Genomic DNA, 144,179 nt, shown 5'->3' on the forward strand with positions numbered 1-144,179 from the left:
TTAGGATCTGCACTGGGTGTGGAGCCTACTTAAGATTCTCTCTCTCCCTCTCCCTCTGCCCTTCCCCCTGCCTCTCCCACTCACACTCTCTCCCTTTCTCTGTAAAAAAAAAAAAAAAAATCTACAGTGCAATACCAATACACAATGACTACAATAAAAATCACCAATGATGTCAAGTGTTAATGAGGATAGAGAGTAGCTGGACTTCCATTAACTACTGTGAGTGTAAACTGTTAAACCACTTTCAAAAACTCTTTGGTGGTATCTTCCTAAGATAGACTTACATACACCTAATGACCCCCAAATTCCTCTTTTATGTAAAAGCCCAATAGAAATGCCTACACATCTGTTCACTGTGCAAAAGAATGTTCAGAGCAGCATTATTTGGTAATTTTCTAAACTTGAAACTACCCAAATATACATCAGTAATAGAAAGGATAATGAAAATGGGTTACATTTTTTATAACATGATGCTATAAAGAAATAAAAATGAATTACAACCACATTTGAAAATATGCTTGAAATTTACAAACATAATGAAAGAAGCCTAACATTAAATAGTACATTCTGTATGATTCCATTTGAATAAAGTTCAAAAACAAGCAAAAAAAAAAAAAAAAGTGAACACTTCCTGTATTGGTACTATATATACACTCAGGCATTAAATTGACGCCTTCTGATAGCTCAACATGGCATTTTTATTTTTTAATATAAATCTAAAACAACCCAAAAACTATATGCCTTTATCGTAATCTCACACATCTAGCAAATGTAGAGGGGAGAGATTTTCTTCTCTTTGCATTGCAGAAGTAGTCATTACTCTAATTTCATCCTTATACAACTAAATCTGTATGCAGCAATATTGCCATGATGATATTGGTAAGCACACATATGCTCACATGAGTGATTATTCCTCATCATTTGATCTCTTCCATAAAAAGAATCAAAGTTACTGTTGAAATAAATAAGAATAAGGAACATGGCTTATGGTTATGGGCCTAGTGCCTATGATTAAATATTTAACAGGGTTCCATTGGAAGCCTGCATTTTTAGGGATTTATTGTTCTGATATAAAATTCACTGGGATTAAACTAGGCAGACAGCATCTTTTTATTTTCTAAATCTAGTTTAAATTGGTTTGCCTGTCTTATGAGAGTTTAAAGGGATAAAACCAACAACATCGTTTTTCTTCCATTATATCTGAGCATCTTTTACTCAGTGCCTGTCTGAATTTAAAAAGTAAAAATAATAATAAAATAAAAAGATAGGTTTATAGACATGCATTTCATGATGGAAAACAAGAGTATGAGATAAGTTTCTGATAATTGGATGGGTTTCCAACTAGCTGTATTGGCTTCTTTTTCGCCAAGAATTGTGTGCCATGTGTAAACTGGGGCTTATTGTGTGGCATAGAATATTTAGTACCATTTCTGCTCTCCATCAATTGATTTTATCTCCACGAGTAGGTTGATTGATCTTTTTTTGGGGGGTATTTGCAACTCCTGGCTTTTAATTTGGCTTAGCAATAGAAAAAATATTTCTAATAGTATGGATTTTGTTTTGTTTTGCCCAGAAATTTAACACTTCTATGTAGTGTCCTTTTTAAATAATTCCAATAACTCTGAGCTTAAAAAAACAATTTTCTCCCTTCATTTTTAGTAAAAAGTATAAACTAGACAGGTCAATTAAAGAGCATTTTGACATTGTTATTGTCTATAAAACAAGGGAGCAAATACAGGAAAATCAAGAATATGATTAGAGTGTATATAGACTTGTCACCAATTCTAACTAGACCAAGGTGCTCACTATAATGTTTGGAAGTGTAAATGTAGTATATAATAATAATTTCTTATACAGTAACAGGTGCATGAAGCTCAATAGGGCTAGAAATTTTATCAGAAAAGGAAATTAGAAAGCTGAAATAGATTAAATATAAAGGTGGGTCACTTGGGAAGAGAAGGAAAAAGTGAAGGAATCAAGCTCATTGGGAAGGGTATGTACTATGGTGAGTGCTGTGAATTGTATAAGACTGATGAATCACAGACCTGAAACAAATAATACATTATATGTTAATAAAAAAATTTAAGGGGCGCCTGGGTGGCTCAGTTGGTTAAGCGACTGCCTTCGGCTCAGGTCATGATCTTGGAGTCCCAGGATCGAGTCCCACATCGGGCTCCCTGCTTGTCAGGGAGTCTGCTTCTCCCTCTGACCCTCCCCCCTCTCATGTGCTTTCTCTCTCTCTCATTCTCTCTCTCTCAAATAAATAAATAAAATCTTTAAAAAAAAAATTTAAAAAAGGAACAATAGATGCTGAGGAAGGAAACCAAGAGATATTAAAAAAAATAAAAGTTTGAGCTTAAATACCCATTAAGATAGTAGTGAAAAATTATATAGAAAAAGAGAAGAAGCAGACCTCCAGATGAGGAAGGAGGTGGTGGATGGAATTAGTTTGCCAGAAAGACTATCCTGTGCAGCCAACATGAAGTTGGAAACCTGGAAATGAAACTTGGGAGAGGTCAAGACTGAAGATGTAGAGTCACCTGTGCAGAGGTGACATTAGATAAGCTGGCCCAGGACCTGAGGGATTAATTACAGAGCAGAGCATTAAATGAACTTGTTCATTTTAGAGTGCCTATATTAAACATTGGGAGAAGGAAGAGAAAAGGGAAAAGTTAGAAAATAAGTTAATCAAAGAATGAGGAGAGTTGAGAAAATAAATAATTTATTCAAGTGTATGCTACCGTAAGTCTGTAAGGTAGGCTGGCATAGATGTGTGGAACATCAATAGACAACAGACTCTGCCGGGTGATGCCCAATATAGAATGATGAAAACAATGTAGTCCCTTATTTACAGAAGCTTATAATGACAAACAGAATTACAAAATAAAGATTCTCTAGATATAATCTCTTTATAGAAATCATTTGATGAAGACAACATTAGAAGAAGATAGCAGGAGAAATATTAGATTTGAATATGAGGAAGGGTTTACTCTTTTTAAATGCATAGTTTGTAAAACTATTTTCCTTACAGCAGATGTGAATTTCATATACAATTTCCTGAGTCAAAGCATTTTTCCATTTGGCTTTAGGGGAGATAATTGAATGCAAAGATCAGCTGAACTCTGGAGGCAATTAACATCTGATTTAAATTTAGTCTTCCATGGAGTTTGGGTGATTAGACTACCACTTAGTGGGAATATATCCATCGGATATCCAGGGGGCAAGCACACCTGTTATCACTACAGCTGGTTTGCAAATGTCACTGCTGCTTCATATAAATAAAGCAATGAAATGGGTAAACAGCATTTCAGAAGTTTATTATGATGTCATTGTAGGGCATTTTAATGATTTGCACATTTCTTCAGAAATTAATACGGTATATTTGTTAAAATGACATGGTAACATTTAAAGAAAACATGCTCAGCAAGTAATTGAGTCATTATGGAATGTAACATTCATGTACAAATTAAAGTGTTTTTCCTTATTATGGGTATAAAACCTTTGTCTTACAGAAAATGAGTGAGCAGGCTGGAAAATGAACAATAATGAACAGTTGGATGTTACTCATAAAAATGATGCCAAAAAATATAGAAAATTGATTTCTTTTAAAAACACATAATAGTGGGGCGCCTGGGTGGCTCAGTCAGTTAAGTGTCTGCCTTCGGCTCAGGTCGTGATGTCCTGGGATGGAGCCCAAGTCAGGCTCTCTGCTCTGCAGGGAGTCTGCTTCTCCCTTTCCCTCTCCTTCTGCCCCTCCCCCTTCACTCATGCTCTCTCTCTCTCTCTCTCTCTCAAATAATTAAATAAAAATCTTAAAAAAAAACAGATAATAGTAAATTCAGAAGGCAAGTTGACAAACCATGTATTTTCATCTTTTTTTATGTTCTAGTTGAATTATGATAGGGTAATAGTCTGTATAACAAATGTTTCCTATGAAGGCCAAGGGAAATATTTTCTAAAACCACCATTTCTTTAAAGTTTTATTTATTTATTTGAGAGAAAGAGGGAGAGAGAGAGAGCATGTGCACAAGTGGGTGGAGAGGGAGAGAATCTCAAGCAGACTCCCCGCTGAGCATGGAGCCCACTCAGGGCTTGATCCCCCGACCCTGACATCATGACCTGAACAGAAACCAAGAGCTGGATGCTCAACCAATTGAGTCACCCAGGTGCCCCTAAATCCATCATTTTTGTAGAATGTGGAGGAAAGCTGTTGATAAACAACATTAATGATGATAAGATTACCATCAAATAGACATTTAAGAACATATATTCAGCAATGGTTGTTATGAACTATTTTGTGTGTACTGTACAATCTCATAAGAGTCTATTTTAAGACATTAAATTATGGTAATATAAAGTAGAAACCAATAAAAAGAGCATATAAAACTTTTTTTTAAATGGTCATAGCATTAAGCCAGATATAAACAGTACATTACATGAGGTCCCTCACACGTGGCTTCTCTTAACACAAGATCAATAAGAAATGACGTATCAGGGTACAAGATGCAAGGCAGAATGCTAAAATTAAATGTTAAAGCAAAAATTGCACTGGACAGTATTAAATAGGCAAGGGAAACTTGATTTAAAGTTGTTGTAATAGAGTGAGACTAGAACTCAGTCTGAACTCAACTCCACTAAAACCAGTCTGTAGGGTTTTTAAGAGCTTCAATGAGATGAAGATCATAGGCCATTTGTGTTTGCCAATTGAGTTTATCCAAAGGAAAAGTAAACTTTCTCCTATCTTTATGTCAGGAGATAATTTTAATAACTTGAAGCAAGAAGCTCTGTGAAATTTAGGCTCCTACAGCCTCTTTTTGTCCTCCTTTCACAAACTGAGAAATAGAGGTGTTATCTTCCTTGATGATTACATTGCAAATAGATGGTTCCCAGGTCCTTAGGAAAGACATCCCTGGGCCATAAAACTGGTAAGAGGTATTAAAAAGCTTTACATCTTAAAGGGGTAGAGAAGATTTATAATTACAAGTTTTCTAAAGTAAATGCTCTAAGGAAAGGGAAGTCAGAAACGTAGAGTCTGGAAGAAGCTTGTCTAAATGTTCATGAAGCTAAGGGGAACATTTTAAGGCCTTCTTGGTCATCAGGAACCACACATTCATAAGGATCCAGCACCTCAGATGTTCCTAAAGGGAACATTTATTGAATGAAGGAATGAATCAAAAATCAAGATATTGATTCAATATTGCTGCTATTACATAAAACAGTGTTTCTCACCCTTTTTCCATATTATGACACACATAGAAAATGCTAATATTTGAATGACTCTGTGGATTAAGTCAGCTCAGAGTCAGATTAGACCTACTGAGCCTCCATAAACCCAACCCAGCTACCCTGAGGTGTAACATCTCAGCACCCCTACAATTTCTATCAAAAGGTTAGGGTAGTGAGAAATTTTTTTTTTCATTTAAGAAGGCCATGGTTGGAATGATAAAAGTTGTTATCCATAGGTATTAGTCCAACTTCTAAGAGGCAGTGAAATCCTAAGTAGCCAGAGTACCAGGGTTAGTAAGGTTGCCTCACCATCCAGAATTTATAACTAGATCCTACACTTAACAGAGGGGGATACAGTTTATGTAGTACAACCAGGGAAAACTGTTCCCAAATAATATTCCTGGATAGATTCTCAAGTTTTCCACTTGACCTGATGTTGAGTTTTTCTTTCCCACTGGACTTTTAGATGCAGGACTCTTGTTCCCTTTCCCTTGTATCACCAAGGTCATTGGAAAATGTCTTTTTTTATCATCCCAGCATGATACTGGGATGAAACAACTGATATCTGAATTCACCAGTTCATATGTGATTGCACTTTCAGTGAGAATACCCAATAGGTATTCCTCAACATTCCTTACTTAGAGGAGTAAGTAGTAGAAGTGACCTTTCAAGTTAATGGAAATAACACATTATTTTCCTCATCACTATTACTCCTTTGTAAGTAGAATGATGCCTCAACTGTCCATCTTATTATTGGTCCTCACTTTTCCTCCTCCAGTCTGGCTTCTTCCTATCTATCCAAACACCTCTTCCCGTCCTCTCTTGGTACACACTATCTGTTCCAGCTACACATAGATCCTCAGCATATACTTACACAGTCTTAATCCTGAGGCTTTGTCTTTCCTGAAACATTTTGCCCTTTCCTTCAGCCTATCCAAATGCCAACCATAACTCAACACCTAGACCGACTTCCTTCATTAAGCTTTCTTTTATTGCTCCATCTTTCACTCATCTCTCTTCTTCAAATGTTTATTGGCTGTTACTGCCTACAGATTTGTTTTAGCATTTCATTCAACATTGACAAGGCAGATTATGATGTTCCATAGGTTTATGTTATGTCTACAGAATGAGGTTTATTTTTTTCTAGAAGGCTTTAGTATTTCTTTACCTTTCTTCTCATCACAGTAGGATTTTGATGCATACCTCTTGAATGAAAAACAAATAAGAGAAGTGAATGATATCACAATAAATTTACTTTAATAAAATTTAGAAGTAATAGTACTGTGATGAATAGTCTTAAACTTAAATAAAATGGTCTTTCTACTCAGCATAGGGCTACATTAATACACCAGCTATGTCCAAACAAACATAATTGATATGTAGTTTAATTAGGTACCCTGATTAGTAAAAAAAAAATCTAGATCGCCAAATCAAATGTGACTACAAAATAGTAATTTAATAAGCCTAATAATATTCCGTGAAGATATAAACAAAACTTCTTCCGCTTCACCATTAACCCATTTGTTATGTGAAATTATTCTTTTCTTCCTATTAATGTGAGGTATGTTCTTTCCTTTGTTGGCAAGGATGTCAGATGCCTGGCTATAAATTTAGGGGTGGGACCTCTGACTACTGTCCACCCAAGATGCTCAAAAAAATGAGATATAAAGGGATAGGCCAGTCTGCCTATTTCCTCACCTCTTTTATTTATTTATTTATTTTTTTAAAGATTTTATTTATTTATTTGACAGAGAGAGACACAGTGAGAGAGGGGAACACAAGCAGGGGGAGTGGGAGAGGGAGAAGCAGGCTTCCCGCTGAGCAGGGAGCCCGATGCGGGGCTCGATCCCAGGACCCCGGGATCACGACCTGAGCCGAAGGCAGACGCTTAACGACTGAGCCACCCAGGCGCCCCTTCCTCACCTCTTTTAATGACTGAGTAAATCTAAGTTTTACTCCCTGATACCAAAGACTTGTAAATACGCTTTTGGGTTTGAAAATTAATCCATATCTCATATCTTACTATCATTTTTTTTATCCATATTAAACCTACTGTGAATTGGTGTATCTGTTATGCTCCTTTTAAAATTAATTTCAAATTATATGTTATCTATCCACACTGTAGCTTTTAAAGAAAATCATTTTTTAATTATGCTAGATTAATGATTGTAATATTTCCTGGTTAAGAATTTCGTTTACTCAGAATGGAAATGAAATTACATGTTAAAATGAACAGCTTGTGTTTTATAGAGAAAAGGAGTCTGAGTTTGATAACATTAGTCTTTGGGATATATTGAAAGGCCTTATAACAAACACCGAATATTAAAATGCGCTCTTATTAATATTACTGTTTTTACCATCAATATGGCATTTAAGAACCTCCCTAATAAATTTGCAAATGTTTTGATCTATCAAAATTGTTACTTTCCATAATAGTATTGAATATGCTCTTAAACATTCTTGAATTTTGCTATTTCTCAATTGGAATAGAAATACTATAAAAGAAATATTCCCCTGATTATTCCTGCTCAAACTGAGACTGTATCTGAAAATACTGCAATCAGAGTCACTTGAGGATAAATTGACAATTTCTTTTGGTAGAAAACAAAAATGTCATAACCAAGTTTTCTTAAACTTGTATCTTAATGACTCATAATTGCTCCTGGAAGATTTGGATCCATGTGCTCTTATTTTGAAGAATGAATATTATGCATTTTGTTAACGTTGTTGATGTGATTTTATTGTCATTTAATACGTATAGCTTCAAAGTGTCTTGCTACAAAATACTGTCGGAACAATGGTTAAAGAAAACTTTCCTAAAATTAAGTCATCCTATGCATACAGCAATATCTAACCAGTTTATTTCCAACCTCTCTTTATCAAGCTCATTTGTAGTTAATCTATATGAAAATATGATACAAGAATTCATATTAATAAATAGTAAATGTTGGTCAGGTGTGTTACTGAGATTTTTAAAATGTTAATTTGGAAATTGGTAATTGACTTTTTCTAGACAAAAATAATTGAGATTGGTTTATAGGCAAATAATTTAGCCATTTTATCTGTTAGAGTAGACTTGACTATTTTCTGAAGAAAACCTCAATTATGCCTGAGGCTTAGTGCAGAGATGATGTAGACTATCTCATCAGATATCAGGTCATAGTATGTATTTACAAGAATGTCACTGTTCTCTTCACTCACAGAATGGTTTTGCCCCCAGTTGGCAGGAGAGGTTAGCTGCACTGCAGGCTTCAGCACAAAATAGAACCTCTGACTCTGAATGTCTGAAGTGATTATCAGTGAGGATGTCTACTCACTTCACTAGATCACCTTACAATTATTTACTTATTTAATTAGTTGTTTCAGTTTTCCTAAACCATCAGAAAAGCTTATGGAAAATTTATTTCGCTGAAATGTGTGACTATGTATCATCTTGCCTTGAAAAGAGTGCTATGTGTTTAACACAGGATTGTCTTTATTTCGGACACATGGAAGATATGTTTTGGGTCTCAGTTCTAGAAAAAGCTAAAAGACAATTATTTACCTATTTCTAGCAACATGTGGAATGGATTACTCTACCTTCTCCTAATATTTCCTGATAGAGTTTTGTTTCCACACCCTCAACTTTACTTTGACCTGATTTCCACATCTATTTGCTTTCTCTAAATCCTTTGGGAATAAGATACCATTTAATAAAATAATTATTTAAAATACTTCTGAAACTCCAAAGTGGATCAAAACTTAGCTGAGAGGGGTGCCTGAGTGGCTAAGTTGGTTAAGCGTCTGCCTGCTCAGGTCATGATCCCAGGGTCCTGGGATTGAGCCCCGCCTCGGGCTCCCTGCTCAGTGGGGAGCCTGCTTCTCCCTCTCCTTGTGTCTCCCAGCTCATGCTCTCGCTCTCACTCTCTATCTCAAATAAATAAATAAAATCTTAAAAAAAAAAAAAAACTTAGAAAAGAAGGAAGAATCAATGCCAGTAAGGGGAATAAAGGAGGAGCAATGACATCTGTGGAACTCAAATCATGACAGGTATTCTTCTAATCGTATCATAGTTTCATTTAATCATCACCACAACCATGTAAACTATTATAATATTAACTATTATTACTGAAAATTTATTCTTCCAAGTATTCATTTAAGTTCTTTACATATATTTAAAAATTAAACTCAACAGTCTTCTGAGGTAGACAGTAGGATTATCCATAAGACTCAAATAGGGTAAATATCTTGGCTGAGATCATACAACTACTATCTAGAGAAAAAGGATCCAAACCCAGATGTTACAGCTCCAGAGCCTCTAATTTTAACATGTCATGCTTTCCTTATCAGCCCCCATTTAATCAGTAAGGAAACTGTGGCCCTCTAAATATATAAATAATTTGATATAGCCCATGTGTTGGGGCTTAGCTTCAGAGCGAATGTATTGGCAATAGAATCTGTGCTTTTGTCCTCTATATCACTCTGCCTTCCAAACACATTCCAGGAATTACTCTATGCCAATGTTTCAAAAATACCTTCCCATGAAACTTTAGTTACTGTTGTTATTTGAGTAAAAGCTTCCCAAGGTAAAAGAAACTTGGGAAATATTGAGTTAAACAGTTATCTACGATTAGGAATAACTCAGAACCCTTAGTGTACTGATGCATTTTCCCAAATATACTTGACAATGAGTCATTTTCATTTCTTTTAACTAAGTATCTTCCAAGATGAGTAACTTATTTTGAAAACACTGATTTTTTGCTGTATTTCAGATTATTTTATGTTTCTTATGACTTAGTGAATTCTCAGTGGCTTCATGAGGATCAAAAATAGAGCCTGGAGTAATCAAGCCTATCACAAAATGCAATAATTTGGAATATGTGAAGATTAATCAGATGTCATGATTAAGCCAATTGAATTATCTCTTGATATAAGATCATTTTCTGATATTTATTTAGTCATTAAAATAACAAGATTGGAATAAATTTTAAAGATTAATTTAAGTTAATTTCTTGTATATTGAAGGATGAAGAAACACCTACTAATGAAGCAATTCTCAAAGGGTGTAATGAGGGCTTTCTAGAGAAATACACTAAGTCATATTCCATGAAAACCAGAGAAACAATCTTCATTATGTAAGCTAAATTGTATTTCACCTACACAAATGGTATTTCCCTTGAATCATCTCAAATCATCTTTTATGTCTTCCTTAAATGTAAGTCAATATCCTTTGGCCAGGTTTCTTATGAAGCTAAATTGATTATCTCAACACTTTAAAAATCTTCTTTGCTAAGAACTCATTTATTTAGAAATACAAAATGCACAAAAAAAGACCTTACTTAAACTTTACATAATAATAATTGATTCTAAATAAAGAGCAAAAGAAAGAAGAAAAAGCAGATTGCAGACAATTTAAACTGGAAGTTATTTTCTTAAAAAGTTTATGACTTTCTAGCTTACTACTTTCAACAACTACAGACTAAAATATAAATTGGTGTTAGTAAAATGAACTGAGTTAATAAAAAAATAAGATGTACAAGTAACTAATATTATAGAATTATATCTCATAATATTACATTTCCAGGTCATTTTATTAATTTTAAACTTCATGTACAATGAGAAACATGCAAACAATGCTTTAATTCATCATATACATGAATCAGTAGGGTTCAAATTGATTTTCTCTAGAAATGTTTTAGCTCTCATATTCTCTGGGCAAAATCTTTTGGTAGTAAACTAAACAGATGTTTCATCTGACCCATCGGTGACTTGGATTAATGGAACCATATTAATTCTATTTAATTGGTATATGAATTTAATTGTAACTTCCCTGGGCCACAGTTTTTTCTATAATGAAATGGCGATAATTTTATGAGAATTGTGTTAGAATTATATTGCTACTTAACAATTTACCACAAACTTAGTCGCCATTTGTTCTATAGATGAGAAGTCTGGGCACGGCATGGCTCAGCTGGTTAGGGCGTTACAAAGATGAAATCAAGGTGTCAGCTGGCCTGGGCTACTGCTAGAGATCTGGCTAAGAATCTACTTCTAATCTCATTCAAGTTGTTGACAAAAATCAGTTCTCAATTGTAGGGCTTCACAATTTTAGGTGCCTGGTCCCCTTGATCTTCAGAACCAGCAGCTGTGCTTGAGGCCTTTTCCCATGCTTTAAATCTCTCTTTCTCTCTCTTTCCTTTTCTGCTTTAATTAATAGAATTTACCTTTTAGAGCAATTTTAGATTTATAGAAAAAATGAGGAGGTAGTACAGAGAGTCTCCATATACTCTCCTTCTTCCAAGTTTCCCCATTTATTAACATCTTGTATTTGTGTAATACATTTGTTACAATTAATGGACCAATATTATTGCAATTTATTATATAGTTAATTTTTATTAACTGAAGTCTATAGATGACATTAAAGTTTACTATTTGTATGGTAGTATTCTTTTTGTTGTTATTGTTTTGTATTCTAGTATTCTATGGGGTTTGACAAATGTATAATGTCATGTATCTATCATTACCATATCATATAGAATAGTTTCACCTCTAAAAAAAAAAAATTCCTGTGCTTCACCTATTCATCCCTCTCCTCTTTAACCAAACCCCTGGTAACCACTGATCTTTTTACTGTACCCATAGTTTTGCCTTTTCCAGAATGTCGCAATGTTGAAATCATGGTTTGTAGCCTTTTCAGATTGGTTACCTTCACTTAGTAATATGCATTTAAGGTTCCTCTCTGTCTTTTCATGGCTTGATAGCACATTTCTTTTTAGTCATAAATAATATTCTATGGTCTGGAAGTACCAAAGTTTGTTTATCCATTCACTTACTGAAGGACATTTTGGTTGCTTTCAGGTTTGGGCAATTATGAGTAAAACTGCTCTAAACATCTATGTGCAGGTTTTTGTGTAGACAGAAATTTTCAGTTCATGTGGGTAAACATCAGGTAGGATGACTGGTGGATCATATGGTAAAGAATATGTTGAGTTTAGTAAGAAACCACAAAACTGTCTTCCAAAGTAGCTGCATCATTTTGTATTCTTACCAGCAATGAATGAGAGTTTCTGTCGCTCCACTTACTCACCAGCATTTGATGTCAGTGTTCTGGATTTTGGCCATTTTAAAAGGATTGTAGTGGTATTTCTTTTTTGTTTTAATTTATATTTCTCTAACAACATATAAAGGGTGAGCATTTTCCGTATGCTTATTTTCCATCTATATATCTTCTTTGGTGAGGTGTCTGTTAAAATCTTTGACCCATTTTTTATCAGGTTTTTTTTTTATTATTGTTGAGTTTTAAGAGTTATTTGTATATTCTGGATAACAGGCCTTTATCAGATATGTCTTTTGCAAAGATTTCCTTCCAGTCTGTGGCTTGTTTTTCTATTTTCTTGACAGTGTCTTTCACAGGGCACATATTTTTAATTTTAATGAAGTCTAGTTTATCAATTATTTTCCTGCTAGAGCATGCCTTTGGTATTGTATTTAAAAATTATCACCATAGAGGGGTGCATGGGTAGCGCAGTTGGTTAAATGTCTGACTCTTGATTTTGGCTCAGGTCATAATCTCACGATTAGGAGATCGAGTCCCGTCTCTGGCTCTGCCCTGTGCGTGGAGCCTGCTTAAGATTCTCTCCCTCTAAGATGGCAGAGGAGTAGGAGACCTAAATTTCATCTGGTCCCAGGAATTCAACTAGATAGGGATCAAACCATTCTGAACACCTACGAACTCAACAGGAGATCGAAGAAAAGAATAGCAGCAACTCTCTGATCAGAAAGGCGACCACTTTCTGGAAGGTAGGAAGTGTATGCAGAGAAGTGAATCTGAGGAGATATTCGGGAAGATAGACAGCGGGGGAGCGGGCCTCTGTTAGCCACTACTGACAAGTGATAGAGCAGCGGAGCACAAAATCAGAACTTCTAGGAGTTTGCTCCACTGAGGGATATCACTCCAGTGGCTAAGTGTGCGGTGGAACCCTCGCTGGGACAGTGTGGTCTCAGCACCCTCGGGGTCACAGAAAGACTGGGGGTGCCTGAGTGTGACAGAGCTCCCAAGTATCGGACAGGGGAAGCCGACTGCAGAGATGGAGTCGAGGAGTGGGCTCGCAGCTCAAAGCTTCCATAAACCGTGATCCGCGGCACAGTCGGGCCACTGCTCTTCTAGCAGGGACCCAGCAAGTGGCAGATCTGGGGAGACTCCCCTTCCTCCCCCAGGAGGAGTGGTGCTGGAGCGCACCACAAGGATCTGCTGGGTTTGGAGACTCCACACAGAGTCGGGTGCCAGAGATAGAAACACTCGGTCACAGGCCAGGTGAGCACGGAGTGTGCTCGGAGACCTGGGAGACGGGAGTGATTGACTGCTTTTCTCTGGGGTGCACTGAGGAGTGGGGCCCTGAGTTCTCGGCTCCTCCGGGGTGGATATTGGGAGGCCGCCATTTTCACTTTCATCCTCCAAAGCTGTAGGGAAAGCTTTCAGGGAACAAAAGCTCCCTAGAGCAAACCCCAGCAGATTACTTAGCCCGGACCAGCAAGGGTGGGGCAATTCCACCTCCAGCAAAGACATTTGGGAACCACAGCAAAGACCCCTCCCCCAGAAGATCAGCAAGAACAGCCAGCCAAGACCAAGTTTACGGATCAATGAGAATGGCAGAATGCCAGTGCTAGGGGAATACTGCACATAGAATTCATGGCTTTTTTGCCATGATTCCTTAGTCTTTCAAAGTTAATTTTTTTTTAACCTTTCTTTTTTTTTTGAATTTTTCTTTTTCCCTTCTTCAACACCTTGTCAATCCCTTTTTTAAAAAATCTTTTTTATTTTTCATTTTTAGAGTCATATTCTATCCCTTCATAATGCTTAACCTTATTTTTGATATATATATATATATATAAGTTGTTCTCTCTTTAAAATTTTGGGATACAGTTTCTTCTAACAGACCAAAATATACCCTAATCTCTAGTGTATGGCTTTGTTCTAGTCTCCTGCCTGATCACATTCTCTCCCTTTTTTTTTTTTAAATCCTCTTCTTTCTTCCTTCAACCAACTTCTTATCATATCAATTCCTTTTATAAAATCTTTTATAATTTTCATCTTTACAGTCATATTCCATCCGTTCATTGTATTAACCCTTATTTTTGTACATATATAAGTTTTTTTTTCTTTAAAATTTTGGGAGGCACTTTCTTCTACAGACCAAAATATGCCCAAAATCTAGTGTGTGGCACTAATCTATGCACCAGCGTGATCATATTTGATCATATTCTGTTTTTGTTTGTTTGTTTGTTTTTATCTTGTTCTTTTTCTTTTTTTTTTCTTTCCCTTTCTTTTCCCCCAGTTTCAGGTCTCCTCTGAATTCTTTAGTGTATATTTTTCTGGGGACGTTGTTACCCTGTTAGCATTTTGTTCTCTCATTCATCTATTCTCCTCTGGACAAAATGACAAGATGGAAAAAAATCACCTCAAAAAAAAGAACAAGAGGTAGTACCGACTGCCAGGGACGTAATCAATACAGACATTAGTAAGATGTCGGAACTAGAGTTCAGAATGACTATTTTAAAGATACTGCTGGGCTTGAAAAAAGCATGGAAGATATTAGAGAAACCCTTTGGAGAAATAGAAGAACTAAAATCTAACCAAGTCAAAATCAAAAAGGCTATTAATGAGGTGCAATCAAAAATGGAGGCTCTAACTGCTAGGATACATGAGGCGGAAGAGAGAATTAGTGATATAGAAGACCAAATGATGGAAAATAAAGAAACTGAGAAAAAGAGAGAGAAACAACTACTGGATCATGAGGGCAGAATTTGAGAGATAAGTGATACCATAAGATGAAACAATATTAGAATAATTGGGATCCCAGAAGAAGAAGAAAGAGAGAGAGGGGCAGAAGGTATATTGGAGCAAATTATAGCAGAGAACTTCCCTAATTTGGGGAAGGAAACAGGCATCAAAATCCAGAAGGCACAGAGTACCCCCCTCAAAATCAGTAAAAATAGGTCAATACCCCAACATCTAATAGTAAAACTTATGAGTCTCATAGACAAAGAGAAAATCCTGAAAGCAGCTCGGGAGAAGAGATCTGTAACGTACAATGGTAGAAACATTAGACTGGCAACAGACCTATCCACAGAGACCTGGCAGGCCAGAAAGGACTGGCATGATATCTTCAGGGCACTAAATGAGAAAAATATGCAGCCAAGAATACTATATCCAGCTAGGCTGTCATTGAAAATAGAAGGAGAGACAAAAAGCTTCCAGGACAAACAAAAACTAAAGGAATTTGCAAACACGAAACCAGCCCTACAAGAAATATTGAAAAGGGTCCTCTAAGCAAAGAGAGAGCCTAAAAGTAACATCGACCAGAAAGGAACACAGACAATATACAGTAACAGTCACCTTACAGGCAATACAATGGCACTAAATTCATATCTTTCAATAGTTACCCTGAATGAAATGGGCTAAATGCCCCAATCAAAAGACACAGGGTATCAGATTGAAGTAAAAAAAAAAAAAAAAAGATCCATCGATATGCTGTCTGCAAGAGACTCATTTTAGAGCCAAAGACACCTCCAGATTCAAAGTGAAGAGGTTGAAAATTATTTACCATGCTAATGGACATCAAAAGAAAGCTGGGGTGCCAATCCTTATATCAGACAAATTAGACTTTAAACCAAAGACTATAATAAGAGAAGAGGAAGGACACTATATCATACGTAGAGGGTCTATCCAACAAGAAGACCTAACAATTGTAAATACCTATGCCCCTAACACGGGAGCAGCCAATTAATAACAAAATCAAAGAAATACATCAACAAAAATACAATAATAGTGGGGGACTTTAACACCCCCCTCACTAAAATGGACAGATCATCTAAGCAAAAGATCAATAAGGGAATAAAGACTTTAAATGACACACTGGACCAAATAAACCTCACAGATATATTCAGAACATTCCATCCCAAAGCAACAGAATACACATTCTTCTCTAGTGCTTATAGAACATTCTTCAGAATAGATCACATCCTAGGTCACAAATCAGGTCTCAACTGGTACCAAAAGATTGGGATAATTCCCTGCATATTTTTGGACCACAATGCTTTGAAACTAGAACTCAATCACAAGAGGAAAATCAGAAAGAACTCAAATACATGGAGGCTAAAGAGCATCCTACTAAAGAATGAATGGGTCAACCAGGAAATTAAAGAAGAAATAAAAAAATTCATGGAACCAAATGAAAATGAAAACACAACTGTTCAAAATCTTTGGGATGCAACAAAGGTGGTCCTAAGAGGAAAGTATATAGGAATACAAGCCTTTCTCAAGAAACAAGAAGGGTCTCAAATACACGACCTAACCCTACACCTAAAGGAGCTGGAGAAAGAACAGCAAATCAAGCCTAAACCCAGCAGGAGAAGAGAAATAGTAAAGATCAGAGGAGAAATCAATGAAATTGAAACCAAAAGAACAGTAGAACACATCAATGAAACTAGGAGCTGGTTCTCTGAAAGAATTAACAAGATTGATAAACCCCTGGCCAGACTTATCAAAAAGAAAAGAGAAAGGACCCAAATAAATAAAATCGTGAATGAAAGGGGAGAGATCACAACCAACACCAAAGAAATACAAATAATTATAAGAACATATTATGAGCAAATATATGCCAGCAAATTAGACAAATCTGGAAGCATTCCTAGAGATGGAACTACCAAAACTGAACCAGGAAGAAATAGAAATAGAAAACCTGAAGAGACACATACCCAGTAAGGAAATTGAGGCAGTAATCAAAAATCTCCCAATAAAGAGCCCAGGGCCAGATGGCTTCCCAGGGGAATTCTACCAAACATTTAAAGAAGAATTAATGCCTGTTCTTTTGAAATTGTTCCAAAAAATAGAAATGGAAGGAAAACTTCCAAACTCATTTTATGAGGCCAGCATTACTTGATTCCAAAATCAGACAAAGACCCCATCAAAAAGGAGAACTACAGACCAATATCCCTGATGAACATGGATGCAAAAATTCTCACCAAAATACTAGCCAATAGGATCCAACAGTACATTAAAAGGATTATTCACCACGACCAAGTGGGATTTATTCCTGGGCCCCAAGGTTGGTTCAACGTCTGCAAACCAATCAATGTGATACAATACATTAATAAAAGAAAAACAAGAACTGTATGATCCTCTCAATAGATGCAGAAAAAACATTTGACAAAGTACAGCATCCTTTCTTGATTAAAACTCTCCAGAGTGTAGGGATAGAGGGTACATACCTCAATATCATAAAAGCCATCTATGAAAAACCCACAGCAAATATCATTCTGAATGGGGAAAAACTGAGAGCTTTTCCCCTAAGGTCAGGAACACGGCAGAGATGTCACTCACCACTGCTATTCAACATAGTACTAGAAGTCCTAGCCTCAGCAATCAGACACCAAAAAGAAATCAAAGGCATCTGAATCCACAAAGAAGAAGTCAAACTCTCACTCTTTGCAGATGATATGTGCAAAATTTTTGTGGAATTTATGTGGAAAACCCAAAAGACCACTCCAAAACTGCTAGAACTCATAGAGGGATTCAGTAAAGTGGCAGGGTATAAAATCCATGCACAGAAATCAGTTGTATTTCTATACACCTACAACAAGACAGAAGAAAGAGAAATTAAGGAGTTGATCCCATTTACAATTGCACCCAAATCCGTAAGATACCTAGGAATAAATCTAACCAAAGAGGCAAAGAATCTGTACTCAGAAAACTATAGAATACTCATGAAAGAAATTGAGGAAGACACAAAGAAATGGAAAAACGTTCCATGCTCATGGATTGGAAGAACAAATATTGTGAAGATGTCAATGCTACATCTACACATTTAATGCAATCCCTATCAAAATACCATCCACTTTTTTCAAAGAAATGGAACAAATAATCCTAAGATTTGTATGGAACCAGAAAAAACCCCGAATAGCCAGAGGAATGTTGAAAAAGAAAAGCAAAGCTGGTGGCATCACAATTCCAGACTTCCAGCTCTATTACAAAGCTGTCATCATCAAGACAGTATGGTACTGGCACAAAAACAGACACATAGATCAATGGAACAGAATAGAGAGCCCAGAAATGGACCCTCAACTCTATGGTCAACAAAGAGGAAAGCAGGAAAGAATGTCCAATGGAAGAAAGACAGTCTCTTCAACAAATGGTGTTGGGAAAATTGGACAGTCACATGCAGAAGAATGAAACTGGACCATTTTCTTACACCACACATAAGAATAGACTCAAAATGGATGAAAGACCTCAATGTGAGACAGGAGTCCATCAAAATCCTAAAGGAGAACACAGGCAGCAACCTCTTCGACCTCAGCTGCAGCAACTTCTTCCTAGAAACATCGCCAAAGGCAAGGGAAGCAAGGGCAAAAATGAACTATTGGGACTTCATCAAGATAAAAAGCTTTTGCACAGCAAAAGAAACAGTCCACAAAACCAAAAGACAACTGACAGAATGGGAGAAGGTATTTGCAAATGACATATCAGATAAAGGTCTAGTATCCAAAATCTATAAAGAACTCATCAAACTTAACACCAAAAGAACAAATAATCCAATCAAGAAATGGGCAGAAGACATGAACAGACATTTTTCCAAAGAAGACATCCGAATGGCCAACAGACACATGAAAAAGTGCTCAACATTGCTCGGCATCAGGGAAATCCAAATCAAAACCTCAATGAGATACCACCTCACACCAGTCAGAATGGCTAAAATTAACAAGTCAGGAAATGACAGATGTTGGTGAGGTTGCGGAGAAAAGGAAACCCTCCTACACTGTTGGTGGGAATGCAAGCTGGTGCAGCCACTCTGGAAAACAGTATGGAGGTTCCTCAAAAACTTGAAAATAGAGCTACCATACGATCCAGTAATTGCACTACTGGATATTTACCCCAAAGATACAAATGTAGTGATCCGAAGGGGTATGTGCCCTCCAATGTTTATAGCAGCAACGTGCACAATAGCCAAACTATGGAAAGAGCCAAGATGTCCATTGACAGATGAATGGATAAAGAAGATGTGGTATATATATACAAGGGAATATTATGCGGTCATCGAAAGGAATGAAATCTTGCCATTTGCAACGACATGGATGGACCTGAGGGTATTATGCTGAGCGAAATAAGTCAATCAGAGAAAGACATGTATCATATGGCCTCACTGATAGGAGGAATTCTTAATATCAGGAAACAAACTGAGGGTTGCTGGAGTGGTGGGGGATGGGAGGGATGGGGTGGCTGGGTGGTAGACATTGGGGAGAGTATGGGCTATGGTGAGCGCTGTGAATTGTGTAAGACTGTTGAATCATAGACCTGTACCTCTGAAACAAATAATACATTATATGTTAAAAGAAGAAGAAGAAGAAGAAGATAGCAGGAAGGGAAGAATGAAGGGGGGGAAATCGGAGGGGGAGAGGAACCATGAGAGACTATGGACTCTGAGAAACAAACTGAGGGTTCTGGGGGGGGGGATGGGCTAGCCTGGTGATGGGTATTAAAGAGGGCATGTATTGAATGGAGCACTGGGTGTTATACACAAACAATGAATCATGGAACACTACATCAAAAACTAATGATGTAATGTATGGTGATTAACATAACATAATAATAATAATAAAAAAAGATTCTCTCCCTCTCCTTCTTTCCCCACCTAAAAAAAAAAAAAAAAAAGTTATCATCATACTCAAGGTCATCTAGGTTTTCTCTTATGTTATCTTCTAGAGTTTTACAGTTTTGTGTTTACACTTAAGTTTGTGATTCACAGACTTTTCACTAACTTTTGTGAAAGGTGTAAAGTTTGTGTCTAGATCCATCTTATTGCATGTGAATGTCCAATTGTTCTAGCACCATTTGTTGAAAAGACTATTTTCATTCCATTGTTTTACCTTTGTTCCTTTGTCAAAGACCAGTTGGCTCTGTTCATGTGAATCTATTCTGGCCTCTCTATGCTGTTCCTTTGATCTATTTGTCCATTCTTTTGCCACTACCACACTGTATTGATTACTATAGCTTTAGAATAAGTCTTGAAATTGGGTTGTGTCAGCCTTCCAACGTGTTCTTCTCCTTCAATACTATGCTGGTTATTCTTGGTCGTTTGCCTCCCTCTATGAACTTTAGAAGCTGTTTCTCAGTATTCACAAAATAACTAGCTGGGATTTTTATTGGGATTGTATTGAATCTATAAATCAAGTTGGGAAAAACTGACATCATGACAATATTGTCTTCCTACCCTTGAACATGGAATATTTCTCCACTTACTTAGCTTTTCTTTGATTTTGTTCATCCAAGTTTTGTAGTTTTCCTTATATACAGTTGTGTATATTTTGTTAGATTTACACCTAAGTATTTCATGTTTGGGGATGCTAATGTAAATAATATTGTGTTTTAAAATTCAAATTCTGTCTGTTCATTGCTGGTATATGAGAAGACAATTGACTTTTGTACATTAACCTTGTATCTTGCAAACTTGCTTTAATCACCTATTAGTCCCAGTATATTATTTTTGTCATTCTTTCAGGTTTTCTATGTAATCGGTTATGTCATCTGTGAATAAAGACAGTTTTCTTTTTTTCTTTCCAATCTATTTACTTTTATTTCCTTTTCTTATTGTATTAGCAAGAACTTCCACTACAATGTTGAAAAGGAGTGGTGAGATTAGACATCTTTCCCTTGTACCTGATCTTAATGGGAAAGTTTCATGTTTCTTGCTATCAAATGTAACATTTCTACAGATATGTTTTAGATTTCTTTTATCAAGTTGAGAAAGTATTCCTATATTTCTAGTTTACTGAATGTTTTTATCATTAGTAGATATTAGATTTTGTCAAATACTTTTTTTGCATATATTGATATGATGATATGATTGTTTTTCTTTTTTAGCCCCTATTTTCGTGATGGATTACATTAATTGCTTTTTGAATATTGAATCAGTTTTTCATATTGGGAAAAATCCCAATTGGTCATGGTATAAGAATATTTTTATGCATTATTAGATTCTATTTGCTAATATTTTTGCACCTGTATTCATGAGAGATATTAGTCTGTATTTTTCTTTTATTGTAATGTCTTTGTCTGGCTTTGGTACTAGGGCAATGCTGACCTCATAGATATGAGTTAGGAAGTATTCTCTCTGCTTCTATTCTATGAAAGAGATGGTAGAGTATCATTATAATTTCTCCCTTAAATGTTCATTAAAATTCACCAGTGGGGGGCGCCTGAGTGGCTCAGTCGTTAAGCGTCTGCCTTCGGCTCAGGTCATGATCCCAGGGTCCTGGAATCGAGCCCCGCATCGGGCTCCCTGCTCGGCGGGAAACCTGCTTCTCCCTCTCCCACTCCCCCTGCTTGTGTTCCCTCTCTCGCTGTGTCTCTCTCTGTCAAATAAATAAATAAAATCTTAAAAAAAAAAAAAAAAAATTCACAGTGAACCAATTTGGGCCATGTGTTTTCTGTTTTAGGTTATTAATTATTGATTCACGTTTTTAATAGATGTGGTCTTATTCAGATCATCTGTTTCTTCTTGCATTTTGCAACTTGTGTCTTTTAAGGAATTCATCCATTTCATCTAGGTTATCAAATTTATGGGCATAGAGTTGTTCATAGTATTTTGTTGTTGTTGTTATCCTTTTAATGTCCATTGGATCTGTAGTGATGTCCCCTCTTTCATTTTTAATGTTAGTGATTTGTGTCCTTTCTTTTTTTTCTTGGCCTGGCCAGAGGCTTATAGATTTTATTGATCTTTTCATAGAACTAATTTTTGATATCATTGATTTTTCTTTGTTGATATCCTATCTGCAGTTTCATTGATTTCTGCTCTAATTCTTCTTTTTTCTTTTTTTTCTGCTTGCCTTGGATTTTATATGTTCTACTTTTTCTAGTTTCCTAAAATGGAAACTTAGATTATTGATTTTGTGTCTTTCTTTTTGAATATATGTGTTCAAGTCTATAAATTTGCCTCTGAACACTGCTTTCACTGTATCCCACAAATTTTTATAAGTTTTGTTTTCATTTTCATTTAGTTCTTAATATCTTTTAATTTCTTTTGCTATTTCTTCTTTGACCAACATGTTACTTAGGAGTGTGTTGTTTAATCTCCACATATTTTGAGATTTTCCAGTTATTTCTCTGTTAACTTCTAGTTTTATTCCATTGTAATCTGTGAGCAGACATTGTATGATTCCTCTTTAAATTTGTTAATGTGTGTTTAGTGGCCCAGAATGTGGTCTGTCTTGGTGAATGTTTCATGTAAGCTTGAAAAATTGTGTATCCTGCTGATGTTGGATGGAATAGTCTATAGATGTCAATATATCCAGTTAATTGATAGTATCATTAAGTTCAACTCTGTGATGGTTCTCTTTTTATCATTTTCTCTTCAAATAACTATTTTGCTCAATTTCTCTCTCTCCTTCTTCTGGAATCCTAATTACCCATGTGTTATCTATTTGATATTGTCCCACAGATATCAGCTACTTTTTCTAATTTTTCAGTCTTCTATCCTTTAATATTTGGCTTGGCTAATTTCTATTTATCTCTTTAAGTTCACAGAATTGTTGCTCCACCCAGTGTTCTGGAAGACCATACCAATAATTTCTGATATATTTTTTCATTTTAATATTTACAATATTTTTTCTATATGTGTATTTATACTCATTTTCTTCCTTTTCTGTTAGATACTTTAACTTACCAATCACAGTTATTTTTTTTTATTTTTTTTATTATGTTAGTCACCATACATTATATCATTAGTTTTTGATGTAGTGTTCCATGATTCATTGTTTGCATATAACACCCAGTGCTCCATGCAATATATGCCCTCTTTAATACCCATCACTGGGCTAACCCATCCCCCTACCCCCTCTCCTCTAAAACCCTCAGTTTGTTTCTCAGAGTCCATAGTCTCACATGGTTCATCTCCCCCTCCGATTTCCCCCCTTCATTTTTCTCTTCCTACTATCTTCTTTTTTTTTTTTTTTCTTTAAACGTATAGTGTATTATTTGTTTCAGAGGTACAGGTCTGTGATTCATCAGTCTTAAACAATTCACAGCGTTCACCATAGTATATACCCTCCCCAATGTCCATCACCCAGCCCCCGCATCCCTTCCACCCCCACCACTCCAGCAACCCTCGGTGGTTTCCTGAGATTAAGAGTCTCTTATGGTTTCTCTCCCTCTTTGGTTTTATCTTGTTTCATTTTTTTTCTCCATTCCCCTAAGATTCTCTGTCTTGTTTCTCAAATTCCTATCAGTGAAATCATAAGATACTTGTTTTTCTCTGATTTACTTATTTCGCTTAGCATAATACCCTCTAGTTCCATCCATGTTGTTGCAAATGGCAAGATTTCAGGTTTTTTGATGGCTGTATAATATTCCAGTGTGTGTGTGTGTGTGTGTGTGTGTGTGTGTGTGTGTGTGTGTGTGTGTATCACATCTTCTTTATCCATTCATCTGTTGATGGACATCTTGGCTCTTTCCAAAGTTTGGCTATTGTGGGCATTGCTGCTATAAACATTTGGGTGCACGTACTCCGTCGGATCACTACATTTGTATCTTTGGGGTAAATACCCAGTAGTGCAATTGCTGGGAATCACAGTTATTTTAAATGCCTTGCTTAGTATTATTAACTTCTGGGCTATACTTATGACTGATATTCACATTTTTCTGCATTTTTACATATGCTGTAATTTTTGGTTGCACATCAGATGTGGTTGTAAAAGAATAATAGGGAGAAAATAAAATAATATTTACCACTAAATATTTACCCATTTTTTCTGTTCGACTTTTAATGTATGAAGTTGAGTGAATCTAATCTGAAGTTGATTTGGGTCTAGATATCACTGTAGCTTTACCACTGTCTGCACAAATTTTATGGGTGTATCATACTTTCCCTGCAGTAGAGTTTGGATCTGAGTATCAGCCAGAATTTGCATATTTCTGTACAGCTCAGCTGCCAACTCCCCAAACCCATGAAGAGTTCTACCTGCTTTATAATTTGGCTGTCAATTTTTGGGGCAATCTGTTTGCTACCCAATTCTACCCTCCAGTTTTCTGGCCTTCAGGTGATTTCTGTTCTCCTGTTTCCTAGACATCGGTCTTTGGAAAACGTTTGTTGTGCACTTAGAGATGGCCTGGAGACTCTTAGACGAATTACTATCAGTTGTTCTCAGCTCTTCCCCAGCCTTTGGAACTCCACTAGTGTGGAAATAGTGAATGCCTGAGATTAAAGATGGATTTCTCAGCTCTCCTAAGGAGTTCTTGCCTTGCTCTTGATGATGGCGTAGAATTCCATGGACTAATTTTTCTTTGTTCTCCTATTTTGACCATGACCTTTAGCAGGTTGTTGCCTTGCACTTGGTGAAGGCCCCATTTACCTTAGGAAGCTCTTTCAGCTCTTCTGATCTATTCTCAGCCTTCAACTTACTCCTCTGATGCAAACCTTGAAGTTCCACAGAAAGGCATTTTTGGATGGGTACAGACTCATTCTGGAATGTGTTTGAGGTTCATTGAGGTTCAAATCCATCATAATGGCCACACCACATGTTCTCCAAAATCACAGTGATCATACAGTTGAAATTTTAAGGTTGGTTTGTAACCACCTTATGTGGCTACTTAACTGAGAAAGTTTGCGTATCGCTAGGGACTCAAAGCAAGAAAATAGAATTCTGTGGAAAACAAACTCCAACAACAACAACAACAACAACAAAACAAGAGTTAAAAGAAAATAGTAGCTGGAATTAGTTAAGTAAGAACGTTTACTTTGATTCCTGAATGTCCATAATTTCATGATCTGAGAAGGATGTTTGTTCAGAGCTTATCTATAGTGAGTAGGTTTTTATTGCTCCTTGGTCTTTTAAAGTAAAATTGTTATTAAATATAGCATATTTTGCATGTCTATGGTAATAAAAATATTTTCAAGTTCAAGGGATTCCTATTAAAGAAAAATTAGCTGAAAATTAGTCATTTTTCAACCTTGATATGTTTTCTTAATATTCTTATAAAACTGTGGTAAAGTTTGGCAAGACTGAGAGATTAGGGCAGTTCACTTTTCACAGTAGTTACCAAGCTTGGCTGTTTATTGGAATGACCTGGGGTGAGGTTTTCAAAAAGCACAAATTTGTTTAACTACCCCACCCCCCAAGCCCAGCCTTTTTTTTTTTTTTTTAAGATTTTATTTATTTATTTGACAGAGACACAGCAGGAGAGGGAACACAAGCAGGGGGAGTGGGAGAGGGAGAAGCAGGCTTCCTGCGGAGCAGGGAGCCTGATGTGAGCTTGATCCCAGGACCCTGGGATCATGACCTGAGCTGAAGGCAGACGCTTAATGACTGAGCCACCCAGGTGCCTTTTTTTTTTTTTTTAATAGGCTAGATCCCCAACAATGAGCCTGAGTTCAAGAGCCTCATGTTCTACAGACTGAGCCAGCCACGCACCCCAAGCTTTTTAAATCATAATGCCATGAAATGGAGCAGAAGAATTATCTTTTTAAAAAAATCTCAATTCCTTGTGACTGAGTAGGTGTTTGAGAAACACTGCACTAAGGTTATTATTATTTAACATCAAGAGGAAGGAATCAGAAAAAGCAATTAGTTACATAAAAGGTAAGTTTATCAGTCCTCAGCTGTTTGGCCCGATGAATTTCTTACATCTAATTTGACCCCAGTATGTTGAGGTCACGGGATTTTATTCTAAATGTTTTGAACCTTTGTGTCTTTTCATATTCTCTTTATCATTTAATACTCAAGAAATCATGCAAAATATTTAAAGGTATTATTTCCTTTTCTGCACAGTATTCCTATAAAGAGAGTGGCAAGATAGTTCTACATTTGTTTTAACAGGGCTACACTGTTAAAGATTGCAAAGTCTCAGCACTGAGAAATTTCTTCTCCCTTTAACTGGGAAGAAAGTTCAGGGACTAAACATCCATTCTCAAATATGAAAAATAAATGTTAAGTTCTATAAAACCTTGGGGAAAGTAGCATCTAGGAATGCAATGAAAGCATTGTGTTTTTTCTCAGTAATAGAAGCCTGAACTGAGAACCAATTTAAGTGCAAGGTGAACTTTAAAATGATCTGTCATATTCTCCTCTCTTTAATAGGTACTAGAGACAGAGATAACTATGACCAGGACAAAATACTGGAAACCTAATTTAACCCAGGTCACACTCAGTAGTGGATATATTTGGGGACATTGTTTAGATTGAATTATAATGTTGGTAACCTACAACATGGAAAGTGATACCATGAGGACAGTATCCTGAGTTTGATCACTTTTTAAAAAAAGATTTTATTTATTTATTTCCAGAGAGAAAGTGAGAGTACAAGCAGGGTGAGCAGAAGGCAGAGGGGGAAACAGGCTCCCTGCTGAGCAAGGACTCAATCCCGGGACACTGGGATCATGACCTGAGCTGAAGGCAGATGCTTAACTGACTGAGCCACCCAGGCATTCCGAGTTTGATCACTTTTATCTTCCAAATGTCTATGAATTCCAAATTCCAGACATTTGGTTATCTAACCAATGTATATCATGTCTGACAAAAGGTTCTGCATGAGAGGTGGAGGATATGTACCAACTTCACAATCACCTAATACAAATGTATAACTTACTAGCTTATCGTGGACTTTTTATGTAAAAAAAATAGTGTAAAACAAGTAAATATTAACTTTGTTATTATTTATTTACATTGTTTACATATTATTTATATATGTAAGTAACAAGTGTTCTTGTAAGACAGAGGTAGAGGGAGCATTCACACAAACAGAGGAGGAGGCAAAGTACTCATGGAGACAGAGATTGGAGTCAAGTGGCCATAAGACAAATAATGCCTATAGTCATCCAAAAGCCAGAAGATGCAAGGAATAGATTTTCCTCTGCAGCCTCCAAAGGGCATTGGGCCCTGCCAACACCTTGATTTCAGACTTCTGGCTTGGAGAACTGTGAGACATTAATTTCTGCATTTTAAGCCACTCAGTTTTTAATATTTTGTTACAGTAACCAAAAGAAATAGATACAACCCCTTTGTACATCCTGGAAATAGTCTGGAACAAAAGAATTTGCTCTGTTTGGTAGGTGTACAAAATGCAAGAGACGCATGGAGAATTGTCTTCCAACAACATCCATAACTCATTTTTACACTATCTTGACTTCCAGAGAATTCTTCCATAAGTATGACACTCCTGCCACTGGATTATATGACCAATAGAAGCTAGACCAAACTCATTCAATTTGCCTCATATGGCATTTAATTAAGGATACTATCAACAGGACTCAAAAGCAGCAGAATGAAGCCAGTTTCTGGTAAACATGGCCACTGAGGTCTGAGACAAACCAGCTGAACAAAATCCATACATTATTAGTGTCTACTTTGGAAAGACAGGTGGTTTTCTACTTAAGTTTCTGCATTGGCATTTCAATACAAATAAATGTCAAATAAATAAGGAGTCAATTATCTCTCAATAAATCTACCTTGAGTAAACAAGAACAGCTTTGTTTTGGAGAGATCTCATCAGTCTTCTGAGGCCTCATAGTCTACTCTTGGTGTTTTTTAATAACTTCAAGGTCTCTTAAGACTACCTTTAAGATGTAAATTGCAGTGTGCATGTGTGTGTGTGTAAAATATGTATAAATATTATATAAAATGGAATAAATATCTAATAACATAATTATATAAAATATATATTATAAAATGTATAATTTTTGTATATGGTGTGAGGTAGGAGTCCAACCTCATTCGTTTGCAGGTGGATACCAGTTGCCCTAAAATTCTGTACAGTATTAATACATGCACAATTTCATGTATCCACCATCATGAGAAACTTAACTTGTAATTTAACTTAACTAATCTTAATGTAAATGGCCACATGTGACTATTGGCTACTGTATTGGACAGCACAGATCTAGATAAATATTACCTCATTGAATTATATTTTTAAAAAATGAAAGAAAGGAAAAGAAAAGAAAAAACCCAAAAATGTGTTCTGTAAAAAATATTCTTGAAGAACAAGAGGGATATATCAAAGTCCTGAAGATTTGAAGAAATTAAGTGTAGGTTTCTGAAAATTATTTACTATTTGGACCAGAAGAAAATTTAAAAAACAAAACAAAACAAAAGAACTTGTTATCCACAAAAAGATAAGAGTGACAGAGAACAGAAGTCAACCTATGGATTAAAGATTTTACTGTTATGAAAGGGCAAAAACTGGAATAGAACCAATAATGAAAGATAAAATAATTTAAAAGAATCTCTCCTGAGGCTTAAAAAAATCATGAATATGTAGATCAAAAGAGCTCATTAAACTTTAGATCAAATTAATGAAAAGAGACACCAAGAAAAATCCTCTTACTCTTTCTATAAAAGGTTAATGGAAATAATTCCACAGTCGGTCAAATTGTCTACAAAAGAACAAAATCAAAATGTTGGTGTTCTATTTGCCATAAAATATGAACGAGCTAACAATGTTTATAGACTTGAGAGATAAGAGTTTGGTGACCCCAAAATTCTCCAATAACATAATTGGTTTTGATATTTCAAGAAAAGTGTACAATATTCTCAAAAATCTCAAGGGCTGTCCATGAATATTCCTTAAGAATAATGATTGGAAAATAAGAATTTAAGCAAAATAGGAACACAAAAATACAAAATTATTATTGAATTTGAAATTTAAAATAGTTAAAATTACATCTAAAAATACATTTATTTGGAGACATCAATTTTATGGGAATATGTTTAAATATAAATCACTTAAGATGAGCTGGATGTCAAGATATATATTATGTGTATAAAAACAAGAGTGGGTAGAAAATAAAAATGTAGCAAATACTTCATTTTTATCCTATAGTTAAATAGAATAAGAAATGTTAAAAATATTTTTGAAAATTTTAATGGGAATTATTTGTAAATAATTACTCTAGTAACACTGATAACATTAAAAGCACTGGTGAAACATAAGACAAAATAAAAGTCAACACAGCAAAAGTTAAAAAGTATTGAAAAAGTAAAACAAGGAAGCATGGAAATTAGAAAGGATTATATCCAAGGGAAATGCAGGCAAGCATATCTATTATGGTAATAAATACAACTTTTTTTCTCCCCTGTTATAAAATAGTCTTAAATATAAACCTACGCAGCTTATATGAGCCAAAACTGAAATAAGATTTGTGAGAAATGTCAAAAATAAAAAGAATGGTATAGTTTTACCAGATAAATTCAAATCAAATGGAAATAAGTATCATTATTAATTTTATGCAAAATAAAATACATATCAGAAATACTAAATGAGAGAGAAGGTAGTTATATATCCGAAAAGAAGCAATGTACAAAGAAAATGTAATATTGATGAAGCATTGTGGTTTAAGTAGCAAAAACATTAAGTGAAATAAGTTAGAGAAAGACAAATACCATATGATTTCACTCATATGTGGAATTTAAGAAATAAACAAGCAAAGGGGGACAGAGAGGGGAAGAGAGAGAGAGAGGCAAACCAAAAAACAGACTCTTAACTATAGACAACAAACTGATGGTTACCAGAATGGAGGTGGGTGGGGGAGGGGCAAAACAGATGATAGGGATTAAGGAGGGCACTTGTATGAGTACCAGGTGATATATGGAAGTGTTGATCACTATATCGTACACCTGAAACTAGTATTACACTGTATGTTAACTGGAATTTGAATACAAACTTGAAAAAATAGCAAGAGCATTAAAAAGGAAAGCAAATATTAGTAAAAATGTAAGAAGACAACACCAGAAACATAAGTGTATATTAATTTAACAGGACTTTATTAGCTTTCTGACAATAAGTAGACAAAATAAATGATGGCAGATGATTTCACATTATAGTTAATAAGGTTGCAAAAGTTAATTTTTACCATACTGAAAGCTAGTATTCCTGCAATAAGCAAGAAAGAAAAATAAATGAAAGGTATAATCATCAGAAAGCAAGAATCAATATAATCAAATGCAATCACTAACAAGCAAGAGTCAAAATGATCAAATTAATATCTTCTATAAGGAATGTAGATATTTACATAGGATGTCAAAAATCATTAGAATGATTCTGAAATGTAAACATTTATAAAAGTGACAGAAAAGAGCTGAATACACAAGCTTTTCAAAGCAAGAAATCCCATTGACAATAGAATAATCAAAATTCCTCAAAATAACTGTAATAGGAAATGTGTGGGAATTATACATAAAAAGAGAGAGAAAAAGATCACACCCATTTACACAGGTTTAAAAGGATCGTTTTAAAAGTGAAATAAATTTTAAGGTGGGAAATTTACCTTAAATTTACTTATATGATTAATAAAGCCTCCATTAAAGTTCTAATGGATTTCTTTACAAGAGAACAATTCTAGAATTAAAATTTTTTAAAATGTCATCATGAATTTTGAAACAAAAGTGATGAGAAACACCTCCACCTATTATTCCAGATAATGCTATAGTATTGCACAAGTCATGATACCATTGCACAAAGAAACAAATCAAAGGAATAGAATGGGTAGCTCTTGAAGAGGACATTAAAATATGTTCTAAAATACTAATATTAAGAAAGGGATGAATTAGTACATAAAAGATTTTTAGAAAATTGGCTATTTGAAAATAACCATACTTGACCCTTACCTTACAATAAATATGAAAATAAAACCAGAAAACACTAAAATATTAATTGTAAAACATTAGGTTATGAGAACAAGAAAGATTCAACAATCTTAATATTAAAAACTATATCACATACTTAAACTTATATAAAACATAAATTTATGTATAAATTATAAAAATAAAAATTCTATTATCACAAATGAAAATTAGAAAATAACAAAAATTTCTACATAAAGAAAACTGGAAATGATACATATAACCAGTGAAGCCACAAAAAATATGTCTCTCCTATACTTGTAAGTAAAAACTAAAACAGGAAAACATGATTATCCTGATGGGTCCATCATAATCATATGAGGCTTTAAAAACAGCAGAAGAAGGCAGAAGAGTCAGAGAGATGGGGCAGAAAAAGAGACAAGAGAGACAAAACACAAGGAGTGTTCAAAGGCAGTAGAGGTATAAGAAGCACTTGAACTGCCTTTGCTAACTTTGAAGATGGAGAAAAAGGCTCCAACCAAAAATTTGGGCGGCCTCTAAAAACTGAGAGCCAACAGCCAGCAAGTTTTCTAGGACTTCAATACTACAGCTACATGGAACTGAATTTTTCCAACAACCTGAATGAGCTTAGAAATGCATTCCCAGAGCCACAAGAAAGAAACAGAGCCCGTCTAATGCCTTGATTTCAGCCTTGTGAAACCGGGAACAGAGAACCAGCTGAGCCACTGCCTAGCCTTCTGGCCTACAGGACTCTAAGACAATAAATAGGCATTGTTTTATGCCTCTAAATTTTTGGTAATTTGCTATAGCAGCCATAATGAACTAAAAGATAAGAAAAAATTTTCTCCTGATGATTTGTCAGAGATTAAACAAACAAACAAAAAATCATTGCTGGAAGACAGGCAGCCATATTTAATACTGACAAAATATAAATTATTTCAGATTTTTCTGAAAACCAACATGCTAGTATGTATACAAAGGTTTAAAGATGTTGATATTTTGTAATGTGCTATTTCTGTCTTTAACAATCTACTGTAAGGAACTAATTAGAGCTAAGGACCAAAATTCAAATATAAGGGTATTATTCATAATAACAAAACATTTGGAAATTACCTTTACTCCCAAATTAATAAATTATCATAACTCATATGTTGGAATATGATTAAGGCAATAATATAATACTACCAAAAATGACTTAAATGTATTTATATACCCAAATATACCCAAAAAACAGTTCTAAATGAAAATACGTGCTTCAAAAATAAACAAAACCTCTTCTTCTCTCTCTCTCTCAATCCCTCCTAGCTAGATACACACACACACACACGCACAAACACAAACACACACACCAGAGCAATGAAATCATACCACATATTAAATACTTATGTAAATTTTAAAAATTTACTTATTTTTATTTTAATTCCAGTATAGTTAACATATAGTGTTATATTAGTTTGAGGTGTACAATATAGTGATTCAGTGGTTTCATATATTACTCAGTGCTCATCAAGATAAGTGTGCTCTTAATCCCCTTCACATATTTCACCCATCCCCCACCCACCTCCCCTCTGGTAACCATCTGTTCTCTCTCTATAGTTAATAAGAGTTTGTTTTTTGGTTTCTCTCTTTTTTTCCCCCCTTTGTTCATTTGCTTTCTTCTTAAATTCCACATATGAGTGAAATCATGTGGTATTTGTCTTTCTCTGACTGGCTTATTTCACTTAATATTGTACTCTCTAGCTACATCCATGTTGTTTCAAATGGCAAGATTTCATCTTTTTTTATGGCTGAATAATATTGCATTATATATCTATCTATCGATCAATAGATGATAGATAGATAGATACCTAATCTTCTTTATACATTCATCTATCAATGGACATTTGGGCTGCTTCCATAGTTTGACTATTGTAAATAATGCTGCAATAAAGATAGGAGTACATATATCCCTTCGAATTAGTGTTTTCATATTCTTTGGATAAATACTGCAATTACTGGATCATAGGGTACTTCTTTTTAATTTTTTGAAGAACCTCCATACTGTCTTCACAATGACTGTACCAGTTTGCATTCCCACCAATGGTGTCTGAGGATTCCTTTTTCTCCACATTTTTACCAACACTTGTTTCTTGAGTTTTTGATTTTAGCCATTCTGATAGGTGTGAAGTGATATTTCATTGTGGTTTTGATTTGCATTTCACTGATGATGAGTGATGTGGACCATCTTTTCATGTATCTGTTGGCCATCTGTAGGTCTTCTTTAGAGAAATGTCTGTTCGTGTCTTCTGTCCACTTTTTAATAGGATTGTTTTTTTGGTGTTGAGTTGTATAACTTCTTTATATGTTTTGGTTACTAACCCTTTATTGGATATGTCATTTGCAAATATCTTCTCCCATTTAGTCGATTGTCTTTTAGTTTTGTTTGTTGCTTCTTTGCTGTGGAGAAGCTTTTTTATTTTGATGTAGTCTCAATAGTTTATTTTTGCATTTGTTTCCCTTGCCTCAGGAGACATATCTAAAAAAATGTTGCTATGACCAATGTCAAAGAAATGACTGCCTGTGCTCTCTTCTAGGATTTTTATGGTTTCAGGTCTCACATTTAGGTCCTTAATCCATTTTGAGTTCATTTTTGTGTATGGGATAAGGAAGTGGTCCAGTTTCACTCTTTTGCATGTAGCTGTCCAGTTTTCCCAACATGATTTGTTGAAGAGGCTGTCTTTTTCACATTGCATATTCTTGCCTGCTTTGTTGAAGATTAATTGACCATGTAATTGTGGGTTTATTTCTGGGCTTTCTATTTTGTTCTATTGATCTATGTGTCTACTGTTTTGATTACTACAGCTTTGTAATATAACTTGAAGTCTGGAATTGTGATTCCTCCAGCTTTTTCCTCTTTCAAGATTTGTTTTGGTTCTTCAGGGTCTTCTGTGGTTCCATACAAATTACAGGATTGTTCTAGTTCTATGGAAAATGCTGTTGGTATTTTGATAGGGATTGCATTAAATGTATAGATTGCTTTGGGTAGTATAGACATTTTAACAATATTTGTTCTTCCAATCCATGAGCATGGAATGTCTTTCCATTTCTTTGTGTTGTCCTCAATTTCTTTCATCAATGTTTTAGAGTACAGGTCTTTCAGAGTACAGGTCTTTCACCACCTTGGTTAAGTTAATTCCTAGGTATTTTATTTTTGGTGGAATTGTAAGTGGGATTGTTTTCTTAATTTCTCTTTCTGCTGCTTCATTATTAATGTATAGAAATGCAATGGAGGGGTGCCTGGGTGGCTCAGTTGGTTAAGCATCTAGCTCTTGGTTTCAGCTCAGGTCATGATCTCATGGGCCCTGAGATCAAGCTCCCCACTAAGTGGGGAGTCTGCTTGAGTTTCTCTCCCTCAGCTCCTCCCTCCCATTCAAATAAATAAACAGATCTTAAAAAAAAAAGTGCAATGGATTTCTGTACATTGGTTTTGTACCTGTGACTTTACTGAATTCATTTATCAGTTCTAGCAGTTTTGGTGGAGTCTTTTGGGTTTTCTATATATAGTAGCATATGACCTGCAAATAGTGGAAGTTTTACTTCTTCCCTACCAATTTGGATGCCTTTTACTCCTTTTTGTTGTCTGATTGCTGTGGCTACGACTTCCAGTACTGTGTTGAATAAAAGTGTTGACAGTAGTCATCCTTGTGTTCCTGACCATAGAGGAAAAGCTCTCAGTTTTCCCATTGAGGATGATGTTAGCTGTGGGTTTTTCAAAGATGGCCTTTATTATGTTGAGGTGTGTTTTCTCTAAACCTACTTTATAGAAGTTTTTTTTTTTGTCATGATTATATGTTGTACTTTGTCAAATGCTTTTTTTGAATTTATTGAGATGATCATATGGTTTTTATCCTTTCTCTTATTGATGTGATGTATCTTGTTGATTGATTTGTGAATATGAACTACCCTTGCATCCCAGGATAAATCCCACTTAATCATGGTGAAAGATTCTTTTAATGTATTATCGGATTTAGTTTGCTAATATTTTGTGATGGTTTTTGCATCTATAGTCATCAGAGATATTGGCCTGGAGTTCTCTTTTTTTTTGTGGGGTCTTTATATGGCTTTGGTATCAGAGTAGTGCTGGCCTCATAGAATGAATTTGGAAGTTTTCCTTCCTCTTCCATTTTTTGGAAAAGTTTGAGAAGAATAGGTATTAACTCTTCTTTAAATGTTTTGCGAAATTTACCTGTGATGCCATCTGGTCCTGGACTTTTGTTTTTTTGGGAATTTTTTGATTACTGATTCAATTTCTTTGCTAGTCACTGGTCTGTTCAAATTTTCTACTTCTTCTCGCTTCAGAGTTTGTAGGTTATATGTTTCTAGGAATTTATCCAATTTTTCTAGGTTGTCCAAGTTGTTGGCATATAATTTTTCATAATTTTCTCGTATAATCATTTGTATTTCTATGGTGTAAGTTGTTATTCCTCCATTTTCATTTGTGTTTTGTGTTTGTGTGTGCACGCGCACACGTGCGCGCACGCCTCTGGCTAGATGTTTATCAGTTTTGTTGATCTTTTCAAGGAACTAGCTCTTGGTATCATTGATTTATTCTATTGTGGTTTTTTTTGTTTGTTTTTTTTTTTAGTTTCTGTGTAATTTATTTCTGCTCTAATCTTTATTATTTCTTTTCTTCTGCTGGCTTGGGGTTTTGTTTGTTCTTTTTCTAGCTCTTTTAGGTGTAAGGTTAGGTTGTTTATTTGAGATTTTTCTTACTTCTTGAGGTAGGCCTGTATTGCTATAAACTTCTCTCTTAGACCCAATTTGCTGTGTTCCAAAGATTTTGGACTGTTGTATTTTCTTTCTTTCTTTTTTTTTTTTTTTTTAAAGATTTTATTTTTATTTATTTATTTGAGAGAGAGAGTGAGAGAGAGAGAGAGCACAAGAGGGGGGAGCGGGAGAGGAAGAAGCAGACTCCCTGCTGAGCAGGGAGCCCGATGTGGGACTTGATCCAGGGACTCCAGGATCATGACCTGAGCTGAAGGCAGTCGCTTAACCAACTGAGCCACCCAGGCGCCCCGGACTGTTGTATTTTCATCTTCATTTCTTTCCATGTAATTTTTGATGTCTTCTTTGACCAGTTGGTTAAGCCATTCATTGTTTAGTGGCATGTTATTTAACCTCCATGTATATGTGCTCTTTCCCAATTTTTTCTTGTGGTTGATTTCTAGTTTCATACCATTGTGATCAGAAAAGATGCATAGTATGACTTTGATCTTTTTAAATTTGTTGAGACTTGTTTTGTGACCTAATATGTGATCTATTCTGGAGAATGTTCCATGTGCACTTGAAAAGAATGTGTATTCTGTTTTAGGATGGAGTGTTCTGAATATATCTATTAAATCCATCTGGTGTAGTGTATCATTCAAACCCACTCTTTCCTTGTTGATTTTCTCTTTGGATGATCTGTCCATTGATGTATCTGGATGTTAAAGTCCTCTACTATGATTGTATTATTACTGATTAGTTCCTTTATGTTTGTTATTAACTGTTTTATGTATCTTGGTGCTCCCATGCTGGGTGCATGAATTTTTATAATTTGTTATCCTAAGAATGATAGCCCTCTTGGATAGAGTATTCTTGATTGTAGGTATTTTCCTTTCAGCACTTTGAATATATCATGCCACTCCCTTCTGGCTTGAAATTTCTGCTGAAAAATTCACTGATAGCCTTATGGGGCTTCCCTGGTACATAACTGTCTTTTCTCTTGCTGCTTTAAAATTTTTTTCTTTATCATTACTTTTTGCCATCTTAGTTAATAAATGTCTTGGTGTGGCCCTGCTTGGGTTGATTTTTTGGGGGGATCTCTGTGCCTCCTGGATCTGGATATCTGTTTCCTTCCCAGATTAAGGAAGTTTGGCTGTTATTTCTTCAAAGAATTTTCTGTCCCCTTCTCTCTCTTCTTCTTCTTGGAACCCTATAATGTGAATGTTATACACTTGATGGAGTCGCTGAGTTCCCTAAGTCTTTTCTCATTTTGCATCATTTTTTCCCCCTCTCACCTGCTCAGCTTGATTACTTTCCATTACTCTGTCTTCCAAATTGCTAATTTATTCCTCTGCTTCCTCTAGTCAGCTATTTATTCCATCTAGTGAATTTTTAATTTCATTTATTGTGTTTTTCATCTCTGATTGGTTCTTATTTATCACACTGATGTCCTCCACTCTTTTCTCAAGTCTAGTGAGTATCTTTGTGACAATTATTTTAAATTCTCTATCAGCCATATTACTTATATTTGTTTCACGTAGGTCTCTTGCTATAGTTTTGTCCCATTCTTTCATTTGGGACATGTTTTTCTGTTTCCTCATTTGTCTTGGCCTCTGTGTATGTTTCTATGCATTAGGGAAATCAGCTACCTCTCATGTTCTTGAAGTAATGGCCTTGTGAAGAATAGGTCCTGTAGTGTCCTGCAGCACAGCGTCTCCTTGTTCCAGAACCTGGTACATCAGGGGGTGTGTCCTATGTGGATTGTGTGTTCCTTGCTGTTGTGTCCTGGCTGCCTTTTCCTTCAGTCCAGTTGTCTGCACAGGCTCTCTTTGCCTGTTGTGGGCAGTGTTTGGTCCCCAGCTAGGATAGGACATGCAGCTTAACAAAGTGTGCAGGTCTGCTTACAAAATGAGACCTGCAGGTTCTGCCTCTGGGACTGGTCAGCCTGTGTGGATCCATAAAGCATACATCGGTGATGAATGCAGTTTTAACAAGGTTCACTTCAGGCTTTCACAGGGCCTGCTTCCACTGCCACCGCTAGGACCGAGGCCCTGCAAAATCTGTGGGTCGGGAGACATGGTGTTGGCATGGTTTGTGCTAGTCTTTGGGGGACGGATCTTGAGGAGTGAGGCAAATGTGATTGGGAAAGGTGGATCCATCAAAGTGTGGGGTGGTTGGGCTTGGTATAAGCAAGTTAGGTAGTGAATGTTGGCCCACACTGGTTTCAGAAGGTGGCCATGTATTTATACTGGGGAATGGGAGAGGGAGATGGCACCTGGCAGCTTCTTTGTTCCTGGAGAAGTCCCTCCAGTGAAACCTGCCTCTTTGGGATATGCTCTGAGATTAGTAAATAATTCTCCCTCCCATATGCCCCAGAATTTTTCAAACTGCTGCTGGTATACTGTAATCCCCAGGGGCTGTTTGTGGCACTTTCCCTTTAAGGGCAGGAACTCAGCTTCCTGTTGCCCTCTAGGCTCTCCCAGAGCTGAGCACACTGATCCTTTAAATTCTTGGCTTTAAGTCCTGCTGGTTGTTAAGGACTCTTCCTTTGGACTCTTCCTTTGAAGGTCAATTGTTATGGGGATTCATCTTCCCTGGGTGGGCTCCCCAGTGTTAATAGTCTGTCTCTCTCCCTTTTCTGTGACAATAGCTCCCTCTGCACCACAGATAGCCAAGATCTGTTCAGCTGCCCACTGTGTCTCTGCCCGTCCTACCCTCTTCAGTGTGGTCTCTTTTCTACCTTTAGTCATGAAGTTTGTTCTGCCATTTTTCCAGGCACTTTCTGGGTTATTTACACTGATGTGAGTGTTATCTAGTTGTATCTGTGGGATGAGGTCAGCTTAGGGTCCTCTTACTCTGCCATCTTTTCACCCCTCTTAGGTAAATTTTTTAAAAATGGAAAACAAAGTAATAGTGTGCCAGAATTAACATCAAACATATCTGTCATATCAGTGATGGTAAATGGGTTAAGGCACTTATGGAAGAAAATATTTTTTAGTTGTATCACCAAATAAGACACCATTCTCTTTAGAAGAGAGAGATCTAAATTAAAGTAATTCATAAAACTTAAAAATAAAAGGGTATACTCCAAACCCATAAATGTACACCACTAAAAGTGAACCCTAATATAAACTGTGGACATTAGGTGATCATGATGTGTTAATGTAAGTTCATACTTGGTAAAAAATGTAACATTCTAGTGATAATTAGGGAGGTTTTACATGTGTGGGGGTAGGGAGTATATGGGAGATGTCTGTACTTTCCTTTTAATTTTGTTGTAAACCTAAAACTCCTCTAAAAATAGTTTCAAAAAATAATAAAAAAGAGTATACAGAACCAAACAGAGCAGTTTCCAATATAAATATTGATATTCAGGCTAAAAAGTACTGAATAAGAAGAGCATTCTGAAATATTTCTATTCAGCATACATTTCTAATGGTCTTGAATATCTATACATGGAGTGCCATAGTTACAATATTCAGAAAGCAGAAATTGTAAGAGATAAAAGGAGAAATCAATAAGGAAACATAGTAGGAGACTCAATGCATCTTTATCAATGCATTAAAATATCAAGTGGACAGAAATAAATAATGCTGTAGAAGGCATAGAACAGATACAGACAACTAAGCACATGTACATTGTTCCCTGAAATGGAGAATGTCATTTCTTCTGAAGTTCCTGGGGAACAATCACAAAGAAAATAAAAAGAATATTAGAGGTCCAAAGTCAATAAAGGTTTTACGAAAGATTGCAATGCAATAAAACTAGAAATTAATGACAAAATAAAAAAACACAGAAAGTTCTTCTATTGAGAAACATTTTAAAAACTCATTCATACAATTTGTTAGTAAAAGTAGAAATAAGAACTTTAGAATGATTGAACATAATAATGATGAAAACACAGTATAAGTGAACACATGGAATATAGTTAAAATTGTGCTCAGAGAAAATTTTATAAGTGATTAAACAAATAAAAAGAGAGTGAAAACAAAGGAACATTAAACATAAGCCCCTCAAAAGAATAAAATAAACAGAAGAAAAAAATATGAGGGAAATAATAACAATAAACCAGCAAATTAATCATTTAGCAAATTAATCATATTTATCTGAGAGAAAATGTGTTAGAAGTCCTGCATTCTTACACGTAGTTTCTTGGCAAGTCATTTTACTATTATAGTCTATTTTTATCTAAAACTTCCTTCAAAGTAAAACTTTATTCACTGGGAACACTTCCCTCACTTTCCCTTGTCATAATGCAAACATGCAGTTCTGCCTTCGGATCAGCCTTTTTCCACGGCAGGAGTGACTGCTTAAGGAGTGTGATTTGAAAGGTGCCAGTTTGGCTTCTGACCCCAAACTTTTCTTTTATGGCTGAATTCTACTTTTAGTAATTTTTTCCACTGGGTGACAGCAGTGCATGCTTGAGAGATCATGAGGAAGGAGGGTAAGGCATTAAAATGAAGAATCGGGAAATGAACAAGAGTTCCAGTTGCTTGACAAAATCTGCTTTCCGATGCTTGTAATTGATCAGGCCCACATACATCTGTTAAGAAATAATTGGCTCACATATCCATTTTGAAGTGACTAGGTAGAAAACTAGTCCTGAATTCCCAATGTTTATCACCTTCAATCTAGTTACTCAAATCACTAAATCTCATCTGTTTAGAATTTTAGGAAAATAGGAGCTGCATTTACCTATAATTAGATGTTTTGGTGTTATCTCTTGCCAGAACAGACCTGGCAACACTCTGGAAGGAGCCATTTGAATTTTAAATCTTCTAACTTCCCCAGAAGGTAGCCTCGATTTGTTTTTTTATTCACAAATTTTTTTCTCACATTTTTACTGAAGAGTACAACAGCTAAAGCATGCCTTAGAAAATATCATTCATGTATGGGAGGGTGTTTATAGAGGAACAGATCTCTTAGCTTATGATATAATTTTTCTTGAAGGATTAATTAAAAGTCTCATAAATTGAAGCTATTATTGCTTTAAAAATAATCTTATTTGTAAAAAAGAAAATGCAGTTTTGTTTCCACTATTCTAGCCATTACTAACAGATTTGAGAATAAAATCTTCCATCTTGAAAATATTTAGGTGTTTATAAAACCCCTCATCTAGGCTGGTAATTTAATAACTTAGATTATCTGAAATATGTTTTTTTATTAATACTGAATAAAAAGAAACTGGGATTTGTTTCTGTTTTCGTTGCAACCCAAGTGAATATTACATAGAGTAAAATAATATATATCAATTATTTTCAGGTTGTGTAAAAATTCTAATCATCAAAATGGCTGAGCTATGAGGAATACTGAATTGCTCAAATGATTTTTTTTAAACTACTACAGTATTGGGATATTTCAATTTGATCTGCTTATTTTGATTACTGTTTAAAAAAATCAACCTGCATAGAAGCAATTCAGTTAGGGATATAAAACAAAAAATAATTCTCTATGTTAATTATACCATAGAAATTAAGAAGTAAGACTTTTTGGAACCTTGACTACTCTATGCTCAAGAATAATGATCTAAAGGAATAGACTAGGAGAATAATAGTTTGTTATAAAATTTTACATCCCATTTCCATTATTGAAATGAGACATACTGTATAATATAAATAAAAACAATAAAAATATCTCATAAAACATCTAATGGTTTATTCTCTCCCATTTAATATTATTCCCTTTTTTTTTCCTTAAAAAATTTCGATTAGCCTCAAAAGAAGCAGTGCATCCTTTTTATATTCTGTGTCTCTACTTTGTTGCATTGCTTTGGGATAATTCAACCAAGAATACTTCTTTACAACATAAAATTAGTCATGATAAGTAACCTATAATGAGCCTTCTAACTTCCTTATGTTTATGATAATTTATTCCTTCACTAATACCAAACTCACTGAAAAGGAGAGAGACTTATTGTTTCATTCTCTCCTGCCTTTAATTCTAGGTATTCCAGTCATAATTATCCAATTTGTACCACTTTTAGTCAATCTGCATATGCCTATAGTTGTTTTAGTTTATTGGCCATCAAACATCTATCAGTTTTTGTACATTAATATACCATAATGTCATGATACACCATGATATCAAAGTTGCTTGGAGTGGGGATCTACTTATATGGTACAGCTTGAGCATGGCAGATGGTGTTCTAAGTAATAATAATGATAACAATAAGCATCTCTGGAACATAAAGTCCCACTCTTTAAGCTTTCACTCATTTGTATTAAATATTATTCTCCCCAGACACCCTCTTCTTCAGTGCACATACTGTGGAGAGTCTAGCTTTCAGAGTCTAGATTAAAGATTCTTTAAGGACTCTCATTATGTGACTTTGGAAGAGTTACTTATAACTAAGAAATGGCAAATGGAGATTACATGCAAGATATTTATAAGGATTAAATGAAATATAGTTTTTGTTTTCATAAAAAGGTAAAGGCTTATTTTTAGGGTTAACTACTTTGCCACTTAATTTCTTAGGTGCCTCAGACACTAAATAAAGGAGACGGGAAAATCAGGGAAAGAACATAAGGAAGGAAATGGAGCAAAGTCAGGAGGAAGAATGTATTTTTTTATATATCTTGGTAGAAGCAAGTAAGCAAAGTAAAAATTTTGCCTAATTCACAATTAGACTGGAGTTAGCCTTGTGTAGAGTTCTATCAAATAATAAGATAAACACATTGGTCAGAACCTGAATTGTGTTGATTAAACCAAGGAAATTAATCATCTCAATTCTTTTTGCTTACGACTGTGATTATGGTCAAATGAGAGTGTATCTACAAAGCATGGACAATTCTAAGAAAATAATCACATTTTACCTAATAATAGTGAGGATGGTGAGGATGAGGCTCATGGAACCTGATGCATAGAGCTCTAGGGACACAGCCATGATTTGTTAATTTAGGCACATTTCATCTGCTGAGAATGGTAAATAGTGCAGATTACATGACACATCAGAATTTTGACTCATGTAAGTAGAATGATGGAATCTAAAGCTGAGGTGTGAAGCTATTTTACATATGACCAGCTAACATTAGAAAACAGAACAATTCAATAAGAATGATGTGATGATCCTGAAGAATTTGTTCTTGACTCAGACAACACCACAAAGGTGGTAGAGTTATTGTTTATTCATTCACCCCCAACGGTCTTTGGATAGTTATTTGACTTCCTTATTCCAGAGGTCTCTCTTCTTTCCAAGCCCTTAGAAACTACTGGAATTAGGCAGCATTATGTCCCAGCCTTCTCTGGGTTCTGAGGAGAATGTTAGCAATAATCCAGTAGAGCAGGGATCTTTAAAATTAAAATTAAGTCCATGATAGAAAGGAAAGGACAGATGAGAAAGATCAAGGCAGAAAGTGGCTGTCCCTTAAGGAGAACAGTTTTAAAATGGCAATGACACATAAATGGTGAACATAAAATGATTGTAATGTAACTAAATTATTAAAATGAATTTATCTCTCTATGAAGGAAAAGGCTTGCATTGCATTAAAATAAATGAGGAAATAACTTTGGACATTTTTTTCCACTTAAACCAGAGCATGGCATTTAAGAACTGACACTATTTCAGGATGTTTACTATTCCAATATATTTTTATTAATACTTCTGCAGGCATACTTTCTCTAATGAAAAATTATATATATTTTGACTGAGGATATATTATTTTAAGTGGAGAGGTAAAGTGCTTTTTGAAATTTCAATTTTTTTCTGTAATGAAAATATTTGTGTTCAAAAATCTGCATGAAAATTTCATAATTTACAGTTCCTCAAAGAAGCACTGTTTAAAAATGAGTATTATTTGCCCGAAACTTTAAAATAGCTGTTATGGATGATTACCAATATGTGTTTTCTGTGCATGTGGAATAACATATTAAGAGGGAAATTTCTCTCCCTTGTTAGATGAAATGATTCCCCCTGCCGTGTATTCACGTGTGCCACACTTTAAGCCCCGTACCTATCTTCAGTGAACATTTTGGTGTCACATGGCTAACTTCTCATCTTTTAAGGTATTTGGGACTGCGGTGTTCAACATTAAAATGAGGTTTTACCTGTAACATCTCAGAGAGGCTCTGCTTTTTTTAGTTTATTTTAATATTGCATCCACATACAGAGGCTAGTCTCCGAGGTTCTTTTTTGTGTCCCCCCGCAGAGCAGTGCACATTCCCAGGCAGGCAGTGGTGCTTTAGGGTAAGCCTTTGCCCGGTAGCATGGCTGGATCGTGATTCAGTTCATCTAATGAATACAAGGGTATTTGATCTGCATGCATGATGCAGAAGCAACATTCCTAGGTTGCTGTGGTACACAGTCTCTGTAAATCAGAAATGAAAAATTGCAATTATATAGAGTGCAAAATTATAAACACTGCTAGTAGTCTAGAGTTCATAGTCTTCTAAATTTTGCCCTTTATGTCCACAGTGCATTTTTGCTCTTTTATGGCAAATACTGTTTCCTTAACTCATGGAGGTTCTGTTGATACTCGGCTATTTTCATTCATTTAATTCAGCTTCTTACTTAGAAGGAAAAAAACGTGTACTGTCTGACTAGTCATTTCATAGTAAGACTGTTTTTCATTTAAGAGACTTTCTCTTCCTATTCAAGTTAAAGAAACTAGAAATTAAATAAAAAATATTGTTTGAGTCTTTTGGGTAAACACTAATGAGTAAATTATTCATTTTGAATTAGCATAAATAATACTTATAAGTGGGTATTTTTAAGATACTTGAAAATAGTTATATATTCCTGTAAGTATTATTATTATTATAAATTTTATTTTATTATGTTATGTTAATCACCATACATTACATCATTAGTTTTTGATGTAGTGTTCCATGATTCATTGTTTGCATATAACACCCAGTGCTCCATTCAATACGTGCCCTCTTGGGGCGCCTGGGTGGCTCAGTCGTTAAGCGTCTGCCTTTGGCTCAGGTCATGATCCCAGGGTCCTGGGATTAGCCTCGCATCCGGCTCCCTGCTCCATGGGAAGCCTGCTTCTCCCTCTCCCACTCCCCCTCCTTGTGTTCCCTTTCTAGCTGTGTCTCTCTCTGTCAAATAAATAAATAAAATCTTAAAAAAAAAATACATACCCTCTTTAATACCCATCACCAGGCTAACCCATCCCCCCACCCCCTCCCCTCTAGAACCCTCAGTTTGTTTCTCAGAGTCCATAGTCCCTCATTGTTCGTCTCCCCCTCCGATTTCCCCCCCCTTCATTTTTCCCTTCCTACTATCTTCTTCTTCTTTTTTTTTTATTTAACATATAATGTACTATTTGTTTCAGAGGTACAGGTCTGTGATTCATCAGTCTTACACAATTCACAGTGCTCACCGTAGCATATACCCTCCCCAATGTCTATCACCTAGTCACCCCATCCCTCCCACCCCCCACCACTCCAGCAACACTCAGTTTGTTTCCTGAGGTTAAGAATTCCTCATATCAGTGAGGCCATATGATACATGTCTTTCTCTGATTGACTTATTTCACTTAGCATAATACCCTCTAGTTCCATCCACATTGTTGCAAATGGCAAGATTTTGTTCCTTTTGATGGCTGCATAATATTCCATAATACCACATCTTCTTTATCCATTCATCTGTTGATGGATATCTTGGCTCTTTCCATAGTTTGGCTATTGTGGACATTGCTGCTATAAACATTGGGGTGCACGTACCCCTTCGGATCCCTACATTTGTATCCTTGGAGTAAATACCCAGTAGTGCAATTGCTGGGCCATATGGTAGCTCTATTTTCAACTTTCTGAGGAACCTCCATACTGTTTTCCAGAGTGAATGCACCAGCTTATTCCTAAGGGTATTATTTAATATACTTATAAAAAATATATCTTGGTAAACTTCAGCTATGGTCTTTTTCAATGATTACAAATACCAGGAAAATAAAGGCCAAATTTATTCCTTTTTATACCATTAATATGGTATTAGCTTTGAACAACTAAATGCTCAGAGGGAAACAAAACAAAACACATAATAGTGTCTTGCATGTTTGATAAGACCAGATATATATTTTAAGAAAATAACATCAAAGTTCACAAATTGTTGGTTGAGCTCATGATTTTGACTATAACTGTAAGACTTGAAATCAAATGAATCACAGAAGAGAGAGAGAAAATTGATGATAGTGAATATCTGTTTTCACATGTCTAAATGGGTATAATGTGAGGGAGATATTATTTAATACGGTGAAGAACTTGATTATACTTAGGTATCACTTATAAGATGATCAAAGGAGATGGATATAAAATGATAAAATGGAGACTTTAGGACTCCATCCCAGAACTATTGAATAAGAAGAGTTAAGAGTGGCCCTGTGTTTTAAAAAAAATCTCCAGGTAATTGTAATGAGACAATTAAGACTGGGAACCCCAGTTTATGTAATTGATGATAAAATCAGAATTAATCAGTGGACCCTTAGCTGCCTGGGAGCAGAAACAGGAATTGCATTAATTTCTAACCTCTTTGTCCTATATACCGCCCATCACACATTAGTTACTCAAATCTTTGTTAGATGAGTGAGTGAAGATTGTGGGAGGCATGTTTCATTCAAGTGCAATGAAATCAGTTAGAATTGACTTCCCATGACTACAGCTGTCAAAGCAAAGGCCAGATGATGACTTGTTGGATGTGCCAGTATTAGAAAAGTACAGGGACTGGCATACAGTAAACACCCAATTAATGCTTCACAAATTAAGGCATAAACTAAATGCAAGTTTCCTATTTCATGAATTTCTTAATCAAATTATATTAACCGTGAAACAGATCAATGGTGGAAGTATAATCAGATTAATAAGAACAAATGAGTAAAAACTCATTTTATAGAACATAGGAGATATAACTAAATGACTAGCCTTTCTCAAAAAAGAACAAATCTTCAATTTTAGTGATACATAATCTCCTCTAAGATTCCAAACTTCAAAGGCAAAATTCACTCTGATGATTCTTCAGCAACATTCCTGGGAAAAATAATCATTCACAGCATTGTACCATCAAACACCTTGTGTTTACTCTTCTTATATCATTTTTCATTTATTTGAGAGTGTATCTGTTTGCATGTTGTAAAACCAACCTTCCTTGAGCACAAGGACACTGCTGTCATTTTGTCTTCCTCCAACCCCCTCCCAATGCTGAGCATAGGTCTGTTCGACTTGATCGTGTTGACTGTTGTTCACTGTTTAATACAGACATATGCTTCAGTTCACTGCACCAGAGCTGCATTGTTAATTGTAACAGTGCGTGGAGCATTTTCAGTAATAGCAATTTTCTTGACTGTCAGTCAGTGCTAAGCTTCTGTTATCATATATTCAGGCATGAAAATTGCGTGCTGATTTAAAGACAGAGATCCAAGTATGAATGTTTTATGTCTGATTATTTACCTCATTACAGCACATGGATCTTATTACTTTTTCTTCTCCTTTTGGCAGAGAGGAGTATCAAATCTCCTCTTTTTACATGGAAGAAAAACATAAGTTTGGCTCATTTTAGGACAAAGCTGAAGATTAACCCAAATAACCAGTAACTGCACCATTGGCATAAAAACTGACCCTTCAGGCTTTGAAGAAGCCAAATTCATGTTCGATTTTGTTTCTGTTCCTCGGATTTGCTTGAAGAAAAAGGACATTTGAGCAGAAACTGCCACCATCTTGCACAAGCTGGTTACACAATCTTCATATTTTTAATGGATTTTATCATTCTTTTGGGTAATAGGCTTGGGTCAAGTTACACAATATACATTTTGACAGTGACCAATGTATGCAATTCCAGGAATGATTGATTTGTACATTTTTTTCAAGTGTAAGGTCCACTTCATTTCACACAACCCATTTTCACCATTGTCAGGTGATATTCTAATGGAAAATCGAGCCATCTTTTTTATTTTTCAGCTTCATTCTTCTTATTTGGCAAATCCCTTCAAAGACAGGTTATCATTGTTTAAGTTTTAAGGTACCCAGGGCTCTAGAATGAATCTGTGGTTGGGGAAAACCTTCAGGCTGGGGGTATTGATGGCACACAAAATGACTGCGTGATGTTTTTTTTTTTTATTAACATATAATGTATTATTTGTTTCAGGGTACAGGTCTGTGATTCATCAGTCTTAACACAACTCACAGCACTCACCATAGAACATACCCTCCCCAGTGTCCATCACCCAGCCACCCTATCCCTCCCACCACCATCCACTCCAACAACCCTCAGTTTGTTTCCTGAGATTAAGAGTCTCTTATTGTTTGTCTCCCTCTCTGGTTTCATCTTGTTTCATTTTTCCCTCCCTTCCCCTATGATCCTTGTCTTGTTTCCCAAATTCCTCATATCAGTGAGATCCTATGATAATTGTCTTTCTCTGATTGACTTATTTCGCTTAGCATAATACCCTCTAGTTCCATCCATGTTGTTGCAAATGGCAAGATTTCATTTTTTTGGATGGCTGCATAATATTCTATTGTACATATATACCACATCTTCTTTATCCATTCATCTGTTGATGGACATCCTGGCTCTTTCCATAGTTTGGCTATTGTAGACATTGCTGCTATAAACATTGGGGTGCAGGGCCCCTTCAGATCACTATATTTGTATCTTTGGGGTAAATACCCAGTAGTGCAATTGCTGGGTCATAGGGTAGCTCTATTTTCAACTTTTTGAGGAACCTGCATACTGTTTTCCAGAGTGGCTGTACCAGCTTGCATTCCCACCAAAGGTGTAGGAAGGTTCCCCTTTCTCCACATCCTCGCCAACATCTCTCGTTTCCTGACTTGTTAATTTTAGCCATTCTGACTGGTGTGAGGTGATATCTCATTGAGGTTTTGATTTGTATTTCCCTGATGCCGAGTGATGTTGAGCACTTTTTCATGTATCTATTGGCCATTTGGATGTCTTCTTTGCAGAAATGTCTGTTCATGTCTTCTGCCCATTTCTGGATTGGATTATTTGTTCTTTGGGTGTTGAATTTGATAAGTTCTTTATCGATTTTGGATACAAGCCCTTTATCTGATATGGCATTTGCAAATATCTTCTCCCATTCTGTCGGTTGTCTTTTGGTTTTGTGGACTGTTTCGTTTGCTTTGCAAAAGCTTTTTATCTTGATGAAGTCCCAATAGTTCATTTTTGCCCTTGCTTCCCTTGCCTTTGGCAATGTTTCTAGGAAGAAGTTGCTGCAGCTGAGGTCAAAGAGGTTGCTGCCTGTGTTCTCCTTTAGGATTTTGATGGATTCCTGTCTCACACTTAGGTCTTTCATCCATTTTGAGTCTATTTTTGTGTGTGGTATAAGGAAATGGTCCAGTTTCATTCTTCTGCATGTGACTGTCCAATTTTCCCAACACCATTTGTTGAAGAGACTGTCTTTTCCAGTGGACATTCTTTCCTGCTTTGTCGAAGATTAGTTGACCACAGACTTGAGGATCCATTTCTGGGCTCTCTATTCTGTTCCATTGATCTATGTGTCTGTTTTTGTGCCAGTACCATACTGTCTTGATGATGACAGCTTTGTAATAGAGCTTGAAGTCCGGAATTGTGTTGCCACCAGCTTTGCTTATTTTTTTCAACATTCCTCTGGCTATTGGGGGTCTTTTCTGGTTCCATACAAATTTTAGGATTATTTGTTCCATTTCTTTGAAAAAAGTGGATGGTATTTTGATAGGGATTGCATTAAATGTGTAGATTGCTCTAGGTAGCATAGACATTTTCACAATATTTGTTCTTCCGATCCATGAGCATGGAACATTTTTCCATTTCTTTGTGTCTTCCTCAATTCTGTAGTTTTCTGAGTGTAGATTCTTTGCCTCTTTGGTTAGATTTATTCCTAGGTATCTTATGGTTTTGGGTGCAATTGTAAATGGGATCGACTCCTTAATTTCTCTTTCTTCTGTCTTATTGGTGTATAGAAATGCAACTGATTTCTGTGCATTGATTTTATATCCTGCCACTTTACTGAAATCCTATATGAGTTCTAGCAGTTTTGGGGTGGAGTCTTTTGGATTTTCCACAAAAAGTATCATATCATCTGCAAAGAGTGAGAGTTTGACTTCTTCTTTGCCGATTTGGATGCCTTTGATTTCTTTTTGTTGTCTGATTGCTGAGGCTAGGACTTCTAGTATTATGTTGAATAGCAGTGGTGATAGTGGACATCCCTGCCATGTTCCTGACCTTAGGGGAAAAGCTCTCAGTTTTTCCCCATTGAGAATGATATTCAGTCTGGCTTTTCATAGATGGCTTTTATGATATTGAGATATGTACCCTCTATCCCTACACTCTGGAGAGATTTTTTTTTAATTTATTCATTTGAGACACAGAGATACAGAGAGAGAGAGAGCATGAGCAGGGGGAGAGGCAGAGGGAGAGGGAGAAGCAGGCTCCCTACTGAGCCAGAAGCCCGATGTGGGCCTCAATTCCAGGACCCTGGGATCATGACCCGAGCTGAAGGCAGACACTTAACCATCTGAGCCACCCAGGCGCCCCCACTCTGAAGAGTTTTAATCAAGAAAGGATGCTGTACTTTGTCAAATGCTTTTTCTGCATCTATTGAGAGGATCATATGGTTCTTGTTCTTTTTTTTATTAATGTATTGTATCACATTGATTGATTTGCAGATGTTGAACCACCCTTGCAGCCCAGGAATAAATCCCACTTGGTTGTGGTGAATAATCCTTTTAATATACTGTTGCATCCTACTGGCTAGTATTTTGGTGAGAATTTTTGCATCCATGTTCATCAGGGATATTGGTCTGTAGTTCTCCTTTTTGACGGGGTCTTTGTCTGGTTTTGGGATCAAGGTAATGCTGGCCTCATAAAATGAGTTTGGAAGTTTTCCTTCCATTTCTATTTTTTTGGAACAGTTTCAGAAGAATAGGTATTAATTCTTCTTTAAATGTTTGGTAGAATCCCCTGGGAAGCCATCTGGCCCTGGGCTATTGTCTTTTTGGGAGATTTTTGATTACTACTTCAATTTCCTTACTGGTTATGGGTCTGTTCAGGTTTTCTATTTCTTCCTGGTTCAGTTTTGGTAGTTTATACATCTCTAGGAATGCATCCATTTCTTCCAGATTGTCTAATTTGATTGCATGATTTTTAACATGAAGGGAATAGTACAGGTGGTGGCTGGAGCTGGCTAAAGCAGCAAGCTCTCTTGAATCATATCTTTTTCATATCTTAGACAACTCTTCTCTTGCATATAGTTTGGTATAGACTTGGGTAGAGAATAGACACAATTTTAGGGTGTTTCTGTTATTTTGTTTCCTGGATTTCCTCACACTCCAGTCGCTGTGATTTGCCATAATATCTGTCAGGGTTAACGCTGAGAAAAATTGGAAACTCACCTCCATGTGAATCCCTTCTCCAAGTTTTAGGGTCCCCTCTAGAATCTTCCTGTTCTGCTGCTGTGGACTCTAGAGCCTTCAGGTAGTCATTTATTATATTTTGTTCAGAGTTTGTAGTCATTATTTGCAGGGAGATTGGTCTCTTGGGAGCTTATTGAGCCATTCTGGAAGAATGCATCTTTGAAAAACTGTTCATTAAATTTTAAGTTAAAATGGCAGTTTATCAGGGCGCCTGGGTGGCTCAGTTGGTTAAGCGACTGCCTTCGGCTCAGGTCATGATCCTGGAGTCCCAGGATCGAGTCCCGCATCGGGCTCCCTGCTCAGCAGGGAGTCTGCTTCTCCCTCTGACCCTCCCCCCTCTCGTGCTCTCTCTCCCATTCTCTCTCTCAAATGAATAAATAAAATCTTTAAAAAAAATTTTAAAAAAAATGGCAGTTTATCAGTCCTATGTTTTACTCTATGTTATTGCTTTCAAAAGAACTTTTCAGCCTACTTTGTATAATTAACTCAGCACACCATTTTACACCATAAGTTATAAACTTAGTAATTTAGATAAACACTGAGTAAATCAGTAGGCCAGGTCAAAGCTCAGGGAGACAGTTGGGGGAAGGTCCTCAAATCTGAAATAATTTGGAGTAATCTGCTAGGGCATAAGACAATTGACAGCTGAGAATGATGGAAATTATTAGAGTTTGTGGAGTCATGAAATCCTAGTATTGAACAGGACCTTAGAATCATCTTATACCTAAAGCTTTGTACCTAAAACTAAATCCTTCCCATGGCATTTCTTTACAAGATAGTCACTATTCACTATGAAAGTGTGGACATCCCTGCCATGTTCCTGACCTTAGGGGAAAAGCTCTCATTTGTTTCAGCAATAAAGTAAATGGAAATAGTTGTCTAACAATGGTGAAATATCATACAAGTTTTCTCACATAAGATAATCTGCAACATTTGTATTTAATTTTGGAATTTCAAATTTCTAGGCTAGCCTTACCATTATATTACCATTTTCTTTTTCAATATCTCCCCATCTTGCTCAGAGTAAAAGCCAAAGTCCCTATAAGCATCAACAAGTCTCCACATAATGCACTCTCTACCCACAGCCTGTTCATCTCTCTCACCTCATCACCTAACACTATTTGCCTTGCTCAGTCAGCTCCAGCCTCATTGGCCTACTTGCTATATCCATGTGTACAGTCTTTTACTGTATAATGATCATACTTACAGAATCAAAAAATCAGGGCGTTTCTAGGTGAATAATGTCTTATATGTCAGAAACTAGCATTATCCCTCTTTTTCGGAAGGGTAAAGTACAAGGAGTCAATTACATCAGTTCTCCAATAACAAAATAAGAAGAGAAACTTTGGATCACTTTGGTTCATTCTGTAATGCATACAAAGTCAAGCCAAAAGAATTTCCCAAACATAAAAATAACTTTTAAAAATGTATTGAGCTAATGTGAAAAGCATATTTAACGACCATTTTCTGACCATGTATCAAAGTTATAATGTTATAGAAAGCATGAGAATCCTTATTCTGGGGTTGTAAATACCAACATAAAAGAACATTTGAAATGAACTTTGAAACTTTCTAATTTTTTTTTTTTTTAAGATTTTATTTATTTGCGAGAGAGAGAATGAGAGACAGAGAGCATGAGAGGGAGGAGGGTCAGAGGGAGAAGCAGACTCCCCACTGAGCAGGGAGCCCGATGCGGGACTTGATCCCGGGACTCCAGCATCATGACCTGAGCTGAAGGCAGTTGCTTAACCAACTGAGCCACCCAGGCGCCCTGAACTTTGAAACTTTCAAGCCTTTGCCCGAAACTCATTCATTCTTATCTGAAAGAACTATAAACACTGTATCAGCACAATAATCATTAAAACACTAAATGCAAATTAACACGTACAAAATACTTTTTTTTTTTCAAATACCCTTAGTATTTATGCAGTATGTTACCCTCAAGAATAGACATAGTAAATAATTCCTATAGGGAATAGCACAATATATGAGGACAAGAACTGACTCTAATCAGAGATTCCTAATATGATAATTTTCTAAAGAGAAATTTAATGTTGCATCCATATATTCCCTTAGGACCAGTGAGGCACTGGTATTTCATATCACTAAGAACTTAGAAAATGATCTGCCTTCTTAGTGCACAATTTTAAACAAAACACCACTGCACCTCACTACCACCACCACCAAACCCTGTGAAGAAAAATAAGTAGCATAAATGCCGTTAATCTCAAAATAAACCTTTCTTTCTATACTATTATTCAAAAGAAACCTTTCTTTCTATACTACTATAGGATGAATATGGGATACCCACTCTTTTTTAAATACCAATGTAGGGAATCATGGCTTTGCATCCTTTTTTATGTGGATGGCATTCTTGTATATTTAGTCTTATTGAGAGTCTAAGCCACAGAGTAAACTCAGTGGCAAAGAGTTCCATGAATGGATTTATAATAGCTAAGTCCTCTTAAGCACTGTCTTTCATGAAAGTAGACATAAAAACTGCCTCCCTTTATTATTTTCCAGAGCTAGTTTCTTCACTTCAAGTGAGCCAGTGTTTTGGTCCCTTCTAATGTGTAAGAGGTCACTCATTACCAACTTTCACCTTTCTCTTCAACCTCTCCCTCTCAAATTTTTCATTTTAGCTTATAAATATGCCCTAGGACTACCAATCCATAAACAGCAAAAAACAAATTATTTTTCAAATCTTTTCTCCTCTATACTGACATAATACTTGTCTCTCCGTTCAAAAAAAACCAAGCTACTCAAAAGTACAAGATACAGTTTATATTATTATATTTTATTTTTTCAGAATTTCTTTTTTTTTTTTTAATAAACACATATTATTTGTTTCAGGGATACAGGTCTGTGATTCATCAGTCTTATACAATTCACAGAACTCACCATAGCACATACAGTTTAGATCTCTTCTTCATTTTCCTTTATTCCTCAGCACTTTACAGTTGGGGTTCTGCCCACATCACACTCTTATTGAAATGACTCTTGCCAAGGTTACCAGTTAGTGCCCATGATGTCCACTCTTCCTTCCTACTGGGAACTTTCATCCTCCCTAGGCTTCAGGTACATTTTTTCTTTTTTCATTTTCTTTTTCCTCCTACCTTTTCTGAGTGTTTGTCCTCACTCCTTTCTGTAAACTCTTCCTTCAATACTTCTTGCATATAAGCTACTGTTTTCTTAGATTCTGTCTCTGAATCTTCCTTATCACTCTTTCACTTTATCAAGACAGGATAAGCTAAGTTACAACTAATAACTCCTATAATCTCAGTGGCTTAAAACAATCAGTGTTGATTTCTTGTTCAGACTACATGTTCATCTCAGTTCAGTTGAGGATCTCCATCACATCATCTTCCTTCAGATGAACAAGTTAACAAATTCTCCATCACTTGCATATTCCTGGTCACGGTGGTAGGGGGAAGAGAACATGGAAAAGCATGCACCAACTTAAAAATTTCTGCCCCCAAAAGGCATAAATTCTTGCCTTTCAATCTTGTTGGCCAAAATGAGTAATATAGTCAAACTGAACTTCAAAGGGGACAGGCCAGTATAATCCTGTAATGTGCACAAAGTAAACCAGAATATCAGAAAATAACAATAATGACCATTACAGTTTCTGAATTATTTCATCCAACAAATGTGGTTTAAATTACAACATAAATGCTAATGACTTGCAAAGCTATATCTTGGGCTCATATCTCTTAATCTATGTACCCATATATACAACTTCCTACTTCACTTGGATATCCAAACCTTGAAGTCAACCGTCCCTACACGAAGTCAACACTAATCCTTCTCATCTTGGTCACCTTCTAAGAATGCAAATTAACCACTTGGGGGATATTCCTGATGTATTCCTCTTCCTTAATCCATGTATCGGTGGTAACCTACTCAAGTTCAATCGGTGGTCTCAATACTGTTACCTCTCTTTCTGTTCACATTATTATTGTTTCCTTCATGTAATCTCTCTGTATTTTTTGCTTGGATTGCTGCAACTGACTCCTGTGGTCTTCTTGCTACTCAACTTAATCTCTCTCAAACTTTCCTCAGTCACTGCTGTCAAAATTATCTACCCACATCACAGATTTGATCACCTATTATTTTAAAAATCATGTATTGTTTGCTACTTGTTGACTTGAGTAATATCCAAACTTCATATATCACACCAGACCTTTCATCTCTCTCCACTTTCCCCAACTCATCACATTCCATGATCTAACAGTGATGATCCAGCTCACTCAAAGGTAAAAGAGAAGTGAAAGTAAAAGATACCCTCGGAAGGGAAAAAAAAAAGGAAGAAAGAAAACTTTTAAGTTGAATATAGAGCCTGGGATAGCCTATAGTCCGTGGGAGGAAGTTTCTCTCTATTCATTTAGAAAGTGAGTAGAAAGTCAGTTATGGGGTGGAACAGCCCTCAGCCAGATACAGATGTGTACCCGCACAGTTGACTGCCAGTGACTTCATCCTTCCAAGACAAATGTGCCAGGCTCACTGTGTAGTTAGGGGATGCCCAGAGCTCAACCAGAGTGAGGCACCGCATTATTCTTGCTCTCTAGCTGCCAGACTCCCAAGCTGCCAAATCAAAGAAGTCTTCACAACATGCTGCCAACGAAGTTTTAGCACTTGAATCTTATCTAACTTGCCTGGCATGGAGAATATGATGTTGCCTCTTTAGCCAACATAATACAAGTCAAAGTTAAGGATAAAAACCAAACTGATGTAAATGCTGGAAAAATCAGCAGTATTCAGAGCTAAATTACAAGGTGGTATCAGATGGTTTCCAATTTGCCACACTTCCATTCAAATTGTAGAAATTGCATTTTTTATAATTAAGTTTTGAAATCCCTAAAATGAAAATATGAGATATACAAAGATGCAAATCAATAATAAATGAGCCACTTATTTATCAATAAAGGGAAACGGTTTATTATTAAACTGAAAAGCTTAAACATCCCCTAACTTCTGTTCAGCTGCAGAATCAATTAGATTTAGATTGCTTCTATATGGAGTTTTAGTTTTAATTTTTGCTACAGAAACAAGACAGGCTAGGAATGCAATATGGGGATAATATTACATAATTATTTGTAGCTGAAATATTCTGCAATGTGTTTAGTTATATTTATTTCAGAAGTGCTGAAAGTCATTTATATCTACCAATACCTATATACTTGTCATGTAGATTATATATTGTATATCATATATACTACAGAACATAAATTATATAATTATATATGTGTATTATATCCACCACATACTTATTTTTGCCTAAAAGCTGGAAGTATTATCTGAATATGTTGGAATTATATGTAATTTCAACACATCATAGCCTTTCTTTCTTATTTACTAGTTCTGTGAAAGCAAAATAAATATTACCACTGAACTATTTTTTTAATTGTAGAAAGAGAAAATATTGCATGATTAAAAATTGAATACTGTTCATGGAATGTGAGGAATAGAATCCAGGTCAGATGATTTTTTTGTTTGAGATTAAACCTTTACAGAAAATAATCCTTTAAAAGTAATATTGAAGATTGATAATATTCTTTTTGCTCTAACACTATAATTATTACTGTGTTTTCCCCAGTTGTCTGTAAGTGAGTCTTCTTCTGGCTTTTCCAAATAGTGTGCCAGCCCATTTTCATTATCTCAAGATCAATTGGCATTTCTGCACCTTCACGGCCCATCTTTCATATCCTGAACCTGCTGCCATCAAAGACACACACCCAGGGCCAAGCTGTATAATAGTGGTTTCCAGCAGTGACAGCAGGCTTTTTGGCTAGTTCTGTCTAGACAGCTGGGGCGGTGGCTCACACTTCCCCTGCCGGTCTGTCAGACAGACCTGAAGTTTGAGTAGTTCTGCAAACCTGCATCTTCGGTTGATTATAATTTGCTGTGAATTCAAAGAAGTTTCACGTAAAAGACAAAATATATTTTTTCACACTGATATAAAAAATATGTGTGTGGATATATATATATATATATATATATATATATATATATATATAGTGCACACATACATATATTTGGTTCAGTTCCACAAATAGAGATCTTCTGTGTGCAAGTACTACATATACATTTATAAACTTACATTTAGAGCCTACAGTCTACCTAGCAGGTGAGCTATCATAGGTTAGAAAGTTGCCCCCCCCAAAACACACACACACACACACACACACACACACATAAGTTGCCCCACATCATTTTACTTTGTTTCTAAAATATGATATAACTTAAACCTAACTGGAAAAACGCATGCTGCAACTAGTCAAAATAATGAATAGATTTTCCTGTGTAAAGCTTCCTATCATTTGTTGAAAACATCTAAATGATAAAATCCTGATTTCCTCCAAATTCATTCACAAGCATGAATAACTTTTCTTTTTTTATGCACAAACCAAAGCTTTGAAGTGTTGTCCTCCTCATTAATTTTACATTTATCTATATACCTCACTTGTCATATTAGTAATGGAGAAGTTCTTTAAAACTTACTCATTATTAGCCATTCTTAGTCTCACTAAGCCAACAATGTCTCCTGAACTGAAATGAATACTTTTTCTATTGTGTAGTTTCCAAATTCCTTACCAAAAAGAAAAACTAAGAAAAAAAACTTAAATAAAACTGGAAATACTGAATATGCCATAAAATAAATAAATTAATAAAATAGGTGATGAAAACTAAAATAAAATTCAAGATTTAAAATTGTTTTATTTATTTATTTATTTATTTTTTAAAGATTTTATTTATTTATTTGAGAGAGAGAGAATGAGAGAGAGAGCACATGAGAGGGGGGAGGGTCAGAGGGGGAAGCAGACTCCCCGCCAAGCAAGGAGCCCAATGCGGGACTCGATCCAGGGACTCCAGGATCATGACCTGAGCCGAAGGCAGCCACCCAACCAGCTGAGCCACCCAGGCGCCCCTAAAATTGTTTTAAATACCATTTGTTTGCTGACAAAAAACTTAATTACTAAGCAATATTGTCTGCTACTTTCCCTACCCAATCTTTCTCTACAAACCAACTTTCCTTGCCTAGTTCAATATTCAAAAAACAATGAATTACATCTTGCTCGCTTTTCCCATACCATACTGAAGAGTTGGTACAAAAGAGCCTGCCAGTTGATCTTCTAGTGTGACACATTTTCTCTCCACTCGTAAGCTACAGCATTGTACAAACTAACTCCTGACTCTCCCTAACTCCCCACTTTCTGTTTATCTTCCATTCTTCAGTAGCAAAATCAAGCACTTAACTGAATCATATTCATTTCCCAGAATACCGTAGTCAAAAGTGATTCCCCTTTGTCATTACATTAACTCTTGATCACATGCTCTGTGGTCCCACTCAGTCATGTAGTACTGCCTACGCATCAGAAAAAGCCTTTCCAATCTGCCATCCCATGTATCTCCTGATTCTATGTCTGTACCAACTTTCACAATTCTGACATGCCATAAAGATGTGTCCTTTTAATGTCATGAAGTACAGACACAAAACCTTCCTATTTCACCTACTTTGATAAGCCCATATTTCTAACTATGTAGGCATAAATATGGCATCCTTGCAACTCTGTGGGCCAAAACCCAGAGAACAAAAGTGTTTCAGAGCTAAAAAAGAACCTTAGAGTTTACTGGGCAGATCCAGCCCTTGTTTTTTTCATGTTAAGCTCATTAACCAATTATCTCAAATAACTTGTCTAAGGTCACACAGGTTGTGACAGAGCTGGTTCCAAAATCATAGCTTCCTAACTCTTATTGACTGCCTTCCTTCCCAAAGAGATGCACATCAAAATAGGTCCTTGTGGTTACTCTCTCCTGAACACCACTCTTTTTTTCCATCCTTCCTCGTCCCCATTACTCCACCCTCCTCTAACCTCTGACTTCTGTGCATTTTTCCTTGTATTCATGTACTCTGTTAACTAGTCAAAAGTTGGTGGTATTTATTTCCTTTCAATACCTATAGCCTTTCATTTATATTTCTCCTGTTGAATTTATCATAATCTACCATGCATAGTAGTTATTTATATTCTTGTTGTATCTTGCTATAAGAAAGTCAGTTACTTAAGAGAGAACTCACTGTGTCTTACAGATCCTTGTAGCCCTTGTAGTTCTTAATAAATCATTGTTGAACTGAATACAATTTCACCTATCACAGGATATAGCTGGTTGAGAGGCAAATTGGTTATCACTCAACATTTAATCTATCTGATTTGCCATGGTTTAAGATGGTTTCTTGAGTTCAGTATTTTTTTTGTTTTATTTATTTATTTATTTATTTATTTATTTATTTATTTATTTGAGAGAGAGTTAGAGAGAGGATGAGAGCTGGGGGAGGACCTGATGGGGAGGGAGAGGAAGATAATCTCAAGCAGACTCCACACGCTAAGCACAGAGCCCACGCCAGGCTCCATCTCTTGACCCTGAGGTCATGACCTGAGCCAAAACCAAGAGTCAGATCTTAACTGACTGAGCCACCCAGGCGCCCTGAGTTCAGTATTTCTTATTTTGTCATTGTTGTTACTTGCAAGACCACAATAATAAACTATAGCAAAAAGAAATTCAACTTCTTCAGTTACATCCAATTCAACTAAGTTGTAGATTGTACTCTCCTAGAAAAAAGCATGTCTTTGTCATCTATAACAGAGCTACCTTCAGAAAAGGCTCTGTGTATATGTTTATTTAAATATTGGTGCTAATGCTGGAACAGTAAGTGACGGGGAAACATTTGGGCTTAAAAGTATCAGAATAGCAGTATTAGTGTTCAGAATTCTGAATTGTGATACAGAAGTTTTACTTTGTGCTTGTCCTCACTGCCAAAAAAAATTTAAATGACCCCAATTTTGTGATTTTCTTTCTGTTGTCTTAATATTATGTGGTCACCTATGACACAGTAAAAATGACCACTATTTCAGAATATGCATAGCAGAGTTCAGTGTAGAGTTGATTTTGAGTAAAAGCTAAATTGAATGAGTCATTGACTAATTTACACTAGCCTATCCCTGAACTTATTTTTTTGATATCTTTGATACTTATTTTCTGTATGAGAAAGAGAATTTAGAAACTCATATTTCATTTATTTTGTAGGTGAAAGTAATGTCAACAGTTTTCCTCAAGCACAATAGATTTTCTTTTAGAACCATCATACAACGGAAATACTTTCTTTCTTAACAACATTCCCAGACAATCATCTTAACAGTTGGGTTTCCCATTGTGCTTAACAATCTGTGAGCACAACAGCTGCTTCAGGATATACGCTACCACTTTCTCACTCATATATGTCAATGCCACATCATCTCAACTAAGTGTGGGTAACCCTCATAAGAAAGAAAATGTTCTGTAATCTTCATAAACCAAAGCACTACTTACATTCATAGCCAGATTTTCTGGGGGGAAAAAAATTACCTAAAAGGCATTGTGTTGTCAGTAGCTCCGTATTTCAGATAATGAGAAAATATAAAATATGTTCAAACTGGTCTTTTATGACCTGTTGCTGTGTGACATGTTTATTAGCATAGACAATGTATTTCACCATTCAATTACTTTCTGATTGTGCTCTCATTCCTATCTGTGGGTCCACCATATTTACAACTGTTTTCGTGGCTGACTCTGCACTTGCTGCATTTTATCTTACTTTGCGTAAAGTAAAATTAAGAGGGTGTTGTTGGAATAGAAGAGCCTCATAAGTACTTATTAATGAAACCCAACTTAAATACTTACAACTGGTACTCAGACCAGCAACCTTGTTTGCAAATGACATTCCACGAAATAGCAAATGAAATTTGGAGTGCACCAGCCTATGGCTAATCTGAAAACAGGCTATTCTGTCGTGCTGTCTCCATGGCAATTTACTCTACCTTTACAAATATTTAGATATTAATTTTCCAAAAAAATATGTATTGAGATACATACTAAATGCAAGGCACTGTGCCTTACATTAGAGTATTTAATGTAAAAGTACCTTGACATTATATATTTAGAATCACTCAGTGAAACAAAGCCCTTCTTTAAGGTAAACTTCTATTATAGTGAAAACCCATTCAGATGTTACTCAAGAGAAATTATTGAATCAGGAATATCACACTTTTACATTCATGAATCTGGCATATATAAAGAGAATTATAAAAATAAGAAATCATAGCAAAAGGTGTGTGAAAAACATTTATTCTTCTTTGAGTGTTGTAATGTCTTTCTCCAAAAGTTGTTTTCACCACCTCACCACTCCTCACACCCACAGAGCCATAGAACTGACAAGTTATTCCACCAGCTAGTCAACAGATCTCATTAATTCAAAGCTTAGAAAAGGCTAAATGATAAATCATTGTAAACATCTTCCCTCGGGGTTAATTATGGAGCCATAATACCTGCATCCAAAGAGCCTGTGGAGATGCAAGGATGAGTCTGATTATGTCTAGAATAAGTCTTTGAATTGCTTAGTGAATAAGCTATACTAATTTGCAGCAATATTGTTATTATCTATTGCCATGAGATTGTTAATTTGTGTTTATATAATGTCTTTCTTAGATTAATTGGAAATGCTTCATTTGAAATCAGAGCAGTCTCTAGAGAATGCTGCTAAAATGTTTTATCCATTAAAAATAATTCAAAGCCAGTTAACTGGCCAATGAAAAACATTAATGCTTTAGGAAGTCTCTTCTCCACACTTACTTTGGGTCACCATGCATGTCTGTATTTGGTTTTTGAATTAAACCTCTGTGTAGTGTATTCCATGTTAGGAAACACCAGCAGAAATGAATACACTCTTTGTGATGCAAGGGATTATACAGTGATTGAAATGATCCATCAGCTCTTTTCAGTGTGTGTGCATAGAAACAGCTTGCTAGAGATTGGCCTCAAAAGGAAACAACCATCTTATATTTTAATTGCATATTTTATGGCATTTAATGATTATTAACAATGTGCATGTAATCCCATGGGCTCCTCAGAAAAATTCTATGAATCCTCATGAAAATAATGATAATAAAAAATAGCTACTGTTTATTCAATAACTGCAGTGTACAAAGTATACACTAGGCATACACATAGGCCTTTTTTTTTTTTTAAGGTAACTGTAATGCATACTGTAGTGTGCCACTCAGACCCCCCTCTTAAGAACAAGGCATTTGTTTGCCAGCTGCTGGAGGGTTAGCTTCTGAGCTACTTCCTAGGAAATTCCTTTGGCCATCTCTCCCAAGAGAACTGTCTCCCTCAAAATTGCATACCCTTTTCTCAGAAGAGCCTACATCCAATGATTTGATGATAAGGTACAGAGGCCTGAATAACTTACCTCAATTCAAGACATCTTAATTCAATTAATCCTATTTCAGAGTCCTCCATGGGATTGGCTGACACCTTTGTTGCAAGTATATTGAAGATGAACTTCTCTTGCTTCCCATACTTCTTCACAGATATTATTCCTGAGAGCACCTCTTCTCCACAGTAAACTTCCTCCACCTCGATGTGTTTCCTGTCTAACCTGACCTAAGATTCTACATGAATCTCAACATTATGGATGAAAAAACTAAGGATCAGAAGGAATATAAGAAATAAGCTTCAAACCCAGAGCTTTTTGTAACTCAGTATTGTCTGGCTAGGAGGATACAGAACCAAACTCTAAGAGCTCCTATTTTCTAATGAATTATTTCAACTATGGGAGTAGGCATATCTATGTGAGACCCAATAAAACAAATTCTTTAAGAATTTTAGAAAAAGAAAAGGTTATTAAAGAGTTAGCCACATCACATTTTTAAAGTAATATGATCTAGGAGCACCTGGATGGCTCAGTCCTTTAAGTTTCTGACTCCTGATTTCAGCTCAAGTCATGATCTTCGCCTCAGGGTTGTGAGATCCCAGGGTTGTGAGATTGAGCCCCACCTTGGGCTCCCCCTGGGCATGGAGCCTTCTTAAGATTCTCTCTCTTCCTCTTCTTTTGCCCCTCCCCCCCAAATTAATATGATCTAGAATTTTAAACTCTCTACTGAGTTTGTTTATGAAGGTAGCAAATTTTAATTCATTCATGTACTATTCCATTAATTTTAAATTTTACAAGGTTTAACACAAAGAAATAATGAAGATTTACACTATTTAGAGATACATGAAGGGAAAGTAAGGAAATAATGGAGATTTGCACTGTTTGGGAATACATGAAGGGAAAAAATTCTATAAGCAAATTCCATCTCAAAGATATATAGCTACTGGTTGGACTGTTAGTCTTACAACATTAAGTGCAAATGACAGAAATTTGCTTAATATGTTTTTAACTTTTGCTTTCTGTCTTCATATTTATTTAGAAAGAACATTTGTTAGTCTGTCAATATAAGTATGTTAGTGACAGAATAAACTAAAAATATCCTTTTTCTACAAACTTTACATTCAGAAAGCAAGGAACTTAAATATACCTAGCATTTTATTTTGCACAAAAATCATGGCCCTACATAAAGTAGTGCTAGAAATTCTACACAGTACCATTCCTAACAAGGATTTTTTTTTAACTCTAAAATTGGAGCAGCAAAGGTCTTCCATAGCAATAAGATATTGCAATAATATTTAGGTCATTTGCATAATACGTTTGGAAACTAATACCCCCACATATTTTCAAGAAAAGATAATCATTTTCCTACATGTCCTTATAGCAACACTCTAATGCTGTACAGCATTTCAGATTTGTATTACTTATAAAGGGTTCTATCACTTACCAGGCTCATATCCCTCTGTGAGATAAAAGCCTTCTTATTCTAGGTCGTATTATTTTGTTCATTCTTCTAATGCCTTACACATTAGCCTCCTGAGCCCAACTTTCTTGGAATTAAAAATAGGAAAAATTAAAACAGCAGTGCAATGAAATAATTTGGCTAAAAGCTCTTTGGTTTGCTTTCTGTGTTTTTCTGCATAAAATACAAATTATGCATGACAGAAAACAAAATATAATTAGACAAAGAAAAGTCAAAATATATAATAAATTCTGAAAAACACACGAAATTTGAAAGATGCATTTTGCCAAATTACCAGATCACTTATCAATCTCAACCACATATGAAAAATTAGGGATTGAAAACATTCCAAATGAACCAATTTGTCGTTTCAACTACATTATTGCTCAAACCCATTCTTGTAACCCAAATCAAGAACCATGATGATAATGCAGGAGTAGTACATTAGCTATAGACACAGGAACTATTCATTACTTGAATCTGAGGTAATGAGACATTTGATATATACATTATTTCTTTTCACTAGTTCTTGGTAAAACCAAGGACTGTTGAGAAGAAGCATGCTCATTTCTACTTTATGGCAGAAGTACCTAAGACAGACTCAAACTTGATAGTAAAACCATTCCAGCTGATAAATACAGTTGCTAATGAGTATTCATTGACATCATAAATCATAACTTGTGGACAGAGCCAACATTTTGCATGTAATAACCCTTGCTGGACACTTTACTGAGAAGCTTCTACTCTAGGAAGCTTGATGAATATAAGCAGAAGAATATCAGCACTTATAATGGAAATAGATGTAAAACCCACGCAACCACAGTGATTAGACTGCTTGTCCTTTTTATAGAATCATTAAAATCACTGTAATCTTAACAGCCACAAAATGAGCCTCTTAGCATTTGGAACTTTCTCACATGCCTGAACTCTGTGCTGCAAGCTATGCTCAGAAGGTAATACCTGGTTATATGAAAATAACGAGCACAGTGATTTAAACAAGAAAAGAGCATTTATTGCTACATATTAAAACACTACTATCTTTGGTTGCCTATTAGCACCACCACCAAGACAAATTTTCTAATTAGGGTCTGGGCTATAAGAGCTGTTGCCAGTAAGAGGCAACTTGTAGGTTGCATAAATGGAATGCAAAGTTAAAGAATCTCTAAATTTTTATAGCAAAGCTAGGGAATTGCTAAGAGCAAGACCACAAGAAATACCACCATCTTTTCAGATACTGAAGACCATTCTAGGTTTGTGTGCATAGAACTCGCGTGTGTAAGAACACCCTTAATCTAGCTTCACTCAAGCTAAAATAACAAGGGGCGTCTACAGGTTTTCCTTCTGTGTGTTTTAAGTCTTTAGTATTTAGGTTTGACAAAAGTAGTTATAAAAATTACAGAGAGGTGAATACAGTATCATGTTGTCCCTGCCTGGGACATAGCACCTCCTCCCCTAAGCCACTCCCTGCACCCAGAAATCTTTTCTTTCTTTTTTTTTTTTTTTAAAGATTATTTATTTATTTATTTGACACAGAGAGAGAGAGAGCACACAAACAGGGGGAGTGGCAGAGGCAGAGGGAGAAGCAGGCTTCCCGGTGAGCAGGGAGCCTGATGAGGGCTCAATCCCAGGACCCTGTGATCATGACCTGAGCCGAAGGCAGACGCTTAACAATTGAGCCACCCAGGCACCCCACACCCAGACATCCTAGAGCCTTTTCTTGTATAGCACAGTAACTAGAGGATGAGGATGGAAATAACTGCCCTGTGGTTTTTGTTTGTTTCTATCAGGCTGCTTAAGGGAATATTATTCCCAGTGGGCACATTTTCTGGGCAAGAAAATTACCTACCTTCATTTCAGAGGGAAAAAGAGAGGAAGAAACAAAATCACAGAGCCAGGTAACCACTGTCCTGAGGGAATTGTTGTTGTTTGTCAACCTCCCAGTTGTTCATCTGTTCACGCAAAAACTGAGAGACCCGCTCCACTTTCAACTGTGGGAAGAATATATCTTTGGCAGCTTATAAATTATCAATGCTCTATACATACTTGATGCCATTTTTTTTGTCTTTTCCTTCAAAAATCTATCAGGTCTGTCATGCTTGAAGACCACAGATTTAAGAGGAAAGCAGGAGGAGGAAAGAGAAATAAAAGGATAATAGACCTGCAGCAACTTTATAGTACAATCTCTTCTTCATTCCCCTGCAGCCAGGCATGTAGGACCTATGTCATAAGAGTTCTAGAAAAATCAATAATACGTGGTTCTACCTCTGTGCCAAGTGCCTAATACTTGAAAGAAGACAAAGGTGCCCTCCGAGAGTTTTCAAACAGGCAGTAGATAAAGCAAGGATGATATTTTTAAAAGTCCTACTTAGTTTAAATATATACATGATATTTTACATATGTAAAATGTATTGATATTATGATCAGTTGGATCAATATTGAAAGCATCAGAAAAGTTTGGGAGGAGTTGAGGTTTAAGAGAAGCTGTGTATAGTGATGCCTGGGTGGCTCAGTCAGTTAAGCAGCCAACTCTTGATTTCAGCTCAGGTCATGATCTCAGGGTCGTGAGTTCGAGCCTTGCATTGAGCTCCATGCCCAGCGTGGAGACTGTTTGAGATTCTCTCTCTCCCTCTCTCTCTGCCCCTCCCCCCATCCATGCAGGCATGTGATCAAGCACTCTCTCTCTCTCTAAAAAAAAAAAAAAAAAAAAAAAAAAAAGTGGTGGGGGGGAAAGCTGTGTATAGGATAGGGTTTTGACAGGAGCTACAAAATAGTAAAACTGGAAGTTTGGGCTTGAAGGGGAAATAAGAGTAAAGGAACAGAGGAGAGAAAAGGCAGAATATTTGTGAGGAAATAGTCATGATGGAAACAACATCAGAGCAATACATTTAAGCCAAAAAAGACATTATAACTAGCACTGAGTGACAAAAGAAGAAGCTTATACATAATACGGTAATTGAGAAGTCACTGAAGGAATTTTATTAGAGGAGAAAGACAACTGAAGCTGAACCTTGAGACATGAACTGATTATAATGTATAATATGGATTACAGAGCAGGGAGAGAGAAAATACCAACTCCAGTGGAGGCAAGACAGATCAACCAGGATGGTGACATAATTATGAAAAGCTACCAAAAGATGCACAAGTCAAATATATATGACTTTTGGAACTGGTTCGAATACAGAAAGCAAAAGAGAGTGTGGAAACAAAGGTGATCCCCAGGTTTTGAGCCTGGTTTACTGAAAGTATGCTAGTGGCAAGAGGAGGAAGAAATATGTGAAGGAAAAACAAGTTCAGTTCTTGATATGTTGATATTAAGGGGCTTTCAAAACAAACAGTTGGAAAGGTTATGTGTGCAGGTTTGCACTTTAGAAACAAAATTTGAACCAGTCTTACAGTTACAGGAATTATGTGCATAGAAACGGTAGGTAGATATTGCAGGTTTCCATGCTAATGCATTGCCCAGTTTTGTGTTAATGTATTTTCACAACTAGCTGCACATGCTTGCTTTTTGCATGTTGTAAATAATTAGAAGTTCTTCAAGCCCATAAATCTTCATTTATGAAGAAGATGTAGGAACGGATGAAGTTCCCATGAGGCAGAGAATGAAGAGCCACACATACAAGAGGACCAAGGACAGAACCTGGGGCAGGCACACATTCAAGAGTTGGGATGAGAACAAAGCAGCAAAGAAGAAAAGGAGTGTCCAAAATGCAGAAGGAAAAAGAAAAAGGTGAAGAGACTCTCCATATTCTCATGAACATGGGACTCAGTACTGAGGACCTATTGGTAGCATTCTAATCTTAATAAAAATAAATCATTGATACACTAATGAAAAATTTCAGAGGAACAAATCAAGACCAGAGTCCCTAAAACAACACTTCCACACACATAGAAGTAGCAGGTGCCTGTTTCCCTAAGTCTTGCAGGGGTTTGGCTTTTGACCAATAATATTTTCAAAGAATTTTGGGATAAGATTTTTATTATATATTTTGCTCCTCTTCTTCATTTGTCATTAGCGGTCCCCAGGACATATGGCTGAGGGTGAATAAAGGCATGGTAAAGAGAGTGGTGTGGAATAACACAGTGTGCTCATTTCATTTCTCTTTCTTCAGGAGAAGGTAGAAAATAACAAATTATATATATATCATTAGAAAATAATTAGAAATTTAGCGTGAGACTGGATAAACAATAGAAGAATCAGTTGATGTGAATTTAAATTTTCTTCTTAAAATTACAAAGCTACAGCTCCAGGGAGGAATTCTGATGGATAAGATTTCAATATCTTTCCTCTAAAAACACAGAGATGTTGTAGGCCACCAGTTGCATGCAAGACTCAATGAGACATAGATTCTACGGACCACCAGAGACTCATATTCAAAACCACAGGATCAAAAAAAAAAATTTTTTTTTAAACACAAACTTGTTTTAGCACTCCGTTGACCAATTACCTGTATCTCCTTACAGTATTAGCCAACGTTTGAGGTAAGTTTTCTGACAAAGTTGCAAATACCAGCCAAGTCTTTCGACTTTGGTAAGAGGGAAAGACTTGTAATTAGCATCAAGAACCTTTTGAAACGCTTTGCTGTAATATTTTACCCAACCCCAGAGGACACCATATGGTGGCATTGTTTCTAAAGTTTGATTTAAATCCACCTAAGAAGATTTACCCAGGGTTTGAAGAACTTCTAATTATTTACAACATGCAAAAAGCAAGCATGTGCAGCTACTTGTGAAAATATATTAACACAAAACTGGGCAATGCATTAGCATGGAAACCTGCAATTTTAGAGTCAAAAAAGGGGGATAAATAGTCTGCTTTTCAGAAAGGGACAGAAACACTTAAAAAGTGTGCAAAATGATTCTATCCTTGAGAAACCAGCAGGAATAATAAAAATATAATTTAATTTTAAATTGAATTTTGTAATTTCTCAAACCTTGGAAACTAATTTGGGACACTTGATCACCAGTCTTAGTAAATATTTAGTAATATTATTTAGCTTCTAAATATGAAAATAACTATTAATTGGAGTTAAAAATAAGACAACAGGTCAAAATGGAATTGCTTGTGCTAAGCCCCACATCACCAAACCAAGTCTTAACTAGTTTTGGCTCTCCCAGAAGTGGAATCTTAAACCAGTCATTCAGGAATTGTCTGATCAGCACTACTTAGGTAATCTGCCTGATAGAAAACCTGCCATCCCCTAAAGGAAAGTAACTTTGCAATAACCAACCTGCTTTCTTGCCAGTATAACTTCCTTGTTCCTGCTCCTTGCTAACTATAAAAGTCTTTCATTTTGTTCAGCTCCTTGGAGCTTATCTGCTAGATTGCATGCTCCCCTATTCAAATCAGTTTTTGCTCAAATAAATTCTTATAATTTTTAATAAGCCTTAGTTTATCTTTTAATAGCTCTGGTGTCAGAAGAGGGAACTGGGGGAGACCCCCAAGAGCCCCCAGAGCAACGAGCAACAAGATGGAAGAACCTGCTGAGCCTCTTTCTCGCTGCATCTGAGGTAGTGGGAAGTCACTCCCAGATCCTTGTTTTTGCTTTATGGGCTTTCAGACTTTATTTGAGCATTTCTTTTTCCAGACTGGGTGCAGGATCCGGCTAGAGTTGGACTGGATCTGATTAAGAAATTGGACTGGGTCTTGGGGTCAGACTATGTTCACTGTGAGGCCTCAGGTGAATAAAATTTTGTTTTAAGGTGGAACAAGTAGGCTAACATTATCAAAGATAATTTTGAATTACAGTGGCCACAGTGAAGAACTTTCAACCACCTTTAGATAAGCTTATCCATTTATGAGGGACCCTAGAGAAAAGGGGGTCTCAGCCAGGCACTCAACTTTTAAAGGGTGGAGGGGAAATTTATTTTTCCTCCTCTACAGTTTCTGATGGGCAGGATGAGACCTATTGGAATGTCCCATTTGCTCTGGAGCCTTCTGATGCGATCCTGGGAAAAGTGGCAGAAGCTGGCAAAGGGTGAAAATTCTTAGTAAAGTTGGATTTTCCAGATCTCTATCTGTGGTGCCTGGTCAAGAGAGGAAAGTAAAATTTCATACTGTCCCTTCCTTCCCAAATTCAGATTGGCAAAGGAAAACATTTGTAAGAATTAGATCTTTGAATTGTGACTGACGAATTTGCTTTTGGGTACCCATTGGTTATCAGTCCTTTCTATTTTAGGGACAGCTATTGACTTCATGTTTGTCTCATTTAGTGTACTGCGAACTTGGCTTGGCAGCCGTCAGGTTGGGGGCCCCCACAATATGACCAGACAGAAATGTATGTTGCTCTCCCTTTGTGGGTAGGTCTGTGTCATACCCTAGAGTCAGATGTTAATGGCAATGCTCAGAGTTGTCCACGGCCACTGCTGCTTCTTTCTTCCAGCTAAAAAAAAAAAAACAAAACAAAACCAAAACAACAGAACAGAACAAAAACTGGCTAATGCAAGCCATTGCTGCTATAGTTGTACTGAGATACCCATTTAAGCCTAAGGATGAATGGGTGGTCCCCAGTTGCATGCAAGAGATGAGGAGAACCCCGCTGTGCCAGTGGTATGCTGGAAAATATTTAATAGCAAGCTCTCCAGAAAAAAAAAAAAAAATCCCTGGTTTGTAGCATTTTTTTTTGTCTTATGGCACAAATACCCCACTTTGGTGGATGTTATGCTACTAACATGATATAACTGAATACAGAACTGGGAAGATATGCACGTAATCAGCTTCCATGAGCAGTGCACAATAGCCCCAGCTCACTACTGACTTCTGCTGCCCAACCATTTCATTTGTCTCCAGGAGTTGGGGCCGTTTGGGCTCTGAACATTATGACATTGAAGGAAAAACTGAATTAGGATGGTTGCACAGGTCCTCCTAGACTAACGTAAGGCCTTCAAAGAATTGCAACAGAAGAACTAAAAACTATTAAAAATATAATTACAAACTCTCCAGACAGTTTGCTGGGTTTGGTATAGAGCATCAAGCCAGAAAAACAAACAAAAAAACAACACCTCTACTTTCTTAAAGGCAAAGTAGAAATTCAAAGGCCTCTTCATTGTTGTGGATGCATGAGGCTGAGGTGCACATTTGGGAATAAGCTAAATGGAACACCCAGTACCATGTTTCTACCATCTCCTCATAGCCATCAACCTTCCAGGAAAAGAGGAAGATCGCTAAAGGTTCCTTCCTGAGCCTAATCCCATCACCAGTGCCTCTTCTGAGAACTTCAGCCTATCAACTGCTCATGATTTCTCATTCTTGGCCCTAACTAAATGCCATCTTAATTTTTTCTTTCTTTCTTTCTTTTTCTTTCTTTCTTTCTTTCTTTCTTTCTTTCTTTCTTTCTTTCTTTCTTTCTTTCTTTCTTTTCTTTCTTTCTTTCTTTCTCTTTCTCCCTTTTTTCTTTCTTTCTTTCTTCCTTTCTTTCTTTCTCTCTCTTTCTTTTAAGATGTATTATTTGAGAGAGCATTAGCAGGGAGTGGTGGGGCAGAGGGAGAGGGAGAGGGAGAGAGAAATTCTAAGGAGATTCCTTGCTGAGCCCAGAGCCCAAAATGGGGCTTGATCTCACAACCCAGAGATCACAACCTGAGCCAAAACCAAAAATAAAGGGAGAGGAGGACATAATCTCTTTCTAGCTTGTGTATATCTACACAATACCCTTGGGTCTTTGAAGAGACTCAGACTTCTTTTGTCTACTCCCAGAAAAAGCAGGAAGAACCTGGCAACTGCTTATGATTTCCACTGTATTGGGATTTAAGGTGAAGAAAGATGTGGCTCGGTAGATATATAAAATTTACAGTTAGCACAGAAATAAGTCATCCAATAAATAGGAAAAGTCATTTAACGAACATGTGTTAGTTATATAATGAGCTTAATAAACAAAGATTTGGTAGATCAAAATAAATTCTCCGAGTAATGTAGAAGGAAGAAAAATTGATCAGTTATGAAATCTATTACCTGTCAATCTTGGTTTTCACTTTGTATTATAGCTACATGCAACCTGTTCTGAACTGCTAAGTGAGCTTCAGCTGTGTCTCCAGTTAAGTCTTGCAGCATAGCCATGGGATCCTGTACTCTCTAGCATTCTTGTCTTGGATAGATAAATTCTGCTGTCTCACCTTGAGCAGTCTCTGTTCATCAACATTATCTAATTGAACAGACATGATCATATTGCCAATAGAAACATTGCATAGAATATGTTTGAAGTAAGCTTGTGTCAGCCTATACATTTTATTATTTAGTTTACAAATAATAATAAGGCCACATATAATCGTTAATATATCTCACAAGCTCCCCGAGGTCATGGACTGTGTTGTGGCTTTTTCACAGACACATCTCCAATGAGCACATCATAAAACCTAGAAAATATGGAGTGTTCCATACAATCACTAATGATTGACACTTCGGGGAGCTGAAGTATTATTTAAAATATTCATTCCTTGAAATAAACATATATTTATCTGGAATGAGATAAACCTATTCTTTCCAGTCATCATAATATTTCCCACCTTGGTCTGAGCATGGGAGTCAACTAAGAGAGATTTTTTTTTTTTAAATACAGTTTCTACCCTATTGATTCAGTATTCTTAGGAATTGACCCTGGGAATCTGCATTTAATAAGTGATTATTATGATCTAGTGAGCTTAGGAAATGCTGCCTTATCAAACTGGCTCACCATAACCAAGCCAAGCGGAGGACTCTGAAGGAAAGAGGGAAGCGTGAGCCAGAGGGCTATCCAAGCATGACAGACCTGGTTGAATCTTGACAACACAGCAGAAATCAACAACCAGAAGAGAGCTATTGGTTCATAAGGAGCAATGATATAGTTATAAATCACTACTGTCCTGGACCAACTGCCTGTTCTTACACACATTGTTATGTTGAAGGTTTATGCACTTTTTATTTTAAAGATTTTATTTATTTATTTGAGAGAGAGAGTGTGAGCACAAGCAGGGGGAGAGGCAGAGGGAGAGGGTGAAGCAGACCCCCCCACCGAGCAGGGAGCCTGATGAGGAGCTGGATCCCAGGACCCTGAGCTGAAGGCAGATGCTTAACCGACTGAGCCACCCAGGTGCCCCAAAGGTTCATGCACATCTAATCCCACAAATGTGATTCTCATCATTTCTACTCTAATTCATGTAGCTATGCTTATATCATCTGTGGTGTGTAGTATGTTGCTTTTTGTAGTCTAGGTGCTCATAAATGTTCAACTGTTGACCATTTGACCAATGATCAAAATCTGCTCAAGGGTCTATAAATCTCAGAATACATACCACCTCAGAGCCACAGCATGACTCTAGAAGAATAACCATTATCTCTTACATTCTGGGAGCTTTATCTATTTCTGCTTATTACTGATCAGATCTGTCCTAAACTTTATAGACTTTTGTCTAGCTTCCTAGTGATGGTCATATCCCTCCTGACAGAATCATACCTCGATATTTGACTTAAGATGTATTGCTTCCCTAATTATAATTTAAAAGCAGATGTCCTTGTAAAAATTTTGCTATGTACACAGTTTTCCAGAAAGTGAAAAAGCAGTCCAGATTTGTTTATGATAATTCTGTGAAGAGTCCCTCATCTGTACACCCCCACTGCATGCTTTAGGCATGAATGCTTCTATACAAATTCTGCATAACAAGAGAACACCAGCTATTGCTCTAAGGAGTAAAGGCAACTGCTTGGCAGACCTCTATTAAAATTCATCACTGCTCCAGATTCCTATCATCTAAAGGTGGTCATTCAGCATCTGATGGCACACCGATCTGGACAAGTCAGAACAATACAGCAATAAGTACATTAGCCTGATGCAGAATTTAGGCATTCCAGGACAGGTGGTTTCAGAGTGAAAGGTGTATTAAAAGAGGGAGGCAATTTGACCATGATCTAATTTTGCCTCACTGATTTTCCTGTGAGTGGTTTTCTACCTTATTGTTCTTAATGCTGATAGGGTCACTTTCCTCTCATTTGTCAGAATCACATCAAATGGAATGAGAAGATTTTTACCTGTTTATTTGTTGATTGGCTATATCAACCTCTCTCACTAATAGGCTATCTCAAACTACAGCTGGCTGCATTTGATAATATAATCAGCAGTATGTTCCTGCCTGAAAATTGGAAAATAAACCAGATGACTTGCTGTAGTCCCCTGTCTGGTATGGGAGCTTTGACAAATGTTAGGCTGATTTATGTTTGCATTTAAAAACAAGGAAGGAAAATGGTGTTTATTGAAAAGAATCACTTCAGAGGAGTGTAAAGTTATGTTACTCTGGGATAAATGAAAAGTGATCTTAAACAGTTTGTGACTGCATAAAGAAAATGAAAAAATATGGGAAAAGTTTCAGAAGTTTTCTATTTTACTTGTGATGAACAGGTAACTTAAATGAGCTAATATTTAGTCATAAGCCAACACCAATATTTAAACTAGCTTGGAAGCCATGGTCTTGATAGATCCTTTAACCACATCAAACCGTTCACAGCTTCTTAAGAAATATTTACTTAAAGCCATAAGGAGGAAAAACATTTTAAATGTTGGAGAGAAATCACAAGAAAAATTAAGGACCTAGCTTGTTCAATGCAAAATTTTTGAAAAACTCTTTGAAGATCATCAAATATAGTTTATAGGGTAAGATTTAAAGTCTTTCTTAGAGAGAAATGATTTTAGCACGTTATTATCAAGCTTCATTATCCCCAAGCTAAGAGAGAGGGCAAAGAGCTAAGCAAACAGCTCAGATGATTCATTTATGGTCTGTCCGAGTGATGGAAAAATTCCCACTGAGCCAGTTAAATTCTGACCAAATTGTTGTTTGGGGAAGCAATGAGAACATTTCAGTTCCAAACCACTATTCCCATATTGTGGGGACATTAAATGGAAAATCTGATTTTCTGAATTATATATATGAAGTATTATTTAGGAGGCTAGGAATAAATGCAGTGATCTTTTTAGCAGGTTCTATTCTTTGGTAAATTGGGGTCCCATCACAAATTTAGATGCAAGAAGGAAGATGGAAAAGAGTTAACTTACTTTCCATGTACAGATTGGATTTAGATGCATGTCTCCTTCAAATCTCTTTTTTTTTTTTCTGTGACCGAAAGGGGGGCTTAGCAGAGTAATGAGAGGCATGTACAAATCATTTGTCAAAGGACTGCTGAAAGGTATTGCAAGTTATTAGTGAGAAATCTGGACAAAATAGTAATATTGTATTGATCTTCCATCTGAAACTGTGCTCCAGTGTATGCCAAGCATGAAAGTAATTAAGAATCTTATCTTTATGCTTAATTGTGAAATATCAGGATTTATTTATTTTTAAAATAAGTTTATTAGCATTTTTTTAATGATCAAAGTAATACATGTACATGGTTTTAAAAGGAAAATAATGATAAAAGGCTTCATGGAATCATTATTGTCTAAAATATTTTTGTTTTTGTTTTTGTTTAAAATCTTAATCCTAGAGACTCTTTGAGAATTTGGGGTATATGACCCTTATTCTAGCTAAGTAGCATTTAATTTAGGAATTTGCTTGTAATAGGAAGAAGTAACCCACAGAATCTGAAGGTAACATATGAGGAATATATTCATGCCTAAATGCATTATTTTATGAAACTCTAGTATTGAAGAGAAATATCAGGCCCAGGGAATGTTCTAATACATAACCAGAGTCCTAAGTGCAAGATACATGGAAAAGGTGGTCCTACTGGGTAAGAGACATGTTTCTAGAGAGTCTGATGTGACCCTCACTTTCTCAGACATAATTGTGAGATATTCTCCCTAAGTGGATCTTCAAAGCCTAGAATCTGCAGCTGTGTCAACATTCCTAGTCTTCTGAATTATTCAGAGAAGTAAATAAATGTATAATTTATGAGTGTGTTTCTATCTGATCACATCCTCAATTCTTATTAACCTTTGTCAAAATAGCAATCATGGAAACCAGCAGTCCTTCACCCTGCCCCCATCTCCTTTCCTTTCTTCTGTCCTTGTTAATATGACTTTTCCTGTTGTTGTTAAACCCATATTTAGTGTTTTTGTTAATAGGACTATGCTTTTATGGTTCATCATTGGTCCAAATTTGTGCATTATGAGTATATTTCCTATCTATGTAATTTTTATATCTCTCAGAATAACTACAACTTTATTTTCCATCTGCTTATTTTTCTTCAAATCTCTTGCATAGTCCTCACATCAAACTGCAATCTGTCACTTCCGTTTTTTTTTTCTTTCTATCCTCATGTTCCTATCTTTCTTAATTACCTGCTAAGTCCACTACTATAGAACTATGCCATTGGAATGCCTACTTCTCTTGCCTGTGTTGGATCCCTTGTTTCCTGAATTCTGTATTTTATTCTATTTTTGTTTTAGTTCTCATTTTGGTAGATCATATCCTCCACTGGATTCCTAAGGAGTTCAGAGAAGCTCAATATTTTTGAGAATTTGAGTTCAGTAAAATGTCCTGATACTACCTTCACACTTGACTGATACTTAGGCTGGGTATAAAATTTGGATGAAAACTATTTCACTCAAACTATTGAAGGCATTATTCCATTGTCTTCTAGTTTCCAAATACTACTTTTGAGAAGTCTGATGCCATTATGATTCCTAGTTTTGTGTGTGTGATTTGTTTTTTCTTTCTGAAATTTTTGAGATCATCTCTGATTCCCTGGTGTTTATTTCTGGTGTTCTCACATGCCTTCAGGTAAATCTTTGTGCTAGGCTTGCAGTGAACCTTTTACCTTTTAGAATGCATAACTTTATCTTTCAGTTCTGGGAAACTATTTCTTTTTTGTATTTTTGTGTAATACCCCATCCATTTTCTTAGTTTTCTCTTTATAGACCTACTATTAGATGGATTTGTGATCTCCAAACATATACCATAAATATTATATCTCTTCTTTTCTTTAATCTTTTTTTATTCAAGGTGCTAATATTTTCAATTAGAAAAACTTTCAATTAGAAGGATAAAAATATATTTAAAATTGTTACATATTGTTGGGATGGGAAGAGGAAGTTTGGGAAGACAAAATATATCGTTGTATGTGTCATCTATAGATCTTTCTAATGGTTTGACATTTGAATAATATAAAAAGCTATGGTTAAAAATAGATAAAATATACTTCAAACATAAAATACAATAAAGAGCAGTGCTTGATACCTATTATTTTATCAGAGATCTGACAGGAAAACCGAGACTCTACTAGTTATTCCACGTAGGAATGTATTTAATTCAAAGAAATGGGTACTTAAAGTTATGGAAAGGCTATGAAACAGCCACCCCTAGATTTCAGGAAATAAGGAAGATATAGGAATATCAGAAAACCGTGACTGATGTCTGCAATACCAAAGCAATTTTCATCAGAGAATGCTTGAACTCTACTTGCAGACTACACACCTGCAGCCTGCTAGAAATCACATGCTTGCTTTCCAATCCTAAAGTAGCCATAACAGCTTGAGTTGTTCTGCTTTCTGAATCTGAAACATGAAAGTGCCCCTCATTGGCATTGAACCTTCTGGCAAATATTTTGAGAAATAAGGTTATCCAGTTTTCACCTCCTATGTTACAGGAGGAAATATGAAGGGAACACTATTGCCTTTAAAAGGTAATCTTACACTATTATGATTGTGACTATTTTCTAATATTAATATTTTCCCTTTGAAATGTTGTCTGGTCCCCTACACTTTTTCTCTGTTCTTTTTTCTCTGTTTATAGCTCTTTTTTGTATTACTGTTGTTTATTTCCTCAAATGCCTGGTAACTCTTTTTTAGTGAAACACTAAAAACATCCAGAAGCTCTGTGTACACAGGTGACTTGTTTCCAAGTGGATGGAGATTATTTCCAGGTGGTCTGTCAGTTTGTGCATTATGGCTGCCAGATAGATTTTATCGTGGGACCTACCAAATGCCAGTATCTTCCTCTACGTTAGTTTGGTTCCTTTGCAGGTGAATCCCTCAGACTTCTCAAAGGAGTGGATAACCTGAAAGACAATAAGGCTGTCATTAAGGATAGTGGGTTTGGTACCTCACCATTGAGTAAGTAGATATTAGTGTAATTTCATTCTTAGTACCATGACTCCACTCCTACTCTCCTCTCTGCTTAGTATTCCTGAGTTTGGAGGCTTTTTGCAGAGACAGCTTTATGGGTGTGCCACCTGTGTGGTTGCACAGGGCACTTAGAAGGGCTCTGTACTTTGTTTAATTCTGTACCAAAGCCATCTTGGAAATTCTTAGTTTTTATTTTTTTTATTTTTATTTTTTTTTAAAGATTTTATTTATTTATTTGAGAGAGAATGAGAGACAGAGAGCATGAGAGGGAGGAGGGTCAGAGGGAGAAGCAGACTCCCTGCTGAGCAGGGAGCCCGATGCGGGACTCGATCCAGGGACTCCAGGATCATGACCTGAGCCGAAGGCAGTCGCTCAACCAACTGAGCCACCCAGGTGCCCCAATTCTTAGTTTTTAAACAGGGAGTTTCACATTTTTATTTTGCACTGGGCCTCACAGATCATGTAGCTTTCCTTGGCTCTATTTCAGTTTCTACAAAGGCAGCCTTCTGACTTCTTCAGGGACTGCAGATTAGTGGTTGCCCTTCTTATTCTGGTGATAGGAGAGAAAAAGGGAGATTGGAGAGCAGGGTTCCAACTGTTGCATGCACAGGCTTTCACACACACACACACACACACACACACACTTCCCCAGGTGCCTGATACCTTCTTCAAGTCCATGTCTTTCTGAGATTTCATGAGTAGCCCCTTCCAGAGACACTGAATCAGACCTTCTGCTCACTGAGTCACTCAATAATTCTATTGGCTCTCACATCCCATGGTTAGGGATGCTGATGTCTTCTTGTTTTATTGAAGATCAGCTTTGTGTATCTGTTTCTTTTTTTATTTCTTATTATTTTAGGGATTATTTTAGAAAACAGAAGAGAACCTTGAAGCCAGAAGCACATATTATTTTTACAATGGTATCTAGGAACAGAGCCTTCCTCAAGCTGATCATAAGATTAAAACATACGTTTTTGAAACATGTAGCCAAAAGGTGAGGTCAGTTATCTTTTTTAGTGTATCAGCTGAATATGTTACTTTCTCAAGTGTTTTAAATAGTATTTTCTAGATGTACTTATTTATTGAAGTTAAATAGCAAACACATTGTTGCAGAAGAAAAGTATTTCTTCCCTTAGTACAAGTGGTTTTTGCTAGCCATACAGTTAATTGTTTCCCTGTTTCCAAAATAAGGACTTCAGCCATTTGTGGCATGTAATTTTTATTTTGTCATTTGTAGCCCACTTCATTAAAAACCAATTTAAAGTATTTATGATATACAAAATATAAAGTAGTTTAACAAAATATAAAAATTATATTCATGAAAAGAATGTGGAAGATTTAATAACTATGAAAAAGATTCCCAGTGATTGATCATCACATTAGGATCCACATTTCTGGAGGACCAGGGCAAAAAGAGAAACAGTAAGTTACATAGTTCTAATTAGACTCTATGACCATGGATGATTTGCTCTTTATGCAGCCAACTCCATTCCAGTATTTTTTAGTAGATAACACTCAAGTCCACAAGTGGGAAGAACTATATATTTCTCTCTATTTAAAACCATGGAGGGGCATGTTCCTCACTGGCTGTCTGCTATTTCACATTCCCTAAGCCAGAGACAAGCACTGTGATGTGGGCAATTTGTTTTCAGTGTGCCTCAGTCTAAACTTTGAGTTCTTTCTCTTTCCTGCTATGTATGTATTTATTTAATTATTTTGGACTTCTAGTATACCAGTCTTCTCTGGGTTAGTAACACATTAATCCGTGCATTTCCATCTGTTTAGATATTTAGTTAGTTATTTGTAATATTGTAGCAAGCACTCTTGAAACCAGTCTCCAAATAGAGTCTAGAACCTTGGAAATAACCTTGATTTAACAGAGAGTTCATAGAGTGACCTCCTCTGACTCATCCACCTGCCTCCCCTGGAACCTTAATCCTGAATCCAACATTCCCTTGCTTTCCTTTATTTAACTTATTGCAAATATATTTGTTCCTAAAAAGTGAGTCAGAGAGGTAGGTGTGTGTGTGTGTGTGTATATACTAGTTGTCTTAATTTTATGACAAGTTATTATGCTATACTCAATTCGGAATACTTTTTATTTCTCCTTAATATTATATTGCCAAGATTCATTCATATTACTGCATGGTTCATTCATTTTCAGCCAGTGTATAATATTCCATTTTCTAAATACACTCCTTTACCACTTCATTCATTCAGCCAATATTTATCGAAGATCTACTCCCAATGAGTATTATATATGAAATGGTAAACAAAGTAACTCTTTTCCATCATTTCAAATCCCAGCTATATGACCAATGCTATCATACCTCCTAATTTCTCTTCTTTTATACTGATAGAAAATTGCCTGGTAAATCCTTTTAGACTAAACTATTAGTTTACCATGAACAATAGTCCAAAGCCATGCAACATCAATGGTAGAATTTCAGGTTACAGCACAGAGTGAAGAAGGTGCTTGACAGCAGAGATGTTTCCATTGCCCTTCAGATCTTACACCTTAGGTGACCATCTATATGCCATGTTCTTTTAACCAGCCCTACCCAGAATAAAATCTTTCAGATGACACAACTATAGATAAATTGAGATTATGTTTATGAGATCTTGGAAAGTATGCAATCCCTAAATAAGTTCTCAAAACTGAAAAAGGACTTTGAATCTAGCATCCAACATATAGGGTAGAATATGGTATCAGGTAACAATTCCTGATTTCAGAATTCATATAAAATGAGAAATAAGGAATAATAATATGTTCCTTTGAAACTGAATATATCTTTCCTCAAACAATATGAGTACCTTCTTCACCCTCCCTCATTCTAGATCAGTCTGCTGAAGAATTGTGCATATCCTAAAACCTAGCTTCAGAATATTTCATCAAAATGGTAGTTGGTTTTCTTCTCCTGCACGAGAGTTATCTTTACTTCTGACAGTGTATTTCTACATTGTTTGTGTCCAGTAATTCTCTGGTTCTCCTGTACAACTTGTCGCTTAGTATCTTCCCTCCCACCCTTGCTGCCATCCACTGGCTTCCACATAACAACATCTCCTCCACTCTGGGAGTGCTTGCAGCAATACTCAAGCCCTGTCATGGAGATTATAGAAAACTTTGGCTAATACAACACATATATTTAAAACATACCCGAAAAAAAATGTTTTAGCTTTCCAGGGTGACAATGATGTCAGGCCAACTACATAACAAATTCTTTCACTCTTCACTATCATTTCTGAGTGTCTTTCCTTTACTGTTATTATTTTCCTGGTATTTTCTTAAATCCTGCTTCTCAGGTGCAGGTCCTTTTGATTTTTTCCATTATCCAACTTGTATGTCCTCTTAACCTTTTCTAGTTCTGCTTTCTCTTTCCCTAAAAACCGTATCTTCAGCCTGTTCTCATTTTACTACACCAGAAGTGGTTTTTCCATCTTACATAATCTTGTTATATGAATGCTAAATTATTTTTAAAAGATTTATTTTAAAAGTGGACATATTGACAATGAGTATATTCTTCTGAAGGAGTGTATATATAGACATGAAAATTTCAAAACTGCTTGAGAAATCTCTCAGAGCCATAGGTTGAATTTTTATAATCTGTTTTGAAGTTAATGTTGAAATGATTCAAATCTAAATGAGCTCTTTTTACAAAAGTATTGCGTATGTCTTATTAAGGAAGGGAATTCCAATGAAAGAAACTATAAATACAGTAGCAATAATTTTAATAAGAAAATAAAATGCAGTAATACATCTTTATAACTTAATCTTCACTCTAGGTAACTGTGAACAAGATACATACTAATTAAAGTTTTAGAGTTATTTTACACTTTGGTATGTATTGATTTAAGTACTCATCTCTCTACCCAACTACCCTCAGAGCTCTAGGGAGAAAAAACTGATATACAAATATGGTAAAAATACATTTAAATTTATATGTTCTTCCAAAATATTGTTGACCTTTTAGGTGATTGAAAGTTGCAAGCCTAAAAAAAGAGCAGTTTTGTATCTATATTTTGTTTGTGATAAAATATTTTAATTTTTATGTGGTCATATGTATTCATTATTTTCTGTGTGAAATCTTCTAATTCCCTCCCTTTAAACCTAAAGTATATTATTATTTATGGATATATTACTGTTCTAACATATTTTCATCAAGTCATTTTATTATTTTAAAATTTATTTTATTTTAGTGAGGTTCATTTTGTTGGATTTTCATTTTATGGATGGTGATTTGATGACAAGTCTAAGAACTCTTCACCTAGCCCTACATTTCAAGGCTTTTCTAGTATTTTTTTCCTAAAATTTTTTATAGGTTTACATTTTTTACATTTAAGTCCATAAACCATTTTTGGTTAATTTTGTGTAAGGGTAAAGTCCCTATGGATATTTAATTACTCCAGCTTTATTCTTTGAAAAAGCTATTATTCCTGTACTGAATTGGTTTTGCACCCTTTGTCAAGAATCTGTTCAGCATATTTGTGTGGGTCTATTACTGAGTTCTCACTTCTGATTCTTTTACTTAGTTCTTCTTTATCAAAATTGTATTAGTATTATTTTGTTTTAAATGAGGGACAGGACAAGGATGTCAGCTGTTTTAATTTCTGCTCAGTATTGTACTAGAGATCCTAGCCAATATGAAAAGATTAGAAAACAAAATTAAAGGTATAAGAATTTTAAAGGAATAGAAACTTTTCCTTATTTTGAGGTGGTGAGAGTATTATGTTGAAAATCCAAGTGCATTTGGGGAAAACACATAAGATTTGACAGGAAGCTTCAGCAAGACCAATTGGTCTAAGATCAACTATGTAAAGGTGGTAGAGCATTCCTCTACCCAAGTAATTAACAAATAGAAAATACAGTAGAAAATGATACCATTCTCAGTATCAACAAAAACTCTAAAGTACCTAGAAATTAACCTAACAAAAATCATGCAAGCCCTTTCATAGAAATATTATAAGGATTTCTGACGAACAGACAGGAAGCTTAAAGAAATAGTGAAACATGTAAAAGATGATAACTTTCTCCCAAAGTAACCTATTAAATGCAAATGATATTTTAATCAAAATCCCGACGGTTATGTATGCAATTTAGAAGTGGGTCCTTAAACTAGTATAAATGAGTAGAGGACAGAGAGTAGCCAAAGTAGTGCAGCTGAAGAGCAATGTGGGGACAACTGTGCAATCAGATATCAAGCCTTACTTACTATAAACTATGTTAATTAAGAGACTACAGTACTGCTATAGGCAGGAACAAACACACTTCTGGAACCCAGAACACAGGAATAGACGTGTTCATTAATAAAAACTCAGTGTGCAAGGAAGTGGCAAAATTGATACATGGCAGAGGTAGCATTACAAATTATGTGGGAAAAATAAACCAGTTTCAATATATTGTAGTGCAACAATTGGTTATCTATATGAAAATAAATAGACTTTTATCTCAACTCACATTATGGACAAAAATATATTCTAGTGAATTAATAACTTAAATGTAAAAAGCAAAAATTTACTATTTTTAGAAGAAAATATAAGAGCATATTTTTATGACCTTTGGGTAGAAAGAACTTCTTAAACAAGATACAAAGACTATAAATTCTACATAGGGAAAAGAGGTTAGTAGATTTAACTGCCTTAAATTTATATTATAAAATATACACCACAAAAAATTTTTAAAAAAGACAAAGCTTTGATCTATGAGAAGATATTTGTTACTATGTAACTGTCAAAGGATTAGTACTCAGAATTTATAAAGGACTTCTAAAAATCAATGAGAGAAAAAAGAAAAACAATCCATTAGGAAAATTTGAAAAATATAAGAACAGGCCATTCACACAAGAGAGAATCCAAAAGAAAAAAAAAAAACTAAACTTCACAAGGAATTATAGATGTACAATTAAATACACACACAAACACACACACAAGTTTTCAGGTCACAGATTAGCAAAAATCTTTAAGTTTGACAAAACAAATTTTTGGAGAAACCATGGAGAAATGGAAATCCTCTATAATGCTTATGTGTTTGTAAATTGGGACAAGTACACTATGGAGCATTTTGATAACAATAAGAAAAGTAAATGTGCATTAAAATGTGTGCCCATCAATCAAGCAGTTCTACTTGTGGGTATGTAATGCAGATAATTCTTGCACATCTGTACAAGGAAACCTATTACAAGAATTTTCATAGCCACATTATTTCATAATAGCAAAAATGTTTTAAAATATACATTAACAGAAGAATAGACAAATATAATAATATAAAGGCTAAAGCAGATGTGGTATATATATACAATGGAATATTACTCAGCCATCAGAAAGGATGAATATTTACCATTTTCATTGACATGGATAGAACTGGAGGGTATTATGCTGAGTGAAATAAGTCAATCAGAGAAAGACAATTATCATATGGTTTCACTCATATGTGGAATATAGGAAGCAGCACAGAGGATCACAGGGGAAGGGAGGGAAAACTGAATGGGAAGTTGTCAGAGAGGGAGAAAAACCATGAAAGACCCTGAACTATAGGAAACAAACTGAGGGTTGCTAGAGGGGAGGTGGGTGGGGAGATGGGGTAACTAGGTGATGGGCATTAAGGAGGGCACGTGATGTGATGAGCACCGGGTGTTATACTTAACTGATAAATTGTTGAACACTACATCTGAGACTAATGATGTACTATATGTTGGCTAATTTAATATAAATTAAAAAACAAGAATAGACAAATAAATTGTTGTGTGGTAATACCAAATACAGCAATTAAAATAAAGTTACATAAGTTAATATGGATAAATCTCAAATATGATGCTAAATTTAAAAAACACATTGCCTGGCAATGAATTCAGTCAACCTGCAAAACAAAGTCATATACCTGTCTATGGATATATTTGAATTTAGTTTTGATATGAAACATGGATAGCATGATAAATATCAAATTCAAGAAAGTAACTACTGCTTGGGAGGAAAGAATCGGCACCAGGGAGGTGTGCATGAGGGAACTTTAGCACTATCTATAATGCTTTATTTAGTCTGTAGAAAAATTCTGAAGCAAATAAACCAAAATATTAATATTTGATCAAGCATCTAAAGGCAAAACGAAATGGGTATGACAAACCATCAAAGCAAGAAGTCAGGTAGGGAGATAGAATCAAAATATAAGTTTCAGCATGAAACCCAAAAAATGTGAAGCAATTTCTGACAGAAAATGGGAAGTGAAGCCAGGGAAAATTCCCTGAGGCATGAGAAAAAGTACCACAGACTTTTTGTGTAAGTTACATGTAATGTCTGTTAAGCAAGGGTTCCCTTTGCCTTCACAGTTATAGAGATAGGGTCCCAAAAGATCTTGCAGTAAGGATACAACTTTGTCATTTTCCCAACTTTTTGGGATTTTCAAGACTAGGGCATCTTATGGCACCTGGGAGTGTCTGGGAAATGCTAATATCAGACATTTATGATTGCTGCCTGCATGCAGTCCATTGCTTCTATGAAAAATGTGAAAGCCTCTCACACATGGCAACTAGGAAATTAGGAGGAACACACTATTATTTAACCATAAGTAGGGAGGCCAATTGACCATATGTCACTAAAATTGTCTAGTACTGTCTCGGATTGTTGGAATTCAGACAGAAAGACAAACCACTTAAGGAAATTTGTACATAATTCATCAAGCTCATTGCCATACTCCTCTTTATGGCTGTGAGACCTCACATGAGCACCGTGCCTTCATGAACTGCCCTGCCTTCTCCGGTGTTGGCTTGAAGTCCTGAGATCTTTGTATGGTGTGGAGAGGCCTAGGAAATATTAGATTCCAACTATCTCTTGCTTTTCTCTTCTCCGTATAATCTCTTCCTGCAGTGCACTTGGTGAAAGCCTCTTCTGGAGAGATGAATGAGGTTGGAAGATGAGTTAAGTCATTTATTTTTCTATTCCGTCATGAAAGGGTTCAAAGTTACCTCTTTCAATGAGCAGCCTAATTGATCATGTGACCACTAAGCAGTCCTGGTTTTCTCTCAGCATATCTGATTTTATTCATGAAGGCAGAAAGTATCATAAAAAGCTTTGGATGAGACTACATGAAATTCAATAGGCCTGACAATGCCTTCCTTAAAAGGCTTCCTATGTGCCCTAAGCTGCATACACATTCCGCAAGATAACCTGTAATATATAGGAAATATTGGCATTCTGTTCTGCCTCCTCAAAGGGGCTACTTCAAGGCCTTAGTCATGAACACAGACTAGAAAGACCAAGACAATGTTAAGAGGAGGTTACTGATGCTCTCACACGGTCTCTAACTGTGTATCTAAATGACTTTGACTCTGTCTCAGTAGGTATAATTTAAATAGGTTTTTCAGAAAATATTTCAGGAAAACCTACAGGAATTAGAAAGGAAAAGAATGGGCCAAATGTCATAACATCTCTTTGGATTTTTCTTGTGTTCAGAATTTTGACCTGCAAGTCCTTGGTGGTGCTCAGTAAAATAAAATGCTTAGATTTCTCATTCTAGTTGGTAGGAAGGTTGGTGCAAAGAAAGGTTCTTTGCTGTTGAAAAATTGAGACTCTTACATATTTGTGGATGTCATGTGGACTTTGGAGAAAGGTGGGAGGGGTAAATGTGCTAGCATAACATTTTAGAGCCTCTTTCTAGAATTTTGCAATCCAGAACGGCATTCTGGAATCTTGTCGTTAATATATATTACTTGTTTATGTCTTGTCTAATACATATCACTTGATTACAAGAATATACACTTAGATATAATGTGATGTTCAAATTAATTACTAGATGTTTACATATGGTTTATATGTCCCCAGATAATCAGAGGAATCATATTTAGCATGTATTCATCCTAAGTTGTATTTGGTTCTATTCTACATTCTGGTTTTATGTGAAATCAGATGAAATAGTCATTCATTTGACTTACATGTGAATGCTTATTATATACCAGAAACTACTAGATAATGGTTAAAACCACTGGGGGAGATGTCAGCAGGGATAAAGAGAGGTGGAGGCTGATATTTAATATTTTTAATTTGGATAGCTAAATGATTCTTATTTGCTGTTTTTCCTTATCACAGTTCCTATTAAATTTAGAATGGACACATAGTGGAGAGACTGTATTCAGAGGATGGACTAATTGAATATTTATGCATGGGCCATTGTCATTTTTCTTGCTGCTTATCCCAATTCATCATTTTTTTTTTCTAACAGTAACAAGAGAATCAAAGATAGCACTTACTAAAAGAAAATTTTAGAATGTAGAGTTTTCTGGATTTTTGGCGGGAGGAGGAAGGAGGAAGTTAGTGCTTTTATATTGTTTTCAGTGGAAAAATGTAAGTATTATATTAAATAATAGTTTATGCATTTTGAATTGACATTAACAGATACCAAGTGGTATTTTTAAATTTTATTTTATTTGAAAATGATAACAATTCATTTGAATATCAAACTTCATATAAATTAAATTTAAATCAATGACTAACATAAATGGAGAGAAATCACAGGAAATCTAACAGAGAGGGAATGCATTCTAGAGTCTATCGATTTTTAGAAAAATAGTGTGAGCAGTAGTTGGACAGCATTCTTTGCACTTTCACTTCAGCATCCCAGAAATCCTTGCAAATGTAATTTATCTCAATGCACATAGGTTCACAAGAACTTTTAGAGATGAGCTACTTTTCTCTCCGTTTGTATTACACAGTGAACCATTGTACTTGCATCCTCTTACCTTATCCACGCCTTTTTCCACTTCTCATTATTTTTCACCTAGTCAGATCCCATTTCTTTTCAGAGACTGCCAAGTCATCAGCTTCATTCTCACCATGTTAAGCAGACTTTACGGCAGTCTGTAGTCTCCTCTTCATTACAATTCTAAATTTACCATAGTTTGAAGCCCAGAGAAGATAGGAGCATTTGTTTTTTGTATATTTTTAATAGCAAAAAAAAAACACTTTCATAAAGTTTGTGTCAGAGCCTACTTTAATACTTGTATTAAACTCTAATGTACATATCACCCATATGATGTTATTTTCCTAGGAATATTTTTTTATTTATTTTTTATTTTTTTTATTATGTTATGTTAATCACCATACATTACATCATTAGTTTTTGATGCAGTGTTCCATGATTCATTGTTTGTATATAACACCCAGTGCTCCATGCAGTACATGCCCTCTTTAATCCCAACACCAGGCTAACCCATCCTCCAACCCCCTCCCCTCTGGAACCCTCAGTTTGTTTCTCAGAGTCCATAGTCTCTCATGGTTCACCTCCCCCTCCAATTTCCCCCCCTTCATTTTTCCCTTCCTGCTATCTTCTTTTTTTTTTTTTTTTAACATATAATGTATTATTTGTTTCAGAGGTACAGGTCTGTGATTCAACAGTCTTACACAATTCACAGTGCTCACCGTAGCAAATAGCCTCCCCAATGTCTATCACCCAGCCACCCCATCCCTCCCACCCCTCACCACTCCAGCAACCCTCAGTTTGTTTCCTGAGATTAAGAATTCCTCATATCAGTGAGATCATATGATACATGTCTTTCTCTGATTGACTTATTTCGTTCAGCATAATACCCTCCAGTTCCATCCACGTCGTTGCAAATGGCAAGATTTCATTCCTATCGATGGCTGCATAATATTCCATTGTATATATATATACTTTTCTTTATCCATTCATCTGTCGATGGACATCTTGGCTCTTTCCATAGTTTGGCTATTGTGGACATTGCTGCTATAAACATGGGGGTGGACATACCCCTTCGGATCCCTACATTTGTATCTTTGGAGTAAATACCCAGTAGTGCAATTGCTGGGTCATAGGGTAGCTCTATTTTCAACTTTTTGAGGAACCTCCCTACTGTTTTCCAGAGTGGCTGTAACAGCTTGCATTCCCACCAACAGTGTAGGAAGGTTCCCCTTTCTCCGTATCCCCGCCAACATCTGTCATTTCCTGACTTGTTAATTTTAGCCATTCTGACTGGTGTGAGGTGGTATCTCATTGAGGTTTTGATTTGGATTTCCCTGATGCTGAGTGATGTTATTATTTCAACTAAATTCACTGAACAGTTTTTAATATAGTTCTTCTATCATAAAAGTTAGAAAAACTTTTCAGAGACTTACTAAGGGCTCTTGCTTAATAAGTTAGTCTTCAGTGAAGATATATCACAAAAATATCTTAAAGGACCTAGCAGAAGTATGAACTAATAAAGCATGTAAAATTACTCCAGATTATATCATGACAGAATAAATTTGAAAGTCATTAATTCTTTATATTTTGGAATATTGCTCATTTTCATATACTACCCAGTTGCAAACATGGATGCTTAGGAGATTTCCATTTTGATTTTCAAGCTGAAACCACTCATAAATTGTGTCATGAGCATGTTCTCCTCTGAAGTCATCACTACCCTGTCAGTCTGCGATTTCTAAAACTCTGACTATTTAGTTTCTACTTAAATGACAAACATTTCTAATTTGATTGAAATTTACATGTTAGGAGATTACTTTGCATTATCATCTGGATATTCAATATCCTTATATTAATAATAAATGATATATATGACAGATGAATTTTATTTTTCCCTTCAAAAAGTTCTTCCTAGCTATCATTTGATCACTAGTGGAAATCATTTTCACAAAATTATTAACAGAATAATCCTGTGGTTTTATGAATTAATCCTGTATTTTGGCACTTAAAGATCTAAATCCTTCTTGTGCTGCTATTATTTGATTAACGTACTTTTGATGAGATTATAATTAAAGTAATGGATTTCTCTTAGCTCTCATTTAGTCTCTAAATTTAAGTGCCTACCTCTTCCCAAGACCCAAAAAATTTTTTACATCTTCTCCATTTTCCTGTGGCAGGCACATATACCTTAAATCAAATTTGGAGACCTTTATAGCTAAACCTAATTTTTCTCATTAAGTTAGGTAGATATGAGTATACATTAATTTTTATTGAATTTAATGTTTATATGATTTTTAAAGTAAGGTCATTAAATCTCTTAAATGGGATCAAATTGCTGAAATTATATGATGGTCTGACATATGTTTAGTGGATGAAAGAATTTAAATATTTGAGGCTTTTTATATCTGAATTTTTGGTTTCTCATTATTTCTAATTTTCCCTTTGAGAGAAAAGTATTGAAGTTTGCTAGAGTGTTGCCTTCCCTCCTATGTAGTTCTCTCATACTCATGCAGTCAGTCTGATTTTCCCCATAATTACCTCCTTGGTAGAGCACAGTGAAGAGGCATTTGACCGCTAATACCCACTTTTTTTCCATGACACTATGGGGCTATATAGTGGCAATTCCAGGGAATAACTCCAGCCGATAAAATGGTGGTGATCGTGACAAAGATGACAATGACTGGAGCCATTATTTATTGAATACCTCCCATGTATCAGATACTGTGTTAAGTGATTTACATATATTACATCATTTAATCTTCCTAACAGTACCTACTTGCTACCCTTATTATACAGATGAAAAGGCTGAGGCTCAGAGAAGTTAAATATTTTGCTCAGGGTCACATAGCTGATAAACTAATAAGACCAATGGGAACTCAGTGACCATCTGGTCCTAAAGGAAATTGTCTCTCCTTTATTTCTGTGGTTTTCCAACTTAAATCATTGTCACAATCTGCTGGGGGTCATTTTTTTTTTTAATATAAGTAATCGTGGCTTCTAAGTCAGCTGGGCTTTGGCTAGAGAGATTCTTGAGGAAGGAGCAAGGAGTTCTCTCCTTTTTTAGGAACTGCTTTCTTTATTTTTTATTCTTGGGTTTCCCCTAAGAATATGAAGATTTTCCAGGAGGTGTAGGGCTTATGTACTTTCAGTGGAATCATTTTCCATTCCAGATCTTCCAAATTTGATCTGCTTGCTTTATTCCCTCTCAAAGACAAAAGACATATTTTATCAATCTCCAGTCTTAGCATGGTGCATTTCCACACACTGTAAAGTCTACAGGCCAAAGAATTTTCTAAAATGGGTAATGTTAGGTGTTGAGAACGTGAATGACTAATAATTAGGTATAAATCTCTTTACAAGTATAGTCATTTCTAATTCTTTGATTTCAACAAAATTGAAGGAAGATCTAATTGAGTTGACAGTTATTTTTAATAACAGGTCATAATGTCATTTTTAACCTATACTTAAATGTTCAAACAATTGAATTCCTTCCTATAAAAACACCTTTAATTTTCGTCTGTTTATTTATGTTAGAAAAGTTTCCTAATCTTTACATATATGAAAATGAAAAATAGGAATTGAATTGGTGATGAAATTCGTTTCATTCTGTCAGTATTTGTCCTGAGATACATGAAAATAAAACCTTATATAGATCATTAAAAGATACATTTCCAAAATTTTTACTTTTCAAATCTAATGTTTATGAAAATCTGTAAAATAGTTTGTTTCAATTGTGTACTAAATTGCTAAATATTGAGTCCAGAAAAATTGATAATATCCACAGCCTATGGTTAACAAGAAGTAAAAAAAAAAAAAAAATTGATATACTTATCTATATGTCACTTTGTTTCTATTTACTAAAATTTAGTGATAGCTCTATTTAAGGAAAAATTTTGTGAAACTTCAAGGTCTATAGTTTAGCTCCGTACAGTTGTTTAGAAAAGGCATTTAATTTTAAAATTAATTCAAGGACATTCCAGAAACTAAGTGAAGAACAGATTATGTACAATTCAATTACAATTTTTGGCACTGCTATGCTTTTACTATTTTAACCCCATAGCTGCCATGATCACAATCAGTGACACTGGTTCAACTGCCATCACTTTTATATGTAGGTTAACAAAAAGTACTAAGCCATTTAACAATATGAACAGCGTATATTTTTATCTATCTGCAATGTCATCAAAAAACCATCCCTCAGCCTGAAATCTCCTAAATTACTCTGATGGTTGGTGATGATATTATTATGGAAAAACATATATTGACATTTTCAAATTGTACCAAATTATTTTCCAAAAAGGCTTTGTTTCTATTATAATCACCTCAAAAACACACCACAGATACTGTGCTAGTAAGAAAACAAAAACCTCTACCAAAAGGACAGCCTTTAATAATACTTTGTTAAAACTAAAATGAAGGCCTTGAGGATAAAATTAGCATTGCTGAAATTATCTCCTCTGTACCAGAAATAGTCATTATTTAAAACTACTTTCCTTTTATCATTAAAGATTGTGTCTTAATCATTGAAAATAAGCCCTTAGCAAGACTACGACCAAGTAGATTCTTGAAGAATAAAATATAGAAAACTTGGATATTTCATTTGGGTTCCCAAAACTTATTTTCAAAAATAATGTTCATATTTATTAAGTGGCTATATATAGGGTTAAACTCAATTTGTTTAATGATATTTTCACGTCAGAGAAAACCTGTGACAGATGGAGTTAGACAAGACTTTATTCAAGACTATTGCAATAGAAGTCAATACTATTGCAATGGGGAGAGAGATTGAACTCAACTCCCTTGAAATAAAAAGCAGGAGAATTCAAGCATTGGGATGAGCTATGAAAGGGTATGGGAGGATGTTGGGGAGGTTGATTATGTGGTTAGACCATCTGTGTTTGAATATTGGTGCTTATGGAAGTTAGGCTTTTACCCTCCTACAGAGACTGGAAGATAGGGGCATAATCCTTCTTGATGTTTACATTTCAAAGGGATGGCTCCCAAGCCCTTAAGAAAGACATTCTGAGATTGCAAAACTACAGAGAGTCTGGAAAAAGATGTACATTTTGGGAAGACAGGAAAAAATTACAATTGCAAGTTTTCTAAAGTAAAAGTCTAAGAAAAGGGAAATCAGGGGTATATAGTTGCAAAGAAACTTGCCTAAAGTTTAGTCAAGCTGTTGGAAAAAAAAAAAAATCCAGTAAAAAGATGACTGTTTTTTCTTAGATAATTTATAGAAAGTTGAAGTTATAGTGAGGGTATAGCATGGCTTAATCTTAGCTGGATGGAATGTATACTTATAGGTTGGTAAGTGCTCTGGAGCATGGTAGTGACCCTTGGCCAATGCTAATACTTTAATTAAAATCTTTAAAAAAAATTATTTAGGGGTGCCTGGGTGGCTCAGCTGGTTAAGCATCTGCCTTCGGCTCAGGTCATGATCCTAGGGTCCTGGGATCGAGCCCCACATTGGGCTCCCTACTCAGCGGGGAGCCTGCTTCTCCCTCTCCCTCTGCCGCTCTCCCTGCTTGTGCTCTCTTGCTGTCTCTCTGATAAATAAATAAATAAATAAATAAGATCATAAATAAATAAAATATATATGAATCAAAGCCTAAAAATTTGACACAAAATTTTATAAGCTAGAGGCCTCCAGGCCAATATTAAAAAATTAATTAATTTTCCAACATCTAAATATTGGGAAATTTTATATATAAATCTGGATTGCCTCCTTCATTTGAAATATTGGACTACTGATTATTGCCATCTGGTAACAATCAGCTGAATATTGGCTTCTCTTTTCATACTAAGCATGGCATTTTCTGTCTACCATAGTCCACACTCAGCCTGTACATCCCCAGCCTGGTGTACAACCATAAGGCAACTGAAATAATGCCATTTAAAGAATAATTGAAAGAGATGGGGAGTTTTAGACTAGAGAAGAGAAGCCACAGGAATGACATAATCATTTCCTTCAAATATTTCAAAGATTTTCACATGGAAGATGTAAATAAAAATATTTATTCCAGTAATAATTCTGATATTTTAGTCTCTATAGCATCTTATTTCATGTGTTCTTTTTTTTTTTAAGATTTTATTTTTATTTATTTGATAGAGAGAGAGAGATAGCGAGAGCAGGAACGACAAGCAGGGGGAGCGGTAGAGGGAGAAGCAGGCTTCCCGCGGAGCAGGGAGCCCGATGCGGAGCTCGATCCGAGGACCCTGAGATCATGACCTGAGCTGAAGGCAGACGCTTAACGACTGAGCCACCCAGGCGCCCCTTCATGTATTCTTCATATTACTTACTATCTATAAGAGAGGCCAAAGTTCTTAAACCCATTTTATAAATGAGAAAACTCAAAAAGATTAAGGAGCTTGCCAAGGGTCACAAAACTAGGAAAAGTGGTGAGCTGGGGATTGAATGTAAATCTTTTTATCTTAAGGCTAAGCAAGGCACACAAACCCAAATGCTTCAGGGACCAGAAAAATAACACAGACGTTGGAGGAGAAGGGGATGATAATAGGGAGTGGTGGGGTCTATGGAAGATTGGAGAATGCCTGCATCAGTTAAAATTTAACTTAAAACAGAGGTGATGTTGGGCCAAAACACATGTGCCTTTAGGTATGGATAGGGGCATGCGTCTTGAGCTTACATTCTGTGCTATATGCTGCCTAGAATGAATGATGGATGTTACTTCATAGTGGAACAGTCTAAAAGTGAGTTAGTACTTAATCCACATAGGAATACTATACTATGCTACAGACTCAGGATGAATTGAATTAGGTGACTTTTAAAATCTTTCTGACTCCAAAGTCCTATGAGTAATTGTTTAAAGATATATTTCTAGTATTTATAAAATACAGGATAGAAATGTGTATCCCATTTATGCCCCCTAAAGGTTTGTGTTATATACTATTGAATATACGGGTAAAAGAAGTTACACTGACATCTCATGTTTCCCAGGCAGTTGTAACACCCTACTTATTCAGCCCTAGAGGTTGGTGCTGGGCAATTGTACCAATGAAGGTAATGCTAGCTGCTTTAGCAATTAAATCCCAAAATACTGGGGCGCCTGGGTGACTCAGTCAGTTGAGTGTCCAGCTCTTGGTTTCAGCTCAGGTCATGATCTCAGGGTTGTGAGATCGAGCCCCACATTGGGCTCCGTGCTCAGTGGGGAATCTGCTTGAGATTCTCTCTTGGCCTGTCTCTCTGCACCAACCTCCCCTTCTTTCTCTCTCTCTTTCAAAAATAAGTAAATAAATATATATTTTTTTAAATCCCAAAATATTAGTTTTCAAATGCAATAGAAGTTTATTTCTCTTTCAGATGACTTCCAAAATGGGGGCTCCTGAATTGTGGTGGCCTTTTCTGTAGCAGTGACTCAAGGACTCAGGTTCCTTCCTTCTTGTAGATTCCAGTTATCTATGTATAGACCAATCTTGCCCTGGAGATCATCCTCCCAACCAGCAGAAGGCAAAGAGAATATCACAAATACTGCACATGGTAAATTTTTACATGCCATCCCTGCCATTGATGCTCAGCACTCCTGCCCACATTCCACTGGCCAGAATTCAGTTACATGGCATACCTAATGCAAGAGAGGGTACCAGCTGTAGTCTGTGAGCCTAGGAGGAAACGGATATGGGTTTAGTGAGCTCAATTTCTGTGACAGCGATGTTTAGGCTTATTGTAGAGCAAGCATATATTCCCAGACTTTTAAAATCTACACAACCCAAATAGCTTGCCTTTGTATAAAGGCATATAAACTTGTCAACATGGTTTCACATTCAGTGTTGCAGGTGACCCTCCCAATCATCCTGTATGAGTGAACTAATCCTCTGCTCTCCTCCTCATTCTAAGCTATGAAGCAAATGTAAGCACATTACCTCTGCAGTCAGTCATTACTTGCTAGCAGTGCAATTTTGGGTGAATTACATTACCTCTCTAAATCTATCATCTTACCTGTAATATGACTATGATAGAAATAATGGCTAATGTTGGGCAATTATTTATCAGATACTGATACTAATGATCTCATTTAATCCTAACAATAACTTAATGAGGAGGTTTTGTCGTTGTTCCCATTCCACAGATGAGAAAACTGAGGTACAGAAAAGTTAAGTGACTTTGGGTGTCACATAGCTAGGGAGTAGTAGAGCTGGGATTTTAGGCCTGTCAAACTCTCAAATTCTGAAAGCCTACCCTTTTAACTGCTTTGATATTTGATTTTTAGTATAATATGTACTTTGCAGGGTTACAAAGAGAGTCAAATTTAAAAATAAAGAAAAATATGAATGAACAAATGAATTCATGTGAATGAATGGATGAATGAGTGAATGAATCCCCATGGGTCTTCTAATGTGACCAAGTAGGACTAAACAAATAGAGACATCTGAGCCCCATTGCCTCATTGGATTCTTTATAATCTAAAAGGTAAATTTTCCTGGTGGAAAAGTACAATAATGTTTACATGTCTACAACGCCTACAGGATTGTTCTAGTGTTTGGATAAATGATCACTAATATAACTCATGAAAGAAGTTTGGTTAGCATTCTCTTTTCTCTTACACAACTCCCTTTCCAAGGTACATGGTGACATTTGTGCTAGTCCTTAAGAAATATCTCCAACACAGTAAGCATTAACTTGTATTTTTTAAAAAATTGGCTTAGCAACTTTAAAATTTGTTATAGAAACACCCATCAGAGCAAAGTGTGACAGACAATGCTGCAGTAGCAGTGGTGATTATAAATGATTCGTCTACAAAATGTGACTCTGCAACCTTGAAATGGTGCCACTGGGGTGTATTATGCATATGGCACCAATGCCCACGCAAAGATTTGTAATTACCAAGCACATGTTATAGGATATAATTTCTTGCTATGGGAGAAATCAAAAATCTTGTGTCTCTTAGCTTAAGCATGGCTCATATCACTTTAATGTGTGACAAAGGTACCATATACTCAATTTTACACGTTACTTGTGAATGTCAAACAATGCCCTGGAAATGTCCAGCAAAATCTGTGTGCAAACCCCAAATAGGAGGTATATCACTCAGGACAAATATTTCTAGGTTTCATTTCCAGGGAAAAGGCTATTACATTTCCTTGGGGGAATGAACTAAACTTTTTAGTTGCAAAAAGTAAAGCTAAAAATAAAAAGGCTCCTGAAGAACAAATCAGGAATAGGCAGCACTTAAGGACTTTGGATACATTTAAAGACAAGGCACTGTTTCAAAAGATAATCAGATTTCTTTATCCTTGATAGTCTGAGGGCAGTAGAAAAGATAACCAGAAATCATCATAATCTGGGGCCCTAGAACCCATATCTGTGGGAAATCATGTCACTGTGTTTTGATGCCAGTTGAATCTGTGACTCTGATTCCTTAGTGCCTACCTTATAAAAGTGCCCTGTAGGGATGAAAAAGTTAAGCCTCTCAAATAATTCCTTTACTCTTTCTGAAGAAGCCCAGGTAGTTGCTAAATCTCCCAATTAAAGAGAGGCTAACTTTCATCTCCAAATGGATCATTATGCACAAATAATCTTCCCTTTTAGTCCAAAAATTGCCCTTTCAATCCATCTCTACATAGACCTAGGCATAGAAGGTCAACTGGAGGTCTCACCATCAATCTGAATTAAATAGATCAAAGACAGAGCTATGCAGCCTCCCTCCCTTAAGTTTGCATTTCTGAGTTATCATTGTATAATGCAAGAAAGGGAAGATAAAATGTTTAACTTAAAGCATAACATTGAGAAAATGAATATAATAAAAATTATTTATTCCATCGATTCATGCCGTAAATATTTGTAATGTGCTTACCATGGGCCCTGAGTACTGCTCTTGTTGTTTGGGATGTAGCTAGGAACCAGAGCATGTCCCCAGCTTCATGCAGCTCACCGTCTAGTGGTAGAGAGAACAAAAGTACAATCCGGTATACTAAGTGTTTCGAAGGAAAATAGTGCAGGCAAAAGGGGCAGAAAGGGGTGCAGTGGTGAGGGGGTGGTCTCTCTGAAGAGGGGCATTTTAATTTGAAAGACCAAAGGGAACATTACTTCAGGATGAGGGATGGAAAGTGGGAAGATTCTGGAGTGGAATGAGCTTGTCATGTGCAAGAAGCAGCAAGAAGGTCAGCGTGACTGGAGCGGAGAGAAGTAGAAGAGCAGGGAATGTGGTAAAGCGGTGGGGGGCAGGGAGGTTAGAGGGCATAATGCATATTAATTATCTCCCTCTCTTCTGTTGAGCAGGTCTTTAGTTTTCTTTTTCTCCTCTTTGTAGAGATCTCTAGTGTCTGTTACCAAGGCCACTGTTTTCTATTTGCTTTATACAGCGGGGTGACAATACCACAGCCTGAAAGGAAAAGATAAAGCACTAAAAATAAAAATAAAAACAAAAACAAGAAAACACACCCTGAAGCTACAAACCAGAACCTTGGAACAGTTACTACAGCATGTTCACCAGAAAGCCAACTGAGGAGTCTTTTATGGTAAAGAAAGTCAGTTTGGGTTTGTACTACCTTGCTAGATATTTGGATAATGAACTATCATTCAGCTTCTGTACTTGGCTCTCTAACATTTAAGCTTTAAAATTACTTTAACCTTTAAGACAGAAATAGCCTAATGCCCTTCAAAAGAAATTCTGTTACCACAAATATGCATTTACAAAGTGTGTTTTCCTCTCACATTCTCTATCAGATTAAGTGAGGTCTTTAAAAGGCGACTCCCTCAAGAGCCTTATGAAATGTTCATAGTGATGCTAAACCTTCTTTGCCCTTTATGATTGGAAGGGCAATGCAGCCATATGCTGAGCAGGATAGTCTCCAAATGAAGCTGCCTCTAAATGCATCTCCTTTGCTAGGGGAGGACTGAAATCAGCGCAGTGTAAGCCTTTCAATTTCTTATTTTGGAACATACACGGCAGTAGTCCATAAACATACCTCATTTTCATAACTGCATTACCTACAGAAGCATCATAAACATTTCCGGAAATGATATTTTTCCTCAAACCTTTAAACTTAATGGAAATTTTAGAAGAGAATTGAAACTTCAAGTTGTGTCCTTATGAAACCATCTCCCTTTAATGAAAAAGTATTCCACAAAGCTAATATTTTTCTATTACTTTTTATAGTTCTCGCCCCAATTCTCAAATTCTGAAACCTCAAAGGCTGTAAGATTGCTGTAGAGTAGAAAAGCCACTCAATCGGGCATTTTGCTCTCATACTGGCCACCATCACTTGATTATCTTTATATAATTGTGGGCAAGACACTGACTACATCCTATAAAACAGATTTGCTCTGCCCTTCTCCTGGGTTGTTGTGAATATATGAATGAACAAATGAATATTTTCCTCTTCTGAGACATTGAGCAGCCTAGATGACTGGATATGGCTCATCCTCCCTGGTGTCCTACGCGTGCTTGAGTCATTTTCCTTATGCTTAGCTGTCCAGACTTCTGCCACTGCCCCAGACACGCTTGTTCATGGCCCTTCTTCAGGTCCGCTATCCTGAAGGGCAACGTTTTTCTTTAATTCCTTACAGCAGTTGGCACGTTGGCTATCAGTTAATAGTTGCTTTAAAAATAAAGTAAACCCAGATATATCAATGATTCAATAATTCTACTTTGCAGTGTAACATTTGCTAATTAGAAGAAAGATGATGTGTTGTTATAGATCTGCCAGCTGAATCATGTTTTCTCTCCGTTCACCTAGCCATCACTGACAAATAGAACTTTCTGCAGTGATAGAAATGTTCTACACCTGTGCTAATATTGTAGTCACTGGCCTCCTGTGGTTGTTGAGCACCTAAAATGGGGCTGGTGCAACTGAGGAACTACATTTTTACTTTAATTTTAATTAATTAAAAATTAAATAGCCACATGGCTAGTGGGTTTTGTACTAGACAGTGAAGATCTATACCAAAGTCACAAAAATATTGTCTAGGGGCAAGGGAAAGTTTTCCGGGCCACTTGAATGCTTAAAAACAGTTTAGACAGGGAAACAGCCCTTTTATATAAGTTGGCTTTAGGTTATACTCTATACCTATAGCCATCAGTTTCCTTTTTAAAGTGTCTACACAGAGGGGCGCCTGGGTGGCTCAGTCGGTTAAGCGTCTGTCTTCTGCTCAGGTCATGATCCCAGGGTCCTGGGATCAAGCCCTGCTTGGGGCTCCCTACTCGGCTGGGAGCCTGCTTCTCCCTCTCCCTCTGCCCCCCCTCCCCCGCTTGTGAGCTCGCTCTCTCTCTCTCTCTCTCTCGCTCTGTGTCAAATAAATAAATAAAATCTTTAAAAAAATAGTCTACACAGAGCAGACTAGCACATCTGATTACTGGTTTCAACCACTTTCCCATTGGGGGTTAGCAAAGACAGTGTACCAGACATGAGATATCTTCATATAGCTAAGGCTCCTGTTTTCAGGGGAGACCTTTTGAGCATCTTAATGATCACTGATTCTCAGATAGGACTTCAAAAAATATTTTGAGATGATTCTTAGACATAGCCACAAGCAAAGAGAAGTTAAAGATTTTCCAGTGATGCCACAAGGTCAATGTCCTTATAGGAACTGAGGAAGAAATATTTGAGCCTGGTAGTCAAACAGTATTTCCAGGAGAATTCGATTTTTATCTTCTTCAGGAGAAAGTCACACATGGAGAGCATTCGAATGTAGGTCTTAATGACTACATTCTTTCAAAAACACAGTCAAAATTTAAAAGCTGTGGTTCTTTTTAGCTAGTGCTGCTTCAGATTGTTTTTTAAAATGCCATGATTAAAATCAACAAATACACAAAAATGGATCAAATACCCTGAGGCCCAGCAAGAAGAAAGTCAAAAGAAGATGAAACTTTGGTTTGACAAGAACAAACACAATAAATTCAGGATCAACTATATGAAGTGTGAACATATAATAGATTCTCCAAACCTGGTCATTTTGATTGTAAGAAGGGGAACTTTTAGTAATTACACTGGGAATATAGGCAGAAATTGGAGCTGGAACTGTTCTAAGTAAACACAGATGTACGATCACCCTAACTTTGTGGAAAAAATGTGTTTTGGATCAACATTAATAGTTTGACAGCAATGATTATGATAGTCCTGTTCTGTATGACATGCCCTGACTCCTGTCAAAAACTTGTATTTTTAGCATTACCAGGAAATAGATTTTTAAAAGTCAGTGACAGTTTCAGAAGTCCTGCTCTGCAGTTGCCTTCTGAGGAATGTCCTTCATAACCCTAACGCTCTATGTCTAAGTTAGTGGTGGAGTCTTCTGATATTATAATACCTGAAACATATCCTCTAGGGCATGCCAGAGCTACATGTAATATTGAGACCAATATTGGTTGGCAAACTTCTTCTGTGTAGAGGGCTATATAGTAAATATTTGACATTTGATGACTATTTTACATTTGGTGGCATGTCTTTTGCAGTTACTCAACTCTTGTTGTAGTATGAAAGCAGTTACAAGCAATACAAAAATGAATGGGTGTGGCTGTGTTTATAAAAACAGCTGGTGGGCCAATTGATCTAGATAGACCCTAGCATGAGAGACATAGAAGTCCCACCACATTAAGTTTCCCTACATTATTTTGTCATAGGGCTCCTCCTCACACAGATAAACTTCCTTTCCTCTTTCCTTCCTTCCTTCCTTTTTCCTTCCTCCCTCCCTCTCTCCCTCCCTTTCTTCCTTCCTTCTATCTTTCCCTTACTCCTTTTTCATTCATTAAACAAATATGTATTGAGAACCAACTCTGCACCAGCAATTGGGATTTCAAAGATAAATAAGGTATGATTTCTCCTACTTTTCCTTTGGATAAACTTACAACATGTGGAGCGAAGGTATGTGATATGGCTTAGTGTTAGAGAAACTGGGGCTTGAGGTCATAGGCCAGTTTAAACGGAGATAGCACTAGACTCCATTGACCTGACTTAGTCCACTGCACCATCCTTCACTGCTGTACCCTGGCATATGTTTGGACCATCCAGAGAAACAGTAGACAAACATCAATCCATTTTTAGAAGCCCCATTTATAACTCACGTTCTGTGAATAGCAGCATTTCCTTAATCTCCTAAAGAAGATTTTTGTTTTTAATAACCCTAACATAGAATTAATAATTAATAATACCTGTTTTTCTATGTGATACCTATATTTTTATCAGAAACTGAAAATATGTAAAACAATATAATGGCAAAGTAATTAGCACTTCCAACATTTTTATGAGATCCAATTAAATATTCTGCTATGTGATAAGTATACACTAATTAGTAGAAACATTTATGCAAAAGAGCTTTATGTTTCTGCCATTCTATAATTTTTGTTCCTAAATATTTATCTTAGAGTTGCATATTTTCCTTAGATCCAATTCCTAAAAATAAAACAAACTCTATCTAGATGTAAAGTTGACATTGATCTTAATGGAAATGATTTGATTTCTATTTTGCTGTTGTATTAACCACACTCAGGTCACCAGAGGCCCCCTGTGATTTACCTCATGTAGCAAATGAAATGCACTTGATGGCAGCTTCCACATGTTAAGGCAGAGATAGAGCATTTCTAGTCCACTTCATTTAATTAAACTTGAACATAATTTCTTAAAGAAATCTAGTATAATATCTAGAAGAAGGTCAGGGTACCTTCTTCTAAGTTTTCAAGGTAACCTCAAGAAATGTTGTATCATTGTCCTGGCATTCATGGGAATACCTGTTATACAGGATAGAAAATATTTGTTTTACTACTTACTAACTACATATTTACTACACATTACTACATAAATACTTACTACAAAATTAATTAAGATATTATATAGAATAAAATGCCAGACTTTGTGTTAATGTCTTCCGTAATTCTCATCTAATCCTCATTAAAACCATGTGAGTGAGTGTGGGGAAATAAAACTTCCCTGAATTTCTCAGGGCTCTTGTAAAAAGCCCTAGGTTCCTAAGATTTCTTTCCCTTTATAAACAGGGGAAAATCATTTTTTTCTCATCCCTCATCTATGGAGTGTCCAATTACTCATATGGGACAATGGCCCTGATTCTCATCACATTGCTCTGGGGTAAGGACTAGAGAAAGAGTGGCTGATGCACTTAGTATTTAGTGTGAAGCAAAAACAAAAACAAAAACAAACAAAAATCCCAGAGTGCCTTTTGTATACATTTAGGATAAATTAATAACGATGGATATGAAAAACTCAACAGCAAGATAAATTCTCTCTACAGATGGGCGCCTGGGTGGCTCAGTTGGTTAAGCGACTGCCTTCAGCTCAGGTCATGATCCTGGAGTCCCGGGATCGAGTCCTGCATTGGGCTACCTGCTCAGCAGGGAGTCTGCTTCTCCCTCTCCCGCTCCCCCCTTTTGTGCTCTCTCTCTCACTCTCTCTCTCAAATAAATAAATAAAATCTTTAAAAAAAAAAAAATTCTCTCTACAGATGAAAAAACAGACATTTACTAGCATATGAGGAAGTCTAACTTGGAAACTGAAATCCTTCCTGCTTTCATCCATTTGGGCTGCTATAACAAAGTCCCAGAAGCTGAGTGGTTTATAAAGAACAGAAATTCATTTTTCACAGCTCTAGAGGCTGGAAGTCCAAGATCAAGGCCCAGGTGGATTTGGTGTATGATGAGAACCTATTTCCTCACTGATGGCTGTCTTATCACAGGGCAGGGATCTTTCTGGGGTGGCTTTTATAAGGGCACTAATCCCATTCATGAAGACTCCACCCTCATGATTTCATTATGTCCCAATAACCCCACATCCTAATACCATCACCTTGGGGGTTAGGTTTCAACATAGGGATGGGAGAGGCTGGGTACAAGCCTGCAGACCACAGCACCTCCTGTCACTGAGATTGCAGTTTTCTTGTTCCTGGTTGTTGAAGTGGTGGGAGAATTCCGGCAACAGCGTCATCTTGAGCCCTCCCCAACTGCCATCTCCCCTGCCTTCTCCAGCACTTTAGGGCCCTTTCAGCTCTTCTTAGGTCTCAGGCTCACCTGCATCTGTGTCCCTCCTGCATTGCTCATGTCCTCATGCCCCTGGTGTGGTGCAACCGCCCCGCTATGGGCCCCTCCTCTGTATTGCTATGCTTTCCTCCCTGATACGGATGATGATCCATCAGTTATTAATTTCTTCATTCAACATATGCCTTTGCTAGTTTGTTTTTTTCTGCCCGCTTGCTTGCTTCCCTTTTTTTTTTCAAGAACCTCTCCTGACTCCATACATCTTCATTTTCTCAACACCTTATCTACAATTCTGAAATCCAAAATGTCCTGGAAACTGAGATTTTTTTGTTGATTGGTTGGTTGGTTGGCAGGTTGGGTTTTACTTATTTTCCAGCAAAACTCTCTTGACTGGACCTGAACTGATGAGAGGCTATTTAGAGACTTTATTTCTCCAACCGATTGTGCACATTCATACAGTTCATGGCAGCCCACTTTGTGTTTACCTTAGAGTGCTGCCCCTGGTTCCCTGGAGTTGAGAAGGGGATTCTGCAAAGTACACTATGAACTCCATATCACCATTCTAAAATCTAAAAAATACTCTTGATTTCCAAAACACGCACGTGGCCCAAGAGATTCAGAGAAGGAATTGGGCACTGTACTTCCTGAGCCAACACTCCTGCCAAGGTGGTCAGCTGTGTCTCAAAACTTTTCTGTGTCATGCCTTCTTAGGCCTTCTTATCCCTTATGTTCAAATTAACAAATTCAATTTTCTGCTTATCTGAGGAGAATTCTGGAGTGAAGACAAAGATCTAAATACTTTACAGAGGAGTCTGTCCATTCAGGGGCAGAGAAACACAGCACTTTCTAAAGAGAGGGACTAAATTTTGGGATTAAATTCTAGCGGGTGATGCAGACTGTGGCTGCAGATTAGGGACCTGATGACTTTGGTGGTAGTTATTGTGCCGCCTCAGAGCCAGAGAGTGGGGCCCTGAGGAGGCTGAACTCAAGGATTCCGAGGGGAAGAGGGCTTTGGAAGATCACTCAGAATTGGAGGGGAGTTTAGGACTTTGTTTTCTGTTTATTCAGCAGTGGGGGTCCTAGGAGGCAGAGACTCTGGGGACAGGGGTTGAAAAGAAAAATTGAGACTACTTCAGCAGAGCCAGATCCTTGGAAACCCAGGTTTCCTAAAATAGAAATTTGAGGGAGGTTACTTTGGCAAAACCCACCCAAAGAGGGGGGAATTTGGGGGTTCACACAAGCAGAAGCCTGAGAAAGATGAGGTAATCAGAGCTGGGGTTTCTGCCATTTAACATTGAGATGAGATCTGTTAGAACCTTAGTCTTCCATTCTAGGAGAAATCCAGTACCGTCCTGAATATCTTCTTTGTAGATGTCAGGACATGTTTAGTCCACTTGTAAACTGGGGAGGAAATGCTGCATCTAAATGCATAAATGTTTTTGTAAAAAAAAAACCCCAAACCCTAGAATACCAAATTTGTGAGCCTGCCTAAGGGATTATTGGGGACAGCTAGTAACTGAGTTTTTCTTTTGCATCCCTATAGCTGGTAGATGTTGATCTTCTTGTTCCTCCATGCTCTCCTTCCTTTCATTGACTCATGTCTTGTTTCCTTAGATGTGTATCTCTTCCTCATTCTCAGTGCCCCATTCTTGGTCCTTTGTTGGCTCCCTGCCTCCATCCAGCGTTCAACTCTCCTGTCTTAGAGGCCTCTCTCTGCTCCATGTGTCTCTCTGTCCCCCTTGGATGTTTGCACATCCTCACTCTGGCAATAAAGAAGACATTAAGATCATTTAAAAGTTTATTTATTGAATAATAATGCTACATAATTCTGATTGCAATTTCCCATGAAACTAAATAGAAAGCTTGGTTTTCCTCAAAAGATCTTGTCCCTCTCCTACCTCTATACCTCCATTAAATATAACCTTTGAATTTGAGTATGACTCTTGAGTATATATATTTTTCCTATTGGTCACTTAATCGATTTTCAGAAATAACTGTTTTATTTAATTCATACTAAAGTTTGTTTTTTTTTAAAGAGTTAATTACAGTTCACAGTTAATGGTCTTTTTTTTTTAACATAATGAAAAACATAATTGAAATGTGTCTCCTTGGGAAAGCATAGACATTAATTCTTTCTGACCATGAATTTCCCTGAAGCAAGATTCTAGTAGAGTCAAATTTACTTTCCCATACTTGTTCAGTAATCTAGAGAATTTCATTCAGAGAATGAGCAAATATTGACTGCCCATCTTGGGAGATAATTAGAAAAAGGGGGAATTGGGATTTGGGAGAAGAAAATGGGGATTGAGCACCTGGCTAAGCAGGAGTAGAGGGTTTTGCAGTGGTTTTCAGAGACAGCAAGGAGGCTGAGAGGAAACACCCTGGGTGTCAGCACCTCCCTCTTGGGCGGCACGGGGAGGAGACGCCTAGAGCCAAGTCTGCGAACCCTGCTGCATTCTGGGATCCTCTGGTGAATAACCCGTGCTCAGGGATTTGAAATATACACCATTTATGGCCAGAACAGATGTGTTAAGATAACACAAGTATGCTGCCCGAAGCATGCAAGTTATCCTACAGCCATCGAGTAGAGTTGGACATGGGAGACAGAAGTTAATAACTCTGATTCATAAACTGAGAAAGAGATTGATCTCTTGGAGGGAAGAAGAGACTAGAGGAGAGGGGGGTAGAAGGAAATGCCTCTCACGATACATGGTTTCTACAACAAAGTAAAATTGACTTCAGACATTTCTTTGATAATGAATAGAAGGAAGGCCCTAAGCACAAAGGAGGGTGTGAAAATTGCATGTCAGGATAAATTACTACTATTTAAATGATGTAAAAATTACTGCTTTGTGTGGATTCTTATTGTCTTAGTTTTAGCAGATGTTTGTAGTATTTTAAGATTCCCTTTCCTGACCTTAGTTTTTCCGGCATTTTATTTATCCATTAAGGTTTTTAGTTCTTCAATTTAACATTATCTTGTTTGGGAATTTCAGGATGTAGCCTTCACCGTAGTTGTTGGCTGGGGCAAGGAGTATGGACATTTGAGAAGGAATTCAGGAGGCCCTTATCACTCTAGGATTCCTGAGAAGCAGTTATCTAAGTTTTGTTTAAATGCCTCAAGTTACAGAAAATTTGCTGTCCTACGAGCAGCTTATTAATTTTCAGATAAGGGCATTTGTTTGGAATTATTTCTTACCACGTTCTACAGTATTATTTGTGGCTATTTCTTCTGCCCTCTGCAGTAACAAAATAAAATTTATGTCCTTTCCTAAGAGGTGACAACAAGTTCTACATGTGGGTCCAATTTCCTTCCCTTAGTAGCAAGTTCCTTATACATTCTCTCACAACATGTCATTTGTAATTACCACATAGGATACTTTCGTTACTGTAATTCCATTATATCCGATGCAGATGGGCAGTTTCATTTACTCTCATTTGCTTACTCTCTGATTCTTCTTCCTTTCCCTTCCTTGGCTCCAGTTCTTACCATTCATCTTCCCAACCCTTCTTTCCACTCCTAGAACTCCCACCTTTGCCCCTGACACTCCTCCTCCCCTGCCGACGAGCACACAAAAGGCTGGGCCTGGGCCTGACAGGTGGCTCCTCTAAGGCAAGTGGGTAGCTCCTGGGGACAAGCAGGAGTCAGGCCTAGGACAGGCCACTTTCTGGGTCAGGGAAGGAAATTAAAACTGTTGTGACTCAGAGCCACCAGCCCTAGCAGAGGATCATCCCAGAGGCGGTGCCTCTAAAAGCTCCCTTGGGGAAGCTGAGCAGGGCAGGAAGGTGACGGAGTCCCACGGGCCCAGCCGCATCTGAGCTTGCAGCTCCAAGGCCCCTGGGAAACTGGCGCTGAAATCAGAGGAGCCCAAGGGCATCCAGAGACATGTTTGATAGTGTTTATACATTTCATATGTGAAATGGTTTAAGAACATGGATTCTCTGATTTTTACAAAAACAAATTCTGACACTTTAGTAAGATACTGGTAATATCGGTAGATCAATCTCATGGGAAATAACACCAACATGCAGGAATGAGAGCTTCTTCCTCTCCTGGTGTCATCATGCTACCCCCAGCACCTTCCTGTCTGCATGTTTCACTCATTCATCAGTTTCTTCCTCTTTTCCTAGAGGACAGGTTTCAGCTCCATGTCCGGGGTACTTTGCTTGAACGCATAGTAAGTTTATGTGACTGATTTTGGCAGTCACCTGATAAAAACAGCTGTTAGGGATTCATTCAAGAAAGTCTCTGGCTAATTGCTGGGGATTTAGCAGCGAATGAGACAGAGGCCCAAGACAGGATGGTAAGCCTGTGGGCTCTGGAGCCAGGCTGACTGTGTTTAACCCAGTTTAATTCATACATGTAAACCACTTAGAACAGCACTTGGCAGCCACTAAATATTTACTGACTGGCATATGTTAGTATATTAGATGTGTCCTGCTCTCAGATGCCTTACAGTTTTGTAGATAGAACAAGATTCTAATTGACAGTGATAAACTGATTGGAAACTTTGTTTAAAGTCATTTGATCAACTAAGGATCTACCAATTGCAGTTTTTCAGCCATTTTTTAAGAATTTCTCCATTTAGGGACGCCTGGGTGGCTCAGTCAATTAAGCATCTGCCTTCAGCTCAGGTCATGATCCCAGGGTCCTGGACTCGAGCCCCCGCATCAGGCTCCCTGCTCAGCAAAGAGCTTTCTTCTCCCTCTCCCTCTGCCTGCCACTCCCTCTGCTTGTGCTCTCTTTCTCTCTCTGGCAGATAAGTAAATAAAATCTTTTTTTTTAAAAAAAGAGTTTCTCCATGTAGTTCATAAGGATCTCAAGATTGACCAATGACCTTCAAGTGCCATTGCTTAGAACATTATGATAATCAGTACTATATGTGGAAGATAAAGTAGTGTGGCATTCTGAAAAGTGTGTTTTTGCCATCAAAGAGCCTGGCTGTTAATTAGAATTCTGTGAAAAGTGAGGCACTGTCTTCATCAGCTTCAGCCGCTCTAAGGAACTACCACAGACTGGGTGGCTTAAACAGCACACATTTATTTCTCACAATTGTGGAGGCTGAGAAGTCAAAGATCAAGGTGCTGGCAAATTTTTTCCTGGTCAGGGCCCACTTCCTGGCTTGCAGACAGCTTCCTTCTCACTGTGTATTGTGTGATGAGAGAGATTGAGATCTGTCTTCCCCTTCTTATAGGGCACTAATTCCATTATGAGAGCCCCACACTCATGATCGAATCTAAATCTAATTAACTCCCAAATGTCTCTCTGAACACCATCACATTGGGAGTTACGGCTACAACATATGAATTGGCAGGGGTCGGGGACACAAATATCCAGCCCATAACAGTCAAGTCACAAATCTTACCAACAGTTCAAATGCTAGATCTGTAGTGAAGATCAATAATACCAATATTACTTCATAGGATTATTGTGAGTTTGCAATGAGATGCTTTATATAAAACCCAGTGCTCAGCATCTCAGAGGTCCTTCTGTCCAGGAGCTAATAACCTATGTGCATAATGAATTTTCAAGAATACATACTGGGGGTAGAAACATCTATCTTATATTGTATTAATTTGCAGTTGAATAGATGAATAAAATTTAACCTTCTTCCTGGTATTATTTCTCCACATAATTTTTGCAAGTGTACCAAAAAATTATTGTAACATCCTAAGAGGAGGAGTATGTATCTATGTTCTGAGAGTGTAGTCCTAATTAGTAGATGGCAGCTGAGAGTCATTTCAGTCTTTGTTATCATTCAAACCTTGTCAGATAAAATTTTAATTGCTCTTAAACATGCCTTTCACTGGTGTTTTATTTTTCTAGTTCCAATAAACAGATCCTTTGCCTTGTGAGTCTTAGCATTTTTTAAAACACTGAAACAGGCCTCCTGTGACTGTTGAGAGCCAAGAAAATATTCTCAAAAATACTTGGCCTGGCTCAGTGGCTTCCATGTGTGATTCAAAAGTTCCCACCAATAGTCACCATCGCCCCTTAGAAGCTGCAGGCCAGTGGGAGCTTACAGTTTGGGAAGAGAGTGTTTGTGAATGGCAGGCAGTCTGTGGGCATGTAGGTGGGATGTTACGGGGCTGACATATGTGAAGTTCCTCTTTTACTGCAAATTCCTGGAGAACAGGAATGTACCGGATACAGACTGTTACGAGAGACTGAATAACATTCAGATGCACAGTATGCCTCTAGCAGACACTTTTTTGATCTTTGTTGAAATATTAGCCTGTGGAAATACATATCTGCATTATCATTTTGGCTTTTTTTATATCCACCAATAAAGTCTTTAGTTTATTTGGAAGCAAAATGACGTGTTGAGAGAAGGCCAGCTCAGTCATGCAGCTTTGGGTTCCCAGCTATTTCACTTCCAAGTTGGATTGATTTGTCACTCAGTCTCTGCCATCCAGTTTTCTCGTATGTTAAATACCCATCTCAGAGGGCTTTTGTGAAGAGAGAAAGGGAGCAGATAGCTGGAAACCTGGGACCCTGCAAATGTTCTAGAAAACAATGCCTCATGATTATCACTATTCTGTTCAGTTTGAATTTAGCTTTTTTTTTTTCTTTTAAGCAAAGCTTTCTTATAAATGAGGGCACTTTAGGCTGCAAGTAATAGAAAACCTAACTAAAATGTTTTAAGTAACTGACCATTTATTATCCTACTGTAATAAGAAATCTGGAGGCATTTAATCTGGAGGTCAGCTAATTCAGTAATGCAACAGTGTCATCCAGGACTTGTTTTTTTCTTTTTTTCTTTCTTTTTTTTTAAAGATTTTATTTATTTATTTGACAGAGACAGAGATAGCGAGAGCAGGAACACAAGCAGCGGGAGTGGGAGAGGGAGAAGCAGGCTTCCCCCCGAGGAGGGAGCCTGATATGGGACCCCATCCCAGGACCCTGGGATCATGACCTGAGCCGAAGGCAGACGCTTAACGACTGAGCCACTCAGGCGCCCTGGGACTTGTTTTTTCTTTCCATTTTTCCTCTCTGATTACTAGCATGTTAAATTTGGTGCATCTCCCTTTGAGATGGCACCAGCCTTTAATTCCACCAAGATGTAGAAGAGCAGGCTCAGTTTATGAACCTATCACTCTCTCTCTTTTTTTTTCTCTCAACATACCAGGAAGGAAAACCTATCCCAGAAATCCCCACAGAAGACTTCCCCTTATGGTTCATTGGTTAGGATGTGTCCTGTGCCCAGGCCCAGATCAGTCATCAGAAAGGCGATTAGAATAACTATGATGTGGCCGTAATCAGCATTCATCCTCTGTGTCTGTGGGCAGGCCTACAGTCCACTTAGGCCTCCAGGTATCTAAACAGTTGTGCAAGTTTTGTTAGCAAAGAAGGAAGTCAATTGTTTTGGGGTAGTCGGTAAGTGGCAGTTGAACAGGCAAACAATAGTCAACTCTAGGTTTGATTTACATTTCAGTATTGTTCAAAATAAAGTAGCAAGTGGGAAAAGAGATGAGCTTTTTCAGAAAGCAATTGAAAGGTTTACAGAGGAAAGTTTAAACAATGGAGGTGGCTAAAGCCATCCTCAACTATTAGCGAAATGTGATGAGTTTATATATTGGTAATAGTTATAGCAGCCAGAAATTGGTGATTGGAAAAGTTTTTTGAAGCTGGTGGTTGTGCTCTCCTATAGGAAAAAAAAAAATGGACACATTCTCTTCTGATTGGGAAAAACATAATTATGTAGAATCCATGTTTGCTGACCTAAATATGTTCTATGCGTCTCAATTCTAGGTCTTCCAGCCCCTGCTCCATGAAAGGAAAGTTGGGGAAGTCAGGATGAGGAGACTCTCTTGTCTTCACCCCATTTCCACATGTCCACATGAGCGAGAGGCACAGGATATCCAGACTTGTCTATGAGGTGAAAATGAAGCTACTGGGACTCAAACCTCAAGGAGAGCCCAAGAACTGGGGAAAGATCCGATGCCGAATGTTTGACAGATAAGTGCCTTATAAATAACCCTTTCAGTATTTTTGATACTGTCCAGAAGATAATGAGACACTGTCTCCCCCTTGAAAATTAAAGGGGAACATTTACTATTTAAAGGGAAAAAATCATTGGCCAGTAAAATCCATGGAATCTGTTAGCATTCTGGGTGCCGAAGAGAGGTGTGGATTGAATTTAAGTGTTGTCTTCAGTGCATGGAGTGCTGTTTCCTAGAGTATAATGGCTGGTTGTTTTTATTCTACTCTTAGGTCATGGGTGGAACTTGAGTTGTGATAGAAGTTACAGAGAATAATTTCTTGAGCATTTGTGCATTGCAAATCGGAATAAGTTGTTAGTGGAAACTGTGTCCTCTTTCTTTGCGGTTTCTGTCACAGAATAATTTCTTATGTGCTATGGTTTAAGTATGAGTCAAGAAGGTTGTGTCAGGGGCGCCTGGGTGGCTCAGTCGTTAAGCATCTGCCTTCGGCTCAGGTCATGATCCCAGGGTCCTGGGATCGAGTCCCGCATTGGGCTCCCTGCTTGGTGGGAAGCCTGCTTCTCCCTCTCCCACTCCCCCTGCTTGTGTTCCCTCTCTCGCTGTGTCTCTCTCTGTCAAATAAATAAAATCTTTAAAAAAAAAAAAAAAAAAAGAAGGTTGTGTCAGATTATACTTCAAGCTTCCTGCTAGTTCTTTAAGATAATTCTTAGCCATGTTATGGCTTCTTGGGGAAGTGTTGATGTTTAGGTTCCCTTCTGTGAAAAGCACTGACAAAACAATAGCCAGAAATGGTTAGGTTTCTTGCATTAAAACATACTTGTAAAGGCATATGATTTCCATACACTTGTATTTATCTTTCTCATCCATTAGGCTGCTATGTCAACAGAAGTACTGGTATATCAGTGTGTGTGTGTGTGTGTGTGTGTGTGTGTGTGTGTGTATAATATTTTTGGATGTAAGATAAATAGGTGCTGAGTGAAGAGGGTTGTCAGTGGAAAAATCAATGGTAGTTCATGCTCAGTAATACATGAGAAGATGCTGAACGCACTGCTGACTGACTACCTTTGTTCTTAGGTTATACATATTAGTTTTATTTAGTAATGATAATCTTAAAAAATGAAAATAGAAACTGACAAATAAGAATGGAGTGTAATTCAACTAATCTAGCTGTGGTCAGAATTTAGATTCAAAATACTTTTAAAGGGATGGAGGAAATAAACTTTCAGAGGGATATACTTCTAACCCTTCATCTAATATTCCATTAACAGAATGCAGAAAATAATGTATTTACAGGAAGCGATTATCCTGCCCTTACATGGGTTCAAACATATTTCTTTTCTTTTTTGGGTTTCATGGACAAAAGGTGGCTATATGAATAAAACTAATTAGCTACCCAGGGAAAACCGCAGCCTTTCATTACAATCAAAGTTGATGGGGGCTCATCCAAAGGGTTAGTATATTTCAGGCCCTGTCAATGCTTAAAAAGGACTTGGGTAATTCTGATAATTAATATAGAAACTAGAGTTGATTTTCTGCTTTGAAATTAGATATTAAATTTAAAAAGTGAGACTGGCACCATAATGAAAAATTAGACACATAAAAGAAGTAAACAAATTATTATGTACAGTCAGGAAAATGCAGCTTAAATATTGTAATCCAGCAAGTTATGATCTGCAGTTGTCATAGTTTCAAAAAATTCATTGTTTAAATCTAAAAATAAAATGATCCAACTTTTAGTTTCTCTAGCCTCTGAAGTTTCTTAATAAAATGAAGCTCTAATTATAAATCCTACTATGCCCTTGGTAATTAACCCAGTAATGACACCGTTTATTCATTATATACCCTATGATGCTTTATTGTATATTATATTCTGGAGAATTAATTTTGCTGGTGGAAGAAGATCATGTTTCAACATAGTAGGCCAACTCTAGGTCTTTTGAACTGTGTCAACCATATTTTATGATTTTCATCAATGTTACCTCATATGTAGAGAAAATTTTATCTTCAAAACTGAGTCCTGTTGAGCCTGAATACATGAAACATGTAGGAGTCTAATATATGATCCGTATGGCTAAATATTTAAAAGGCAGTTCAAGAATCAAGTATCTCTATTTTAATACCTTCTCACCTTACTTTAGATTTGGAGATGAATTAGCTGGTAGTGTACAGGAACTGCTCAGATTTATCTGTTCTGGATGTCATATAGAGAGTCTTCTTTTCTGTCTTTAAAATAAAAAGCACCTACTTTGTGCCTCTCGTTGGGCTAGCTGCTAGAGAAGTAGAGATAAAAGGTGTCATTTCTGTCTCAAGCAAGTTACAGATGAGTGATGAAGACAGACATTAAGCCATCACTGAGCCAGTGGCCCAGACTCGGGTAAGTACCATTAGAGAAGACTCTGCCCTGCGCTGTGGGAGGCCACAGAAGAGACACCCAGTTCTGACTGGGGAGCTGGTGAGGCCGGGGTGGATTGGTTGGAGCTGGGAGGTTAGTAATGCTAACTTGCTAAAATCCCTTCTCTGGCCTCTAACTGCATGTGGTACTATGTTCTAAACCTCTTAGGTGACCCTGGAGGCCCCCACGATTTTCCCCCATCTGGTGCATCCCTGCTCAGCCAGCCCTCTCTCGGTTTCTCTAATGCACTGAGCTCTTTCCTATCTCGGGATTTCTGCACATGTTGCTCCCTGCTCAGGGGAAGGTCTGTGCCTACTCTGCCAGCTTCATGCCCAGCCGGACTTGAAGTTTCAGTTTAAATGGAACTTTTTCAAAGAGGCTTTCTCTGTCTCTTGTATTTATGTTAGCTTCCCGCACCTTAGTACTTACTCTGTGGCTCTCCTGAGCATTTAGCACAGGTTATAATTCTGTATCTATTGCCTAGAGCCGTGCTGTCCAATACAGTAGCCGCTAGCCACATGAGCTTGAATACTTCGAATGTGGCTCATCTGAATTGAGATGTACTGTTAGTATAAAAGATATTGTAACAACTTAGTACAGAAAAAAGAACATAAAATATGTCATTAATAATACTTAACACTGATTACAGATTGAAATGATGTTATTTTGGATATATTATGTTAAATAAAATACATTATTAAATTAATGTTGCCTGCCTGAGTTTGTTGGTTTTTATTTAAAACTCGAAAATTTAAATACAATCTTTTCTTGTTCTTTGCACATCTGCCACGGGAATCCTTTCTCATCCTTTGGTTTTCAGCTTGAATCACTTCCTCAGGGATGATTTCCCTGTAGGACCACTCTGACCACAGGTGCTTTTGTTCAGTGCCCCTCTACTAGCCCGTTTTGTTTTGTTTTGTTTTCCTTCAGAACATTTCCATCTATGTGATTGCTTATCTATGTCGCCTCTGCTAAACTCTCAGCATCACGTGTCTGTTTTCCTTACCACCGCATTCCCTGGCATGTTGTGGATATTCAGTATATACTTGGGGAAAGAAGTAAGCAGTTGAATAAATGAGTCTGGAGCTTGGAACATAGGTTGCAGCTGTAAATTCACATTCACACTTCCATAGTATCTTCCTGGGCCAAACCTGAGTACAATACTCTGCATTCCCTTGCATCACAAGTCTGCGTGATTACCAGCACTTCCAAAACAACCCTCGAGTGGGGTAGGAGCGTTAGAACTCACTTCCCTTTCCTGGAGCCCCACCCAGATACCCACTCTTTCTTTCCAGCTTGATTTTCTAATGGACCAAGCTGACTTTTGCACCTACTACATTGTTTTGCACAAGAAAAATAGGTGATTTGGCAGTTTTAGTGAAGGATGAAATTGAGTATTTTGACATCTTAAGAATCTCAAGTTTGAATTTGTTTTGTCCTTTTCATTTTCACGTAATTTCACAAACACATATGTCAATGGACTCTAGGGTTATTGCAGAATCCAGCTATGCAGAAAGTTCACATTAGAAGAATCAGCATTCAAAATGCTAGAATGTAGAAATATAATGAAAGTAGACACTACATTTTATCAAGAATTGCTTATATGATTTTTCTTTTAACTAACTGTTCAATGAAATTTCAATCCTAAAGCTGACTATTAGAATGAGTTACATTTATTTCAAGCTCTGTGATGTTTAATTTGGTTAGGGTTGTCTTTAAATATGAAGCAGCTGCTCTTGAAATCTGAATTTGTTTAATACTCAATAATCAAACTGAAGAGGCAACTGCTGTTTGCTATGCACGGGATATCTATACTCAATGATAAATCTTGGTTTAAACTTTAATGTGACACTTCATAAATAAATAGGGAAAACTGCATAATTATCCCAAACACGTGTACTTGCCTGAGTAGTAGTTTAACACATGCAAACTGGCTGCAGTCTGTAGGAAAAATATCCCTAAAATTTTAATGTGGCATCCCATGGATGGAAAAGTAACCATTAGAATGTTGTTAAGATTGTAGTTTTCCCCTGTTGTTTGGCAAACAATTCTAATTAGGCCAATGGTAATCTTGGGTATAAATTATCTACAAAAACTGAAGATCCTATATTTAGCTCACCTAAAAGTAGTTCCTTTTGAAAGGTGGGCAAGACTGAATGTGTGGATGATCCAACATGTTTTTTTCTTTTCAAAAAAGAAAAAAAAAGTATTACTACATTAATGATTATTCACTATTATCATAAACAATATGGCAAAATGGTAAGATTATTTTTTTACACTGGCCAAATCATGTTTGTTCCATAGAGTCTCTTATTTTCATCTCTCCATACCTCTCTCTCCTCTGACAACAGAAATGAATGCCCCAGCTCTTGCAGTGGGTATTGACCTGGCTGGGGTTGAACAGGGTAGAGTCTATTCCAAATTTTTCAGCATTAGGCCATGTGAATGATCCAGGCGATGGGCAGGTGATCCAAACTGGGACAATCTGATTCCAGTGTGGGGACTTTTCAAGGTCATCTTGTGGAAAGAGAGGCTTTTTTCTTCTCTAGTCATAAACTCTAGGGGTAAGAGTCAGATAAACCTAGGTCTATGTCTTTTGCCACATGGAAAAAAGATTAGAGGGAAGGAAGCTGATGGGAAGGTTCAAGGTAGAACATCAAACCAAAGAGGTCTCAGTCCTTGGTTTCAGGCCCAGAAGTCATGACCCCTTCTGCCTTTTCAGCTGATGGGTTACATGAGCCAATAAATTTCCCATTGTCTATTTTAGCTTGTTCACGTAGGGATTTAGTCACTTGAAACGGGAAAAGTCGTGACTGATACAGCCCATTAATAAGGCAACAACTCAATAAAATAATGAAGTGGCCGCTACTTTCAGTATCCTTAAATCCAAATACATATAACATGGCTTTCACCATCACTCTGCTTCCTTCAAATAAATTGACTATTCCTAAAAAAACAAAAGCAAAAACAACCTTCCACAAGACTTCAATGAAGTGCTCAAATAATTGTTGCCATTCCTAATTATGAGTATTTTAATTTAAAAAACAGCATTTTAAAACAGCATTTTATTCAACCTAATTTCTAAAAAGGACCTCCCTAGTAGGCAATTAGGACTGTCAAAGGTGAATATTAAACTGTTGATGTAAAGTGGAATTTACATCTGAATATTCTGCTGTGAGTTGCCAGAAGCATTTGTCATGATGTATTTCAAATCCTATCACCCTGAAGTAGCAGTGTCATCTGTCTTTGCTTGTAGCCATTTCCATGCAGCAACATTAAGAACAAACTTAATTGACAGTCAGTAGGAACCCAAGGGCAGCACACATGATCAATTATCTAAATACGCTGGTGGTTACCAAAGAGAATGGAGTTCCATGAATCTCATATAACAAGGTTTTTATGTAAAGAGATTTTTGTTCTTTGGTGGCATAGATCTATCCCCTGAATCTGGGTTATTTTTATTACCAATATATATTAAATGAAAGTTCAATAAGCTTTCCCCCATTTGGAATCTTGAGGACCTTACCAGTGTGCAAACTAATCCTGAATAGAATTATCAATATTAAGAGTGATAGATAGTTCCTATCTGTCAGCTCTTTTCTGAGGATTACTCTTTTGATGGAAGATTCCTGAAGGCCCCATCTGTCAACCATTTGCACAGGTTCTGTCACTGTACCGTGACAATTACATCTTTTGCTGGCTGTGTAACCTTAGGCAAGTTTCCTAACTCTTCAATTTCTTCATTTGTAAGCTGAGCAATGGGAGTATTTCCCTCATAGGATTGTTCTGAGATAACATTTGATAACAAGATAATGTTTGGAAAGGGCTTAGCACAGAACTGAGCACAGAGTAAACAAACATTCAATACTTTGTGTTTCTTTAAGAATCTTTATAACAAGTAATGCATAGCCTTCATGTAGCCTGGGTGGCTCAGTCGTTAAGCGTCTGCCTTCGGCTCAGGTCATGATCTCAGGGTCCTGGGATCGAGTCCCGCATCGAGCCCCGCATCCAGCCCTGCATGGGGCTCCCTGCTCAGCGGGAAGCCTGCTTCTCCCTCTCCCACTCCCCCTGCTTGTGTTCCCTCTCTCGCTGTGTCTCTTCTCTGTCAAATAAATTTAAAAAGAATCTTTTCATGTTTTTTTTTTCCCAACATTGAGTCTAGATTGATATATGTATACTGATAAGAACTGGTTCTTATGAAGTGTTAAAAGTCTTTTTGAACATGCAGATTTTATAAAATCTGACAACACTTTAGCAAGGCTTAATTTGTATATATCACAGCAAAGCTTCCTCTTTTCATTATCCTTTTTTTGGCGAGGTCCCAGAGATGGCGATCAACTATCTAGAATTTCTGACAGTCTGACAAAACCATTGCTTGCTGCACAGTGTACATCTTTATTATATTTTTTAAATGTATTATTTTATTCTAAATATTTCTATCTCTTTATGTACTTATGTTTCCATGAATTATTATGCCTATTATGTGTTAGGCACTGTGGTAGGTGTTAGGGCACGGACCTTGTCCCAAAGAGTTTACAGCCTGAGAGTTGCTGAGTCAGGCACGTGTAACTGCAGGAGTCAGTAGGAGAGAAATGAAAAACGTTACGGACATCTAAGAGCAGGAGAAATTTACCCCCGGCTGTGGGTATGAGAGAATGATTCCTTTTTTCTGGAGCAGTATTCCTCGGTCCTGTCTGAACATTCGAATCATCTGGAGGGGTTTAAAAACCAACAACAACAACAAAACAGTGTCTGTGCCCTCCCCCAGACCAATGAAATCAGAAGCTCTGGGAATGGATCCCAGACATAATTTTAAAAATCTCCCTGGGTGATGATAATATCTATCTACTTTTGAGAACAACTGTCCTAGAAGTAGAAGTAGAAGCAATAGCTTACCCAATTCAAACAGGGGTAGGTGGGGATTCCAGCTGGAGACATTAATGCCCACAAATCAACAACAAGAGATGGAGCAGAGCACAGAGAAGAATGGTGAGTGACATGGTCTGGTTGGAGTGTAAGGAATGTTCATGCTATAAGGCTGTGTTCATTGGGACCAGATTATAGGGAAATATAAATTCAGTGTAAAAGCATTTCGCTGTTATTTGCAAGACAACAAAGAACTATAGTGACATCAGATTTGTACTTTAGAGACAGGATGTGAGTAATCTATGGTATCTATCATCCTGTTGATCAGCTGTTTGATTTGGCACTGATTCTCATCTTCTTCCTGGTAGAAATATGACTGTGTTTAGGTATCCAGGCATCTCTCGCATGACTTGAGGGACTACCTGCCTTCCCCTCCTGGAATGGATTTTTGCTAACAAGTAATGCATAGCCTTCATGTAGCTACTCTTTAGACTCCACAGGCAGGCTTGGGAGTGGAATTGACCCAGTGAGATGGGAGGGAAGAATTTATATTCCAATGAGACTATGGTTTCTCCCTCCTCCTGCAACAAGTAACATTGTCTTAACTTTCACATGAAGACCATAAAGAAAAGTAGACTTGGGATGAAACAGCAGAGCACAGAGGATAAAAGAATCAGAGTCCTTATTGATCTCACTGAACTACTGATTAGATTCCCTTCCACCCTTTTTCCCTCTCCACACTGCTCCTGGAACTACAGTTATGCAAGATCATAATTTGCTTATGGTTTAAGTAATTTGAGACACAGTTTCTGTTAAACAGCCAAAATCACCCTTCCTGATTCAAGAGAATTTGGGTAGGGAGAGAGAGTAATAATGGGCTCAAGGTTTAAAACTGACTAGAAGAATAGTGCCATTAAAAGAAATAAAAATGTTGGGAAAAGGAGGAAATATCATTTCTTGTGTTTGAGGGGCCACTGGGAAGTAGGCATAAACATTCAGGAGCTCTGATGTTCAGAAGACAGGATGAAACAATAAAGATACATATGTGAGAGTCATTTGTACACCTACGTGGAATTTTAAAAGGCAAGGGAGAATACCAAGATAGAGATTGGAATAGCCTAACCTTACCTATCTGAGTCTACAAATTCAATTCATGTTTGCATTTATGTCCCTGTCAAAGGGATTTCTCTCTTCCTCTCCTGCCTAAGCAGAAACTTAACTGGGGATCACTATGCTAATGATTTCCACAAGTTCATAAAAGGGGAATCACACAGAAGCCATGTGTTCTCACCACAGAAGCTTAGGGGCTAGAGTGGTCTTAAATCTGCAACATGGGAGTTGTTCTTTATCAAACTTCTGTGCTTTGTCATTTGGACCTTGATGCAGTTTTATAGAGCCCAGAGGTTGAAAGAATAGTAGTCCTTTTTGAGACTTAAGGTGCAGCCTTAGGAGGTGACTTCCAAGTTTTGTTTCTGTGGCCTGGTATTGAGCTTGATTTCACCTTCAAGAGAAATTCTACCACTAAATCTGAAACCTTTATTTCTTTCATTGAAAAATGGAGTTTGTATAACCCTCATATAGTTCATTCACATTGAGTAATCACAGGTGCATTTTAAATAACATGAGATCAAACTCACTGGCAATGCCAGACCTCAGACTATAGACCACGATTCCAACCCCAAAATGATTATATGGTCTTAAATATGAAACTGCATTTATCCCTATATATAAATACCAATTTCATTCACCTTGAATTCAGCTGAGCTAGCTTTGGCTGCTAGCACCTAGGGGAAGATGAGGCCTTTTGGTTTAGAATGTTTGTTTTTTTAGTCATGGATGTATTATCTCAATTATTTAAATACAGAAAGTATGCACAGCAATAATCCTTTTTCTGAGGATTTTTATGTGATCACTGAATGAATCTGGCTTATACATGAATCTAATGAAGAGCTACTTGCGATTCAGTGTGTTTTTTACATCTACAGGGAGGAAAACTGCTTGTATGTTCATATACTTAGATCCTATGGATACCTTTTCCCTACAATACCAAACACTGCAGCCAGTTCTACCAGAACTTGATTCTTTGGCTAGAGAATGATTTTTCTTAAAAAAAAAAAAAAAAAAATAGATACACACACACACACACACAATACACATGGGACCTATCACACCTGAGATCATTGTCAGCCTTCCTTACCTGAGACTTAAAAATCTCAGTTAAACACTTTCTAAGGAAAGTAATGAGAACTAAGAAATGCACAAGTACAAGGAAGGGGAAATAGACCTGGAGAAAGGGTCTGAAAGGGTCTATACTTGGTAAACACATGGGCAAAGAATTTCAAATCCTTTAGTTGGCTTAAGACTGGTCTTGAATATGTTCTATTGAAGCATGATTTTCTGACTGTGAATTACCTTTACATCTGACAATAGCAGTTGAAATTTAAACGTAATTATTATCTTAATAGCTGGTACCAGATTTCTCTTAAGAGGGAATTATGTTTATTAGAAAAATTCCTTGATCAGTGCCTATGCTAGAAGGCAGGCCCACAGAGCTGAATTGCTCTGCCTAACAAAAGGAGGTTTTTGGAGTTCCTAGAACTGTTTAACGAGGAGGGATCATGAAGTAGAGAATACATGGGCTTTATAGTCTGTAATGTTATCAGTCTGTTGACCTCCAGTTCTCCAGTAAGATCAACTAAACTCATGATCATGTATGTATGGATTTAGTGGAAACCAGTGATAGGACCTTTATGTCTGGGGAGATGTGGTATAAATAGAAATACCACCTCCACTTTTAGGGGTTCAGAAGCCCAAACAGCCCATAAACATGGGTGCTTCAAGAGAGTTTGCTGAAGTTCTGAAACTGTATCAGCTAGGGAAATGGGGAAGAAGCGAGCTGGGGCTCGAATTCAAATGGCTTGGGTCAGAGGGGCAGGGAGGACTTTGGCTCTATCTGGGATTCACTGCTTCCAAGTTCTGACTATCTCGTCCACTCCTTCTACACAGTGTAACTGGGAAAGACAAAAGGAAGAAGGTAAAAGAAAGTGCAACATAGATTTGAATCTGAATGAGCTGAGGTATCAAGGACTAATGTGGGCAGTTGAGGACAGGAAATCAATACATGAGTCAAGGTTATGGTCACAGGCTCTCTTCTGAATTCAAGTATATTAGCCTTATTCTCAGCTTCTCATGCCTTTCACATTTCGCTGCATGCCTTTTCCCTATCACAAATCACTGGCTTGTTAGTTGATCATGTGGGTTTTTTTTGAAACTAATAGTAACCATGTCAACAGTAATACTTCATTTTGTACCGATAACTATATACAATTTGCAAAACTTTTTACAATCATCTCATTTGATCTCTATAGTAACTTTGAGGAATATATAGGGCTTTATCGCTATTGTCTATTTACAAATAAAGTAAATTCCAGAAAGGTCAAGTACTCACTCTCAGTCACACTATTAGCAAGGGTTGAAGTTTTGTTGTGGTTGTTTTTTAGTAACTTTATTGAGGTGTTATTATCATACAATAAATTGTATCTATTAAAACATACAATCTGATAAATTTTAACATATGTATATACCAGTGGAAAAATCACCTTAATCAAAATATTGAATATACCCATTACCCCCAAAAGTTTCCTTATTCTACACTATAATCTCTCTCTCAACCCTCCCACACCACTTTATACCCTCCCACACCACTTTATACCCTCCCACACCACTTTAATGTCCATCTCCAGGCAAACACTGATCTGATTTCTGTCACTCTATGTTAGTTTGAATTTCCCACAATTTTATATAAGCCAAATCATACAGTATATGTATATTTTTTTCTGTCTTTATCACTCAATATAACCATTTTGAGATTCAGGTTTAGTGAATAGCAATAGTTGATTTTTTTTAATTGCTGAATTGTATTCCATTGTGTAGCTATACCACAATTTATCTATCCACTCATCTGTGGAAGGACCTTTGGGTTGCTTCTAATTTTTGGCTATTCCAAATCTGCTATGGATATATGTATACAAGTGCACTTTCCTTTCTCTGAGGTACATGTCTAGTAGTGGAATGCCTGGATTATATAGTGGGTATATATTTACATTTTAAGAAACTCTAAAACTGTTTTCTAAAGTGGTTATACTATTGTACATTCTCACTAACAGTGTATGAGACTGCCAATTTTTCCACATTCTTGCCAAAACTTCTCATAGTTAATCTTTTCAATTTTATCCGCTCTAGTCTATGCATAGTTGTATCTCATTGTGGTTCTAATTAGCATTTCCCTAATGACAAATGATATTGAACATTTTTTGATGTGCCTATCTGCCATCCACATATCTCTTTTGTTGAGATGTCTGTTGAAATCTGTTGCCTATATTTAAATTAGGTTTTCAGTCAATGCTATTTTTGAGTTGTAGAAGTTCTTTATATTTTCATTTTCTTAACAGTGATTTTTAAAACACAGAAGTTTTTAATTTTGATTAAGTCCAGTTTACCAATTTCATTCTTGTGGATCATGCTCTTCATAGTGTATCTAAGAGAATTTTCCAGAAGTTATAATATTTTCTCCTGAAAATTTTATTATTCTAGGTATTGCATTTTGGTCTATTGTCTATTTCTGAGTTAATAATTTTTTATATGGTGGGAGGAATGAAGTTTTTTTTTTTCCTTCATTGAATTTTCAATGGGTTCCAGCATCGTTTCCTGAAAAAAACATTCTTTCATCCTTTCTACACTAAATTGCCTTTGCTGTACTGCCAGTTTAATAGTTCTTAGGCCCAGAGTAGGAAATGAAAGCTTGAAAATCTATGATTCAAGACTCTTGGGTTGAAGGCTTTTAAATAATTTCCCCATTTCATAAGTCTCTGTAGTCAAAGACCAGGGTTCTCCTGTCAACATTTATTATAGTCATCACTTTGGGGCACAGTGTCCAAGGCACTTGTGAGTAACTGTGCTAATTAAAGTGTCTATTTCCTCCTAAGCACATGCCAAATGTTCATCTGTCAGTCAGACCGATCCAAGAGACATTGCGAACTCAACTGAGGAAGCCCTATTATTATATACGGAAAGGACTCATGGAGATAATCACTGTCAAAGAAGTCAAAGGAGAATATATAAATGGCAGAATGTAATGCTTGATCTGCTCCAAAGCGATTAATATAATTTTCTGTTTAAGTTAAATTTGCTGATACGACAGTGGTGCAGAGTTTGATTCATTAGGATTTGATTTAAATCCTAATTTTTTAAAAGAGGAAATTAATCCAGAAAAGAATAAAATTTAAAAATATCACATGATAGATTTCCTCAACATTATTAATTGTTATTAATATAACAAGATTAATTATATCATTGGTAATATAGTGGTCATTAGTATGCTGATATTAAGATCCATCATATGTCAACTTTTTATTTGAAAAGGGTTCATTGACTGAGACCTTGGTTATTGGTCATTTATTATTTCTCATTTGTAGTTGAGGAATGGCTCATTTCAGTTTAACCTACATAATCAAAAAACTTTGTTTTAGTACTTACATAATGAATAAGAAGTAATGTGTTCTCAGCATTTTATGACACTGGTTTCTTTGTCTCTAAGAAGAGAAAGACATTTTCTTTTGAAAACCAGAAATATATCTTCCTGAAGTAACTTGAAAACCTCCTCCCAGTGAAATATGCAAGGACATCAAAAAACCACAGAGATCTGTTACTGAGACATATCTTCTCCTTCATTCCTGGGGGTATCTGTGGCTGCTCTTCCTATACAGAGGGACAGTTTTGTAATCATGACCAAGGGTTGGTTCAAGATTTGATTGAAGTTACCTAAATATTCTTCATTTGGAGAGTAGCTACATGTACCTTATGGGCAGAGGGCAAGTCTAACGTACCTTGATGTCTCCAATCTCTACAATGTTGCCTGATAGAACAGGTGCTTGGTCAACATTTATTGAAAAATGTGGACAAATATCACAGATATCTGTAACTGACTATGACTAGATTAGTCTTAATATAAGATGATACAGAATGTCATTAGATTTAAATCATGTATGTCTGTTTATATATTTGAATTTTAGAAGTGGCAATTCAATATTATTTGGTGAAAATCCTACTTTCAAAGGTACTGGCTAAGAATTTTTTATCATCCAGGACATGTACTTTGAGTAGTTGATTTACATAAAAGCATGAATAGTCATATTATTAATAAATCTGGTTACCTCTGAGGCAAATGTTCTCTCTTTCGAATTGCAGTGCTTTTCAGTCAAATAAATAGAATGCTTGACTAAAACTAGGCTAAAACAACAGGGATACTTATTATGTAATAAGAAATCCAATTGCTAACAATGGTTGGGCTCAAAATTGTTAGGTCTCTGGATTGGCCTCCCTGTGAGTCTCTGGCCTTCTTATGGTTGCTCTTAATGTCATATTCTCACAAACCTATGTTCAATGCAGTAACCAGGGATTGGTAAGAGGTGAAGCTTCTTCCCCACTTACCTCTTATCCAAGAAGGGAACATCTTCCTAAAAGCTCTTTTCACTCACTCTGTCTACACCTGTTTTATATCACATTGGCTAGAACCAGGTTGTAAGCTCCCTTCTCTCCCACATTAATTCAGGGGCTGTACTCAACAACTTTGAGTATTCTCCTTTACTTAACAAAATGGGGACTTATTAGTAAGGAATAGGTGATGTTACATGGCTTTTAAATAATCAACAGCATCTCTGCCTTAATTACATACCATTGAATGCTGTTTGTTAACACTGGCGAGGCTAGCAAATTACAGAAATAAGACATAACTCATCTGTAAATTCTATAACTCTTTTAGGTACTTTGCTATAAGGTAGTCAGCAAACTGTTAAAAAAGATTTTCAGAGTCATTTAGTCCCCCATCCCCATCTGTAGATTTAGTTATCTTCCACCACATCCTAACCTCCACCAAATATATATACTTTCCATCTTTCTATCCTTTCAATTTAGGTATATTTCAATATTTCATAGCCAGCTCCCTAGAAACTTGTAGGAACTTTTTCATTTGTCTCTGGAATTCAGAAATTTCACATTGATATGCCTAGGAGAAGGTTTATTTATTTATATTTATTTTTAGTAGTAATTGTATTGAGATAATTATAGATTCAGACATAGTTGTAAGAAATAATACAGAGATTCTGGATACTCTATTTATAACCTTTAGTCAGTTTAAAATGCTAATATTTTGCAAAATAATAATATAATATCACAACCAGAATATTGACATTGATACAACCCAATGATATAATTCAAAATTTCCTAGTCTTGTTTATATTTCATTTGTGTGAATATGTGTGTATTTAGCTCTATAAAATTTTATCACATGGGTGTATTTGTGTATCCATCACCATAGTAAAGATACTGAATATATCATTTATCTTTGGAGAAATGTCTACTCAGGTTCTTTACTCATTTTTTAAATTGGGTTATTTGTCTTTTTTTCAAAGATATATTTATTTATTTGAGAGAGAGAGAGAGAGAGAGAGAGAGTGGGGAGAGGGGCAGCAGGAGATGGAGAGAGAGAATCCCCAGCAGACTCCCCACTGAGCAAGGAACTTGACACTGGGTTCTATCCCATGACCCTGAGATCATGACCTGAGCCAAAATCTAGAGTCAGACACTTAACCAACTGAGCCACCCTGGTGTCCCAGGTTATTTTATTATTGTTATTAGTGAGTTCTAAGTGTTTTGCATGTAGATATCCAGTTTTACCAGCACTATTAGTTCAAAAGACTGTCCTTTCTCCATTGGATGGTCTTGGCACTCATTGAAATCAGTTGTCTAAAGTTGTATGGGTTTGTTTCTAGACTCTCAATTCTATTTTGTATCTATAAATGCAATAGAATTGAGAGTCCAGAAATACATGTCTGTATCTGTATGTCTACCTTATGCCAGAAGCACACTGTTGTTGATTAGTGTTGTTTTGTGGGTAAGTTTCAAAACTGGGAAGTGTGAGTCTTCCATCTTTGTTTTTTTCAAAATTGTTTTGGCTATTTATGGAGTCCCTTGCAATTATTTATGAATTTTAGGATCAGATTTTTTGTTTGCTATAGAAACTTGGACTTAATCCCTGTTTTCAATATAGTCCTCCACTCCATCTGTACCAAAGATTCTTTTTCTACTCTCCAGGAAATAAGTCTCTAGTGTTCTTCTGGGTAGGGGAATAGTAGTTGCTAGCTGCATGGAATCTGCAAGAATCTCTAGATATCTAACTGCTTCTACTTCTTTTTTTAATTTTTTTGTTTTTATTTATTTTTAAAGATTTGATTTATTTTTCAGAGAGAGAGGGAGATAGGGACAGAGCAATCACAAGCAGGGGGAGTGGCAGGCAGAGGGAGAAGTAGGCTCCCTGAGTAGCAAGGAGCCCGATGTGAGACTCGATCCCAATACCCTGGGCTCATGACCTGAGCTGAAGGCAGCTGCTTAACCAACTGAGCCACTCAGGTGTCCCTACTTCTTTTTTTAAATACACATTTTTAAGCTTTTATGGGAAGAAATATAAAAGGAAGAAAATGAAATCTGTGAGAAATCCTTGAGTCTATAGAGCTTGAGCTTTGGCCTCTGATCACTTTCCTTTTTTGCTTTGTCATTAAAAAACTTTGCAATAATTGCCTCTAAATCCAACATTCAATCAATCTTTACATGTTTAGTACCTCCTTTAGACCAATTTCATAAGTACATAATCCCATCAATTTCTGAGCCTTTCATGAGTTACAGAACCAAATGGAAATCGGCTGCTTATTGGTTCTCCACATTGTTGACTTAGGTCTCAGCTTTCTGGGATCTGCTAAGTCAGTGACCACATGTCTATCTGGAAAGACATCTGAAATGTTGTAGTTATTGTTTCCTCTATCTTGTCTTTGTCTCTATGGGTTTATTAATTTAAAATACCTCTTTATTGTCATTTTTAGAGTTTCAGGAAGGAGTGGACTTAAATGTATGTGTTCAATCTGCCATTGCCATCTTTTGCTGGAAGTCTTCTTAGCAATAATTTCTTTGTATATAATTATCAAAAACTTCTTTCAATATGATTAAATTCTTTTACTGCATGATTTTAAATAGCTGCATCATGTTCTTTTGGGAATTTCTGATCATTTATTTAATAACTTTCTTTTGGGGGCATTTCCAGTTTTTAGTTTTAGAAGCAATGCTGTGATGAACATCCATGTAGAAAATTTTGTACATTTCCACAAGTATTTCCGTAGAACAAATCTAAGAATTGGTATAATTCAATCAAAAGGTAATAAATATATTAAAGTTTTTTATATTTATTGATAAATAATCCAGCAGGGAGGTTTTATTGATTTCATGTCTACCAGCTATTTATGAGTATTCTTTGTGACTCATCAGCATTGACCATTATCATTTTAAAAAATTGTCTTACACATTTTTCAGACCAGAAGTGGGCTCAACACAGTTGGATTTGCTATAATGTAATTATTAGGAAGAATGGCTTAAAATCCATTGTCCTTAAACTGAATGTATAATATTTGGCACAATCTATCTATTAACCAATTTATATTAAAAAATAAAACCCTCCATTTAGCAGATCATGTGGTTTGCTTATTTAGAAGTATATACTTTTCCTATTTCTTCCTATCGATTTCAGTAGGAAACTCTCTTGCTCAATTAGCTATTCAATGAGGAAACTGTCAGCCTTATATTTCATGGAATTGGGAAATTTTTAAAACTGAAAAAATTTTAAATCCTACATAGATAATTTTCTGTGCTACTCACTATAGAACAAAATTTTGGAAGACTTGATCAATTATTTATTCATGGCTGGGGCAGGTCTGGGACTTTTTTCTTCTGTATTTGTTAATTTGGGGAGAATGATCTGGTCTTGCCATAGTTAACTGCTCCAAAATTTCATCCGGTAATGTTAACCTTACCTGTTGTTTATTTGGTCTTTAAAGAATATGGAGCTGTTCTTAATAGCATTAGATAATGTCTATATACAAAGTTAATTTTTTCCTGTTCACATTTATTAAAATTTTAGGGACAACTAGTAATTACGAAAGATTGTTTGAATGACAGGCAATTCATCTATCCCTCACGAACTGTGACTTTCAAATACCTTTTTAACTGCTGAACCCTTTCTTTACATGAAATTTTAAGTCCTATTTGCTTGACTTCCCCTTACTCCTGATAAGGTGAGCAATTTCCACTAGATGGAAATGCCAAGAACACTTTGCTAGCACTCTGAAAGAGTCATGTAATTGAGTGTCTCATTTTTATGATTGCCAAAATGGAGCCAAATTTTGTAACTATCTGTCTCCTCCCCAACTTTTCTTCAGGCGTAATCCATTTATTTACTTTTTCTATGGCTATAATTAACTTATATTCATATTTTCTCTTTTATTAAATATAAAAGACACAAATATAAAATGCAAATATTTATATTTATATTTGGGTCCTTTATATTGAAAGATAATACAGGTAGCTCCGTCAAGATAGATGAGAAGGAATTCAGACTGGAGGCAGAAGGGCAGACTAAGGACATTATAAAAGTTCTTGGCCTGTAGTTCACAGCCAAGAAGGGGACTACAACCCTGCTTATCAGACAGAATACAGTCATGAAAACAGAAACTACTCTAGGTATCTCAGAAGGAATTTAACGAGGAAAATTGTTTCCTGCAAGTGTTGGAAGACCCTGGAGGGCAAACATAAAATTGTGAGGCAATCTGGAATTTAGCAACAACAAGCACAACAACACGGGAAAGAGAGGGAGGTGATAGACAAAGCCCACACCTGAGGCAATCATGCTAGAGCTGCATCCATGGTGAAGGCTATCTGGAGGGTGCTAAGTCATGGAAGAAAGGAGAAGCTGTCTGCCTAATGTTACAGAGAAGATGCAGCTGCTCCTTGAGGTACCACGACCCTACTCTGAGGCAGATGAGGGAGGGAGAAATATTCTAGCTTCTTCCCTTTCACTACTGAATTTTTGTTGTTATTAGATCCCTTGGCAGAATTTCTTTTGTTTGTTCTAATGTTATGTATCACCTTTTTTAAAGTTGTGGTAAGATGGGGTGCTTGGGTGGCCCAGTCGGTTAAGGGTCTGACTCTTGGTTTCGGCTTAGGCCGTGGTCTTGTGGTCTTGGAATCGAGCCCCAACTTGGGCTCCCACTCAGTACAGAGTTTGCTTGGGATTCTCTCTTCCTCTCTCTCTCCCCTCCCGCTTGTGCTCTCTCTCTAAAATAAATCTTTTAAAAAAATTGTGGTAAAATACACAACATAAAATTTACGACCTTAACCATTTTTAAGTGTACAGTTCACTGACATTAAGTACATTGGTCGTGTTGTTCAACCATGACACCATCCCGTAATTCTTGGCATCTTGTAAAACTGAAACTCTGTATGTATTAAACAGCTCCCCTTTCTCCCCTCCCCCGAGGCCCTGGCAGCTACCATTCCGCTTTCTGCCTTTATGATTTTGACCCCTCTAAGTATCTCATACAAGTGGACTCACACAATATTTGTCCTTTAATAACTGGCTTATCTCACTAGCATAATGTCCTCAAGGTGCATCCACATCGCAACATAATATAGCAGATACTGTAGCATTTTCTTTAAGCTTTCTTGTTGTGTGGTGGGGATTGGGGGACAAGGGGCTGTGAAGGACCAAGAGGGCAGAGTGGGGGGTGGTAGAAATGCTACTCTCTTTGGTTTAGGTTTTTGATTTTGTAAAATTTTTTTAAGTCTATGATGGTTTCATTGTGGTTTTTTACTTTTTGTTTTGTCTGTTCCTCTCCCCCTCACCTCCCCAACCCTATCCCAGGATCTTGTTTTTCTGGCAAGTCCTTAACCATCCTAGCCTCTTCCCTTTCTTTTCTACTCCATTCATTCTATATACTTATCAGTATTTTGCACTTCATTATGTATCCTTCACACTTTTTTCTTCATCTCATCACCCCCTAAATAGGTCTGGTGATGGATGTTGGGTGGGGGGTGGAGAGGCAGAGGCAGAGGTGGAGGAAGAATAGGATGTTACCTGTTCTGCTTATTTAAAAAAATTGTTTAGCAGCAATCTCCTTGTTCCTATCACTATTAGAGGCCTAATTTTATATTTAAAAGCAAATCAAACTTGGATGTTGAAACTACACCTGTTGACATTGTCCAAGTTTAAATACCTATATATTTTCTATGATTGCAGTAAAGGGACTTGGAGTGGGGAGTGGAGAGGATGTTGGTTATTTCTTTTAGTCAGAAGACCTCTCAAAACCAGACCTTCTAGAACCAGACTTCTAGTATCTGACTCACTGTACTTGTAGTGGTTGCTTTGGCAGCTGAGTCCAAAGACTACTCCATAGAGATGATCCTTGCCTGGGGACATTTTGAAATGGATGGGGTAGTGTTCCATGATTCGTTGTTTACATATAACACCCAGTGCTCCGTGCACTACATCAAAAACTAATGATGTACTGTATGGTGACTAACCTAATAGAAAAAAATGAAATGGATGGGGTGTATACATTAGAATAGAGAAGCTAATTTGCTCATATTGGGCTTGAAACTTTAGCCTTACCACTAACCATGCCATGAAAGGACATGATGGTAACCCAAGGATGGGGAAAATAAGAAGACTATGAAAAATGTCCAAATCTTTAAAATTCATTCTATGACTAAAACATTTTAGTCTTGGACTCAGTACAAAATTTCAAAACTTAAGCTCAATGAGCCATAATAGGACTAATCATAAAATTCTTAACTGTAACAGCCTTTAATTATTGCAAGCTGTAGCCATGCTTTGTAATGCTCACAGCAATGAGATGCTACAACACTATCTTTTCAAACAGTAGAACTATTTCAAGTACCCTCCAAAATAATTACACTTCAAAGTGCTCTCTAGGCTTGGGACCAAAAGCAAAAAAAAAAGGGGGGGGCAAAAAAAAGGGATAAAGTAAAATCATGCAAAGACAGAAAGCATTCACCTTCTATAGGATTTTTATCTCCATTTATTGCTGTGATATAATTGTAATTGAAATTATAACTGGATTTCATTATTTCAGATCTGGGGAACTAAAATTCATAGCCTTATTCATGTTAAAACGGAGAGTAATTTGTTCAAAATATCCTGGTGAGAAGAAAATTGCCTTATGTCTTTGAGGGGTCATAATAGTTTTCACAGTGTCTACAATAAACCCATTGCAGGACATAACAGATAATTGAAAACAAAAGCTGAATATATTAAGTCTGTTGGTACCAAGGTTAAAGTAGTGGAATGACTTATTCAGGTTAAGTGATGCTATTAATGTGGTGCCTTCAACATGTGGTACATCTAGTACATTAATACTTAATATGGCACTTATGTTTTTCATATAAAGCTTCTACTCTCACTTGTAATCTGAATATTTCTTTAGAAGATGAGAATATTTTTTTCCACAATGAACATTTTTTTTCTCTAAAAGCCTTTTATCTGTAGATTAAACAAGCAATTGTGTCCTGATCAAAGAGAACCAAACTTAACCTGAGGGATAAATCATCACTGCCAGACCCAGACCCATTTATTGTCCTATCTGCTAAAAAGAAAAGTATCAATATTGGTAATACATAGGCTCATGAAAGCAATCATGTCAAACTCTTGAATTTATCAAGGATGTATTTTTTTTCCTTAAAATTTGGAGGAAGAGTTTTTTTCCAGCCATCTGAAAAAGAATTCCCCACCTCTTTTTCCTCCCTTTCCAACTTTTTCCTCTTCGCTTTCCACTTTTGCCCACAGTACTTTCTTACTCCCTTTCTTCCCTCCTATTATGTCCTTCCCTTCCTCTCTTCTGTTCTCCAACATTTTATTTCTGTAGCTTTCTTGAAAGAATAAAAAGAGGCATCAAATTATATAATGTTTATTCAAAGTGTTGATCTCAAAATCTTTAGTATTTACATAAAATTGGAGCCAATGAGAAGACCCCATTCTTACACTCAGAGTAGGAATGAGGAAACTTGGAGTATCTCCAGTAGTGCCCATAAATAATGTTGAATAAGTTAATATTTGATTGGGCTTAGCCTCCTAAGTGGACTCTCTCACTCTGGTCTTTATTCCTTCCAATCCAACTTGTTTGCTGCCAGGAAGATTTTTGAGGCACACAAAGTGGGCTGTCATCTCAGAATACTTAAGGGGTCCCTATCAACCACAATAATGCCACTAGGTAAACTGGGCTAATCAATGTATGACCTCTGCCAACAGATCCAATCTCTTCTTCGTCCCCTCCCCTCATCCTAGCCTTCTCTCCCTGACTTTAAGTACTCCTGCATTTCTTTCATTCTTCCCTCCACTTATCCAACTCCTTAGCAGTTGCCAAACTCAATCCAAATTCTACCTTCTCACAATAAGCTTTCCCTGATTACCTTCCCCTTTAGGCAGGCTAAAGCACATTTTTTTCCTGGGCTTCCACTTCATTTTGTAAGTACCCATGTATTAGGATGTGTGTTTGCATGCTTTGTTTCACAGAGTTACAGGATTCTAAACTTCTTGAGAGCAGGACTGGAATTGAGATTCAGGTCTTTCTCCCTTGAAAGGCAACTATGTTTTGTGTCCTTTTGAATGTCAGAGATTGATAGCAATGGAGAAGCGAGTTGGAGGTGCCACTGAGATTTCACATTTATGTGATTTGGCAGATGGTGATACCTTGAATCAAGGAAGACTATGGAAGGAGTAGATGAAACACCCATAATGAAGGATAGCTCCATGAGAAAGGCCAACATTTAAGGCATGAGGACTAGAGCTCAGAAGGTATTATGGGGGAAAGAGACAAGGATAGAAGTGAAGGTGGACAGATTTTTAAGGAGGAAAGAATTAATATTATAAAATGCTTTAAAAGTATGTAAGTTTTTGGGGCGCCTGGGTGGCTCAGTCATTAGGCGTCTGCCTTCGGCTCAGGTCATGATCCCGGGGTCCCAGGATCGAGCCCCGCCTCGGGCTCCCTGCTCAGCGAGAAGCCTGCTTCTCCCTCTCCCGCTCCCCCTGCTTGTGTTCCCCCTCTCGCTGTATCTCTCTCTGTCAAATAAATAAATAAAATCTTAAAAAAAAAAATAAGAAAAAAATAAATAAATAAAGTATGTAAGTTTTTGGAATGAAAATAGATAATTAACAGGAAATCATTTCAAAGAAATTTCAGTATCTAGGGTAGGGTAGATTAAATTGTAATAAAGTTTATCATGAGATGAGGTTGAGGATGTGTAGATAGAGTATGCAGATTACTAAGTCTGGACTGGAAAGTGGGTGAAGGTGGCGTTGTATGGTTGGTGCAGGACCTTACCTTGAAGTGAGAAATGTGTGTATATGGAGGTATTTTTAATGTACTTGTAGGTTGAAGAGAAAGAGGTAGTTAGGATGGAGTGTTGAATGTACAGAAACAAAAAATAAATATATAATTGAAGCAACTAGGGTGCAGAGGTAAAAGAAGGGGACAGGATGCAGGGCACAGCTGGAGAGTTTGGCCTGGGGTTGAGGAACTTTTCTCTCCATCTGGAGGGATGGATGGAACCCTGGCTGAAATGTAGCTATGTTTGAGAAGGAACTTTTAACTCCTAATCCTGGTTTTTCTTTTGTTAAGTGGAACAAACCTTTGAATTCAAATGATATTGTAGGTGCTTTCTTCTCTATTTTACTTGCCTTTTGGATTTTGTGATGTCCAGGTGGGTACCACCTTGCGTTACTCCACCTTACGAATCTATTAGTTGTGATTCCTATCCATCTCAGGCAAGCAGTTATGTTCTGCAGCTCAATATAGGAAAGCAATTAAGAAGTACTAAGGGACCGCACCAGCATTTACCTCTAATTGTGCTATCTAAAGTTTTTTTTAAAGATTCTTATGCAAAAAATAAATTTCTCTTTGGCTAAGATGTTTGAGCAGTTACTAATCCAATTAAAGCAAACAAGTTTGCACTTTGTGGCTCTGCTTACTGGGAGACTTTTACTGCACAGTGAGGTTGGCAATGTGCATTTAATGCTTAGCAAGAGTTGAAGAGCTCTGGAATATCCATTTTGGTAAAAACTAAATGGTATGCAATTAGGACCAAAAATTCCAATGCAGCCTAGGGATCTACATGAGGAAGACCACATTTTTTGTCCTCTTCTCTCAAACCTTCTTTGGGCAGTGTAGCTTTATGTAGACCATATTTCAATTCATTCATACTTTAAGAAATCTACATACTTAATTCTATATGATTACATGGGGCATAGTTATCAATATCCCCTCAGTCTCCACTATTTTTAATGGATGCAATCTTTTTCTTCATGAGCTCACATACCTTCAACTTTTAAGTATAGCCTACTTCAAATGTTTGATAGGTTAATGAAAAACTTTGAGTAATTTTTATAAATGGATTTTTTTTTTTGGACATCTATTAGAACACTCAACATAAAGAAGGCCCTGGGATTAGTTTTTCTGGCAAAATAATTGCAGCTACTATTTATATAAAGTCCCTACCACATGCTCAAAGGTTGGCATTCATCTTATTTATTTGAACAGTCACTATCTAATCTGACTGTTTCCAGTTTGGACTTCTGTATGTTGACTCTTCAATTCTTCTGTAATGAAAGAATTAGCCTAGAGTGGTTTTTAAAAATCCCTCCCAACCCATCTCATGGCTAAGCCAAAAAGAGAAACTAAATAATTGCTTTCCAAATAAAGCAACAAATGAAACAATGTTTTTCTTTATAGGCACTGGTTTAGAAAGTGATTAATGCAAGCTTGTTTAAAAGTGCTAAATAGCCATTAATAAAATGTTTGAAGTAATTCAACACTGTGAATAGTACATTTGTGGTTTTTAAATGTTGCACATAGACTGGAATTACTTGACTCATTTCTCATACTGCTTAGGAGGTTTTGATGTCCTGGAATTGTCTGACAGAAGAGTGTAAACTTGTAGCTCTCACATTCTCTTTTAACAGAGCCATATACAATACACACAGTATTGGCTGAGCACATCGGATGTAGATGTAAAATTCTGTGATAGCCCTCAGAAGGGAAGGAGCTGGGCATTAGGGTCAGGGATTGGATAGGAAGCATGCAAAAATCAGTAAGCTATGTTTCCTGCCATTGGAGTTCACATGCTGTCATGGGGGAGGAAGGGCTAATAGAAATTACTCTGACACATTTAACGAACACAGAGTCATTACTAATGAATGAAGGTACTGAAAAACCTACCATTTTTATATGATTTTATATTTAAAGGTTAAAATTGATTTTTACATTTTACTTGTAAGGGATGCAATGAAGCATGAGGAATAGCAGCAATTTATCTCCTACTCTGTTGCCCTTCTGCTGCCCACTACCAAAAAAGCGCTGTTTTCAAGGATGAAGTCTCTTCAGCAAAGGGGTCTATTAACATTAGAACTCCTATCCAAACGGACCTCCTATTTTCCATTACAGCTGGCATTTGCTAAGTGTTTCACAAACTAAATAATAAGCCAATTAGCAATTAGGCGTTATGACTCATGGCGGTAGCTCTTAGGGAAAATATATTTACTAGTTCATAGGAGCTTTCTTTAATCAAAAGATTGACTGGTGGTAGTAATTAGTGTCCACATGGCAGATCCATGGGGAAATATTTTGGAGATTGACTGGGTTTTGAGTGCTCTTTGTCAAGAACTGTGAAGCTTTGGTATTTTTATCCTTCTTGCCAGGGAACAAGTTAGCCCGCCACGGTTTGGCAGAAGCTGGCAGAAAACCTGAGCCTCCTGGGGCAGACACAAAGGACAAGGTTATGTGATAGACCATAGCAGTAGGCTCACAGAAATAGCAGTGGCCAGAGTCTCCTTGTTTTCTCCTGCTACTTCCACAGGGTGATGTAGCAAGCTCCTAGTGATGCTTGCATACTGAATGGGTTGTGTGAAAGGAGAGGTACCCGGAGCTCAGGGGACCCAGATCTTCTATAATGGACTCAAACCTGTCAGACCTTTGTCCCCCAAGGGTAACTTCTTATGGTACTAAATAGTAAGCAAACCCGCTCTCTGCTCTGGAGGAAGACCCTATCTCCACCTTCCAAGCTCTTTGCTATATACATATCCTTGAAAGATCGTACAGAAAAGAGGGGCAACTAGTACCTCTGCATTGAAGGTGTGCAGACATGCAAAACACCCGTGGAAGATTGTCTCCTGACATCCCGAATTAGGAGATGCTCTTCCACAAGTAGCTCCTATTACATGCCAAGCAGCGCTCTAGCTACCTTAGAGGATACTTACAAATATCTTCAGCAATGCCCCCAGTGATTCCTACCACAGACACGTATATTCTGGTCTCACAGAGGAGGAGCCTGAGGCTTAGAGGAAGTTACTTGCTTAGATCGAAACAATGAGGACCACCATGGGATCCAACCCTAGGCTTCTCTGACTCCCGTACTCAGCCTGCACTCTCCCAATCTGAAGGTCAATCCATTTTACTTTCCAACAGGGATTTTACTGACAACTTTACGGACTCCAGAGGAGGGTGAATCTTAAATAACGGTCCTTATGCAGAAGGTGATGATATTTAGCAATCTGCTAAACTAACACACAGTACTCCTCTTGGTGTATATACTTAATTGACTAAATTTATTTCTTAAAAGATGATCAGCATGTATATATATATTTAACATTATGTATTATATATACTTTATATATATTTAAATATATAATTATATTTATATGTCTTATATATAATTATATATTTTATAGATTTATAAATATAAATTATATATTATATAAAAATTATATATTATATAAATATAAATCATATATTATGTAAATATATATATTTCATATTTATAATTATATTTATATATTTATATATTATATATGTATAATTAATATATATGTAAATTAATCTTTATAATTATAGAATTTTAAAGTATATAGAAATATAAATTATATATATTATATAATATAAATTATTAAATATATAAATGAGGCTCAAGTAAAGAAACTCTAAGTAGTTCTCTGGTAAATATTATTTTCCCTTGGTTCATTACTTTGATACTTTGACACAGTTTATTACTATTGAGAAGTTGGTAATATGAATAGTTGTGACTCATTAGCAACTGAATATGGTCTGTTCTTCAGCACTCAGGAGTTATTGAAAGCCATTTATTAAAAGGCCTCTCGAGTGCCACTACTTGTGTGCATGTATTTTTATGCACCATTCTAGGATCTGCTGTGTTTCTCTTCCTATGTAACATGTAGACTGCTCCTTCTGCCTCCAGTGCTCTCCTTCCAGGGGGTTTCATGATCCCCTAGTCTTATCTCACAAAGATCTGGCTCATCTCTCCCACAGATAGGAATCTTTACCTCAGGTGAACTTTAGATCTTATTTTCTTTCATTGGATCATCTTGATTGTGTATCTGTTTTATCCACACATCATAATGTAACCTTTTCTTCTGGCCATATTGGATCTCTTACCTTTGTATGTTGTCATGTTGCATCAACTATATTTGATATGAAGTAGCCTTGAGGAGGCCTAAAAATTTATACTTGGCACTAATTGGCAAGGAGGACATAGGGAACACAGTGGGAGGGGGGCTGACCTTTCCCTTCTGTGGCTAGGCCTCTTGTCCTCCTGTTGTATGCAAAAAGGGTATATGCTCTCCACTCTCCATCTTGGCCTGGTGCACCCATTTTTGGTGTATGTCTCACTTTCTGCATTAGATATTTCCTGCTGAGACTTTGAGGAGAGTTCCTTCTTTGGTTTCTTATTGAAAACCTTCTGGATCTTCCTTAGCATTGCTTATCCTAAAGTCTCACTATATGGTATAGCAGGCTTAAAAAAAAAAAAAAAATGTTCCCAGTGTTATCACCCTTTCTGTAAAAACAAACAAAAAATATTCTCTTAATAATTAGCACTAATTAGTGTTGTGAGCAGATGGCTTTCCATTTTATTCCTACTAAAAGCAGAATATGGGTTATACTTCAAATTCTCAGATGCTATGGTTTCTATGTGATATCACTCCAAAATGAGTAAAACATAAATGTGTATGTTCACATAGATGTAAATATAAAACTTTCCCATGCCTCCCTCCCTCCCTCCCTCCTTTCCCCCCTCCCTCCCTTCCTTCTTGTTACTGTTATGTGTATTCAGTATTTTATGTACACAGAAATGTAGGTTTATATGTATCTGACCTAATATAGCTATATTCACATACCTCAGTTCTAAGATGCATATTTTTATACATTCAAATATTTTCTGATGCCAGCATGCTTCTTACATTGATTTCTATATTTAATGGAGTGTTTCTCCCTCTGAAAAGTTATTAGCTGGTAGTGCATTTAATTGATAGTTTCTTAGGAATAACTAAATAAATTATTTAAGGGAGAGGCCCACTGAAAGAAAATCACCATGGTTTATAATGGAAAATAAACCTTTTCCAAAAGTTAAGTACCCAGATATGATTGTTCACTCCTCCTCTCTCCTCTTCCCTCCTCCAACCCCCACCCCCAGGTTTGAGTAGAATGAGAGGTAGAGTCCATGTTAGGCTTCAATCTGGCATTAACACGAAATGGCAAGTATTCCTGGGGCTACTGTAATTCCAACAACACCATCTTCTCCTGCCTAACATCACAGTAATCTTTGTTGGCATTAAAGCTATTTCATCTCTGGCAGAGTAACATTTAGTGGATAGATTAGGAGCCTTATCTTGCTAAGACCAGCAACATCAGGAATCAATAGATGAGTGATTTCTGCAAATAGTGCCTGAGGGAGGAGCACACTTTTTTTTTTTCCTGAAGTTTCCAGGGATGATGCTAACACTGCAGATGGCACAAATGGTGAGGTGGAGGAATTTTTTATTTTATTTTATATTTTTCCCCCCCGAATACTCTTCAAACTGAGATTAGGTCCTAGGGGATGAACAATTTAGTTTAAACTCAGCTGTTTTGATTTTAGATTTTTGTACACACCGCCCCCCCCCCCCGCCCCCCGCAACAGAAGGAGAGCAACTTAAACACTTTGTTCCTTTTCCAGGCATAGCAGTCGATGCAGAATATAAACTTGGTTGAAGACCCTCCATGAACCCTGCTGTACCACTTTTAAAGCCCAACTTTATTTTTCATGAGCAGTTTTACTCACCTGTGGTGTAATGTGTATATTTCATTCCCATAGGCAGAGATAAAATGTTTTCTTCTGGAATAACAATCTTTTCTCTTTAAAATTGGTTACTTAGCGAGGAAAGCCTTTTCTAGGCCTGTTTCCCCATCTGAAAAATGGTGAAAATAAGAGTTCCTACTTGAAAGAGTTGTTACGGAGAGTGAATTAAAAAATGCAAGTAAGGTTCTTGGCCTGGTGCCTGACTGTAGTAGATTATTTGGTAAATAATAATTGCATGGAGACTCTTTCACACTCATTTTCTTAGGTGTATTTGCGATTGGTATGTCCATCCCTCCCTTGTCAGCAGAATGTGTAGCCCTGTGCCAGTGAAAGCTGGGATTTGGTCTTCAGTTTCTAGTCCATGTGTTCCTACTTTTGGCAGACATCTACCCTGATTCTGTCTGTAAGAAGCTTATTTCTCCATGTCCGGAGACTCCAGAATGACCATGTGTGGCTCTGTGGAGGGCTGATTTCAGTGGTGTCCTCACGGTGCTCCTGGATCACTGTAGTCTGAGCTGGGCTCACAAAAACCACTTTCACCTTCCATCACCAATCCCAGCATTTCTTCCTGTTGTGGTGAGCAGTGGTGGCAGGCGCTGCTCACATGTCCTCTGCTCCCTTTCCATCTGGAAATGCAGCGAGGTTTCCCTTCTCTGGTCTCCCTACATTGAAGCAAATTAGTCTAGCTCTTATTGCTGGTAGAAAGTGAGTTAAATTGAAGTTTGGAGTGCAGCTGCCTATAGATGGAACTCTCATTTTTTTTTGCAAAGTGATGTCCTCAGCCAAGAGCTAATGTTTTTCTTCTTGCTTGTGTTTATTTGTAATTTGCCTACCTGTGGCATTAAATGAGCACCTAGAAAAAGAGAGAAATGTACAGAAGCTGACAGTAAGAAACTGGTCATTGACAAGCTCCCCCTTTTTTTGGTCTCCATTTCTCCAGATGGAATGAGAACACAACTCTAGAGCAGCAAACAGTTGTACTTTGGCCAGATAATATGGAGGCAAGTCTCAATACAGGCTTTTGGGGTAAACACAGGGAGCTTTTCAAGATACAGAACAATTCCTTGTGCAGTATCTTCTCTTCCATAGCATGGGTACCATTGGCACTAATGGTGAAAGCTAGCCAGAGACCTAACTAACATGTATTGATGACTACCATTAATGTTCTAGGGATTGTGTTACATATTTATATTCTTCGAAAAAAATAAAATGATTAGGAGTGATTACTTCAGACCTCTGGGACCACTATGGTGTAATGCATAGGAAAAACTACCCTGGGAGTTAGAAGACCTTCATTAATGCTGGTTCAGCCACCAAAAACCTATGTAGTATTGCGTCATGTCCTTCACCACAGTTCCTTGTACAGTGGGAGAGTTGGGTTTGTGAATTTTATACTAAAGATCACAAGGTGGACACACTCAGGAGCCACTGTAACTCCCAAGTTAAGACCTGAATGTGCTAATCAACATCTGCTATATTTTCAGTCTCAGAGATTGATTAGCCAGTTATTGAGGTTTGGGGCTTTCTGATAGTTTTCCTTCTCTCCTGCTCACTTTTGGGCCATTTCAGCACCACTGATTTTATATATTCTTATAAATACACATACTCACCTACCCCAGACTGGGGAAATAGTATAGGAACTGAAAGAAGTCCATCTCTTAAGTAATAATTCTGACTAAAAAAAAGACTTCAGGGGAAAAGGATGAAACCTTTTGATTACAATGAAATTTGGGAATTTAAGATTTTGAGGAGGTTTGGGAATATATTTTTCAATTTGTGTATTGCAGCTGATAAGCAGATAAAGGCTGTAATGTAAAAAGTCAGAGTTAAGAGATGTACAGTTCTTACAAACATGAAGAAACTTTGTGTTAATCTTGATTTCCAGATTTATTTGGTATAGGACTAAAAACTAATTATCATTCATGAAGTGCCAGCGTAGTTTCTGGCTTATAATAGTAGATGGAGTATTTTCTTTATATGGTCAGGGCTTCCCTCAAAGCTTAGGCTAGTCAAGGCTTTCCCAGTAATTAAAGAAACATTATCATTATTGTTATCCTAATTAGCTACATTGTATACTTACACAGCACACACAAACAAACACCCCATCTGGGGGAAGGAAAAGACTTAACATAACACTGTTACTATGTGTCTGGCACTTTGCCTAGCTCATTATATACTTTATTGCATTTAATTCTCAAAAAAAAAACCCAGTAACATCTATGGTGCAGAAACGTATTGTATTCCTTGAATGCCAATGGGAAGACCATTGTTCTCTATCATGCTTGCTTATTTTTTTTCCTTTCCTCTATTCATTTCCCTTTATCTCTCTTTCTTGCTTTCTGTGTTCTTGTCTTCATTCTCTTCTCCTAAACTCCTTGCTCCTGGTTGCTGATGTTCCTTTTCTTTCCCCTTCCCTCTGCTTCCCTCTCTGCAGTCTTAAGTCTGCCAGAGTCTCCGGTGGGTATTCTTTAGCCCCACTGGTAACTTTTGTAGCTAAAACAGTTGCAGGCTTCTGGCATAAGTCAAACCACATTTGGCAAAATGTGTGTTTTGTATCTGAAAACTGGGTTATACTCACTCTAGAGCAATTAACTATATAATTGCTCTGGCATAAAGACAGCCTTGTCCTATTCTTGTAATGAAATAGATAATTTTAACTATAGCTCCACCTAATACTTCCAGGGAGTGCTATTGTTTTAGATCAATTAAATATCTCTGAAGTTTTTTTAATGCTCGCTTTTACAGGAAGTTTACTGGCCTTAATCACTGTGTTGTTTTTAAGCTGGGAGTCCTTGGTCTCTCATGAAATAAAAAACCAAATGCTCTTTGAATTAAGCAAAGTGTACAATGGAGGGGCAGAAAATTCACCTTTTCTTGCTTTAATTTTCTTTGGCCAGGGCATTTCACTCGTTTGTTCAGCACTTCAGATTAGGTAGCACCAAAAGGGGGAGTGAGTCTGTAGTCCTAAAATGTGATATTGGAAAGAATGTCATGAAGGAGGAGTGAGATGTTCCTGGTCTAATACTGGTGTTTATATCATTGACTGGTCACTCCAGCTGATCTACAGTCAGCTGCACGGTTACAGAGAACCTGATCTGTGTGCTCAGCTTTGTACTGTTCTACAAATGGAAAACCACATGGTTCCTTGTCCCTAGGAGTGAATACTATAATTGGGGAGTTTAGAGGATCCCACATACCTAATACGAACAAACTCTGCAGGAGAATTGGGGGTGACTTTTTTTTTTTTTTAACATTAAAGGCTGCTGGTGTTCACAAGAAACAAAAAGAGCTGTGTGACTAAGGAAGATTTCTTGGAGGATTTGGGATGGGAATGAGAGCCCTAAAGAATATAGCAAGTGAGGGAGGAACAGTGTGTCCCAAGCAAGGAATATTGTGTCTTCTTCCACTTCCTCCTCTATGATAAAACTAGGCAAACCAATCACTGAGGAGGCAGAATAGATAAACCTTCAGGTTTTGGAATCAGAAAATGTTGGTTTGGACTATAACTTGTTACTCTCTGGCTCTGTGACTTTCACCAAGTCTCCAGCCTATCATCTATAAAATAAAGGTGATGATATAACTTACCTCTGTGTATCTCAGAGGATTTATTGTGATTCTCTTCATTCACTCAATATGTTTACGTTGTTGTTAATTTGTTTCAGCACTTAGTTCTAGATCCTTTGCTAGGCTTGGGGGATATAGAGGCTAATATATTGGATACATCTTTGTCCTCAGAAAACGTAAGAGTAGAGAAGACCTATGCAATTAGATAAAAGACACAGTTGGACTCCTAGCAAATCTTCTAGCAGTCTATATGGGTGCATTCTCAGTTGCTGTTGGCAATAATCATAGTGTCCCAAGTGGGGAATTATAAAATAGAAGAAATAATTCCAATCTTCCTACCAACACAGTCAGTGATATTATGCAAATTCAGTATTCTGTACTGAGTCATTAAGCTCCTTAAAGCTTCCCAATATAGAGTATCATACTGATTTACATAATGCATACATACACGCACGTGCACGTGCACACACACATGCACACACACACACACACAGTAATGCTTTAGGTTGGGCAACATCTCCTTGAGAATAGGAGTTCTGCCTTTATAGCTGTAGGACTAGAAAACCGTATAGCATAGACAGATTCCTCATCTTTGGAACTGCGATACCTGCTACTTTGTTGACCTTCATTGTGAATAAAATTTACCCAGTTATCCCAGTCTTTGGCACTTAGAGATACACAGCTATGCAAATTGCACCTGGGGATGTACCTTAATCTAGCATCTACTTAGTCTTAAACAATTTTGTTACCTTATATGCATGCATTTTGTTTCCTTCCCCCATAAGTTGTTGATGCCTATGGGCACAGATTCCTAAGAAGCAGGACTCTGAATCAGGTTCAGAGGTTAGCATACAGGAAGTGTATTAGAAAGTGTGCTGGAGATCACACCTAAGGTAGAGGAGGGAAGAAAGAAAGCAGAGTTGGCCAGAGAGAAAAGGTAGGCTATGGCATGGTCTTACTGGAGTCCTCAACCTGCCCTTGGGGAGCTATGAACTTGGGAGAACCCTTCGGGGTTGTCCCAAGTTGGGGCAATGTCACCAGGCCTTCATATCCCCACATTGATCAATT

The sequence above is a fragment of the Halichoerus grypus genome, chromosome 12, assembly GCF_964656455.1.
Source record: "Halichoerus grypus chromosome 12, mHalGry1.hap1.1, whole genome shotgun sequence".
NCBI classification, from domain to species: Eukaryota; Metazoa; Chordata; class Mammalia; order Carnivora; family Phocidae; genus Halichoerus; species Halichoerus grypus.